The sequence below is a fragment of the Hakea prostrata genome, unplaced genomic scaffold, assembly GCF_041222555.1.
Source record: "Hakea prostrata isolate BN-2017 unplaced genomic scaffold, UWA_Hpros_2 contig_66, whole genome shotgun sequence".
Classification (NCBI taxonomy): domain Eukaryota; kingdom Viridiplantae; phylum Streptophyta; class Magnoliopsida; order Proteales; family Proteaceae; genus Hakea; species Hakea prostrata.
The window spans coordinates 11802-155980 of NW_028291185.1; the positions used below are offsets into that span (position 1 = coordinate 11802).

The 144179-nt window shown below is 37.6% G+C and overlaps 1 long non-coding RNA gene and 1 pseudogene across 4 annotated transcripts; both read left to right on the forward strand.

Annotated features, from left to right (window-relative positions):
• Positions 1-41418: 41418 nt before the first annotated feature.
• Positions 41419-67065, forward strand: LOC148999016 (uncharacterized; annotated as a pseudogene). The gene is made up of 24 exons (XR_016171061.1): positions 41419-41493; positions 41589-41698; positions 42048-42268; positions 48262-48479; positions 52132-52237; positions 52367-52468; positions 52636-52695; positions 52854-52932; positions 54009-54156; positions 57745-57868; positions 58121-58301; positions 58824-58852; positions 59319-59467; positions 60621-60723; positions 60917-61012; positions 61124-61179; positions 61273-61344; positions 63232-63295; positions 63420-63479; positions 63568-63730; positions 66230-66298; positions 66445-66539; positions 66745-66881; positions 66972-67065. The product of XR_016171061.1 is annotated as an uncharacterized LOC148999016 (transcript).
• A 22623-nt stretch (positions 67066-89688) lies between these two features.
• On the forward strand, positions 89689-103080 carry LOC148999017 (uncharacterized). 3 transcript variants are annotated; one of them, XR_016171063.1, is made up of 6 exons: positions 89689-90504; positions 100206-100344; positions 100477-100570; positions 100661-100759; positions 100854-101201; positions 101395-103080. It is a non-coding gene; the product is annotated as an uncharacterized LOC148999017 (long non-coding RNA). The 3 variants fall into 3 exon arrangements; XR_016171064.1 differs by having other exon boundaries at positions 89689-89865; positions 90012-100344; XR_016171062.1 differs by having other exon boundaries at positions 89689-100344.
• The last annotated feature ends 41099 nt before the right edge of the window (positions 103081-144179 follow it).

Sequence of the window (144179 nt, forward strand, 5' to 3'; positions counted from 1 at the left end):
ACATTTTTGGTGGATTGGTCTAAAGGCGGATGTTGATGATTTTGTTGCCAAGTGTGAGACTTGCCAACGTGTGAAAGCCGTTCGACAACCTCCATCCGGATTACTTCAGCCTCTTCCTATTCCTAGTTGGAAGTGGGAGGATATCTCCATGGACTTTGTGACTAGCTTGCCTCGGACAAGTAAAGGCAATGACAACTTGTGTGGGTGATTGTTGATAGGTTGACCAAATCAGCCCATTTCATTCCTATGAAGATCACTCATACTCTGGATAAGCTAGCAAGGCTTTATGTGGATAATGTGGTTGCGTCGCATGGTGTGCCATTGAGTATTGTTTCGGATCGTGATCCTAGGTTCACCTCAAGGTTTTGGAATAGTTTGCAGAAGGCCTTGGGAACCCAATTGAACTTGAGTACAGCTCATCATCCACGGTCGATGGACAATGCGAGCGGACAATTCGGACATTGGAAGACATGCTCGGATCTTGTGTGGTGGATATGGGTGGTAATTGGGATGAACACCTAGCTTTGGTTGAGTTTGCCTATAACAACGGTTATCAAGCAACAATAGGCATGGCTCCATTCAAGGCTTTGTATGGCAGTACTTGTAGGACACCTTTGTCTTTGGCTGAGGCAGGTGAAAGAAAAGTCTTAGGTCTGAGATGATTGAAGCTACGAGTGCTATGGTAGATATGATAAGAGAAAGGATTAAGTCTTCCCTGTCGAGACGGAAATCTTATCTTGATAAGAGAAGGACCGATTTGGAATTTCAAGTTGGAGAGAAAGTCTTTCTGAAGGTCTCACCAATGAAGGGTGTGATGAGATTCAATGTTAAGGGAAAGCTTAGCCCTCGTTACATTGGACCTTTCGAGATTTTGGAAAAGGTTGGACCTGTTGCGTATCGATTAGCATTACCTCCGCCTCTTGCTGGTGTGCACAATGTGTTTCATATTTCGATGCTCCGAAAATACATAGAGAATCCGGAACACATTTTGCAGCAAGCACTGAAGGACTTAGTGCTGATTTGACCTATGATGAAGAACCGGCCGAAATCTTGGATAGGAAGGACAAGCGGCTGCGGAATCGCACCATTCCTTTGGTGAAGATTCGGTGGAAGAACCATACCCACTGAAGAAGCTTCTTGGGAGAAGGAAGAAGATATGAAGGAGAAGTTTCCTTACCTCTTTGGAAGCACAGTACGCTTTCAATTTCGGGGACGAAATTTCTTTAAGGGGGGAGAATGTAAAACCCAGCCCTAACCTTGACCCGGAAACCTTGTTATTTGTAGGTCCGATGACCCGAAGTAAAGTAAGAAGTCAGCTTTGGGCCATCCCAGTAGAGGACTTGGTGTCCGGCTTTGAATCCATGAAAGTTGATGATGAGGTTCTATTTATGGAAGCTGAATCTGATGAAGATCTGATTAGTTGATGGACTTGGAGTGCTCTCTATCTTGGTTTGAAGGCATTTCTACCTATTAGGTAAGTCACTTGACTTGTGTGCAAAACCCCTTTAGGATTGGATTTGATCTGGACCTTCAATTCCTGTTTTGGTCTTCTTTGTCGGCATTGGTCGTTGATTGGTCAGTTGGGCCAGTCGACCAATCCACTCGACCAATGAGTGCTTTGTCTTTGGCAATTAGGTTGTTCTTGCTCTATTTAAGTCCAATCTCGAGTCCACTTCGTATTTGCTGCCTCCAAACCCTCTGGAGCAGACCAAAGACCTCTGCAAGTCATCTCTCTTGCATCCTTGGTGTTTTCTTGACGGATCTTCGTCGAAACTCTTCTTTTTGCATCAAAAGGTATGTCTACTCTCTCTTCTTCTCCTCCATCTTTGTTTTTCTTTCCTTTTTGAGTTGAGACAGTAGAAGAGATGCTGCATTCTCTGTTGCAAACATCTCCGAACATGTTCTCATGATCATCCTAAGGATTTGAGGCTAGAACAATGATCTTAACCATGATCATTGCAAGCTTTTGAAGGAATCATGATCAAACCATGATCTAATCTTTGATTAAACTTCTAATCTGAATTCTGATCTCTTTGGATCTTCTTTGTTGATCATGTTAGTAGTTAATTCTTGTGTTTTCTTTCCATGATCCATAATCTATAGATTTCTAGTTGTTCTCTTCTACCATACTATGTGTTCTTCATGATGCATGGTAGTTACATATATGGTAGGTTTTATTTCCTTATTTAGATTTATGCTTCTAAGCCTTATTCCATGAAGATCTATGTATGTTTTCATGATACCATTACCGAAAGCAATGATCCATCCTCCTATTGTTCTTGTCTTTGTTTTCTATTTCAAATTCATCAAGATCCATGATTGATTTAATTATGGTAACTTTTTGTTTCCTAATTTGGATCTTGATATCTTGATTGGATTAGTGTTTTGAGGTCCCCTATATGTTAGAATACTACTGATGTAGTCTACCCCTTGATTAGTACCCTTTTGAACCACCAAATTCGGATTTCATATCTTAAAACTCTGTTTTTTTTAGGCTCTTTGTCTTGCATTGGTCGACTGATTGGTCGTTGGACCACTCGACCAATCCACTCGACCAATGAGTACAGCAACTCCAGAATTGGTCTATGTTGGATGTTTTGGTATCTTTTCTGTTAGGGATCTTTCCTAATATGTTGTATATACTTGTTTAGGACCTTCTTCTCAAGTTTGCCAAGATCTTACTTGATTTCTTAGGATTCCTTTGCGAGTTATAAAAGGTAAGGATGGTTATTTCCTTAATTACATAGATAGCATGAATCTAGTTTCTATATTTGAATATCATAGATATGATTCCTAAATTAGATTCTTACAATGATATACTACTGTTGCATAACTTTGATTACAGTAGCATTACTTATTCATATTAAATTGATTCATGTATGATTTACTTACCAATGTTATACAAGTGATTGTAATTATTGATTTCTTTCCATATATGAAGTTACCATATATGTGATGATATGAATTGATGCATGTGTATGCTTAAGTATGGTTTGGAAAGGAGAGGTGTCCTTTTGACACTTCTGTCCTTGGACTACTACGGGAATATTATGGGATGTTTCCGGAGATGCCCTCTGGACACCTTCCTAAACTGTTGGATGACATATCTAGGATTTGTCTAGTAGTGTTTGGCTAGGATGTCTGTTATGTCGGACCCTAATCGGAGGGGTATTGAGACCGAACGACCCGTGGTAGCAATGGGGATTCATGGGCGCTCAAGACCGGTAACCAACCCGTGAGAGGACAGGAATCACATTGTGGGGGCCATTGATTGGTAGGGTTGCATATGGTTAGACTTGGGCTCACGGGCGCTTAAGACCGGTAACCAACCCGTGAGAGGACGTGAGAGCTTCCCGTTTACCATATGTGGATAACCAATAGGGTTGATGAGTCCGTAGTCCGAGTTGGTCGGTGCCATAGGATACGCTGACTCTAGTGTGAAGGATACCGGAAAGGATCGTCAGGGACGAGGAATGGAAGTATCTGGATCTGACTTGATGTAACTAAGTAGAAGACTTGCATTTGGCTAGGTTTTACCACGACATGCGCCGGTACTTATACCAAATGGTTGTGAGAGAGTGTGTTGACTTAACCCCCCTGCCAAGGTTTGTCTGAGGGATGAAGGACCCATTACCTATCGGCTGCTCAAGACCGGTGAAATGATCCGTGAGAGAATCCAAGATATCTTAAATGGTTGAGGATGTGAGTGGACTTTCCTAAAGAAGTACGGTGCTATGACTTAAAGCATGTCTGCCAATAGAGACCAGCATACATAGAGTTAGATTCATTCATTCATTGTTTGTCTCATATCATATTGCATTTATGTTTGTTGCGGAATCCTGCCATTTATGTTATTATGGATTTTTAACGCCGCCTTCTTGAGTTTCTTTGAAACTCATTCCTTTATTGTACAATGTTGTTAGACTATCCTGCAGTCTTGAGTACTATGACGGTCCCTATGAAGAAGCGCAAGGCGAAGAGGCATATCTCCGGGGAAGGTGATTGCGGTTACCACAATTACTCCGAGGATCCCACGAGTGGTTATGCTCCGTACGATGCTTAGTCCGACCATTGAGTGGAAGCGTCCTTGTGCCATTTATGAGATTTACACTTACAAGGATGTTGTCTATAAAGTGGAGAACAATTTAGTTACCCAATGTACTTGCTCTTTGGGATTAGATTTTGTCTAGTTTATTCTTTAGAGCTACTTTTCCGCTGGATGTAAAGTGGAATTTTTGCCTCACTTTACTTATCTGTTTGATACTACGATTATATCTATTATTCGATTCATTTATGATTCATTCTTTCTTTATTGGATCTATGATTTATCTTCCGCACTCTTGTTTTGATTGTTCATGATTATGTTATTGTTTATGTGGGGGGGGGGGGGGGGGGGGGGGGGGGGGGGGGGGGGGGGACCCCCGGGGGGGGGGGGGGGGGGGGGGGGGGGGGGGGGGGGGGGGGGGGGGGGGGGGGGGGGGGGGGGGGGGGGGGGGGGGGGGGGGGGGGGAAAAGAGGAAGGGGAGGGGGGGGGGGGGGGGGGGGGGGGGGGGGGGGGGGGGGGGGGGGGGGGGGGGGGGGGGGGGGGGGGGGGGGGGGGGGGGGGGGGGGGGGGGGGGGGGGGGGGGGGGGGGGGGGGGGGGAGGGGGGGGGGGGGGGGGGGGGGGGGGGGGGGGGGGGGGGGGGGGGAGAGGATGTTTGTGGGGTTGACTCCGTAAGAATTATCCATATTTATACCTAGCTACAGTAACGGTGAGTCTATTTTCCAGGTGATCCTAATTTTTGGCGTAAAATGAAGAATCCAGGTGATTCTTGAAATCCGACTCAATCCGAGTCAATTTGTAACCAAACGATTAATTTAATTGGAGTCATGATTCCCTGGAATCTGATTCCGATGAATTGCGGAACCAAACGCCCCCTTATAATCTTCCAGCGAAGTCACCTCCTCTGGGGATCCAGCCAATACTTAATGATGTTCACAAATTAAAACTATATTTTGAGGATCTCTTATGTTCCTAGGACTGCAAATATTGATGCGCATGTCCTAGCCCCAAAGGGCCCAGTTGATTGAAGACCCAAACCAACAGGACTTAAATCCATTGGCAAAAGTGATGAAGAAATGCAAAGATTATTCATTACAGCCTTTTAAAGATACAAGATTTTAGTACAATTTAATGTCTCCTCGCAAGGGACCGAAGTTCTTGGTTTTCTGGATCGGACTAAATATGGATCAACTCGGAAACTGATGAGCGCAATTAAGGGTGTCAATTCAGTACAGTATGGTATAATATCGACTTTGAAAATCTCAAACCGAAACCGTACCATACTGAATTTATACGGTATGGTATGGAAACGGTATTTCAAAAAGCGGTGCAGTATGATTTCGGTATAAAATTGGTATGAAAAAACGGCACGGTTCCTTATTTGTTACGGTTTAAATTCGGTATGAGAAAGTCTATTTTTCTAATCATAATGTTGGGTTTTACTCCCACAAACTCGACATATATAGATTACCTTGAACTTGCTTTTGTTTCATCATAAAATACTATAGGAGATCGGTTGAAATTAGTATAAAATAAATTGATTGTTTTATTGCAATGCAATACAAAAGTATCAGTATCTTCAATATTCTTATGCCTAGATTCTACACCTGTATTGATTTTGCAAGTTTAAGGTTGCGACAAAACTGGGTTGGGCTAGTTGGAGTTTTGCCTTAACCTAGAATCAACTTCGTCAAGTGAGGCTTTGCCCATGAGTGTAAAATCCATGAAACTAACTACCTGAGAAAGCTCTGATCAGCAACCATTAATAGAGAATTAGAGATACAAAAGTACAAGTGTACCACCAAGCTTGTGACAATTGACGCCCAATAAACAAAATGGAGCTCTAAATTGCATGGAACTAAAGTCTAAAGCTAAATGTTAGGGTTATAAGTTGAAAGAGAAAATTACACAAATAACCCAAATACGGTATGAAATTCGGTTTCGGTATTTAGTTTTGCAGTATTGTATGTGGTACATACCGACGGTATGGATCCTCATACCAAAATCATACCGTACCAAATTCAGGAAACGGTTTTCGGTAAATACCGTACAGAATTTGAAACAGTGCGGTACGGTACGATTTTAAATGGTGCGGCTCGATACGGTTAAACGGTTTCGGTACCGAATTGACACCCTTAGGTGCAATGGTAAGCAAAACTGGTAAAAAGTATAGCTTTTTTTCTTTCTCTCTTTTTATTTTATTTATTTATTTTTTTCCATAACATTCTAGGCTGCCTTGCTGGAGATCATGGTAAAACATATCATTAAAATTCCCCTGAAATTCGCCATCATGGTAAAACATATCACCGAAATTCGACTTAAATTGATTATTTTTCGATTTTTTAGGCAAGTAATGATTCTTTTACGTTGGAATTTTAAAATTATGAAATTCAAAATATTTTTATGCATTTTGTAATGAAGGGTTAGAGGTGATGTTATTCCCTTTAGATACCTAAATAGCCAATGGGTAGTTTATAGGAAATCTTGTTTGAATGGCTACCAAACAAGACTTAACGGAAAAGACATTGTCTAAGAAGTACCTTATAAAGATGCTCATTTATAGTTGTTTCTTCCTCTTCTATATAAAGAGAAGAGTTAATTCTTAGTAACTCTAACAATTTTTAGAAAGATTGATATTAGTCTCTTGTACTCTGTCGCAATGTGTTTTATCGATGGGTTTACGAGTACTATCTTCGGACATTCTTTGCAAGTAGAGTCCTTTGGAGTGCATGTCATTGGAACTAAGGAGTTGTTGTATCTTGGAGGTGAGGACGCCAAGGTCAAACCTCGTCTGCACTATAGGGAGCGTTCAAATACCATAAGGAAATATATTGATCTGTATGCCTCAACTCACCCTGATCAAATTCTTATTATTTTATTGTTTCTTTTGCGACATACGGATGCATAGTGATGTTATCGATTTATTCGTTAACTTCTATAAAGATATGTGTTCCATTAAATCAGATAAGTTTTATTTCATTAATTCTATAGTCTTATACTTTCTGCCCATGTTGTGGTTTCCAACAAGCTTAAGTATTTGAATTGTAGTATAAGACTATTCAAATGATTTGTGGGATACCATCTTTCTGTTGGACTCGATGATTATTTTAAGATCTTTAATTCTCTGTCGATCCAACGAATAATTTAGATACAGTTCTTTTAGGAACTTCTTTAAAATCATTGATTGTTTGGCTATTTCATGTTTTCTGGTTTACGTCAAAATTATTCTCTACCTTCTTGTTTCTGATTTAGCCAATTATGTATATTATGCTTATTTTCAACCGTTTGCTTATGGGATCCGACAGAGATTTTTGCAAATCATGGAAAGGCTACGGCTTTCCGTGAATCGCATCTCTATAACAACTTTATTTTGTTCTCCAATAACCAAGAGAAATCAAGGCTCCAGATACTGTTGCTTGCATCATGACTTTTCCCTTGATTTTTTCTGTTGCTGCTAACCTTGTATTCATTCCCCGCACTGGGTTTGAAGTAAAAGGAAAACAGAAAAGGAAAATAGAAAATGGTATAGAGTCACTGAACCTAGATTGTTTTGGATTCGTTGCTAGTCTTTTGGGAATGGAAGTGATGCCCGACGAAAGGGTTTCAATTTGGCGTGGGAAGAGACATACATAGACAGAGGGCACTAGTTTGTGGCGTATGGCAGCGTGCCCAGGTTATCTTCTAGATGAAAATTGTAGAAAAGAAAATTCCTAAGGTAGGATATCGATGGGTGTATAAATTGGTATTTCAGAGTTCACACCCTTGCTGAGCCGCATCACTGCAGTGTCTTTCCTAGGGCACACTACTGTGCACCCTCTGCAAATGGATTTTTATTTGCGGCAGCAGCTAACATCAGTCCTGATTTCGCCACGTCAGTGAAGTTTGAATGAATGGTTGAGATTTAAACAATCAGGGTTTATGTTTAAATATTGAGGGGTTTTTTTTTTGGTAACATTTTAAGGGATTAAATTTTATTAATTTACAAACTCAAATCACTCATTCACCCGATACCCAAAACCCTCTCTCTCTCATTTTGTCTTCTCACACAGACGCTATTTGGGAGCACAATTCCGAGAAACTAGGGCACTCCGGTGACATAACCTAGCCGTTGAAGCTACATTGCCCCCACTGAATACTCATGCCCATTGAACCTAATCAAAATCTTGGAGTTTAGAGTCATGCTACAGTATGTCAAATTCATTGTGTTCTCTGATTCTTTTAACATAATCAAATACCCAATTGCAAAGCTATATCCTTTATTTTATGGGCTCGTGGATCCAACTCACTCATATCTACACTAGAACCACATCAGATAGTCTGCAACGCTCAGGTTTTAAATTACAGTTTTCCAACTAGGGTATGAAAGGATAGAAGAGTGGTGCACTCTGTTCTGAGTGTCTGTTGAAGGTTTGAGACTAGAATTGGAGTTTTGACTTGTGCTCATCATGTCCAATTCATTAAGCCCATCTGTTATTTATTCATTTGTTGCATGAATTGTAATGGGAAATAATCAGAGTTCTTTCAAAAGAATGTCATTTTCTGCAATGATTTACTGTAGCCTAGATCTCGAAGAAGTCCATAAAGAGAACCCAACGGTGATATCTTGAAATAGATCCACAATGCCATGCAGTGCCGTTGGAGGTAGAACCATAGCGTCGACTTGCAAATGCAACTTCAACGGCCCAGAGTGCCCTGGTTTCTCAGAATCATGCTCCCAAATAGGGTCGGTGTGAGAAGACAAAATGAGAGAGAAGGTTGTAGGTATTGAGTGAACGAGTGACTTGAGTTTGTAAATTAACAAATTTTAATCCCTTAAAATGTATTAAAAAAAAAAAACAAAAAAAAACAAACAAACAATATTTACACAGAAATTTTGATTGTTTAAATCTCAACCATTCATTCAAATTTCACTAACGTGGGAAAATCAGGGCCGTCCTGTTGCTGTCGCAAATAAAAATCCCCTCTGCAAACAAGACCATTGTGCAGTTTACATTAGATGCAACCGTTGTTTGCATTCTTTTGCCTTTGCCATGAGATCAAATCCCTTGGTTGGGTTGTTCATGTGGAAGCAATGTGGCTCTCTGTGTCTTGGGATCTTCCAGAAACGGAAGTTGCTGCCCAGAAATTTTAGCAAATAGATATGCTCCTTAGCATGAGACAAATTTAGATCTTAATCATGAAACTATGGCTGAGGATTAGTTACAAGATGTAGACTATGGTGTCCATTCAGTCGAAGAGTGGCTTCTGACAAGCTAAACGTTTGGAGGTCCAAATTTAATGTAACTGGGGTTTTGTGATTTATCCTTGAAAATGGTGATGTTTCTCACTTGATTTTGTCAGATTTTATTTCACTTTTTACATCATGAGTATTGGTTGGATTGGGCGAACATTAATATGTTTTCATGCTTAAGCCTTTCATCTACATTATAATGTGAGTCTAACACCACATATTGGCTAGACAATACTTCTAGATCAATTTAACTAACATCAATTCTTTTAAATTTTTACGTGAATATTATGATTGCAAGGTCACTACCCATAGAGTATTACATCTTGACATGAATTAGAAAGACTTCATGTATAAATCCTTGTAGCCTATTGGTCCCATTGGGGCATGCAACTACGTTGCAGTGAATGGATAATCTCTATGATATAGTGAACTCTAAGTGGTTGCCTGTGTTCTGGATTATTTGGAAAGAGAGTTTTAGGAACTGCTGACATTCGTAAGGCTTGTCAGAGCCAGCCACTTTTGTTGTAGGTTCACCTTAACTATTAGAAAAAGAAACAAGTCTTGGAAATATGTATGCAAAACTTCAAGAGGCTAGATGATACTTTGAATGCGTCAAACCAAACTCCTGAATTTGATGCCCAACTATGAACCGTATTGCTTTCTGGTTATGCAGCTTATGCTCAAGTTCAGATCTTGAGAAATGGCCTTGTTTGGTGAGCTGGAAATGTGCATAAAATTAAGAGAATAGCTCCACTCACCTGCAACTAAGGCTGATTTGGAGGGAGACATCACTGTCGAAAATTATTTGTTTACTTGATTCTCAGTTTGGTAATGTATTCTGATTGGTCAAAATGTGTAGTTTTAGGAATTGCATTTAGACGTTTAATTTGTCCATGTGATGCACACTTCATGATGAATGGAAAATTTTTTTGGATGAATAAATAAATATATTAAAGAGATGAGAGAAAAACAAGGCCTCTAAGGAGAGGACCGAAAAGCAGAACTAAGACCCCAGGAAACAACAATGAGCCTATTCCTTGGGGTGTCATCAACAAGGGGATGGGGAATAGCAGTCAGCCTAGAAGAGACATCAAAATGGATGGCACTCCAAATCCTATCTATGGATTGGGATTTGGAAGTCCATCTCCTAAGATTACGCTCCCACCAAAGGTGATGGATCAAGGCACAATACACTAGCTTACCAATCCGATCGCAAATGGAAAAGCCTGGAAAGGATCTCAAAATCCAAGACCAATCTTGAAAAAATCCATAGGATCACCTCGAACGGAGCCAGATGGAAGAAATGGCTTTTCCCCAGATAGATTTGGAGAAGGGGCAGGAAAAGCAAAGGTGCTCAAGGTTCTCTAAATTGTTCAAACATAGGATGCAATTTGGATTGGTATGGATATGGCGGTCAATAAGGAAAGATTGGGTGGGGAGGGCAAAGTTGAGGGCTCTCCAAAGGGTAAGGGAGTGGCGGGGTATGTGGCCTTGAACCAAACCAGAGGGGGCCAGGGAGGCTTCGGGTTGTGGGGTCTGATGACGTTCCAGGCAGAGGAAATGGAGAAGGTTTTGGAAGGGGAAGGGATCCAGACAATGAGGTCTCTCGGGGAGATAGAGAGGGGGGGGGAGGGAGTCCCAAACCTGTGTGAGAATGGGGTGGGGGGAGGGGGTCCAAGCGCCATTAGAAATGAAGCTAGACAAGGGAGTGGTTTTGGGGATACGGATGGAAATTTATTATAAGATTACATGGGTGTATTAGCATGAAAATATGGAGGGCTGTAACTAGCCACAAAAGGTATCATAGTGATACGGAGAAAATATAATCGAACCGGATTCATCCTTGGTTCGACCCTCGACCGCGGTCGGGACGAAAGGAATCCACTCACTTCTGAGCGGGCCGGGTTCAGAAGGTAGCTTGCTGAGGAAGTAAACTGACTCAATCAACAGGCACGCCCGAATCCGCTATAATCAAAGTGGACTAATCATCAAGGAGACGGTTAACAACATTTACGGAAGATACCGATCGTTATTATATGGATAACTACCATATAACGTTCATATTATCAAAGGAGTTATCTATTAGCCCAACCTCGAACGGATCTATGATTAACGGATCAATTCGTTAAGATCTGGCGGCTATCCAAAGATGGCTCAAATACATCCAACGAAGGAGATTCGAAGGTACACACTATATAAGACATCACCTGCCCACAAGGTAGGGGGAAATAGTCACATACAATCTGAATCGTATTCTCAATATTCATTCTTTAGCTCGTGCTCAAGCGAGCCGTTTATGATCAGTTCATCAAGCGACTTAGCCTCCGGAGATGGACTCCCGACCCCAGCGGTCGGGCCACATCTGACGTTCGTTTTTGCAGGTCATCTACAGAAGATCTAAGGGCTGAGCAGATTTTGGACGCATCACATAGTAAGATGTTCACATTTATATATAAACTTGATAAAGCCGAATCGTGGGGTTAATGTTTATTATAAAATATATGTGTGTTTACATATTGAGTCTCTTCTTGAGAGACAATTCTAGTAAAAGGGTTGACTTTTACTTAGAAGAAAATACTATATGCTCTATTGGAAAGAAGATACTAGATGTTTCATATGCATTTGAGGCACCACTTTTACTAAAAATACACTTGTAGTGGAGGTTGATTGAATCAATAATATAGGTTCCACCAAGTATTAATAACTGGGTTATGGCTTTGTATGCTATATGTGAGGTGATGCCCATGTCTGAATTAGAAAACTATTTACATGGAAGTAAATGATATGATTAGTGGAGGCATAAAGCTATTATGTCTTAGATGCATATAAACTTTCAATGAAGTGACATTATATTTAAATATATATATATATATATATATATATATATATATATATATGTGTGTGTGTGTGTGTGTGTGTGTGTGTGTGTGTGTGTGTGTGTGTGTGTGTGTGTGTGTGTGTGTGTGTGTGTGTCTAATGAGGCTTACTAAGTATCACTATTAATGTTTAGTCAAAGAAATAATTTGACTAAAAGTTATGTAAAGCTTCGGATCACTGTCGTGGTGTCATCTGAAAGAATGAGCTTATAAGGCTTGTGTCCTAGGTCTTGTGATGGACACCATAACTATGTGAAGATGTTTTATTCCTAAATTATGTTCAAAATGTAAAAACGAAGTCATGAGGGGACTTTTTTAGTATTACTATTATTTTGCTCATTCTAGTTAGATGGTAAAGTAGTACCGCCACAACGTAACAAGTTGAGCAAGGGGTTCTTAATTAGCCTAATCCTACGAAATGTGGGGGTCTATGAACTATGGTGTGCATTGGCTAACCTAAGTGAGTGTAGAGGGTGTGGCTGCCCTCGATAAGAGTTTTAAGGCAAACTCTTTTAATACTCATGAGACCAAGATAGAGAATAGGGCATAAAATGTCTCAATTAATTATTCAGAATTTCTGGACATCGACTAGTGGATATGGGATAGTGAGCTAGCCAGCTACATCAAAGAGGAGAGGTTCAAGAAGTCTGACTTCATCAGTACTTTATAGTGTAGTTCATTAGACCTAATGTAGGTTCAAGTCTAGAAGACACCTCCAAAGATGTGTCTTAAGAAGTCTAAATTTACTCACGAACTCTAATGTTTTTGTTTTGCTAATATAAATATATGGGGGATTATTGGAATTTTAAAATTATGAGATTTCAAAATATTTTATGGATTTTATAATGAAGGGTAAGAGGTGATGTTATCCCTTTAGATACCTAAATAGCCAATGGGTAGTCTATCAAAATCTTGTTTGAATGGCTAACAAACAAGACTTAAGGGAAAAGACATGGTTTGGGAGGTACCTTGTAGAGATGATACCTTGTAGGTGTCTCTTCCTCTTCTATATAAAGAGAGGAGTTGATTCCTAGTAAATTTAACTGTTGGTGCAACCTAGAGGGGGGTGATTAGGTTGTACCTCATGGATTATCCCAAATTCTCGGTTTGATTGCAATTTTAATGTAAATTGATAATTTAAATGAAATTTAATAAAGGCAAGCAATCATAACACAGAATTTATAGTGGTTCGACTATACAAGTCTATGTCCATTCCTCTCTTGGCCTCAAGAGAATATTCCACTATTGATTCTCTTTCAATATAATGGGTAGAGATCAAACCATTACAATAATCTTTGTTGCGGGGCAAGAGTACCCTTTACAATATTTGTTTAGCAAGTATGGCAAGAGCACCCTTCACAATCTTTGTTTATGGGCAAGAGCACCCAATCAATCTTTGTTAACGGGCAAGAGCACCCAATCAATCTTTGTTCACGGGCAAGAGCACCCAAGACCAAATTCTAATCAACCTAGACTAGAATTCAACAACCAATACAAATACAAGAAGTGTCGGATATTACCTTAACAAGAGGTGTGACACTTCACCTCTTGTGTGAGTGTGATGCAATGTGAGTTCTATGCTCAAATGGAAATGTATGCACCACTGATGCCTTTAATCACCTCAAACTTGGCTTCCGCAAGCTTAGTAACACCTTGGTATATCTCTTCAAGGTTGGGAGAGGGTGATAGGCAAAGCACAACGCCTTTAGTCACCTCGAACTTGGTTTCCACAAGCTTGCTTAATACCTTGGAATGTTCTTCAAGGTTGGGGAGAAGGTGAAAGGCAAAGCACAAGGCTTTCTTACAATTTGAGAGCTTAGGATCACTTGGGGAGTGGGTGATCAAGTGTGAGTGTTCATTCTCTCAAATGAGGTGAATTGGGCTTATATAGAGTACCTTTGAGTGCCTAAAGACAATCCCAAACGGATAGAAAATGGACATAATTTTTGTCCTGTTTTTAGCCTAGACGGTCAGCCGTCTGGAAAAGAGCCATTGTAAACTAGCCGTTATTGGCTAAGTTAGGGCCAGACGGTCAGCCGTCTGCCCAGAGGGTCGTCCGTCTGGTTTGACTAGCCCAGACGGAATTCCGTCTGGCCTTCTGTGGTTGAAAACACAGAGATGCCAAAACTAGACAGTCGACCGTCTGAGCTCTGTTTTGCTAAATAGAGTTGGGGCTGGGACATGGCTTGGGTTTTTGGACTTTTTGGTAAACCCTAAGCATTGTACACCTCACTAACATGTCCTAGGTCACTCTAGTAGCATGAGTTACATATTATCAATGCATTTACATAAATGTGTATGCAAGAGTGTCCTAAGCCCTAATTCAGCCTAAGTCTTGATCATTGAAATTCTTTGACTTGATCTTTGACTTGATCTTCGACTTGATCTTGTGCAACAGTCATCTTGACTTAGATTTCTTGTCCATCTTCATGTCCATCTTGGCATGATCTTGGCTTGGGCTTGACTTGAGTATGATCGTATGTCTTTGACTTGGAGTTGGTCCACTTGTTCTCATCTTGAACTAAAACATCACAACTCAATATAGCCATTAGTAATTCATGCTTATTATCATCAAAACCAATAGAGGCTGATGTGGCAAATGCTGACATGGCATTTCCCAACATTAACAATTTTAAAAAATTGATTTTAGTCTCTTTCGAAGTGTGTGTGTTTTACCGATGGGTTTGTGAGTACTATCTTCGGATGTTCTTTGCAAGTAGATTCCTTTGGAATTCATGCCATTAGAACTAGGAGTTGTTGTATCTTGGAAGTGAGGACGCCAAGGTCAAACCCAATCTATACAATGGGGGCATTCAAATACCTTAAGGAAAAGTACTAATCTCTACGCCTCAACTCACCATGTTCAAGTTCTTCTTGTTGTTGTTGTATTGTTTCTTCTGTGACATACGAATGCATAGTTATGTTATCGATTTCTTCTTCAACTTCTACAAAGATATGTATTCCATTAAATCAAATAAGTTTTATTTCATTAATTCTATAGTCTTACACTTTCTGCCGATTTTGTGATTTCCAAGATTTTATCTTACCGAAACCAAAAAATGCAGAATATCGGCAAAATTTCATTGATATGTCGCTTTTCTCATGATATCTCACCGAAATCAACGATATATACACATATTCTCGCAAAATATCGTGTAATTTTTAAAAATTTAAATGCACTTCATGACTTCTTATGTCATTGTCACTGTCAGTTTCAATTTTCAATTTTAATTACTAATACTTTTTGAAAACACAACCTAGCTTTTCACCTTGTCGTAGTTCGAAACTCCATTTAAGATTTTAAATGAAAATGCATTTTGATTTGGCAGCCCTAGTAATGGAGGCTTTGAATCCTTGGATTCATTAATGTCCCGATTCCCAATGTCCATGTATATATATATATATAAGCATTGAGTTGTCCAATCAAATCCTTTTAAAATGCTTATGAGGATACAGTTATCCATGCTTTGGATTCAAACGAGTGAAAGACTATAAAAATAAAAGAACAAACAGGCGAACTAGGCGAAATTGCAGGGGGAATATTGGCATAAATATTAGCAAAATTCACCGGTTCGCTAGGTTTGCTAAGGGGCAAACCGGTGAATTTCACTGGAAAGTTTGCACTCTGATGGAGATGAATAGTTTTTAGAATGACATAGATATCCCTCAAGTGAGTTGGATGAAATCCACTACTGTGTAGTGGGTTGCTCGATAATCAGACGTGGCAAATTTACATTATTTTAGTGGTATTGGACCAATTTGACATGTAATGCCCATGTCATGGCAGTTGTAGCAGATAAGCCAGTCTCGTTGAATATCTATCCGATTAACTCCGGTCTATAGCTGTCTTTTTATACAAGGACGATTTTTATATACAGATGACGGGGATATATGCCATAATCAAGAGTCAAACCCATGACCTCTTCACTAAAAGGTGTTGATCTTACTCATCAACTAACCTTGCATTGGCTTCAATCTAACTCTTGGTGCATGTTATACCAACCATGCCTTTTAGCCTTAACGAGAGGATCCTAAGATGGATCAACTATGGAACAAAATAGGCGTACAATAGCCAATGCAGGGTTGCTTCAGTGGTACAGACCTATACTTCTCAGTGGAGAGGTGTTGGGTTCGACCCTTGCGGATGGCATTACATTTCTAGCATTAAAAAAAGCACCAGTACCCAAAAAAAAAAAAAAAAAGGTGTACAATAGTAATATCTACCCTTAACATAAAAGTATCTGTGCTACATGGTGCACCAGACACAATCAACCTTTCATGCCTTAAGGAGACCATGATAAGATGGATGATCAACTGTGGAACCATGTAGGCGTACTATAGCAAGCCGCCCTTCATAAAATCTAACCTTACTCAAAAAACTTACAAATAGCAACTAAAGTCCCACTACTATTAGTCATATGATTAGATGCTATTATAGCTAACTAAACAAACCACAGTTGGAGCATTGGGGATGGGAATTTGTCATACTTAATTGTCTGTGTTGTCTTAGCAACATGCTTTATCCTAGAGATTACATTTAGAGGCCAGCGTAATCATTTTGTGTTGATATTGGCTGTGAATTGAGACAATTATCCTCATTCTTTTGTAGCTTTAAAGCTATTGTTGGTGCAACCTAGAGGGGGGGGGGTTGAATCGGTTGCAACTAGTGGAATTCCCCAATTCTTCGGTTTGATTGCAAATTCAAGGTGAATTGAAATTCAAATGAAATTAGACAATAACAAACGACCATACCACAAGAATTTACAGTTGTTCAACTTTACAAGTCTACATTCACTTCTCTCTTGGCCTCAAGAGAGATTTCTACCAGTAATCCTCTTTCAATACAATGGGTAGAGATCAAACCCTTACAATCTATGTTCGATAGGGCAAGAGCACCCTTTACAATCTTTGTTTATCTTAGGGCAAGAACACCCTCTTCAATATTTGTTCACAGGCAAGAGCACCCAAACAATCTTTATTCATGGGCAAGAGCACCCAAAACCAATTCTAGTCTACCTAGACTTAGAATTGAAGACAAGCAATATACAAGATAAGGATGTTAACTAACAAGAGGTGTGACACTTTACCTCTTGAGTGAGTGTGATGCAATGAGAGTGTATGCTCAAATGGAAATGAATGCACCACCAATGCCTTCAATCACCTCAAGCTTGGTTTCCACAAGCTTGCTTAACACCTTGGTATGTTCTTCAAGGTTGAGTGAGGATTAGAGGCAAAACTCAATTGATTTCTTGTAATTTGAGAGCTTGAGAGTACTTCGGGAGTAGTTGACCAATTGGCAAGGTTCAGGGTCTTAAATGGGGTGAATTGGGCTTATATAAATGGCCTTTGAGTGCCTTAGCCCAACCCCTAACGAATAGAAAACGGACATATTTTAGTCCAAATTTCTATCCAGACGGATATTCCTCTGACTCAGACGAATGTTCGTTTGAAAATTTAGTAGTTCTAAAAATTTAGTCGTTGCAAATTTTTAACCAGACGGAGCTCCGTTTGAGCTTCTATGACCAGATGGACGTTTGTCTGGGGCCAGACGAAGCTCCATCTGAAGCACAAAAAACCTATTATAGGGAAATACAGGGACTTAAAGGGGTTTTAGGTATTTCTAGCCAACCCTAAGCCTTGTGCACTCTCCTAACATGTCCTAGGTTAGTCTATGACATGATATGTGTATAATTGAGTGCAATTATATATGAGTATACATGAAGTGACTTAAGTCCTAGTTTGCTAAGTCTTCTTGCTTGAGCTTGAGTTGATGATCATTGATGTTTTGAGTCTTCTTGTACTCCATTCTTCATGCTCATCTTGACTTAGACTTCATATTCATCTTGGCTTGGTCTTGGCCTTAACTTGGGCTTAGGCATTTGACATTGAGTTGGATTTGGTCCATTTACTCTCATATTGAATTAGACAAACAGAACTCAATATAGCCATTAGTAATTCATGTTTGTTATCATCAAAACTAATGGAAACTGATGTGGCAATGTTGACATGGCAATTCCCAACAGCTACCATCCATTGATTTAGACGAGAAAGCACTATCAAAGGACTGGGTAGTTTTTGTGTAAATACCCTCGAGTTTCTTTCTTGCCAAATGAAATAGCAAGTAATCATAAAAACAGAGAGAAACCATTTGATATTTGACTTATCCATTTGAGAACTGATATTATGACACAAACTCATAAGAGATATATCACTCCAATTTTTCGTTCGTAGTCCCAATGGCCCCACAACATGAATTCTTTTCATCCAATCACACGAGATAAAGATATGCCAGATTGTTTCATTCTCTCCCCGCATGAAACACGTTCAAGCTGGACATTTGTCCATTTAGCTAATTTTTCTCAAACTAGTAATCCTGCACCCAAGACACGCCAAAAGAAAGCTTTAAATTGTGGGTGAATTGGTAACTTCCACAAGTGCTTTGACCATGTCGTAAATTGGTATTCGTTGGGTGAAACACATTCTTTTACTATTTCATGAAAAGCCAGTTTGCCCAAGAATTCACCATTTGGGGAAAGTAATGAGGACCACGAATCACATTGGTCTGAAAGAGTAATTGGCAATGTTTATAATGGGGATGGGATTAGAGGAAGGTGAAGAGATCTCCCTGTTGAGAATTTGTAGGTCATTAAAAACTTCAGCCACCATTACCTGTCGATGCCATATAGAGAAATCTTGTAAAGATGTCAGACATTGCGTTCGGGAAGGTATCCATGGATCAAACCAAAAGGATGTCTGTGCTCCATTCCCAAATTTGTGGATCACCATTGTCTTTAATTGGGAAAGGATACTAGTGATACTATTCCATATCCACGAACCCCTCTTAGCATATACTTTGGAATCAAAACTAGAGCAATCCTTAAAGTATCTAGCGCTCAGAACTCGTACCCACATTGCTTTTGTCACATCCACTCAGTCGGTACCCTATCTGGCATACCCGAGATGTGATCCACAGCCCCGAAGATCCATAGTCTAGGGACCACATCATCCACATCGACGATAACACAATTATGAACAATTAATATTAAACTAACAATTGATAATAATAGAATTCGGAAATGAGATACCAAAGATAATCAGAGTGCTGAAGTAAATATCTTATCAGATAAATTAAGAAGGCAGTGGGCGGAATCCACTCCTTCAATCAAGCAGAAAGTGAGGGCAAAACTGGTAAAGTACAAATCCCAAGTTATGAAGCTAAATTTAAAGTTATTACAATTCTTCCAAGTTTAACTGTCACAAAAGAAGGGGGTGGGCAGCTACGCATAAGTCTCCTCCACAATAAATAAATTTTCTTCAAAAGTGAAGACCATAGAGATCCAACATGGCTGCTCCCAAACTATCCAAGGGCTAACCCTGATACGCCGAAGGATCCTGCTTCGGTACCGTCACCGAAGTCTTCATTGTAGCTAGCCTCCAGATAGTAGTATGAGGTATCCGGGTTTGCCTCAGGGAACGTACCATTAGAGTAATCACCTGTAGAGTAGTCTAGCAAATATTGCAACAGAAAAGGAATGAGTTCAATAGAACTCAGCAAGGTAGTTATTCCACAACACATAAGCCACAAGATAATCATAAAATGATGCAGATGATATGAGACATATGATGAGATATGAATCTAACTTTAAGTATGCTGGTCATCTAGGGTAGACATGCTTTAAGCCGTAGCACCATACTTCTTTAGGTAGTCTCAGTCACTCATCACCTGGGGGAATTGGGTCCTGCATCCCTCTCAGACAAATCCATGGTTGGGGTTTCGGTCACCACTCTCTCACATCACCATTTGGTCCAAGTATTGGCGCATGTAAGGGTATAGCCTAGCCCAATGCAAGTCATCTACTTAATCATATCATGTCAGTTCGAGATACGTCCATTCCTCCCCTCTCGGGATCCTTTCCGGTATCCTTCAAACTAGAGTCACGGATATTACTCACCGAACTCATCAACCCTATTGGTCATCCACAAATGGTAGACGGGAAGCTCTCATGTCCCCCTCACGGATCATTTCACCGGTCTTGAGTGCCCGTGAGCCCAAGTCTAGCCATTTGCAACCCTACCAATAAATGGCCCCTTTCGGGTAACCGCAATGCAATTTATGTCCTCTCACGGGGTGGTTACCGATCTTGAGCGCCCACAAATCTACACTACTACCACGGGTTGTTTGGTCTCAATGCCCTTCCGATTCGGGTCTAATATGATAGGGACATCCTAGCCAAACACCACTAGACAAGTCCTATGTATGTCATCCAATAACCCGGGAAAGCGTCGATGGACATCTTCAGAGAACATCCCATACTATTCCCTCCGATGTCCAAGGACAGAAGCACCAGTAGGGTACTCCTAAATCCCAAGTTATACTTAAGCAATCACATGCCCAAGTTCATCATATCAATTCACAAGATACAACATCATAGTAAGCATTCTATCCATAACATTGACATAATTCATCATATATTGAAATTGATAAACATAATAAGACATTGTAATAAGACAATTGTGAACACAATGCTACTGTTATAAGACATGTGTAGCAAGTCTAAAATGGGTAAGAACATGAGATAGAGACTATGTCCACTATGTTAGGAATATCAAGTGAAAATCACATATCCTAAGTATTTGTAGCAATAACTATCCTTACCTTGGGTTGGAGAAGAGGATGGTCCAAGATCACAAGCAAGTGGCCCAAATAGTCTTAAAACCCTAAACAAGCATATATGAAGGGTTAAAGAAGAAATCAGAATAATCGGAGGTCGAACGAATCAAAACTAGGCAAAAGTTGCTGACAGCAACTCTGTTGGTCGATACATTGGGTCGATAGTATCGACCAACAAGCATCGACCAAAAGAATTTCGGACAGCCAAGCTGGGTTTTGGGTTTTTGCCCAAATTTGGTCTTCTGGGTCTCGGATCGATAAGAAACTTGGGGAACAGTCTAAACACATCATAGAGACTCTAATTATCAAAGAATTAACATCATCCAATGGTCAAATTAGAAACCCCCAATTTGGCATATCAAGTTCAAGAGTTGGAAATCATGGCATTGGCTATTTCTTAATGCAAGTTGGGGAAAAACATAGTAGATTAGGTAGGGAAACTTAGGAACAATATTGAAGTCATATGCAAGGTATAGATTAGGTTAATCATAGGCTTCATCTCAATTTTGGTAAATAAAGCAAGTTGGTGAGTAATAAATCATGGAAATGCATGGTTAATGATCAAGAGGTAAGTAAATCATAGCAAGATCGGAGAAAACATCAATGTATAAGGTATAGAATACTCATGGCAAGGTGTTTGCAAGGTTGCAGCACCTTGGCCATGGTCCCAACAGTAAAATAAGAGAAAAGATGAGTGAGAAAGTGACTAGGAGAGAGAGTCATACCTTGAGAGTAGAGCAAGAGAGTGGAAGTGAGTGGTTGGCAATGATTAATGGGGAAGATGCTTCACCATTACCAAGGAGGAGTTCTTGAGAGGCTTTTCCACGTTCTCAGGAGTTGCAATCATTGGAATAGGGCTCCAGTCTCGAGGGATAAATAAATAGAGTGAAGAATATTCCAGAGAATCTTTAAACTTGGGTTCAGCAAAACTGTTGGTCGATACTATTGGTCGATACTATCGATCCAATGTATCGACCAATTCATTTTTCTGCAGAATTTTTCAGAATAGTTCAGCAACTTTAGGTGAGGACTTGGAGGGCTATACAAGGTCAAATTGCATGGGGTTTTCTCCTACAGTTCACTCAAGAGGTCTAGTTTCAGGGAGTACCTTCGGATTGTGCACAGGAGTCTGTTTGATATCTCAACTGTCTCACTCTTCATCAGTGCGTAGATTCTAACTTAACACTGATAATGTGCTCAAGGAAGGAGCAGCATCATCAATATCCATAGACTGGAGTTCCAACACCACGTCATCAACTAGTAGGGCCCATAAGTCCCTTCTACCACCACTTCGGGTCTTCAGACCTACAAACACAACAATGACCGAGTCGGGTCAATGTTAGGTAAAAGTTGGATTTTACAGCTTTAGGTTGAGAGATTATTCTCCACCCTTGCTTCAGTAACAAGGCTGAGTTGTAATCCTCCATCTTCTTGAAGCCCATTCCTCTTAATTCTTTAAGTTGGCAGCATTTCCCCCATGACATGGGGTTCAATTGTCCATTCTTGCTAGGTTGTCCATTCCAAAACCTTTGGCAAACTGCATCTATTTTCATGCATATTGTCTTTGGGAACCTAAGACATTGCATTTGATTGGGTGCCATTGATTGAAGTGCCACCTGCATCAATACTCCCCTTCCAGCATATGATAATTTTTTTGCTTTCCAACACACCATCCTGTTGGTCATTCATCCAACTATTTGTAAGATTTTTGCTTTCCCCTTTCCAGCCAACAATTTTGTTCCTAGATAGGTAGTTTCTCCTTGAAAGTACCAAGTTCGTCTCATCTTTAAGTACATTACGACTGAAATAAACTCCACTCTTTTTTAAGTTGATTTCCTACCCCCATCAAATCTAAGAATAGTTCCATTACCGCTTTTAAAGCCAACACTTCTTGGGTGTCTACTCTGTAGAATAGAAAGGTATCGTCTACAAAAAAAAAAAAAAGATGGGTAATCTCTAGTGCCCCCCCCCCCCCCCCCCCCCCGGGGTCCCCCTTTTATGCCATTTAGAAGATTGTGAGATCTGTACTCTTCAAGGAGGTGAGACAAAACTTTCATAATCAACAGGAAGAGGTAGGGACTGAGGGGGCACCCTTGTCATAAACCACGTGATCCAGAGAACCACATGTAAGGGGACCCATTGAGCTTTACAGAGAAATTAGGGGAGGAAATTAAAGCTTTAATGAGCATGCACCACTGATCTTCAAACCCAAGGAATTGAAAGGTTTGAGTATGATACCCCTATCATCCCTATCATAAGCTTTGGACATATCCAATTTCAGGGCAATAAAACCTCATTTATTGCGGGTCTTTTGCATGTAATGAAAGATTTCATGGGCCATAATGATATTATTAGTGATCTATCTGTGAGCCACAAACGCCCCTAATTAGGGGAAATGATACTGAGAAGAAGTGGTTTCAACCTTTTAGCTAAAATTTTTGCAATAATTTTATAAGACACATTACACAAGCTAATAGGTTGAAAATCAATGACAGTTTTCGCATTATCCTTTTTAGGGATAATGTGATTAACTCCATCAGGGAGAATGCCTTCCGAGAAGAAGGAGGTCACAAATTTGATCACATCCTTATTAATTAAATCCCAAAACCTTTGATAGAAAAACGCAGTGAAAGAGAACCACCTTGCAAATCAATGGGTGGAAAGAGACTTTTAACAAACTCTAGGTCCAAGGGGCAGGTTTTTTGATATAGTTGTTTCATATAGTTTGTAAATACCCCAGCTATCTTGATCTCTATCACATCCAAGACAACTGAAAGAGAACCACCCTGCAAATCAATGGGTGGAAAGAGACTTTTAACAAACTCTAGGTCCAAGGGGCAGGTTTTTTGATATAGTTGTTTCATATAGTTTGTAAATACCCCAGCTATCTCTCTTGGATTGGAGAATCGCCGGCCATTTGTGTCACACCCCACCCGCCCGTGGGAGTGATCCGTCACAAGATCCACGATCTTACCCATCAATAATAATAAATGCAAGTAAAGATAATCATGAGCAGAAATAAGTTCAATAATTAAACGTAAAAGATTACAGGAGTCCAAATACTCCAATAAAATAATCAAGGAAAGAATAAACTATAAAAAGAATAATGAGTTCAGCGGAAGCAATTCAAAATGTTTAAATAAGTTTCTTTCCAGTTTCTTTCTCTAAAGCTAAGAACTTGGACTCAAGTTTATCAAGGTGAGGGGTTCTCCAATTCTTCTCCCGACGATGGGCAAAATGTTTGGTGACTTGTCTCCTACGCCCATCAATGGGTGCTATAAGCGCATTCCATGCACTCACAGGAGCTCCCGCACAGGCTATCTCCATTTCCCATTGTCAGTGCCACATCCTCTTCATACAAGAATGCTCCTTCATGGAAAACCAATCCATCTTCCGGCGCATATCCTCCCTCTGTACAGGCTAATATAACATAGAAAAATAAAGGAATGAGTTAAACAACAAAACCCCCCCCCCGGGGAAACGGCAAAAAAAAAAAAAAAAAACTTCTTTTTTAAAATAAACCAAAAAGAAAAATATATGATATGTATGAAGTTCAAAAGTATGAATGCCACTAAGATCTAACTATGCCAATCTCTAACAGTTGACATGCTTTAAGATATACATCAGCCCTCCTCTGGGTAGGTCTAGTCACTCTGATCTGGCAAGGACTGGTTACCTCTATAGGGATCCTGGGTAAAAGGGTAGGTCCACACCTGGCTCTCAAACCATAGCTAGGGTTAAGTCAACACTCTCTCACCACGACCATTGGCATTGAGTATTGGCACATGTCGGGGTTTCTAATCCAATGCAAGTCATAATGGTGACATACTACATGAAGTCCAAATACATCCCCTATGGCACAAACCAACTCGATTCAGTATCCTTCGCAACCTAGGAATGAGAACCCTCATGAACTGGCTACTACTATTGGACTCCATTCCATAACCCTATGGTCATCCACATATTGTTGGGGCGGAAAGCTCTCATGACTCCTCACAACACCCGGTCCGCTCCTTGGACGTCCATGAGCCTAACCCTAACTTTGTATGACCAACAGTGGACCACTAAGTCTCCGCACGAACTGGTTACCCTGTAGGATGAAACAAAATCACATCACCATAATCATAGGTCATCCGACTTCAATTCCCCTACCGAAAGGGGTAGTAGTATGTGGGGTACCTAGCCATGAAACTCTAGACTCTACCTAGGTATGTCATCCAGTAGTTATGACAGTGCTGGAGACATCAGCGAGCATGTGTCCCATACCATAGCCCTCTGATATCTTAAGCTAAGATATCCCAATGGAATACCCTTTCCGTCAGAACCACAATACATCAATCATCATCATACCACATTCATAATTGATAAAGTATATGCAAAGACAATACAAACTGCAAGCATATGATAAGATCAGCATGCTATACATGGTTACAACAGTATATACAATGAAAGCATAGTATTGAAAGACACTGGACTAGCATGTTCAAGTCATTAGATAAAGATTAGATTGTATGTCCTTACCTGTAAATAAGTAGAATTCCTCTAGATTGCAAACCAGAAACAATTATAAAACTTTTACTGGAAACAAAGGACACCTATAAACAGGGTTACAATAATATGTAAGTCAAATGAATCAAATTGGACAAAAGCGAAAAGTTACTTGCTCTTTGGAAACCAGCCAGCCGCTTGGGCGTGGGCTTGGCTCAAGCGACCGCCTTGAGCAACCACCCAAAAAACAGTGAGTTCAATCCGAAACTCAGGCTTTTGATCATCCGTTTTCAATCCGATTTTGGGATGATCTCAATCTGAATTTCAAACCTAACGCACCCATAACCAAGGGGTAACACGCAACTTAACAATTAACACAAATTGGTTACCCAAAATCCTCCCCTTGATTAGATCCATCCTTTTCACAAAAGCAGGGTTTCATTTTCGAACAGGATCTCATCAAGAGCATTAAAAAATGAGGTACTATAATAGGAGGATCATGAACAACCAAAGAGAGGTCACTACTATACTATTCAATAACTGAACGAGGAGACTGAGTGAATATGGAGTCACTTGCCTCAACCAGATCAGCAAGAATAGGAGGGAAAAGCTTCCAGATCACCAGCATCACTTCGCTCACCTTCCAGCACGTCTCTACTGCCACCTAACCACCAAAAACAGCAATCCCGAATATAATATTCGTAAAAGAGGCGAGGGTTGCTATTTATAGAAGTTTGGGGGCAAAATAGGACAAAACCCCGCAACCAGGACCAGGCGGTCACTTGGTCCAATCAACCGCCACTAGCAACCGCCCCTTAGTATATTGCAATACAAGGGTGCTTTGCTTAGGGGGTTGAAGTCCAAGTACAACCTAACCCTAATCAACACATGGGGAGGGTCTTACCTTCAATCCGGACATCTCCAAACACCACTTGCCTTCCAGAGGTCCAGCTACCAAGCAAGGCAGGCTCTTCAACAAGAGAATCCAGATCCATGGGTTCAGGGTATGGATCATGGACTTCTATCTGGACACTCCACAAATTTACCTTGCTAGACCTTCGGGTTCTCAGACCTGCAATACGGATCCCGGGTTAGAAATACGAGGGTTGTTACAATTTGCCTCAATGAAAGATATCCCTCTCCTGTGGAGATTAATTTTACTAGAAAGATAATAGAACCTAGTATTTCAGTCTCCATCAGAAATGTACATACCTCGAGACTTATGAAACCATAACATCTCTTCAGCTTCTAGAGCCTACGCAACAGCTTTGCTTTTTCGTTTTTCTTTTTGTGTGGATAAGATTCCAATCCAGAATGGCATATTGTTCCAAAACATCAATTTCAAGTGTAGTTATGTGAAAAATACTATCCACATAACTGAACATCGAGTCGTTCCAATGATGCAAATAATGAGACATATTGGCCAATTTTTCATTGAGTGGTATACACAAGTTCTTTAACCATGCAGACTAAAGATCCACAGAGAAAATTAGGATGAGATATCCAGGCATTTTGAAAATGGAAGAGTTTGCGGCTATAAGATGGTGCAACACACGATTCGAGTATCAAGGGGTTGTGATCTGAACCATTAGCAGGTAATATTGCAACCTACTGGTTCGGAAAATAGCTAATCCACCTAGGTGAAGAAAAGACCCCATCTAGCTTTTCCTTGACCAAATTAGGGGGTTTTTGTTTGTTAGTCCAAATATACGAACAACCCAGCGTAGAAGTTTCAAAGAGGTTTTCCTCATTAATGATCGCTCTTCGTGCGGGTAGCACAATAGAAGGTCTAAACACCCCCTCCAATTTTATCTATGGTTTCTAAAAGTTCATTAAAGTCCCCTATAATCACAAATGGTTCCATAGGCTTTTGCAATAAGGAAGCCACGTGTGTGACCAGAAAACCTTTTGATAATACAACAATCTAGGAAAAATCATTCTTCCAACATCGAATCATAAAGGAAGAAGGGTCCAAGTGAACTAGCAAGGCTTTAAAATCCGAGATGTTTACGGCCACAATCCCTCCCTTTAAACGTTTGGATCCAGTGTTGGCTTCACGTCCCACACTACTATACCCGCTAAGGAGTTTCCACTTTCTAGACACAAGAGCCTGATGGTCCCTACATTTGGTTTCACATAAGAAAACAAGGTTCAATTTGTTTTTGCTTAAAAAAAATTTCAAGCTTTGTTGAGTAAACTTGCCATTTATACCCCACATTTCATACCAAGAATTTCATGATGAAAGCAAAGGAAATTAGAAACCCTATTAGCCTGCTCAAGAAACATATAATTTGCTTTCACCACCTATTTCCCCAAGATAGAATCAAATTGAGAGTACATGTATAATGATGAAAAGGTAGGATTAAGAACAGAAAAGGAAAAGAAATCAATAAATTACAGAGATATCTCCACCTACTAAGCATTGTCATTCATAAAACACAAAGAGAAGCTATGTATCAAAAGAAATCACCGAAATTAAGTAGAAAACCTATTTCTAGACTTAGGATGAATTGTGTTTAACCAACTATTCAAAACAACAAGTATTGAAATAAAGAGCACAATGCAAAAATCAAAGAACTCAAGGTATATATGATATGGGAAGACCTGGGGGGATGCCAATAGCTGGTTCCACCATGACGTTCTGGAAAACAACTTGAGCAGCCTGTTGAGCTTGAACCATCTATTGTATGGGTATCACCGGGTTCGGATTGAGAAGATAATGTGCTTCCATGGACCCCTACCGCCCCTACGCAGCCCAAAACAAGGTGTTTGGATTTGAAGATTCCCTCAACAGTGAGTCCAGAAAGAGGTTGAACCAATCAAGGGGAAGAAGTTGCATGAAATTTGGAGATGTTTTGTGGCACTTAGGATGAATTTTGTTTAACCAACTATTCAAAACAACAAGTATTGAAATAAAGAGCATAATGCAGAAATCAAAGAACTCAGGGTATATATGATATGGCAAGACCTGGGGGGAATGCCAATAGCTGGTTCCACCACTACATTCTGGAAAACAATTTAAGCAGCCTGTTGAGCTTGAACCATCTATTGTATAGGTATCATCGGGTTCAGATTGAGAAGATAATGTGCTCCATGGACCCCTACGCAGCCCAAAACAAGGTGTTTTTGGATATGAAGATTCCCTCAACAGTAAGTCTAGAAAGAGGTTGAACCAATCAAGGGGAAGAAGTTGCATGAAATTTGGAGATGTTCTGCGACACTTACGAATGGCTGGGACAGTGAGTGCAGGTTGTTCATCCCCCCCCCCCATTCCGAAGGCAACCCTTCATAAGTTAGAGTTTGAGCATCAACAGTTGTCATCTTTTGTCCAACCATATTCCCACTACTATTCTCCTCATTTTTTGGACAATCACATTTTGACACAAATGTGACAAACTGTGTGTTGAGCGACTGGGTCGTCACTCTCTCCAATTGTTGCAATCGATCAATGGCCAATAAGACTTTCTTCATCATCTCTCAATCAGATCCCACTATAGTATCTTGTCCCATTTTCTTCTCTTCTACCATCTCCATTTTTCCTTTACCCTTTGCCCAGTCCAGTTCTTCGGTCGATCCTAGCTGTAAACCCACATTCTTGCCCTTTTTCTCGAAGTTGAAAACAAGTTCTGGCTTAGAGTTTTGACCCTCTTTGCCTTTGAAACCCTCTACTTCCTGATTCACCAAGCTCTAAGCTTCATTTTTCTGTTCTTGAGCATTCAAGAAGCTCACATCATCACCCCTTGACACTTCCTCAACCTGAGAGTTAACAAGTGCTTGACCCTTCAATTCCTCTATAGAGTCAGATTTCTATCCCACTAAATCATTCTTTTTCTTTTTATTTGGTTTACTTTTTTCAGTTTTACTTTCAGTGTGATGCCTGCTACTACGATGGTCATCACAATTAGTTACTTGGCCACCAGTAGTTTCCCTCTTCACCATTGTAGGGAGTAAAAAGAGGTTTTCCAAGCTTCTTGTTGAAAGCATACAAGTCTTCCCAAACTTGATAGGAGGAGCGATGAGGTTTTGATAGATCTTCACATTACTGCTAGATAAAGATTTGCCTTCATCTTTAACGAGTGGACATTGAGTGGAAGGGTGAGTGATCTTTCCACATATCTCACAGATGTAATAGAGTTCATATTGAAGTTGTACATGAACCCATTCTTCTCCATAGCTTTTTAACTGGGTATACAATCTTACAGGAAGATTAAGGTTGTGCATTACCTTAATACGATCTGACCCCTCAGAAAGCCTCATCTCTACAACTTCCATTTGGATCTCCACCACCTTCCCTGACTCACTAGCTACCTTCAGTATCAACCCATATTCAAAACAATCAAACCGAATACCCAAATAGCCAGAGGAGGAAGAACAACATTGCTTTTGTACTCAAGAATGGGATCCATTGCCAAATGCAGCAGTAGCTTATCCAACCACCATGGTGCCATTGATAGCATTTCATTTCTATTGTTCTCAGAAGCAAAGATCGCCCGAAATCCCTCCCTGCTGATGATGGATATATCAACAGCTCCCAAAGGGACCCAAAGTTCCACTAGCCTGCAACAAATTTCACATATATGTTCAACAGGGTCTCCTTTACCAGCCCATACAGGGTTTTGGATGCTAAACATCAAATAGAGAAGTTTGATAATCCCACTTCTTTCCATCCCATCGAGTTCAAATGTCCCTTGTAATTTTCCCTTGACCATGATCGGAACCTCGCCAGAGAATCCTGATTATTTGAAGGTTAACAGCAAAGGTCTTGGAAGGGGTGTGTCAAGAGTTTCCTACACTCATTTGTCTCCCCATTTGCACCGCCGCGCAACGTCGTTTTTCGGAGACAATTCACAACAACTACAAACGGAACAAGAAAAAGAAAAGGAAGGAGGATAGAAGCTTCTTCAACATTTGCGAGCATACAATCACCTGCAAGACAAAATGGAAGAAACGAAAAACAGAAAAGGAGACGATGAAATTTGAAGAAACATTGAGTTTAAACACTAATTGTGGGGTCTTAGTCTTCAAAATAAAATGAGATGCAGTGAATAAATTTCAGAAAGAAATAAAGACTACTAGGTGCACATTTAGGGTGTAGTTGAGAGTCACTGTAGCTGAGGTTTGAAACATTATGACACCCCTGCATAGAAGCCCATTAATTTCTCATCCACCAATCTTAACACTCCTCCCTGTTGTCCCATCAGCATAGTGGCTTCATACGTACCAGCATCCCTCAGAAGAAAACTAACAAGGAGAGAGGGCGGAGCACTCCAGAGGAAGGCAAGAGCGCAATTTCGAAATGCCAAGAGAAATGGGGAGATAGATGATGAAAGTAATTATGGGGGCTTGTTTTTCTTCAACCTTTGTTACCTAGTCATTTGGTTGTATAGTAGAGGCAGTTTGAGATGGCCTCGCCTCCTTCTAGCTATTAGTAACCTTTAATGACCTTCTCTTCAAAAGAAGAATTATAATGTTAAGTACTCGGATCCAGGGGTGGACCTACAGTGGGCCTCCCCGGATTTTTAAATTTTTTTAATAATTACCTTAATTCTTTCATTTTTTTATATTAATTTCCTTCATTTTTTCCTGTTTTTTTCTCTTCTCACATGTAAAAATGTCATCCTAGTTAAAAACTAACTCCTCAATCCCTATTTATTCTCCCCTCTTCTCTCTCACATCTTTTCTTCATATTTATTCTCTTCTCTTTCTATAAATGGGTTAAAGGAAATTTTGAAAAAATGATTACGGTAAATATCACTTGCCTGCCATCTTAGTTGACCAAATGACACTTAAACCCCTTCTTAGTTTGATGATATCACTTACCTCCCCTCTTAACTGGCAAAGTTATCAAACACCTCTATTCTATTAACTTTTTATGTTAAATTCTATTTTTACTGTTAATACTTTTTTAAAACTCCAAATTACCCTCAATTGAAAATTATTTTATAATACTACCTTCGGTTAATATTATTGTTAAAATCTAAAATACCCTAAATTATTTTAATAATTAAAACCCTAAATTACCCTCTATTAGTTGTATTAATAAAATTTCAAAATGCTCCTATGTTCTTTATCTACATTTATTTTCATTAGAATTTAAGAGGAAAAAAAAAAGGAAAATCAATAAAAAGAAATTTAAACGTCTTTCTTAGGTTTCCTTTTCCCTTTTAATTTTATTTTTATTTCCTAATTAAAGAAATGCTTTTCAACTAAAAGACATAGGGGTATTTGTGGGTCTTGAAATAAAATTAATTAAGAGTAATTTAATCTTTTAACTATTAAGATAATTAAAGGCATTTTGGGACTTTAATAATAATATTACTTGAGGTAATTTGAAATTTAAACTAAAATATCTTTTTAATTTAAGATAATTTGGGATTTTAAATAAATATTTAACGGTAAAGTTAGAACTTAATCGAAAAAGCTTAAAGCTTACAGAATGGAGGTATTTTGATAACTTTGCTAGGTAAGAGGGGAGACAAATGATATCATCCAAGTAAGAGGGGGGGTACAAGTGTCATTTGGTCAACTAAGACAGGAGGTAGGTGATATTAATCCAAAATCTTATTAGATATTCAAAATGTCATTTCAATCCCTATTTATTCTCTCATATTTCGTCTCTTCTTTTTTTTCTTCCTTTTTATTCTCTTTCGTTTCTTTCTTCCTATTTATTCTTCATTTTCTATAAGCTTGCGTTAAAGAAAATTTAGAAGAAAAATATTCTCCACAATTAGGTACTCTTTTTCTTTCTTAATTTATTATTGTTTCTCTTCTTTTTTTCTTTTCTTTTTTTTTTGTTGTTCTTTTTTTTATTTGATTTTATATTTTTTGTTTCTTTATTTCTTCTGCAATTTTTGTTATTTGATTTTATATTATGAGTAAAATATCTATAGTTAGTAAGGTAACTGACTACCATTTGTTTGCATCTCCTACCTAAGAAAATTTTGGTTTGCATCTCTTACGAGGATTTTTATTTGCAGCAGTTGCTGCTGGTTGCTGCGGATGATTCTGATCGCGCCACATCATCTAAAAATGATCGAACGGTTAATAATCAAAAGACAAGGTATACTCATAAATACTTTACAATTTAAGGATTTATCTAATTTACAAATGGAGGAGTAGTAGGATGGTTAGGTCATGAGTTCAACTCTTAACGGTGGAGTATGTAATATCCCTATCTCTATGATAAAAAGCGCCTTTGTACAAAAAAAAAAAATAGGTTAAATATCACTTACCTCCCCTTTTACCTAAAATATATCAAACACTTCCCCTATGTTAAATCTAATTTTTACCATTAAATATTTTTCTAAAATTCCAAACTACCCTTGGCTTAGCTTAAAAATATATTTTTTTAGTAGGATGTGTTTTCTTAATTGTGAGATTTTTTTTTTAAATTATCAAACAATTAAAAAAAACCTAAAATAGTAGTACGTGTTTATTTTGATCAACATACCCTTTTTTTTTTAATGTATTTTTAATTTCACTTGATAGTAGTATGTGTTTTCTTAATTGTGAGATAAAAAATTTTAAAAATAGGATATGTTGGTTTTTAATAATTATTTTAATTGAGGGTAATTAGTATTCTAACCGTTAGATTAACTACGGTAATTTAGGGTTTAAAATAAAAAAATATTTTTAACTAAGGGTAGTTTGGGTTTTAGAAAAATATTTAATGGTAAAAGTTAAATTTAACCGAAAAAGTTAACAGAGGGAGGTGTTTTATATATTTGCTAGGTAAAATGAAAGGTAAGTGATATTATACAACTAAGAAGGGGTGTAAGTGTTATTTGTCCAGCTAAGAGGGAAAGTAAGCCATATTTACCCAAAAAATACTTTACAATTTAAGGATTTACCTAATTTACAAATGAGGTCCTTCATATTCTCGACTTCAAATCCCTCTTCATTAACGGAACAAGTAGAATTCTTGCCCTGAAGAAAAAAACAAAAATACCAAGAATTACGCCGTAACCAAAAACTGTTAGGTTTTTTATTAAAATCTATATTATCTATATATTAAGTTTCAAAATTAGTTTTTGCATTTCTTTTATTTAATTGTTTTGTTTGTGTGTGGGACCCTTGAGGTAAGGGTGGTAATGAGGCACCATGAGGTAAGGGTGGTAATGAGGCACCATGAGTAAAGGAGGCCCTTCATGACCTTGGTTATGAGGCTCTTCATGACATTGGTCATGGGTCTTAAAGGTCTTGATCATGGTGATGAGGTGGGCTAACTTGAATGGTGGAATTACTCAAATTCTAACTCTTGACCTTTATTTCTCATTCAACCAGACCATCAGGCCATCATGAGTGGGGGAAGGTTGAATGGGTAAAGCCTATCATCAAAGAAGGAATATGAGAGTTACTAAGTAGTGGGAGGTTAGGCAAGGGGGTATACATAGTGGAGGAGGGACAAACCATTGATTCTCCATAGTGGAGAAGATTCTCCCTAGTGGGGAGGGTGGTTGGGAAAAAAACCCTGCAATGGTGCAGGACTCACCACATATGCAAAATCATCTCTGAGTTGTCTAAGTGTTGTGCTCAGCTTGGTAAGGGACAGAAGAAACATCTCTAGTTGGAGGTGTTTATCTTGGAGGTGGTGGGGAAGAACCCTGGTAGTAGGGGCATCAATACCTAAAGAAGATCAAGGGGAAACCCACAATCGGTGGCGTGGTTGACACAAGCTCTCAAATTGAAAGAGATCTCACCCAATTGTATTACGATTTATCTTGTATGTTTGAAGATTTTGTAATACAATACCCCAACAAGTTTAAGGTAATTGATTTGGAAGATCCAATGGCAAGTCTTGGAGATGGGACCAACAAAGGGAGACAACAACATGAGGTTGTTGATGGAATAACACGGAGGAGACCAAACAAAGGAAGGTAATGTCAACAAACAAGGTGAGACACTTCGTGCATAGATGGTATGAGATATCCATCCTGCTACCAGACAATCACTAATGTAATCAAGAGGAGATCTTATGGATTTGGGTAAGATGAGGATGTCAGAGTGAAAAATCGAACGTGGAGGTCAAAACTCAAAAGGTGGAGGCAAAGTTGCTATTGCTAGCAAATTGGGGGGAGGTGAACCAGCAGAAAAAGTAGACGAAGGAGGGCAAAAGGGGGTTGGATCAAGGGAAAAGCAAGAAGAGAAGCATACAATGACTTATACCATGTGTATAGTTCATTAGAAATGCTATGATTTGGGATGCTTTGGTTAAAAAGTATTCTCTTGAAGATGCTGGTTCAAAGAAATACTTGGTGGCTAGCTCTAAATTTTACTATGAAAGATAGTGACACAAACAACCAAATGATTTATCAAATGTGGTTGGGAAGCTAGCAAAAGAGAAAATGGTCTAGAAGAATTGTAAGGGTGATGAGAAACACCTAGAATGCTCAAGATGATGAAACATAAAAAGAGGATTGACCAGAAGTTGGTTGAAGGATCAAGATTGAAGAAAGGAACGGTTCAAAGACAAAGGTGAAAAGACTGGAGAAAGCGCAAAGGAACGGGGAAACAACAAGCAAAACAAGAAGAGGAAAAGCATCAAGAATATGATGAGTCTTCAAGAAGAAGAAACGACTTGTTTTGTTTGTGGAAAGGTTGGCCATTAAGAAAGATTGTAGGTTCAAGAAGAAAAAAGTTGAAAAGGTGAACCTAGTTGAAGATGATGTGTTTGTAGCTATGATCACGAAGAATTTGGTTGAAAAACCAAAGGATTGGGTGTTGGATAGCGGTGCTAAAGAATATCGTGGTGATCTCAAGATGTTTTCCTCCTACTCCATGGGCTCAAATGATGAAAAGGTATTTATGGGAAACCCCAAAGTGCCCGTTATGGGAAAAGGTAATGTGACTTGAAACTTACTTCGGAAAAACTATTGTTCTCACCAATGTTCTAGGCGGATATAGGGAAATAATCAATCCTTGCTAATAAAGTAGGAATGAAGTTGGCTTTTGAAAGTGATAAGGCAATTATCACTAAAAACAATGTATTTGTGGGAAAGGGATATCTTAGTGAGGGGTGTTTGTACTAGTATTTCAATGTTGTAATTGAAAAGGCTAGTACCTCTCGCACTTGTGTCGTAATTCTTTGATTTGTGGCATGGTAGGTTAGGTCATAGTAGTGTAAAATATATCATCAAACTATGCAAGTTAGGGATGATCACCGAAAAGGTGGAATCTCCAAGGACAAGTGTAAAACTGTGTGGAGGCTAAGTTAACCAAAATGCCCAAAGACTATGGATAGAAAGAGGATCTCTGGAATTGATCCATAGTGACTTAAGTGACTATAAGTCATATGAGTCAAGGGGAGGAAACAATTATGTTATCACCTCATAGATGATTATCTAGATATACATGATTTATTTGCCAAATCAAAGGATGAGGCCGGAAAGGCATTTATATCTTACAAAGGAAGTTGAAAATCAACGGCAAGAAGATTAAAAGACTTAGAACCGATAGAGGGATGAGTATTTTAATCTTGATAAGTTTTGTGAGGAAAATGGAATTATCCAGAAAGAGACCAACGGAATCAAATGGGGTAGGGAAAGGAAAAATAGATCTCTAAAGAGATGATGAACTCCATGTTGTTGAGTTCTAATGTACCACTGATATGTGGGGGAAGCCATGTTGACTTCATGTTATTTATTAAATAGAATCCACATAACAAGACCGGTATGGTTCCATTTGAAAAATGGTTTGGTAGAAAACCAAGTATAAAACATTTACGTGTTTGGGGCTGTTTGGCCAAGGTGTTATTACCGGATTCCAAGAAAAGGAAACTAGGTCCCAAAACATGTGATTGTGTGTTCTTGGGGTATGGATAAATAGCACGGCATACGATTCATGGTAATTAAATCCATGGATGATGTTATTGAACCAAATAGCATCATAGAATCAAGGGAGTGAGTTCTTGAAAGAATTTTCCCCTAACCCGCCTACCGATAAGTAAGGAGAGCCAATTGATCAATGGGGAGTTGGATCCAATTGAAGAGAATATCAATCAATTGGGTATTAGTGATGAAAATCAATCAAGAACAAGCAAACGACTCAAAAGACCCAAATATAAGGATGATGAGTGGCTTGTTTACTTGGTAAATAAGGATCCTCTTAATTATAAAGAGGCTATCACATCACTAGATGCCATCTTTTGAAGGAGGCAACAAGAGTGAACTTGATTCAATCTTGGCGAATAATACTTGGGAATTGGTAGATTTACCAATTGGCTCTAAAACTTTGGAGACCAAGTGGATATTTGAAAGAAGTTAAAAAGTGATGGGTCCCTTGATCGTTTCAAGGCTAGACTTGTTGTCAAGGGATTTAGGCAAAAACCAAACATCGATTATTTTGACACATTTGCCCCTGTGTCAAGAATTGCCTCAATAAGAGTTATGTTAGCAATTGCGTCAATACATAACTTGGTCATCCATCAAATGGATGTAAAAAGCTTTTAAATGGTGATTTAGAAGAGGAAATTTACATAAAACAACGAAGGTTGTATTGTAAAAGGACAAGAGCAAAAAGTTTGCAAGCTTAGAAAATCCTTATATGGATTGAAGCAAGCGCCTAAGCAATGGCATGAAAAATTAGACAAGGCTCTAATTTCAAATGGCTTTATCATCAACAATGCTGAAAGGTGCTTATATAGCAAGTTTCACGGTGGTAAAGGTGTATTTATTCTACTATACGTAGATGATATGTTGATAATGGGGACGAGCTTGGCAATAGTGAATCAAACTAAGCATATTTTGATGTCTAATTTGACACAAAAGACTTAGGGGAAGCTGATATGATTCTTGGGATCAAGATCATCAAGCAAGGGAATTGTATTTCACTATCTCAAGCTCGTTATGTGGAAAACATACTTACAAAGTATGGCTACCATGAACTTTAGCAGTCAAAACACCTTTGAGGTGGGATGTCATTTGAAAAGGAACTTGGGTGAACCAGGAACCGAAAAGGTATGCACAAATCATTGGTTCAGTTTCATATCTCATGAATTGTACACGTCCGGATATTGCTCTTGCGGTAGGAAAGTTGAGTCAACATACTCAAAATCCAAGTAAAGAGCATTGGAGTGCAATTGATAGATTACTAAGGTACCTAAAAGGTACTATAGACTATAGTTTACACTATAGTGGTAAGCCAACAGCTTTAGAAGGGTATTGCGATGCTAATTGGATTTGGATACAAACGAATCCTTAGCCACTAGTGGGTATGTGTTTACACTAGCAGGTGGTGCAATCTCTTGGAAGTCCACAAAGCAATCATGTGGAACAAGGTTCTACCGTGGAAGCCGAGTTCATAGCTTTAGAGAAGGCAGAAGAAAGCTGAATGGCTTAGAAGTTTAATGGCGGATATACCATTGTGGGAAAAACCGACGCCATCGGTATCACTACATTGTGATAACCAAGCGGCTATTCACTTAGCCAAGAATAAGGTGTACAATGGTAAAAGGAGGCATATACGCCTTAGACACAATCTTGTGCGACAAGACATAGATGAAGGAATGATAGCTATCGATTATGTGAAGTCGAAAGGAATCAAGTGACATGTTCACAAAGGCTAGTGCGCAAAAACTTGTGTATTGCATCTACGAGGAATGGGGTTAATGCCTTATCCTCGGGTCACATGATGGATACCCTACCTATGTGAAGAGGCTAAATACCTGAATTAGGTTCAAGGGGTACAAACGAAGTCATGGGAAGACCGGTTCAGTACTACCATTTATAATGATTCCATTCTAGGGTGTAGATGAAGGTAATAGTACTACCACAAGGGTAAAGTTGAGCGAAGCTCTTAATTAGTCTAATCCCAAGGAATGTGGGGGTGTGTTAGTTGTGGTGCACATCGGGAGACTAACCTAAGTGGGTGTAGGTGGTTTGGCCGCCACTAATGAGAACTTATAGGCGAGTGCTCTAAACATTCATGAATCCAAGATAAGGGACATGGCCGATTCAAAAGTCCAATGTGTAGTGTAAAAGGTAGCTCCAAAAGTCGACCTTTAGGACATGGATGATGGGGCGGTCAGCTACACTAATGAGGAAAGGTTCAAGGAGTCTGACTCTACCCGTACTTTGTAGCGCGACTCATTAGACCTAGTGTAGGTTCAAGTCCGAAAGACACCTACAACGATGTGTCCTTTAGTGTCTAATAAAGTCACAACACGAGTCCTTTTTTTTGCAATTTTGAAACTTGTGGGGGATTGTTAGGTTTTTTATTAAAATCTATATTATCTATATATTAAGTTTCAAAATTAGTTTTTGCATTTCTTTTATTTAATTGTTTTGTTTGTGTGTGGGACCCTTGAGGTAAGGGTGGTAATGAGGCACCATGAGGTAAGGGTGGTAATGAGGCACCATGAGTAAAGGAGGCCCTTCATGACCTTGGTTATGAGGCTCTTCATGACATTGGTCATGGGTCTTAAAGGTCTTGATCATGGTGATGAGGTGGGCTAACTTGAATGGTGGAATTACTCAAATTCTAACTCTTGACCTATATTTCTCATTTCAACTTCATGACCATTCATGGCCATTTCCATGAGTGGGGGTTAAGGTCTTTGAATGGGTTAAAGCCTATTCATTCCAAAGAAGTGAATATGAGAGTTACTTCCCCAAGTAGTGGGGAGGTTAGGTCAAGGGGGTTTATTCACATTAGTGGAGGAGGGACAAACCATTGATTCTCCATTAGTGGAGAATTGATTCTCCCCTAGTGGGGAGGTGTGGTTTGGGCCTATATAAACCCAACCCTTCCTTGCATATTGTGTGCTATTGTGACTCTCCTCACTCACATTATTTGTTCTACAAATTTCATTTCTTTCTTGAGTTGTCTAAGTGTTGTGCTCTAGCTTTTGGCTCCTTTAAGGGACTAGAAGAACTACCTCATCTTCTAGTTGGAGGTTGCTTTATCTTGGAGGTGGTGGTGCGAAGAACCCTTGGTAGTAGGGTGCATTAATTACCTTAAAGACAGCATCAAGGTGTGACTCAACCTCATCAATCGGTGGTTCGTTCGGTTACTACTACAAGCTCTTCAAATTTGCTAAAGACGATCTTCATCTCTCAATTGTATTACGATTTCATCTTTGTATGTTTGAAGATTTTGTAATACAATTACCCCAACAAGAACCCTAAAAGTGTACTTCAAGGATTACTCACACAGGTAGCCAAGAATTATTCCTGTATTTCTTTGGATATTCAACAAATCTTCAGAGACAAACAAACCCAGGTTTTGAAATTTCGCAGAGGAAAGGGAGCAGAAGCCGCCATTAACATATTAGCGGCAGAAATTATTACCATTTTAATAGTTTATGCTCGTTCAAATTTCAGATCTGACTTCAGAGACCAAACGAAACTAGGAGGAAATTTCAGACCTGACTAGGGAGGTGGAGCGGAGGAGCCGTCTCTTTCTTCTTCCACCACCGCCGCCTCCGCTCTTAAAGCCATTTTCAAGAGTTCCTCTGCTGCCGCCGCGTCCGATAGTATAGCCTCTCCAATCAGCGTGATAGGCCCTCCTCTTCCTCCTCTTCCTCCTCTTTCTTCCCTGAGCTTCGCCGCAGCAAGTATTTCTCTGGCCACAAAGGAGAGGGATTCTCTGGTCTCCACTCTTAAAACCATTTTCAAGGGTTTTTCCACATTTTTCAAGAAGATTTGCCACAAAATATATGTGGAACCTACATCAACTTAGATTTTTATTTGCAGCCGGTTTATATTCAGTTAGGCAATTGATTTTGTAAATTTATAAATTCTAAACCCTTAAAATACAAAAGAAAAAAGTTTTTTTTTTTTTTTTTTTTTTTTTTGTAACAAAGGCACTTTATATATTGGAAAATAGGAAAATTGGGAAATTGGGGATGGGATATTACATATGCTGCCGGATTGAACCTAGAATCTTCTCAACTACTCCATTATCCTTCCATTTTAAAAGTGATTTTTTTTTTTTGGTACAAATGCGCTTATAGGGATAGGAATATTACATATGCCGCCGGTAAGAACCCTTACTTTTTCATTGAGAAGCAGGTTCCTAACCAACCTACTATTCCTCTGTTGGAGAAAAAAGTGATATTTTTATGTAAACCCTTGAGTTTTTAATCTGAACCGTTAACAGGATGTGGTCAAATCTCGATCGTTTCGGCTGCTGTCTGTAGGAGCAGCTGCAAATAAAAATCCCTCTTACCAAAGAAAATTTTGGTTTGCATTTGATTTTTGAAGTCATGTGTATTTTTTTTTTATACTAATGCTTTAATTTACCTATATCTTGTCGGGAAAAAAATCATTATCAACAATTTACTTTTTATTTCAAATATGTGTGGACCCCCACAAAATATATGTGGGCATGTTTTTTAATATAATAAAATAATTCATAGGTGGGACCCCCAATTTGTCTTATAAGGACACAAAATATGTGTGACGAAAAAGCATTGGTGCTTTTCTAATCTAGACTTCCATTCTTCAGCCTCTTATATTGAATTCTGGTTCCGCCCATACATGGATCATTGTACCAATAATTTCAAAACTGATGGTACAAAATTAGGCCTCATTAAACGCATAACATATAGGATTGATTAAACATGAAATTTGACTAGTACACAGTTATGTGTCTTTTCATAAAGTGATGTTGGTGGAAATTTATCTGAAATGGATCATCCATTTTCTTGTAGATGTGTGCTATATGTCCTAACTACATCACATCAAATTGTTAAAATTCATTTGTAAATCACATAAAGGTTTTGATGTGATTTACAAATAGATTTCAACCATTTGATGTAATGTTAGAATACATGGCACACATCTACAAGAAAATATTGGTCCACTTTCTTGTCAAAAATGGACCTGGTATTGGTCCGATGTTGGTGGGTTTGTTGAGATGAGTTTTGATCGATCTAAACGTAACCTTAGTCTGTGGCTATTAATACATCTACGTCTCTTCCCGCTGACAAAAACAGAAAGCCATTACTCGCACCGTCCACAGTGACACAGTCACGCATATTTACCAATCACCTCAATTTACTTATAAATAAATAAAAACCACCTCTTTAATATTTTTCTAAAGACAGAATCGTAATGTAAAAACCCTAAATGGAAAATTATAAAACCCCGTATCGTTAGAGAACCGTTCTTACTCCTAACCATATAAATATCAAATTACAGCAGACAGCAGAAAACGAAAGGTTTCATTGGAAAGCTCGAGAAAAAGGTATTCCTGTCTTCTCTGATGTCCTGTTCTTTTGCTCTTTCTTTATATCATTCTTTCTTTCTTGATTGTTGAGAATCGACCAATCGGTAATGTAGGAATCTGAATTGGAGTGGCACCTTCGTTATCCTCGGCTGCTAATTGGATTTTGAAAGTTGTAGTGGTGTTAAAGATATTCAGATCTGTTGCAAACTGCTCTTGAGTTTAGGTATTCTCCATTCTCCAAAGTGTTTGCTGTTCTTTATTGGCAAATGTGATAGTCTTACCATCGATTTTTAGTTTTCCAGACTTGCAAACTGCTCTTGAGTTTAGGTATTCTCCATTCTCCCAAGTGTTTGCTGTTCTCTATTGATAAATGTGATAGTCTTACCATCGATTTTTAGTTTTTTAGGCCTGTGTAAGAGCAAGAACGTCTTCTATAATTTTGTCAATTTTAATTCGGAATGCGAAGTTCTCGATTGAGCGCATTTCTGTTTTTCTTTTCTGTTAAAGTTGCTTCTGTCTGAAATCTCTGAATCTCTGGTGTTGATTTCGAGATTATGGATTTAATGAAGCAGGAAAGAAGATATTCTGCTTTAGACTGAGGCTAACCAATTAAGTGAAGATGAGAGTGGCAGTGATCGGAGCAGGGATTAGTGGACTGATCTCTGCGTACGAACTTGCGAAAGCAGGAGTGAAGGTGGTGTTGTATGAGAAGGAGGATTACTTGGGAGGCCATGCCAGAACCGTCACCGTCGAAGGCGTCGATTTGGATCTCGGCTTCATGGTCTTCAACCGCGTAAGTTCTTCTTCTCCTTCTCTCTCGGTCTTGCGCTTTTAGATTTTGTTTCATTGAAGATTTCGAATGGCTCACATTGCATCGAAAGTCGCAAAAGGATAATGTTCGCGCCAAACACCACTGCAACTGTTTTCTGGAAAAACAAAAAGAACTGTAAAGTTCCGAGGTAGCTGAGTACCGCTGTCAAACGTCAAGTCGGAAATTTAACCTAATATAATTGGAATGGTAAAATTCGAAATCGCTGTCATAATTCAAAACTGAACCAAATATCATTGAAATGATATTATTCGAAATCTATTTATCAGAAGAATTTAATTTTGAGCAAAATAAAATTGAAATGGTAATATTCGAATCTGAAACAGCTTAATACTTCTCATTTTTTTCTTTAATTAATAACTTATATTAATAAGTAGGGACTATTACATATAGAGTTAAAGGGTGTCAATTGCGTATCGAAACCGTTTAACCGTACAGAACCGCGCCGTCTAAAACTTCAATGTACTGTACCGTTCAAAATTCGGTACGGTACATACCGAAACCGAATTTCTTCGGTATTGTTCCGGTTTTAGGTACTCATTCGTACGTTACCGAAACCATACCGAATTGGTACCATACCAAATTAAGGGATATAAGTTGTAATTTTACAATTAAAACACTTTACCTTTACCCTATCCCTAATTCTCTATTTCAATTTTTTGTTTCATCATTTACTCATCTTCTTAGATTTACTTGTTTTGTCTTTATTAATTAGATTTACTTGCTTTATCTATGATAATTTCAAATTATATCGATTGGTTGATCACAATTTCATTAGTATCTTAATGAACTAATAACAAAAGTGGCATAAGTTCATTCGTACCAAAATTATACTGCACTTGATACAATGTTTAAACCGTTTTTCCGTACCGATTTAATACTGAAATCGAAACCGTACCATATCGTTTAAATTCGATACGGTTCTGCTTTTCGGTATTCAAAGTTGGTACCGTACCGATTGACACCCTTAATTAGAGTTTGTTGGTATTGATGCTTTTTTTAATACTGAAAAATGAAATGCCACCGGATGGGTGCGAACCCAAGACCTCCCCATGGGAGTTTGAGCTTTTAACAGCTCAACTAACCCACCATTGGCATATATAGAGTTTGAATATGTGATTCTGAGGAGATGTGCTCCCATAAAGCTTCTAGACCACAAAATACCAGGGGGGGCACTGGTGTGGGTCCCGTTGATAATATTTTATGTTTTCTGTCGAAGGTGATGATTCAGACTTTTACATATATCACTTGAAGAGTTGAATTTATTATTATTTTTTTTTGGTAAAAAGAGTTGAATTTATGACCTCTTCACTAGGAGGTACAATTCATTATTGATAGAGCAATCCTTCTACCGTTGAATGTTTCCACTATATCAATATGTACCAATGTATATTACACAGGTATAAAAATTCATCCTTTTAAAGAAGATCTAAGGATAAATTTATTCGTACCCCAATCATTTCTGATGGCTAAATTTGGTTTGTTTACTAAAAAAACAAAGAAGTATAAGATTACACAATTTGCACGTATTGTAGATTCACAAAGGAGTTGGGGGCTAAAGGGTAAACAAATGTTTTCTCTTTACACCTCTCCACTACATATTGCGAAGGGGATGTCCATTTATGGTCCATCTTGTTAGTACTTAGAAGGGATCCTCCTTCTAGATATGTGGTAAAAAGATGTTATCGATACACAATCTTCTACATATTTGAATACCTTCTCAGGAGGTTTCCTCCTTATCAGAGACTTCTTTGGGTGGTTTGTAGGTCATGTGAAATGTTAGTGTTTTAATGCTAGAGTTTTTAAATGCAACTCTATATGTGATTGTAACCCTTTAGTCACGCTCTCATTAAGAGTATAGCCCTTCCCTTCACATGCATGGCAGACCTAAAGAACCTCTTTCTAGAGAATTCTTTGTTATTACAAACTTCTTTGGTGGTGTTTTAATGCAACTCTATGTGATTGTAACCCTTTAGTTTCTTTCTCATTAAGAGTTCGCCCCTTCCCTTCGCGTGCATGGCAGATCTAAGGAGCCCCTTCCTAATGATTATTTTCTTATTAGAGACTTCTTTGGTGGTTAGTTGTAGACTTGTAGGTCATAGGTGCATGTAGGTGTCTAGAGTGTTTTAGGGTTTGGCCTTTCCCTTCAATCGGACTCACTCACATGGCAGTTATCCCTATATGTCCTCCCAAACCTTAACTAATCAAATTTTAGAATATTTTCTTGTAGAGGTTGAGGATGGTGCTCCTCATATTTTCTATCATTCATTTAAAAGGGGACTCACTTCAAACAAGTGATAATATGAACAAGTGAACCCCCTCTTAAATATATACTGAAGGCCTCTTAAGTATGTACTGAAGGGGGTGTAAGGGAAGCTAAGTGTTCTACGCATCTATCCTTAGAGTAAAGGATGCCAACTTAGTTCATCATGGAAAAAAAAAAATCAAGTTCATGGCATTTTTGTAAATACAATTAATTTTAATGTTAGTTTGACTCTCATACGATGGTTGGTATCTAATCCATAGTCTACTACATTATGCTTGGTTAGCTTGATATGAAAATAATGCAGTACGCAAACCTGTTTTTACAAGTTTGGACCTAGCAAAGCTATGTAGTTCAATACATTTGAGATATAGCAAACAGATCCATCTTACATGAAATTCACTTGACTCGAATAATGAAAAAGGAACATAGCATTATTAGTTGAGGAAAAACTTAGATGTGTGTTTGTAAGATATATATTGTCATTTCTTTTCTTCTTATGTAAGGATACCAATTTTTAAAGAGTAAATTACATATATATTCTTAGGTTTATAAATTATTATATTTATATTCTCTTAAGGCCTGTTTTGTTACATGAGTTTGGAGATTTCAAATATCTAGAGATTTCAAATCTATGGAGTTATAATTTATAAAATTAGATGTTTGGTTGTGGAATGAAATCTGTGGATTCATCCTAAAAAACCATTTGATCGACGTGATTTTTGTGAATGTGCAAATGTATAGCCTTTTTGAAATCTCTGGATTTCACCCCTTACCCATAAATCTACAGATTCACGTTTTTAGTGTAAAGCGGTGAATCTCTAGATTTCATGAATCTAGAGATTTTTACAACCAAACGGGTATAATTCTCAGATTAATGAATCCAGAGATTTGAAATCTCTGGATTCATGTAACCAAACAGGCCCTTAAGTTTTATCTATACAAATATCTCCATAGGTCTAACATTCTTAGTTTTAAATAGAAAAACATATTTGTCCATTAATTTTAAATAGAAAAACATATTTTTTCTTGGGTAAAGCAAAAAAGACTTAGTAAGTAGTTAACATACATAATGCCACTTTTTAAATTCAATTTTTTTTTAATTAAATCTAATGCAGAGTAAAGGAGATTGACATGGGAATTTTTTTTCTTCCTAATGGTATGGGTATATTTGTCATAATAAAAGAAACGTATAGATTAGATATGATATATAATTTGAAATATTACAGATATAAATGTAATAGAAAAATTCAAAGAATATAAATTTTATAATCTACACGTCTAAGGGGTGTATATGTAATTTATTTTAATTTATATTATCTAATCTCTCTTCTTTATTTTCGGACTTATTTGGTTACATGAATCCAGAGATTTAAAATACTTGGATTCACAAATGAGAAATTTATACCCGTTTGGTTGTGTGAATCTCTGGATGCATGAAATTTAGAGATTCATACAGATTTATGGGTATAAGATGAAATCTTTACTACTAAAAAAAGTGTTCAACATTTGAATCATGATACCATAAATGTTTTTTTTTATGATGAGTATATAAATTTCATGTCAAAGATTCAGGCTAACCAAACAGTTAATTTTATGAACCATGACTCTATAGATTTGAAATATCTAGATTTTTGAAATCTTCATAGTCAAGTAACTAAACATGCCTTAAGCTATTATATAACTTATAATTATATTATCTAATCTCTCTTCTTCATTTAATCTATTATATAATTATACAAGCTTTCCAAGTCAACTTATCATCAGATAAGAAGACGTACAGTTCTATAGGAAACAGTGATTGTGGGACGACGTCTGTTACAATATTTTGAGTTCATATATGGCCTCGTTTTTTCAAAGTTAAAAATTCATTATTTAATGAAATTGGAGATACCATGGGTACTGCCATACGGTGATTCATCAAATAATCTTTGTCAGAATTCATTAAATAATTGATACCATCGTTGTCCTAATATCATTAGGTGATAAATGGGGAATTGTTATCTATTAAATTCTATTTTTCGTTGGACGAATTCTATTAAATTCTAATTTATTATTGGTACAGTTAGCATGCCCGGATTATCAGGATTTGACGAGAAAAAAGATTTTTTTTTATATGAAAAATCATTAATGTTTTCAATCAAAACCATAAACATTAGACGAGAGAAAAATATTATAGGAAAGTTAATATCAATTTACATTTTTTGGGTACAATCAATAAAAATTGTTTGGAGAAATAAACTACTTGAACTAGCAGATTGAGAGAAAAAAAAATTTGAGACATCTGGATATATGACATCCACTATCTATGAAACTTTAGAATTATAATTTAAAAGTAAGTTCTGATTTATTTGAATATAAACTAAATTTTAAAGAAACTATAAGAAAATAGAAAGAATCTTTGACCCTAATAAATATCTACATAACACTTAGTTCAATTGATAAGATGTTGCCAAAAAGACCAGTTATTTGACAAAAATATTGAAAAATATGAATATTTGTACTATTTAAATTATCTAATAATGTCTACCATAAATAATAATTAATTAAAAACCTTATCTATAAGGATAGAGCCTAGTGCTACAGAACTCTTCGAATCCCACTTCTCTGTTATCCTCTTTCTGTTCCACGATATAAGTTCATGCATAGAGGATTAATTATGGCTTGAATAAACCGACTTAAGTCTCTTGATTCTCATTCGAAAAAAGAAAGAAAAATTCGTAGTAATGATGAAATTTTTTATTATTTTTTAAAAAATTAGAACAATTTTCTATTTACCAAGGAACTTTTATTTTCCATATCCAAAGATGTAAATAAAAATGATTTCAGAATATAAAATGACCTTTATTTGAGCCTGAATCTTTTTGAACTGTTTACGTGCATTTGAAGGGTAACGCTCCTTCACCAAAAACAAAGAAAAGATTAACCCTTGAAGTCAAAATCAAACAAATTGTATACGATACAGATTAACCTATTGTGTTCAAACCCAGGCCTAAACCACCAACATGTGGAATGGGCCTTGTCATCTCAACGCATCCGATGCTTGTAAGAGTTGGTCCCCTGGATTTTGTCATAGATTGCCGAGTTCCCCTGGGATGGGCCTTTATAGAGGAGCCCTTGATTTGTTTGACATGATTGGTTAGGTGACTTGTGTTTATCTTTTATTTTTCGCATAGTTAAACTTTAAATCACTTTTATTTTATGAACTTTGATATTGCAAGACTATTCGATTTACATGTACTTTAAGATGGGGGTGGTGGTGGTGTCAAGAGAATTTCACCGTCCGAACTACTGTATTAATTTTTTGTTCCATCAATTGCGTTTTACATGTTCTGCCAACCTACTATTCTGACAACTTTTTTCACAAACTTGTTTTCTTAATAATAAAATTACAGGCATTTTAACAAACACCTATCAACTATTCTTCAAGATCATTTTAGTTATATTATCTTGGTTATTGAGAATCCGATTATACACCACTAGTCAACCAATTGAGAATAAAATTGTCTATTATCATAGAGCCCAACAAATTTTTTTTCACCTATAGAGAAAAATGTTATTGATATAACGAAATTTAAGTAAATGTTAAAAAGAATGGCCCCAAAGTGGAAACGATGAAACAAAAGTAATTGGAAAGTAGAGATTTGTTATTTGGAATTACTAAAATAGGGAATTGCTTGGGTTTGATGAATAGGTAACATATCCAAATATGATGGAGTTCTTCGAGAGTCTTGGAGTAGAGATGGAAGTTTCGGATATGTCATTCGCAGTGAGCTTAGACAAGGGTCAAGGTTGCGAATGGGGAAGCCGAAATGGGTTATCTAGCTTGTTTGCGCAGAAATCTAATGCATTCAGTCCTTTCTTCTGGAAAATGCTTCGGGAAATATTTAAGTTCAAGACTGATGTTCTCCAGTAAGTTCTTCTAACTTGACCTAATTCTAATTTAATTCTAATCGGTCCAACTTGAGCTAACTTTTTATCTACTTTTGGTTTAAAGCTTCAAATAGCTATTGGTCTTTCTTTCTTCTTTTTTTCTTTTTCTCTTTTTTTTATTTATTTTTTATTTTTTTAATTTTTTTTTTTGATACAACAATAGCTATGGGTCTTGTTATGTCGAAAATACTTTTTCCTTTTCTTACTAATCGCGTTGAAAATAATTCACATGCAAGAAATTAGTTCTTCTCCATCCAGACAAGCCATCCCCATCTTTCCACCCTCATTGTTGAGTTGACACAGCCTTATCTTTGCACCATGTGCAAGCCATTTGTGAGATGGGGGATGGGAGGACGGGCACTGCCTGGGTGGAGAGAATCTGGACTACACATACAAATTGTAAATTCCAAAAAAGTGAATGCCTATGAGAACATAACATCAAGAAAAAGAGAAAAGAAAAACATCATATTAGATGAACAATACGTTATACATGATACCCCCTCATGCATCGAGAAGTTAAGTAATTAAACTAAGATCGGGAAGGGTCGGCCCTGGCTGGCCTTAGGGCCTAAATCAAAATCCATGCAACCTATATCAGGGCCAATTTATTTGTAACCAAAACCAAGCCCTTCAATTGAAAATTAGGTTCAGGACAAGTTAGGGCGGGTTCTATTGACAACCACCCCACGACCCCAAGGTGGCTCTCCCTGCTGTCGATCCGTTTTAGCAAAGCCACGTCGAGTCCCGGCACCCTGTAACCTTTTGTTCTCTCTTCCCGCCTTTTCCTGGGTAGCTCTCGCCTCTCAACGGTGTGGTTCTTGCTTCTTGATCCAACGTCATATTCCCACAGTATTGATGATTTATTACTGGATACAAAAGAATGGTCGATCACGGTTCTGTGGGCTTTGTGCAATCTGAAGTAGTCTCAATCTCTGGAGTGTGTGAAGCTTGAGAATATGAACATCGACTTGAATGTCTAAGGTTGAAGGGAGGTATCATCGGACAAGCTAAATTGAGCTGATTTTTCCGTTTATTAAAGAGTGCTCAAATTCAATTTTTATGGATATGTTACGGAGATGTTTCGTTTATTGCAGTTGAGTTATTTGCGTCTAACATGTTTAATTGGAACTGGGAAACCTAGTTTGCTTCCGCCCTTTTCTCAACAAGGTGACTTGCCCAGATGAGTTTTTCTGTGCCTAACCCATCAGAGGCTTTTCATGCTATGGCTGTCTGTAAATATGTTAACGAAGATGTTCTTTTTATTGCAGTTGAGTTATTTGCGTACAGCTTTTGTCAAACTAAGATTTATGGGGACATTTATGTGAAATACGGCAGAATAGAAGTTGCAATTTTTAGGATTAGAGCGATCAATCACACACAATCAAATAGAAAATAAAGAAAGAAAAGGAGACACGGATTTTACCTGGTTCACCTGCGTCCAGCATTAGGTTTTTCACTATATTCAATGTTCTGTTACAAGAGAATCTATATAAATGCCAACAACTGGTTTAGTGGTTGAAACCAACACCTCTTAGTGAAGAGGTCCCAATCCCCCGGCTTAATAAAGCCCCTTTGTACCAAAAAGAAAAAAGAGAATATATATAAATGCTTAGAAACCCTAAGCCACGGCTATTGGCCCAAGTCCAAACTGTAAAGAAACTCCGAGTCCCACATAAAAATGGACCCTCTACAGGCTATGGGGGCATTGCCCCCATACCCCCGCTTGGGCGGCCTCCCTGGACCCCCCGCTTGCTCACTAGGGAACGGGACCCCGTGTCCATCTGTAACACAATGTGAAGCATGAGCCATACTCAACAGCAATCAAGGTTTATGTTTGATAAGGGATTGCCTTAAAGGTGGTTTTCTTGGACTACCATTTTTGCACAGTAATGGAAACCGGGACATTTCGACTACCATGGACATGAAAAAAAAATAAGAGCACAGACATTTGGACTAGGCCTAGAAGCTCTTCTCTCCTGGAATACAATGAGGAGCTGGTGGTTTGGGGATGTGGAACATATGGAGACATATAGCAGCCTATTTTTTTGTATGCCTGGGAGGAATACAGTGTTATGGACCATAATAATTGGTGATCATTCAAAGGACTGTGAATGGCAAGTGCAAGTTTGCTATTAAATGACATGGTTGAGAGAGAAACTGTATCATAAATGGCCATTATTCTTGCCAAATTCAGAAACGACAACCAACTGAGGCTGTTAAACTTTTCCATTATATGCTGGCTGCTGTATGATATCACCATTTTGGTTTTGATCTCTGCTGATGCTGCTCTACTGGGAACTGTTTATTTCTGTGTGTGGATGGAAGACTAAGTGAAGGTGGGTTTGTGTCTGATGGTATCCATATTTGCAATGCTGCTATGAACATGTAAGTGCTATGTAGAAGCGTTGAAGAAAGCTATTGCTATAGTCTATTGACTCTATTCTGAATAGGATGCACAGGAAGGATGTGGCATCCTACAATTATGTGATAACAAGATTTTGCAAGTCTATGATGATTGGATCATAGTCTCAAGCAAACTGTATCACCTTCACTGGTATCTCGACTGCTTGTTCCAGTAAAGGATTGGTGGATGAGGTCTTAGCTAATCCATTTGATGCTCATGCTAGGTTACATTGAACCTACAGTGGAGCACTGTGAGTGCTCCATTGACTTCCTTTGTCATGCTGACCTCCTTGAAGATACTACCTGATTATTAGCATTGCCCATCAGGCCTCAGCCTAGCGTGCACTTGGCATGTTGCATGAAGGAAATCTAGGGTTGGCAGAAGTTGTTGCATTTTGACTGCTTGAGATTGAGCCTGCGAACACAGGAATTCAAAGCTCTTATTGGAGTCATGTATGTAGAGAGGAACAAAAACTTAGTCTTATCCCAACTCTATGGGATTTGATAGAGTTGTGAAGGGAAAAGTGAGTACTAAAAGCATCATGAAACAGTTCAGCCAAGATATGTAAGTCTTTTTGACTTCAGCTGATGGTTTAGAGCTCAAGGTCGATGCGGCAATTATCACATTGCTAGAAATCAAATCAGTGGAATTTCTTATTCCAGCTAGTATGGGGATCACCTTTGGAATAAGATAGTTTCTGTTATGCAAACAAACTATATGATTTAGAATCTGATATTTCGTTGATAACAATGGCCAAGATTTTGGTAATTTCTCCACATTTTCTGTCGGGAAATCTTAGGTGGCTATTAGGGATTTCTTATGTTGAGCTAAAATGTTTTCATTTCTTTCCTTAACAAAATCAAAGAAATCCTGTAGTTGGTGCTCACTTCTAGAGGTAAATTTGAAAAAAATTGAGGAGACTGCAAGATGAGAATAACAGGTTTCAAGCCACATTCACATAGTAAATTGACAATGCTCCATTGAGGATTTAGTTACATGACAATTAAAGTGTAACATGATTTTTCATCAACATCTGAAGTTTATCAGAAATTCTGGCAGTAATTATCCAACTAATTGGCTTTGATTGGCCTGTCACTCATGTCCCTTTTCTGATTTATGACTTAATCCTGTAAGATGAATCCCAATTTTTCAGCAGAGTGAAGATGAACTGCACGTCTTTCCTATGTTACAACCTCTTTGACTTAGAGAGAATAAACTGATGTGTAGGTACCTCGAAGAGCTTGAGAACAACCCTGATCTTGATCGCAATGAAACCTTGGGACATTTCATCAAATCACGTGGCTATTCTGATCTATTTCAGAAGGCTTATCTGGTGAGATCTCTGATGGCTTTTGATCTCTTACCCCTTAATAGCTCTTTTTTTTGGTAATTTGTACTTCCAAGTGCGTATTTCCTTTTTTCGACCAATATACAATTATGTCACTGGTGTCTAATTTTGCAGGTGCCAATATGTGCTTCAGTCTGGTCCTGCCCTTCAGAAGGAGTGATGACCTTTTCAGCTTTCTCTGTTCTTTCATTCTGCCGGAATCATCATCTTCTTCAGGTAAATTCCTTAAGTTTACCAGTTTTCTTGAGTCTTGTCATTTTTCCTTAATGCTCAAAACTTATTTTCAACTGTCACCAGAGGTTTCCTATATAAATGTTTTTTTTCCGTCCAAACTATATAAATGTTTGAAACATGTAGTAAATTTACTCTGGTTTATGCTGCAGCTTTTTGGCCGTCCACAATGGTTAACTGTCAGATTGCGTTCACATACTTATGTCAACAAGGTTCTTCTTTTATATCCATTTGCATTTAAAAAAAAAATCCCTAAATTATTTATCTTACTACATGTTTTAGTTTTTTCTGCCACTATGCCTATATCTTTTAGTCAGCTAAATCATTCATCATAAACTTGTAATTAACATGGGGAAAACAAAATTCACAGGTTCAAGAAGAGCTGGGGAGTAAAGGTTGTCAAATTAGAACAGGATGTGCAGTGCAGTCTATTTCCACTTATGATGGGGGTAAGAAGGTTCTTCCATGGCTGAATACTCAATGTACTATCCAGAAATCATGAGATCTCATTTTATCGCTCTAGGCCTCATTGATTTTAGAGGGGAAGGTAAGGGAATTACGGGGAAGATGTGACCCACGTTGATGGTGTTTTTGGGGTTGCAAATGTTGAGGTAAAATTACCTTTCCCATTAGAGTATCCAATTAGTGGGACTTTGGATAGGATAATGGTGAGATTTTTGGGTTGGGATTTTGATGTGTTACCATCAGCATTTTCCCACCCCACCTAACTCTCCTCAGAACAAATGGAGCCTTATAAAGTTTGTCTTATTGGAAATTATCTTAGACCTGTGCATGAAAAGCTGGTTCTTGCTTTATACATTATAAGGGTCTTTCACAAATTTCAAGATAGACAGGGAGAATCCTCACCTTTGTTGATGTTAACCTTTCCTTTGATTTAGTAGTTATTGAGTCAGTTATTGCACACGTGCATCTTGAAGCATGGATATATTGGTATGGAAAGGATGCTGTTCCATATTCAATCTTGCAGACTCTTTAACTTGCTGAGACTCCATTTGATCCAAGTTTTTACACCAGAAAAGTTATGATATGTGATGTTGAGAGAACATGTCATGTTTTATGTGTTAATTTATGCTTACATCTGAATGCAGAGCTGCTTGAGGCTTCATTTTGAACTTTTCTTTTCTGGGGGTGGGGGAAGCAGAAGTAGGATGGTTTTTTAAGCAGAGTAGCATGAGGAGACCAATGGCAGACTTCTTTTCCTTTTTCTTTAGAATTTGTGTCGCAGTAAAAGAAAAATGAAATGTAGCTTTTGCATGAATGATTTTAAACCTGTGATGATAGGTTTATCTTATCTGGTACTGAAGCCAATACAATTCTGCACCTGAAGATTTTTAAGAAATGAGCTTCTGCTGGTGAAATTAATTTTTAAAAATTCTCAATATTTTTTTATTGGTGTTACCACTACAATGTTAGAAGGAATAATATTCTCAGTTATGTTTGAATTTTATTTTATGACATATCACTGTTAATCACAATCATAAAACGTTTGCTGCTAAATTTGCAGGTTGCACTGTATTAGATGTAGACGGCTTACAAGAGACATATGATGGGTGTGTAATAGCCACACACGCACCAGATGCTTTAAGTGTATTGGGTGAACAAGCATCATACGAGGAAATTAGAGTGCTTGGTGCTTTTCAATATGTTTATAGGTGCTGCCTTCATAGCCTATGCATTTTGTAGCTTTGTAATAATCTTTGGAAGTTGTCAAGATCTTCCGCCTCCTTGGAGTTATAAATGAAATAGATATTATAGGACACACTAAGTCATATCAGTTTTATGGGTCAGGTAGAAGACAACTTGTCCTTGTGACATTAGCTATGTATTTCAGTTTGCACATGGAAGTAGGTTTTATGGTATACTTTCTTTCTGGATAGACCAGTAACAAGTGATAACCAGTGCACATGGGAATTTTTAAATTCAGGTCTAGCAACAGTAAATACTTTGAACGGTTCTCAGTTTTGCAGAAAACTTCACAATCAGTAAAATAAAATGTAGGAAATCAAGTTAGGGGAGGAAAATAATAGGGTAGTCTCTCTTCAGAGTCGAGTCTCTTACCTACCTCTCTCACAAAAGGCATCTCACCGTACTCTCTCGCAGTGCAAGGTACAACTGGTATGTTCTCACCCCCCCTCCTTTTTTTCTTCTCTCTTCAATCAAGTTTGTGTACATGACTGTAACACCCTACAAACTTGTATAGAAAAGGAAAAAACATGCTCAGACACTCGTAAAGTGGCAGCAGAAGCAGAGGCATAATGAGAAGAAAGGAATAAGAAGAATAACAGAGGAGGCAAAAGAAGATGATTTTTATTTTCTGGTAAAATGAGCATCATTCATTAAGAACTGAAAGGAAATACAGAGTTAACTACATGTTAGCAAGAGATCTGAATGCATACATCCAACATCCCAGGGTGGAATTTGACCAATCTGTCATGCATGTGATAGAGAGGGTCTTTCAGGCCAAGGTATGGGCAAGCCCAGGGTCCCTAGAAAGAGGGCTGTATCCACAGCACATAAAGGGTTTGACCAAATTTGAACCCCACAGATTACAAGTACAAAGTGAAATAACCATGTCTAACAAAAGCAAGGATCTGCCGACCAAAATGTTGCCAAACAAAACCCACACCGGTTTCCAGAACTTTCTCTGCATATCAGAGCGATTGGCCACTGCTACATGGTTCAATATCTTCCCCAAATAGACGACATCCTTCTTGGATGCCGAAGAAGAAGATGATTTGCAGAAAACCTTGGAGGCTTTCGTAAGCTTGTTACCCACCCAAGGAGAACACAATTTATTTATATAGATCTAATATTGATCAGAGTTACAATAGGAAACAAAAATAAAATATAAAAACACAATATTACTAGGAGACTACCAGCGTTAAGTCGAGTTTGTTCTTTTGGACAATTCTACCATTTAAATTGAAAAACCTTACTCCTTAACCATCAAGGTAACATAAACTGATGGGGATACTAAAATAATGAAATAAACTGACTAAAAAACAAAACAACAACAACAACAAGCCTCGTCCCAACTAAATGGGGTCGACTACATGGATTCTTGCCCTCCAATCAGTTCTATTCGAGGCCATGCTAGATACAAGGCCTAAGCTATACATATCCTTTCTCACCACTTCTCCTAAGGTTATCTTAGGTCTACCCCTAGCTCTTCTAGTTCCTTCAATATGGATTATATCACTTCTCCGTATAGGGGCATTTATGGGTCTCCGTTGAACGTGGCCGTGCCACCTCAAACGACTTTCTCAAAGCTTATCACTTATGGGAGCAACTCCCAGAACAACTCTAATATGATCATTTCTTATCTTATCCATCCTAGTTTTGCCCCTCATCCATCTTAGCATCCTCATTTCTGCTACATTGAGTTTATCTATATGATTCTTTTTAATAGCCCAACACTCTGCACTGTACATCATAGTTGGTCGAACAACGGTCCTATAAAAATTTCCCTTAAGCTTTAATGGAATACGCTGATCACATAAGATCCCGGACGCATCTCTCCACTTCATCCACCCTATTTTAATTCTTTGGGAACCCTCATCCTCTAAATCACCTCTTTTACTTATGATTGATCCTAGGTACCTAAAACAATCACTCTGAGAAATCTCTTTATCTTCAAGTATCACCAACTCATCAACTGCTTGATCATGACTAAAGGTACAAACTACATATTTTGTCTTTGATCTACTAAGTTTAAAACCTTTTGATTCCAAAGCTACTCTCCATGATTCTAATTTGGTTTTAATCCCCACTTGGATCTCATCAATCAACACAATATCATCCACAAAAAGCATACACCAGGGGACCTCATCTTGAATGTCTTCGGTTAATTCATTCATTACTAGTGCAAATAGATATGGGCTTAAAGTTGACCCTACTCAAAAACAGAATCCTAAGTAATTAATGAAGAAGATCCAGTTTTCCACTTGCTACTTGTATGTTAGGCCCATTGCAAAGTAAACCCACAAGATCGAAGGACCAACACCTACATAACACAGTCCTAATAAAATAAACCCTCTAGGTGAACTATCTGCACCAGGGGATCAAGTGACATTATTATGTTTGATAAACTAAAGATTTATAGTAGTAATGAGTACTATTCTAGTGAAATAGGAGAGGAAAAGAAAAGGTTAAATTGATGTGTAAGGTAGGCAACATTTTCATTCTTCTTGTTTCTTTGTAGCCTTAACCGCTACACTGTCCAACTTTCATTATCTTTACTCAGTCTTGCGTAATCCATAGGAAAAGTAGCCCTAGGTTGTTTGACATAGCTTGGACAGCTGGAATCTCCAGCTTTCATTGTCTTTAACAGTTTGTTTGACTAATCTATTGGGAAAGTAACCTTAACTTTTAGGTGGTGTGATGTATGTCTTCTGTCATGAAAGATTTCCCTTTCTGCTCTGGTGTCTGCTTTTGCATCTACACATATTCATTGGAGAGGTTAAGAATCAAGTCGGCGATCTCATGGGAAAAAACATATCTTACATAGCGGAAACATCTATGTCGTGGGTTTTTGTTGTACCTAGAGTTCGAATTGTTCAACCGTGAAATAGATAAGTTGACTCAGCTGATATGGATCTGCGAGTTGTCCTCTTTGTAGCAATAATACACGACTTCCAATTGAAATTGCAAGTTAATAATCCAATGTCATTGCAAAAGTGCATACTTGGTGCACGAGCTTCCTCCACTGCAGGGTCTGGGGAGGGGCAATAATGCCCACAGCCTTACCATCCCACTTCTCACAGAGCTGGTTCCTAAACCCAGATGCCACTGCAGTTGCCAAAAAATGCAAACAACTTAGTAAGCAATGCATGCAGGTATGAAGTAGGGACATTAAAGGCTTCAGATATGATCTTGTATCCGAACTCCATAACATAGAAGCATGTTAGGAAAAGAAATTTATCTGGCAGCTTTTATGCAAAAATTATGAATATTTCTGCTTGGGGATCTGACATGACATCTGGATAAGTGAGAAATCGCTAAAAGAGAGAGGTGGAGGGGGTGGCATGTCCAGCAACTCATTACCACAAGCTTTATCTTTTCATTTCTTCTTGAAGTTAGTCATTGCAATTGTTTAGTCCCTAAGCAGCTTTTAGGATGATTGCCAACTGTGCCTTCTTAACAATTTTATTTGAGTGTGCTCCCTTGTTTTGGTGTTTCAATTTATAAATGCATTCTTTCTAGTAAGTTTAAACTGGTTGAAGGATGTCCTATATTGGCAGTGATATTTTCCTTCACCGTGACAAAACCTTAATGCCTCAAAGCCCAGCAGCATGGAGTGCATGGAATTTTCTTGGAACTATACACAACAAAGTATGTTTGACATATTGGCTTAATGTGCTCCAGGTATGGATCATACTTTTCCAATGGGTGCTTGTAACTGGTAAATTCATTCGTAAAGCATATAGGATTTGGTATTTGGGTTTTTATATCAATAACATAGTCATTATATGATGTTCTTACTAGCTGGTAGACACTGGCATAGTAAATGATAATGATTGCAATTAAGTTTCAGATTTTAATTACCTCAAAATAGCTTGAAACTCTTCCCTGTAGTTGTATTTTTCTAATTATTTCATCAAATCCATGAACTTGCAGAACATTGGCGAAGCTGATTTGCCGTTTCTTGTGACTCTCAATCCACCCCATGCACCAGAACACACCATGCTTAAATGGACAACAAGCCATCCTGTCCCATCCGTTGCTGCATCAAAAGCTTTGCTCGAGCTTGATAGAATCCAAGGGAAGAGAGGCATATGGTTCTGTGGCGCATATCAGGGTGGGCATTGGTTTATCTCGATGTCTGTATATACTACAGTGATTAGGGTTAAAATGGAAGTTGAGTTAGCATAAGTTTATAGAAATGGTATTGGTAGAAGGAACTAAAAATTCTTAACATTGCCTCTTTTAAGGCTGCTAGCTGTAAAATTGGAGCTTTGCCAGAAGTAAATGTAGCCTAAGATGGAAGTATTTTGGGAAATATTGAATTAACATAGCAAAATTATCTAAAGCTGCAGGAAAATATGTCCAGCACTTTGGAGCTAGTCTTTATGGCTTTAAATACTAGCATGATTGATAATCTGTGTTCAAAAGTGGAATGTCAAAGCAACTGAAGTATGACAACGCCACTGAACCAAGTTATTATATTGCTGTCTTTTGCTTGACACCTCTTCTTTTTGAGTGTCAAAATAAGAAAACTAAAGCCTTAGCATAAAAGAGTGTAGCATTATTTTTGCTATGCATATTTTCTTGTCTTAGAAACTTAGAGATATTTATTTTACTATGGTTCCTTCTTATGCAGGCTATGGATTCCACGAGGACGGGCTGAAGGTAAGGATTGGAATCTTTCTGTATTGTCTCACGGTGATGGTTTAATTCTTAAATATAAACTAAGTTTACTTCCATCTTGTAGCCAAGGAGAATGTTCTCTGCGGGGGAATTGTGCAATGGGGGGGTGGATAACTGTCCTGGCCCCATGAAAAGAGGTAATGGTCGCCCTATTGGTGCTGCACTTGCATTTCAGTTGGCCCCTCCCATGCGCACAGGAGCCACTTCCCCCTACAAAGAATTCTTGCCCTTCAGTTAATGAACTGTCTTAAAACTTTAATTTAATAAATTGTTCATCATGATTTGTGGAAGGAAAAAAAAGGTGGAAACTTTTTTTCTTTGGTTTAACTCATTTTTGGGTATGGCTAGTATGTACCATTTTCTTGGTTTCTTTAATCTCTGTGTCTTTCATTTGATTAGAACTTGTCAGTTCATTCATGCACTACTCATGAGTGTAAATCTCTTGCAGGCTGGCTTGGTTGTTGCACATAATATTATTGGAAAGAAATTTGCTCTTCTAAAAAACCCAAAACATATGGTACCTTCTCTGGCAGAAACAGGAGCTCGCCTTTTTGTAACTAGGTTCCTTATGCGTTTTATATCAACGGGATGTTTGACGTGAGTTCACACCTTAAAAATTGAATATACCAACTCATTTCATAGATTCTTGCTTGTAATAGTCAGATAGCCCCACCTACCACCCCAACCCTGAAAATGTTTGATGTGTATCTTTTGCTGGAATTCCTCAAGAAATTGTTCAAGTCTATTACAATTGAACTCCTTGGACTATTGAGACTAGGAGAAAACTATGTACTGTTTTGAATTGCTCTCATATGGTGAAATAAATAATAAAACGCCAATCATCATGTGTGTCATCTCATGGTAGGTGCTGCTTTTTTTGTGGTAATAGTATGATGTAATGAAAATGCAATTCAAAATTATTATGTTTGCAAAAATGGGTTGGTCAAAGTTAAATAGCAAAAAAAAAGTTGTTGGTGAAAAAAAGAAGAGCTAATAACTTGGATAAAAGATGGGAACAACTTGAATATGTGCTTCTGTTCAATGCAAGATTCTCACTAGAATACTTGAAACCATGTGCCCCATCTCAAATTCTGACTGTAGAATTCTCCAAATAATCAGGTACATTGGCTGGTGCAAGTTATTATAAGAAATGTTTGTATAAAGCAACTAAAGCTGGCAATCCATTCATAACTTGCTCATCATTCTTTTGTTTACATATATCAATGTCCTTTTGGCCTTTCTTAATTCGTGTGGAACATAAGCTTACAGACCAATCCAGTATCCTGGCGTCTTTATTGTTTATTTAGTGCATCAGCCATCCCATAAAATCTTCTAGTCTGTTATTGAGACAATGTCTATGATCCTTTGCTTGCTCACTTTCTCATTTCTACTCTTTCTAAAACCATGTGGACATTTTAATTTATTTTTTCTATTGTTAGCCTAATATTATGTTCTTGGATCATTTGCATGAAATATGATTAATGTACTTTTGGATAAATATACTAATCTACAGAGTATTGAAACAGCCTCCCAACAAAAAATGTTGGGGGTAAGACTGTGTAGGAAAACTGCCCCTCAGAATCTGCTTGTGCAGAACCCTTTGGCACTGGGTTTGCCCTTTTTATACTAATCTACAGAATGTGTATGTGTGTGTGTGTGTGTCTAGCCTGCATACTTTAGCATTCTCTTTGGTAAGTCCCACATTGGCTTTTTTTTAGTTATAAAAAAGGGTGTATTTTGGAATGTGCAGTTTGTTAGAAGATGGAGGAACTGTTCTTTCTTTTGAAGGAACTAGCAAAATCTGTCCTCATAAAGCTGTCATAAAAGTTCACAACCCCAAGTTTTACTGGAAGGTATGTACCCCTGACATTCTCTTTGACTGTAGAGTAGATATTTATTGTTAAGAAGGAAAGCAAAAGGATAAAAGCAAATTACTGGTTGAAGTGTAATTTTTGCATTATAGAATGGCGAAGAAATTTTCATGTATACATATATACACACATAAAATGTTTGCACTATGAAACATCATTGGAATCTTCTTTGCAGGTTGCTACACAGGCTGATTTAGGTCTTGCAGATGCATATATAAATGGTGATTTCTCTTTTATTGATAAGGAAGAAGGTCTTCTAAATTTATTCATGGTATGGAGAAGTTATTGTTCCAATGTAAATTTACCGTCTGAGATCCAATTTATTCAACAGTTATAGTAGATTTTTATTCCAAAATTTCCTTTTCTAAATTTGTCTCTGCAGATTTTCATTGCTAACAGGGATTTGAATAAATCTATCATGAAGAACAATAATAAAAGGTATTCTTCTAGTCACTAGATATGCTTCAGAGTTACAGTATTTATCTACAGGAAAACTCAGTTATTTTTAGGCTTAAAAATTTCTGGTCACAGGGGTTGGTGGACACCATTACTCTTCACCGCTGCAATTGCGTCTGCCAAGTATTTCTTGCGGCATGCTTCAAGGCAAAACACTCTCACACAAGCTCGCAGGAACATCTCCCGTCATTATGATTTGGTCTGCTCCTTTAGTGTCAATTTTATGAATATCTCTTTATTGTTTTTCCCAGTTAGGAAATTATTGTGACTCTGTTGTCTTTTTAATGCACTGCCACTAAATCCTTTGGTGGGTATAACTTACAATTTAAATTAAGATGCTTTGATTGAAGTTTTGTCTAATTTTGTATGAAGTGGCAACTTATTTTCCCTTTTAAGTCAAGTAGCCAACCATTGATCTATTATTAGATTTGTGGTTGATCCAGGAAAATTGGTGGTAAGCCGGTGTGGAGAAAGGGGGAGAAAGGGGAAAAGTTGCACGTCATAGACCAATAGGGGAAGTAAACCGGACCTAAGCAGACGTTGTCAAAGAGAACACTTCGACTTCTATTCAAATCACTTTGTCCATTGCTTGGTCACGAGCATGTTAATAAAGAAAAATAACACATATCCTAGTTGAACTATGGAACTGAAAACAAAGTGCAAGTCAAGCTCCAACTTTAGCTTATTCCTTCATAGGCACCCCAAAGTAAATATAGTTCTAAATAAGTAGAACTAATTCCAACCCTTGTTGGATGATAAATGATTGGACCAGTTCTTTCTGGGTTTGGGCTTCCAAAGTCTAGCATGGTGGTCCAACCAATCAAGTGATACTGCATAAAAAATACATTGAAATGTCTTTTTGACTTTCATTTGTGTTGTGACTTTGTCATCTCCGGCAAGAACTGAATTGCTGATAAAAGTTTGCGACAGACGTGTATTGTGCCTCAAATTAATTGCAATTCTACAATGTCTATCAGCTTGTAGGAATGTGCTTATTACCTGTGACCAAACATCCCAAGCAATGATCATCTCCATTTATTATCACAAGTAAGAGATTGTGTGAATGCTATAAATTGGTGAGCATACTTTTATCATAGTATGTAATCACATATGGAACATTGAAGGCTATTTCAGTCTCTGATCCAATGAAATTTCCCAGCTCTTGGAGAGCTGATTGAAAGCAAACAATCACCAGTGCCATCATGTGGCAACCAAGATATGTTATGCTATTTGTTCTTATTTTGATTCTTCTAATATACTGTTGGAAAAAAAAAGGAATATTATACACATTTGAACAGAAAGGTCTTCATACTGTGCATATCACATTAGAACAGGAATACTGAAAATTATGAAAAGGACTTCCACTTGGTTTCTTTGGACTACTGGAGACGAACATGCTTTATGGCAATTTATGCATTCATAAACTAATTAGGGTGAGGAACTTTATTTCCAATTTTAAGGTTTTTTTGATGGATAACATCATCTATGTTCAGAAGTTCATTGCTTTTATAAAGGACTCTGATATCTGATTTAGGGCCTAACCAGTTTTTGGTCTCATGAAATAACTATGCTTAACATGTCACAAAACTGGTGATCATGTTAATCATGAATGGTTACTATTTAATTATTATTATTTTTTTAACTATCAATCATTAAACTAAATTGTAATGTGGTTCAGGCCCATTTTTCCTGTAGGTCCTGTATTTGCATATCATTAAAAGGCTTTGTTCACTCTGTGATAACATTGATTGCATTTTGGCTTGATGTGTTAAATGCACCTTGGAATGTATTTTGGAAGATCAACTTGAGCTGTTAGTTTCCAAAATTCTTATATCATGCTATATTTGATATCCATCAACTTTTTGTTCAAGTTTCTTGCTATTGTTGGTTCTCTCTTATTTATCACTTCAGAATATGGCATTGTTTCCTATAATAAGTGGTTTTTGTTTTTTCTTAAGAAATTATTGTCGATTTGATTGCATTGGATATGATCCTAAGACTTGTCCTTTTCTTCCCCCATTTTTGGTCTTCTAGAGTGAATGACCTCTTCGCTCTGTTCTTGGATGAAACGATGACCTACTAGCCTGCAATATTTAAGGTTCCCTCCTCTCCTTGAAACATATTATCTTTAGATAATACATGAAAGCTAATTGGTTCCTTTTTTAATTCAATCTGAAAGATCCTCCTAATTCTGATACTTTCAGTGCAAAATCACCCAATAGGAGGAAAATGAAGACTTAAAGACTGCACAAATGAGGAAAATTTCTCTTCTGATTGAAAAAGTAAGTTCTTGACAACAATCTTGTTGAAATATCTTTGGAGAACATCAGACATGGTCTCTGTTTGTCTTGACCTTTGTAAACGATCCAGGCCAGAATTGACAAAACACATGAAATTCTTGAAATTGGGTGTGGCTGGGGAAGCTTAGCCATTGAAGTAGCTCAAACGAACTGGATGAAGTACACTGGAATTCACTCTGTCCAAAGAGCAATTGGAATATGCTGAAAGAAAAGTAAAGGAAGCAGGGCTTCAGGTCTTAAACTCTCTTCAACAAGTAGTGATAAGGCTTGTGTTCTTTTCATGCATATAGTAGTGCAAATGATAGGCACAACACCAGCTTTATTCCAAATCATGATGGCACCCCTCACAAGAGTTAGATTATTGTAACTTCATGCCTGTAAAATGACATATCTGCCCCCTCCCTTCTTCTTATTTTTATCCAACTAACGGTACCCCTACTTCAAGGTATGAAACTGCACTATCTGTGTAGCAGAAGCCCCCCATTATATATATATTGCCAAAATTTTCAATGCTATTCTTTTCTGTAGCTCTTTGTTTTCATTTGGTATTGCCAATATATCGCTCAGAATTTCTCAAATGTTTGAAGAAGTTTGACTACCGTGTAGTTCTCCATGAATAAAATTATTGGTGTTGAGTTTCTTAAACTTATATGGAAATGATGCTAATCAATATATTTTGGTGTCCTTAATTATACTAATAAAAAACAATTAGTGAACATGATCCTCACTAATAGTTTTGTAAAAGTAGGGTTATAGTTGTGGGCCCCGTTGACCATTAGTCTTCCCGAGCGTTGGTCATAGTAGAAGATCTCGCCTCGAGCAAGATCTCACCACCTTGAAAAACCGAGATCTCGACCATCTCGACGAGATCTCTTCCAAGATATACCATTCTTGGCCCCATATACACACCCTTTGTTAACCTTGTGGCCTTAGGTCCCAATTGGGTTGAAACTTGATATTTAGCCTATTTAAGGCATTTTGAACACATTGGTGGCCTTGAATTTGTCGGGAAACAACCTTAAGTATGATTTCTAAGTCTACTCATAGTGTGAAATCAAGTATTGTAGGATTAGGGAATGCAAGGTTATACAACATGTAATATTGAACCTTTAAGGTATATAAATGAAAAACAAGTGTATCAAATGCATCAAATAACCTAAATGTTATCAAAATTCCATCCATATGAGTATCACAACCTCAATTTTCAACAATAGAATAAAAAATTATAACTATTAGAAGTTCATAAAAGTCATTAAATCGAAATTCATAAGATCAAACAGAGAATGATTGATCTTCCTTCAATGTTGTAGATGTGTTAAGAGAAGTTGAAGTGAAACTACGAAATCCTGTAAAAATGAAAAATGAGTATTCCACGAGATCCGGTAAGGCTAGATATAGCTGGCATCCCAACTTCCCTCGACCTCCATTTCCTCTCCCACTTGAAAGGGATATCTCGCAGATCTCCCACCATGGTGTTGGTAGTAGTGTGGAATATCTCCATTGTGCGTAATAATTTATATGGACGCCTGGCACTTTGATGGTTTCCTTTTTTCTTGTGAACCTTCTGGAGTGTAGCTTTGATTTGTCCACTTATTATATGTGAAGGTAAACATTCAGCTATAGAATACTTTTTTTTTTTTGGGTAAGATTCAGCTATAAAATACACTCAGCTCTATTGCTTAACTGTCTTTTCACCTCTTTCTTCCTTTGATTCCTTATTTTTTTGGATCAATAAGTAGTTGTATCAAAAGTAATTAACACGCTTACAAATAATAAAATAAAAGCAAAGATTAAAAAGCACCGATTAATGCAACATGGGCATGGCCCAAAGAAGATGGGGCTTCCAGCAGCCCAAAGAAGATGCATGAGCAGGGCCTCAAAGATCCTTAACAATATGAGGCTTTTACTTCTCTAATATCTGATTGACTTATCATTCTTGCTTTTAGTCAATCCCTAGTTGCATTGGTTTCTCTGTCATATGCCAAGTATGATTTTGTACATGCTAGTTATGTGTCACAAAGCTCTCAGTTTTATTACCTTATATCCGTATCCTTTTCTTCTTTCAAATCAGGGCATGAGAAAGTAAAAATACAGCCAAAATGAATACCATATGAAGTGAGGGTATGACTTGGTGCAATGGTAGGGTTGCTTACTGTGACAAAGTAGTAATGAGTCCTGTAACTTGGAGTGAATGGATGTGAGAAAGGAAAGAGAGAAGCCATGATTTTGGTGTGGAAACTTGACCCAGAATTGGTGTAGACCTGAGGAAATACTTCCACTATTTATAGATGAATTTACAAGTAGAAGTTAACTAAGAATATAACATAGAAATGAGATAGATTTTGGAACTCCAAATCCTGTTCATTCTAGGATTCTCAGCTTCAATTAGTGCCTGGCACTAATTCTCATGGCTTTATTTTGCCTAAAATGCTGTTTTAACAGGTTTGACTCTAGAAACAATCTCCCCTGTAAAACCAGAGTAAAGGCTGCATGCAGCATGATCCTTGGCAAACACTACAGCAGCAGGAGCCTTGTGCACTGGGTTTGTGCCCTTTTTCAGTACCTCAAATTCTCTATGGAAACCCCCTATGTGGATTCTTCACATGATTGCTTTGCCAACCCATTGCAATTTATATATGCATCTCCCTATGGACTTGATTCTGTTATAAGAAATATCTCCTAATTGTCAAGATTCATGTAAAACTTGTATTGACTTTACTTCCAGGACCCAGACAAAATTCCTTCTATGTGACTACAGACAATGTGCCTGGCTCCTGCAAGTATAACAGAATTATATCATGGTGAGTTCTGGTCAATTCCAGTATCCATTAATTTCCTTTTATAAAAATCTACATTATGCTTTTTTTGGGGTGGTGGGGTGAGCAACCCAATATCAATTAGTGTTCAACTTGTGCTTAAAGCTTAATTTCTGATTTAATTCTGACAGTGAGATGATAGAAGGGGTTGGGTCATGAATTCATGGAGGACTTCTTTGGCTGTTGTGAGTCGTGTAAGCATGAAGATGGTCTTCTTGTTCTACAGGTTAACCAGACAGTTTGTCAATTACACCATGCATCTTAGTGATGTATCCACTTGACTAGCTTGCAGTTTTAGCTCAACACATATAACTCTTTTTCAGTAGAAATTTCCCATTCAATTTCTTTCATATTTTCTTAATTTATTTGGTATGGAACCAAAGTGTTGGCTCATTAAAGCCGTCATTGACCATGGTTGATCTTGTATGCAGTTTATATCAATACCTGATGAACGGTATAACGAGTACAGGCAAAGCTCTGATTTTATAAAAGAATACATATTCCCTGGAGGATGCCTTCCATCTTTAAGTAGAGTAACATCAGCAATGGCATCAGCATCAAGACTTGGGTAAAAATTATTTACTATCTAATTATCAGACTAGCCTAACTTCTCATCTTTTCTTTCGACAATTTTACTAAAATGTTTGTTTTAATGCAGTGTGGAGCACCTGGAGAATATTGGAATACATTACTATCAAACACTTCAAATGGTGGAGGAAGAATTTCTGGAAAAGCAGAGGTACAAACAATAACCATGTAACATGCTTATATTTACTTCAACAACTGACCTCAATTTCTTCTCTGTAAACTTCTCATGAAAATTTTTTTATCACCTATGGTCAAATTGTGTTTTTTATGTCATCTCAGGTCACTAATGTAACGGGGTAGCTCCGAAATATTATTTACCTGGTGCTTATGGAGCATTCTCAACTCTTAGAAATATGGATAGAATGACATCTGAAATTTTTGTTCAGATGGGAAACCTTCCTCTCAATTAAGAATTGTATTTATTTACAATTTACTTGACAAGACATTTCCAACAAGACCATGTCTAGTGCACAAGGCTTCCCCATTTAGCATGGTCAGGAAAGATCAAATGTATGTGGCCTATGCCTGTTTTTAGGGAAGCTGTTTCCTGAGCACTAGACTAACTCACCAAGCACAACCTTCAAATGAAAATCTATACACTGAACAATTAGTTGCATCCTACAAACCCATGAAATGTTGAGCCAAAATTGTTTTATTGCAAATACGACAATAACAACATGCTGCTGAAAATGGGGAGAATAATTCTGTTCAGTTTTTGTAACTGCCTTAATCTTCTTATCTTGAGAATAATTCACATGGATTTGTTCAGGAAAAATATATATCCTTTCCAATTTTTATGGAGGCCCTTGTCTTCTCATCTTGGGAGAGATTAATTTATGAGGAATGTGAATGCATCTGAATCTATGAATGTGTTAAAGAATTCTGATATCTCAACATTTGGAACCAGTGGCGATTATCAGACCTGAGAGGCCATGGCCCCCCCCCTGATTTTTTTGAAATTGTAAAGATTCTTGTTTTTTTCCTTATTTCTCTATCTTTGAATGTGAAATACCACTATTTGGCCCTCTCCAAAAATTAAAAATAAAAATTTAAATAAAGATGATGGGTGCAAATGTCATTCATAATCTCTATCTAATGGTTATTATTAAATTCCTAGTTTTAAGGAATAAAAGGTTAAATTCTAATTAAAAACTAAACGATCCATGAATTTCTCCTTTATATTCTCTCTTATTTTCATTTCTATTTATTCTCTCATGAATCTCCTCTTTTATTCCTGTTTTTTCTTTTTTTTTCTCACACGTCTCACAAAATATTGAAGTTGTTAGCAAACTTTGGAATTTTCCTAAATCTTCTCCACATGGTATTCACTCTCTCTTTCTAAAATTATTCACTCTCACACTCACGAATTTTCTATTAATTTACCTAATTTTTAATGTAGACTTACATTAAAATATAATAATATATTCTGAGATGGGAATACTATGGGTCCCACATTGGCCCACATACATTGGCCCCCTCCATGTTCAATCCTGGCTCCACCCCTGCTTGGAACAATGTGTTTGTGTATGTGTGTGTGTTGTGTTTTGAACAGTAAAAAACTGTGTTTTTTGAGAGAGGTCCTTCTATTGTTGTTTTAATAACCCTGTTGATCATGTCTGCATATTTCTTAAAAGTAAGAATAAGAGAGAATGTTAACTCTTGTAATTAAAAATTCAAATATAATTTCGGCTATTTCATGTAATTCTAAAACGAAAAGCTGTGGTGTTTTCTTGGTATTTAAATTGTTTGGTTCTGATGTGGTTTTGATGTTCCCCAAAATTCATTCATTGGGATTCAAAGAAGTTCATCCGGAATGGGAATACTAACTAAAGACACGAACTGGGCAAAAGATTTCACAATTTGAACAGAAACTGCTTTTTTGGTCCTTCAGTTGAATTAACCCCTAGTTGATATTTCTGAAAGACTAGAGAGAATGTTTACTAAATTTAACTTTAGTTTTACTATTTAAAATTAACTTACATTAATCTGAGTAGTAAGTGGTCAAACTCCTGAAATATTTAATGGAAAGGGCATATCAAAATGCTGTGTGGCAACAGAACCTCTAATCACAAACTAGAAGCTGAACAAGAAGAGGAAGACAGAGAAAACCTAATGGGAAAGAAATAACCCAGTGATAGAATCAGTACGTCTTTTGTATCTGGGGTTGAATTTATTTATAATCCTATAACAGAAACACAAGTTGAGTAGGAAAGGGAAAATAAGCAAATAATAATCAGTTAGGACTCTAAATACCTATCCTAGTAAAACTAAACTACTAATTTAAGAAACAAAAGACTTCTGAACTCACGAAAAGTATTCTTCATGGGACATTCTCCTAGCTGGGAATCCTCAATACCTTTAACATTGTGGAAAGAAAACCTCAGTTTCTAGAGCATGATGAAGTACGCCACACGACTTCTGGGATAATTCTGGTTACAAGATACCTTCTATTTTCTCTCTTTGAATGATCTTATGTAATGTATAGCTAAGATCAAGGATGGCTTTAGCCCCAAATAACCCACAAACACAGAAATAGCATAAAGGACATAAATAATCAGTTTAAGGTCTGAAACAAATATGACCAGCCTGAGTTTAAGTGAGATTCATGTGGTAGCAACAGTTGGATTGAGAGCTATGGCTTCAATCACCAAAATAGAAACTTTTGGGCTGTAGCCCAAACTGATTAGGTAGATGGCTCTCGAACTTCGATTGAATGTAGTCCAAGTGAGAGGATAATGTGAGGGCCAGATTCTCAGGTATGGGAATGGATCTAAAATAGAAAGTTCAGGTTGAATGGTAGAATGATGGATGGATGAGATTCTGGGTTGGGTGAAAGGGAATATGAGATGGAATAGGATATTAGTATAACCATCAGGGTTTGTGAGATGGAGGGGACAAAGGAGGATCCAACCAACTGAATTTTCAAGTTAAATGCATGTTTCGATTGAAGTAGCAGCAAGAAGCATCTGACAAAAGAATAGAGACTGGGGATAGGGTGGATTTAGCTCTCAACAGCAAGGTTTCTTCAATCCTAGGTATTTAGCTCCTCAACAATGAAGTTTTCATCCTTCTTATCACTCGAGCAAAGAGACGAGCATAAACTCAAAGCAAAACCTTCATCGATCAGTTCATAAGAACTTGTTGGATGAAAATAGTCTATTACATACTTAATAGAGTACTAATACTTGCTCTCTGGAGTTACATAGAATATAGAAACTACTAGCCTTTTCTGAGCTAGCTAATATTCTCAGCAATAGCAAAAATGGAAACTTACTAGAATTAAAAATTAGAAAATAGGCATTATCAGTCAGCTACATGCTTAAATACTAAAATAGAAACTAATGAATTAGAAAGTAAATAAACCCAAATCAGTCTCCACTATTCCCAAAAGCTATAGACCGCATGATGCAACCTTACTGATAAGCCAATTGCCTTCAAGATCTCTAGCAATAGACTTGAATTAGGCCCAAACCTATATGTCGTTTAGGGTGTATGGGTTGCTTCTCAATAGAATACCCATCACACAAAACTTAACCACCACTATCCCAGTAGCCGAACCAAACCCAATTCCCTTGTTTTAGTTAATTGGGTTTTGTTTGGTTATTGGGATAGTGGTGGTTAAGTTTGGTGTGATGGGTATTTGGTTGAGATGGGGTAGATCTTGAGATATGGGATGAAAACTTGGGGAATTGGTTGAAACTTGGATTGAATTTATATCTTATTACTAGGATAATCTCTTCAAGTTTCAATGGGTTTGGATGGGGGGATTGGGAGATACTAGGTTTTTTTATTTTGGAGCGAAATTGGGTGATAAAAACAAGAATGGGCAGGTCTGGGATTTGGCTGGTCTGTTTAGGCTGCAATTAGGACTGGAGGTGAGGGATGAAGGTGGATAGATGGTCAAAATATGGGATGAGACATGTCTCTGGTTAGGGGAGATCTAACAAATTTTAGGGTTTAGGTGGGAGAGAGAGACTGATAGCAGAAGCTAATGTTTCAAAACTGAAAAATTAGGGAGGTTAGAGATGGGGATTAATGAGGTCTTCCAGCAGTAACTGTTTAGGACCTTGAATGGAGGCTTGTGAAGACTGTCCTATACAGCCATTGTTGAGAGTCTAAGCTGGATCTCACTTAGAACCTTCCTAGGGTTTGGACCTTCAAACTAATTAACAGAACAAAAGCTCTAATGCTTGGATCTTCAAACTAATTGACAGAACCAAAAACTAAAATGCACTAGAATGCTTGAAGGGAAGCTTATTATTCATTCATTCAAAACTGATGTCTCCCCATTGTGTAGAGGGGTTTACTTAAAACAACCTAGGGGTTGGGTTTCCTGTTGGACTTGTATTCCCAGCTTATTCTGAGTTATAATACCACTGAGTCTTATTACTTCGACCTGTAGAAGGACTCACTTGAGCTAATTAATAACCACATGTCTTAACTTACCTCATTCAAGTAGATTTTACAATTCTGCCACTGACCTGTTGAGTAGACTAAGAATAGCAATTAAAGTTAGAACAGATCTGTTGGGCAGCAATCCTGCAGGTTTCCTTTGGCCTTCCCACTTGGTCTTGGATTTGTTCTTGGACTGGGAGGGTTCAGATACTGCATCACCCCAAAAATTGTCAAAAGGTGCTTTCAAAGTTGGACAAAATAGGTCGTGACATTGTCCACGTGAACAGTGTTTCGCCCAGAAGCCCAGTAATGCAACCAATTGGCCCATTGACCCAATGGTTGGTTCAAAAGTGAACCAGCCCTATTCTTCTTAAGTATCTTCCCAAACAGTAAATTATGTCTTTCAAGAATTCAACATTGTACAATTTCTTTTTTTCCGGAGAGTCTGGGGATGTAGTAGCTGAACATGGATCTTAGACGAGATCTGGGAATTTAAGGTGACCACCTAACATGGCAGGTTGCCATGTTTTTATACTAACTGTTTCAGATAAATTTATACCATTCTATCTAAAGGTGTTTTCACATTTTATATATCAGAATTACTGAAAAGTTTGTTGCTCTCATTTCTTTGTCCACCCTACTTTAAGCTGAAATTGCTGCTGAATAAGTGGCTGCCTGCAAGGTTTGCTCAACATGGGGCATTAAACCATAGATATGGGATGAAGGCAAATCTTTACCCAGCCACCAAAATTGTTATCCACTGGAAAAAGCCAGAACTTGACAAAAATTGGTCTTCCTCTCGAACTGCAGATGGTGTTTTCACGTCCAGCAAACCTTACAGCACTCAGCAATCCATACAGAAGCATACCATCAACGTACTGAAAACCTTTCGGTGATATCTATTAAACTGTATTTTCTGCTGTCCAAGTGAGGGAAGGCAAGCAAGTGTTGAAACATCATTATCTTTGACACTGCATTTATTGGCAAACTTTTGAATAGAATGATTGACTTGTGATTAACTTCTACAAAATGACTTCTACTACTAACCAATCCATCGACAACAAACTTTGGTTTAGTGTAAAAGTCCTTGTTTTTTTATTGCTAAAAGAAAGGAAATACACAATAGAACAAAGTCTAGGTACTGATTGTTCTATCCCTCCTGATGGCCTCTAGGCAACTTGTTCCACAAAATGTGAGGCATCCAAATCAGAATACAGCTCTAGTTTTAAATTAGGACAGCATTGAACTAGCGTAAGTAAAAGATCAGCCAAATGGATAGGCCAGGGAATTCTAGGAGATGGGTATAGATTAAAAAAAAAGGGGTTGTACTGTAGTCCAAGTCATAAGCAGCTTCAAGTTCAGTCGTAGGGTGGTCTTCACTCTTCCAGCAGGGTCTGTTTTATGGATATTGCCATGTCGCTGGTAGATGCTTCAACCTTCCTTGAACATGCAAAGCTCTCACCCTTGTTTTGTTGCATTCCTGGCGGTGATCCCTACAATTATAAGAGTCAGGTCAATTGTGTATGGCCACTTAAAGGGTGTGAATTTAGTGAGAGGGTGTGACCGTGTGGGTGTTCGGTAATGTCTGCTTCTCCATGTTCTCTGTTTCCCTGTATCCAACATCTAGAAATTAAATTTAGTGTTGCTTTCTTATTATGTATAACTAGGTTTCAGGCATGCCAAACGGAGTAGTAAGTAGCAAAAAAGAGAAAAATCAGGCTGCCTCATTTTTATTTTTCTTTTTAAAGCTTATATAAATAAATTAATTGAAAAGGAGAACATAGAAGAGGGAGTTATGGGATCGGTTCTTCATCCCAGGGGTACTTCGAACCAAATTCTCTTTGTCTATTCACAAGTTGTAAGGAGGTGTCATTCTATTTCCTCTCCTATCCTGCATGAAGGACACAAAAACCCTTCATTATTCCATCTGGAGATGTTTTTTTTTTGGTACAAAGGCGCTTTTTATATATGGGGATAGGGATATTACATATGCCGTCGGCAGGAGTTGAACCCATGACTGCTCCACTGAGAAGCGGGTTCTTAACCATCCTACTACTCCTCCATTTGGAGATGTTATTACGTAAAGGAAGCCTTTGTGCATTAATGTCCACATGATTTTAAATTCAATGTTCCACCACAAAACGTTCCACAAATTCTTATGGTTACCTTCAGCCGATACAAAATTAGCCCAAAACTGGCTTCAATTTTTTTTAATTTTTTTTTATTAGGGTGTAGAAAATTTATTAGTGTTACAAACAGATCCAACAATGCTCTTTATCAATGATTGGGATTCGAGAGACGATGGAAGTGACGGGCGATGAGACGGCATTGGCTAGCAAAACCCTACCTCTCTATGATGATTGTGGGTCTGTTTGGCACACAGGATCCAACCACTAACTCACGAGTTAACCGGCTTCAATACCCCTGTCGAAAGGGTACGTAGTAGTACTCATGAGGTCACCTAACCAAACATTTATAGACTTGCCCTAGGTATGTCAACCAATAATCAAGGAAAGCGCCAAGGGCACCATAGGAATGCGTCCAATACCACATCCACTGGTGTCCGATGATAGAAACGCCAAAAGGGCATTCCCCAATCACAACCTAAGCAATCATATAAAGTCACTAGGGCAATGGGTGAACCCACAACCCTAGTTTGCAACATAAAATAAAAGGAGAAAATTTTAATTCAATATCATCCATATATTTTCATATCAATAATATAAGTAAAAGAAAAACTCAATCCATTCAGTCTCATCCATTCTAATATCACCATGCAAAGGAATTGAAAAATAGAAAACATAATCACAAGATAATACTAAAGCAAGTCAAGATATCAATAATAAAATTTAACTAACATCATTATACATGTAATATAAGATTAAGTATTTTCCTCACCTTCCATTTGATTCTTTTCTCCAAAGTACAAGAATTCACTCCCACAAATTGGTGACTAAAAATATATAAAAACCTATTCATGCAAGAGAATAATTATCTCAAATTAGAGTCAATTTGGGTTTTAGAGGATATCCCAAAATCTTCCCACGAAAATAGAATCCTGACCACTAGTTTAAAAATGGTAGTTCTCAACCTCATTAGTGAATGATCCCTAATTCGCCACCGATTCGAAGTCTAATTAAAATGAAACTTTTGAAATGTCCAATCGGTAGTAAAAGGATCCTATGGGTACCTTCAATTTGATTCAATTTGATTCAATTTAATCTAGATCAAAAAGCCCCAAATTTCGCTCTCCAAAATCACCTGTGGGTGACTCAGAGAATAAAAAATGCAAAATATTTCGCAAGGGGACTCACCATTACTCTTCAACTAGAAAGGAAAATTAAAAACAATCGAACAAGGGTAACAATAACCCTAAGATGCTCCCACAACCACAATTCTACTAATAAAGAGAAGAGAGTTGTTCACATAACTGTGCCTAAGAGAAGGATTAAAGAAACCTCACATTTCTTAATGTTTTCGCAAAGATTCAAATCATAAAACAACTTCGAAAGGATGGAAACCGCTCTTCTCCTTGGTTTCTCTTCTTCCTGCAGCCTCAACCTCGTTCTGGCATAAAGAAATGTGGTTACGGATGAGTTAAAACATAAAATAGGGCTTAAAAACCCGAAATTTCGTTTTTGCCCCAAAACAGAAAACTGGGTGGGGAGGTTGGTTCACCCAACTGGCCCAATGACCGGTCCATCATTGGACCCCCAAATGGACTCCAAATTCAGTGATTTTTTTCTTGTTGGAAAGGTCTTTCGACGATCTTCGATTTGATACCTTATTCGCATCAATTGGATTCTCCATCGCCAATCTACGGACGTTCCAAAATCACCATTTTTACGCCATTGTGATAAATCTTCTCTATTCACATAAACTCTAGGAGAGTTGTTGAGTCATCACAAGGGTTATCCACCAACATTGGTTCCATTTCCAAACCTTCGGACTCAACTTGAATGGCCCATAGTTGTCGTCAACTCGAGGCCCAAGTTCTTGGTCCTGAAACCACAGTTTAAAGGGGTAGAAATCCGGGGGATTTCACATAACATGCAAGAAACTAGACTCTCTTTGTAAAACATTCTAGATGGGGAAGCCTGGAAAATAGAAGATGCTAAATCTGATCTCTTGGAACAAATGCTGCCAACCAAAAAGTAGGGGAGGACTGGGGTTCAAAAATATGGAGGATGTCAACAATGCACTTCTCCTAAAGCAGGGATGAAAGCTTCTTAGTGATCCTCAAACACTATGGGTAAGATGCATAAAGGCAAAGTATTTCCCAACTCAACACTTCTAAACCCAAAGGTATGGGAAAAAAATGGGTCAGTAACATGGAGGAGCATATGTACTGTTATCCCTACCCTGGAGAGTATGGTTCGTTGAAAAGTGGGTAATGGAAAGCATACATCCTTCTGGCTTGATCCATGGTACTTACATGGAAGCACTATCTATAAAGAATTCCTAGAAGCACATATTTGGAATTCAGAATCTCGATGGCTGAAATGTCACAACTATCTGCTTTCGAACAGGAGTATCTCACACACTTCAATATCTCTACTTCAACTCCATCCACACCCTCTCTCTCACCCTTTGATGACTCTTGGATCTCTCTTATTTCCCCTAATGGTGATTTCATTGCCAGTCTAGCAAGACATGTATTGGAAAAAGAAAAACTCCCCTCTCTGCCTAATGCTTACCAACAATGGTGGAAATTCTTTTGGAAGCTACCCTTGCACCCCAAATTTAAGTATTTCTTTTGACGTCTTCTGAATGTAGGATTACTAGTTAAGTCTACTCTATCTCAATGGAAGGAGATGCAAACTTATTGTGAATTTTGTGTAGACAAGACGGAGACATTATGGCACGTCTTCATTTTATATGGACTAAGAGAATTTGGGCAGTAGGACTAATAGGATTAAGAACAGAGCACATTGCACAAGAATCTATACTCCATATGTGCAATGATTTCCTCCTTAATCTCTAGTTGGACATAAAAGCAAAGCGACGGTTTTTCTCTAACATAATTATCACTTGTTATTTTGTGTGGAAAGAAAAGAAACCCGTATAATCTTTAAAAAGTCACAAACCAAACCCCCACAAACTCCTTGCCAATGTCCAATACTGGTTATAGGTAACAAACAAAACTCAGGAAAACATCCCCATCCTAGAGAAAAATAAGGAAAACATAACTAAAACTCAAACTTATGATGCATTAATTGACAAATATTTACCAAATTCATATCCATGTCTGTGTGCAGGGGTATCTGATGCTGGCTTGACTACTATAGGGTGGAGTGTGGGGATAGCTGAATAAGGAAAAATAAACAACATAAAAGCAGGAACAGATCAAAACCTCAACAAGATGGAAGCAGCAATAGTGGCAATTTAGGAAGGACTGAAGTACACAACAACAAAGATACTAATCAAAGAAATCTGGTGCAACATCCCTGAAGTTCTCAACCTACTACCAAAACCTAAAAAAGTAGCTTGGCCTCTACACTTAACTACATCTTTGGTGGACATTCTAACTAAAGGCCAACAAGCATCTAAAGCTGGATAACTTAACTACTAGTGCCAATCCAGCTGCATTATGTATTACTAAGGACTGAATTGCTTATAAAATTTTGATGAAAAGATAAAAGGTGAAAAATGAGGCTATTTCCTTAATTAAAAATGTCAATGTGACAAAATAACAGGAAATTTGAAATGAATGTTGTCAATTTATTGAAAAAAAAAAAACTGTAGACTTCATTTTACCAAAAAAAAAAAAAAAGCAAATTTTTTAGTTCAAAAGATAAAAGGTGAAAAATCCCTAATGTTTATTTTGGGCTGCATTTGTTTGCAAATATAGGGTGGGAATAAAGGGGTGAAAAAAAAAAGTGGGCCCCATATATGATGGGGTGAGGGAGAAGGAAAGAAAATCAAGATATTTTATGGAAAAGTGTTAAATATGAATACTATGTTATTTTCCACATTTTTCTACAAAACTTCATATATTTAGGGGATTTTGAAATGACATGAGGTGGACAAATTAGTATGCCATTTTGGTAGATAAACTTCCAACTTTCCCACCCCAATGAACCAAACAAGCCACACTTTGAGATTTTATGGATAAATTTGTTCTTTCAAACTTTTTCCTACCCACCTTTAGTCCAGTAAACATACGGTGCCTTGGTGTTTGTCCCTTGCTTGGGTTGTGTAAAATGTTAAAGTCTTGTATCCTCTACAACATACAACAATCACTTTAGTTGTTGCTATACTCCAAGAGGCTGGTATGTAACATACTTCACAAATACTAGTAATGACGCATGTGCACAAGCACATGTGAAGTGTTTTTGAATATATTTTATTTGCATGTAAAATCTGCTACAAAGCAAGACCCCCCCCCCCAAAAAAAAAAAAAAAAAAAAAAAAAAAGGTGAAAGATTGAAAAACCCTCAGTCCTAATACTCCCCTAGCATGTATATATTATGGATGCCCATCTTGATGAGAAGCTGAGAAAACTGAGCAGTCATACTCAAATCCGCAAGTTGATCATGTGAAGAAATATGTAGAGGCTAATTAACTTTTCCATCCATAACCATTTCTCAAACTAGATGGCAACCAACCTCTTTGTGCTTAGCTAGTGATATGTGAGGTATGTGCAGATCCTGCAACAAAGAAGACGGCCAAATAATTCACAAGTGTAGTCAGTCAGAACTCTATACTTGACCTCAACTGATGAATGTATAACTATAGCCTTTTTTAATTTCCAAGAGATCAACACATTCCTAAAAAAACACAAAAGCCACTAATTGGCCTCTTGCTACGATGGAATCATAGGGGAAACTAAGCCCTGGCCTATTGTACCTTTGATGCATTATAAAACTTGATTGGCAACATGAAGATTATAGTCCAGGCTTTGCTAAGAATTGTGAAACTCCCTTGGGAGATCGAGCCACTTCAATTCCCAAAAAATATTTCAAGGGTTTAAGATCTTTGAGTTTGAATTAAGCATCTAAGGCTAATTTAGTTCATCAACTTGTTTAGCATTGTTGCTCACAATAATAATTGCATCTAGAAGAAAAGCAAGCAATGGAATGTTGCAATCTTGGTGAACAAGGTATCGGCTCTAAATTGTTTGAAGCCCAAGTCTAGCAAAGTGGAGGCAAATTTGGAAAGCGACCTCCGAGAGGCTTGTTTTAAGCCATAGAGGGATTTGAGGAGTTTGCAAACTGGATTTGGAGGTAAAGGCTCCCCTTCACGGTGATACCCAAGTAGAAGGGTCATGAAGGCTTTCATGTAAATCACTGTGAAGAAAAAGATTATTGACATCTAAATGGATAAACCCAAAACAACAGTTACAACAAGGAGGACTTTGACAGTAGTGATATTAGCAACAGGGGAAAAGGTATTGAGAAAGTCAATACCTTCTTATTGGCTATACCCATTGGTAACTAAACAGGCTTTATGGTGTTCAAGGAGGCAATCGGCATTAAATTTGCGCTTATAAATTCATTTGCAACCAATGAGATGCTTACCAAGAGGAAAAATGACAATAGATCAAATGTTATTTTGCTCAGCGGAGGCAGAGGATCAAAGAGAAGAAGCAACTTGAATTGATGAAAAGGACTCATTAAGGCCCATGAGGAATTGCAAGGCACACTTCTGCTCTTGATAACTCACCCAAGTGTTCATGCCACAATCAGTATACACAAGAATGGGTTGAAATCCATTCAATTCATCCCAAATTTTTTTTAATCTTGTGTAATAACTATTCACATCTTTGCTCCCTGATGTAGTGGAGCAATCTTACTCTTCAATTGATAAATTCGTGGGCCATTTGCCTCCTAGAAGCGTTTGCAAAGATAGATCCAGATGCCATGAGTTGTGGAAATATAAAGCATGTCACATCCACCTAGCTGGTACCCTATTTGGCATACCCAAGTGTGTGATCCACAACCCTGAAGATCAAATTCGAGGAAATCAACCTCCCACATTTACAATAATATAATCAAGAACAAGACTAAATCAATGTTAAACTATATTAATTGAGAGATTAAGATAAGTCTCAAGAGAATATACAATATAATCAGAGTGTGGAAAATGATACCAATAGAATAAATCAAATGTAGAGTGTAGCGGAAAATTACTCTACAGTAGCAGCGGAAAAGTAGATCAAAAGTAAAAGAAAGATTACAATCGGTTCCCAAAAATGAAAGGGAAAAGAAAAGAAGTAAAAAAAATCTAAACTAAAGTTTCTTCGAATATATAAATAAAGTATCCATAAGTAAAAGAGATGATGTCCCATCGCTAGCACACAAGTGCTAGAGTCGGACTAATCCTGATAAGCTCTAGTCTCGTACTAGTAGTCTTCACCGTCGTAGTCATCGTAGCCAGTACCTTGGGTACCATATGAGTCATCAGCTTGGTCTTCATAATATTGACCATCATACTTATCTAACCTGCAGGTAAGTATAACAAAGTTGTTGCAAAAAAGAGTGAGTTCAAAAGAACTCAACAAGGCAGTTTATTCCACAATAACATAATAACACATGATAGCAAATCATACAGAATGCAATATGATATGAAACAGACAATGCATATATGATTCTAACTCTAAGTATGCTGGTCTCTATTGGCATACATGATTTAAGTCATAGCATCATACTCCTCTAGGTAGGTCTCAAATCACTCTCCCCCAACCATCTCGGTATCTTGGGTTCTCGGGTTGGAAATGGATCCTGCATCCCTCTCGCACATTCCATGGCTGGGGTTAGGTCACCGCTCTCTCACGCCACCATTTGGTCTGAGTATTGGCGCATGTCAAGGTTAAGCCTAGCCCAATGCAAGTCTTTTACTTAGTTATATCAACTTAGATTCAGATACTTCCAGTCCTTGCCTCTCGCTATCCTTTCCGGTATCCTTCTCACTAGAGTCAGCGTATCCTATGGCTACAACCAACTCAGACTACGGACTCATCAACCCTATTGGTCATCCACAAATAGTAAATGAGAAGCTCTCATGTCCTCTCATGGGTTGGATACCGGTCTTGAGCGCCCATGAGCCCAGGCCTACTACTGTAACCCTACCAATGAATGACCCCTCACAATGTGATTCATGTCCTCTCACGGGTTGGTTACCTGTCTTGAGCGCCCACATACCCCATTGCTGCCACAAAGTTGCTCGGTCTCAATACCCTTATGATATAATAGGGACATCCTAGCCAACACTGCTAGACAAGCCCTAGGCATGTCAACCAAAAACAAGGGAAAGAGTCAAAGGGCACCATAGGAAAGCGTCCCTTACCACCTCCACTAGAGTCCAAAGACAGAAACGTCAAAAGGACATTCCCCATTCCCCAATTATACTTAAGCAATCATATTCCCAAATCAGTCATCACAAGCACAACTGATAAACTCAATACATAAGTAAATAATTATTCATACATGATTGGAATAACATGAATCACATGAACAAGTACTAGACATGTATATTAGGTTATTAGGGAGCAACCATCCTTACCTTAAACAACTTCGAAGAATTCCGGAGAATAAAGAGGAGAGGTCCAAGGCTAGCGAACAAACACTAAACAAGTATAGATCAATCATTAGGAACAAGCCCTAGAAGATTAGAAGTAAAACGGATCAAATCGGACGAAGAAACTAGCTATTGTCAGCTTCGGCAGCCTGCTTGGTCGATTGGCTCGAACGACTGTGCAATCAACCCAGTGAACAATATGGGGTATAAAACACTAAATCGGTCATAACTTCTTCGTTTGAAGTTCGATTGCTTCGAGATTCGAAGGGGAGTTCCCCAGAAACATACTAAGTATATCTACGAAGGTCTAAGCATCAAACAAGGTTAAAAAAAATAGACTTCTAATTGAACCATAAAATTAAGGTTTTACCGCAGATAATCCGTGTATCTCACGAAGAGACTAGAGAGAATGATGATTCACTCTAAGGAAAATAAAGAATAGTATTTCAAAATCAAGAAAGGAATTGGGAAGAATCCAACAAATAAAATAAAATCAACGTTCTCAATTTGATACTCTTTCTTGAAGGTTACCCAATAATTAACTCTCAAAATCAACCCATAGCATATTCTCAAGGTAAAAAGGGAAAAGGGATTCACCCACAAACTACGGGGATGCAGGAAATAACACAATGGTGTGAGACCTTCCTCACAATCATAAAGATAGGTAGAAAATTAAGGAGAGAGTAACTCATGGTCTCATGCCAAATCAAAAACATGAAGCATTTTACCATATAGCTTCAAGAAACATAGAATGAATGGGGATTTACTCTAAGACTAAGAGGATCAGAAAATAGGCCATTACAGTAGTGTAATACCTTCCTCATAATCAAACAATCAGAAGAAATAGAAGGGAGAGTAGATTAGAGAAGAAACAGATCGATTACTAACCTTTGTAAAAGAATATTCGTTGCAGAAACTCAAACGGATTCTTGGGGATCTTCCTTGGCTTCGAAGAGGAGGTTCTAAGGTTCTTCCCACATTCTCCAAAGGCTTTAGAATTGATAGTTAGTGAAAAACACGGAGTCCACCTTTAAATAGAACAATAAAAACCCTAAAAATCAAAGTTTTACACAATTGTCCCACCCTGTCACTGTGGGTTGATTGGTTGGTCGATTGGCTGACTGGTGGGTCGACTCTGGCTGACAGCAAGCCCAAGTCAGGGAATTCAAGGTCCAAACCTCATCAATTTTGAATGGGCTTCTCACCTAGCATGTAGGGATGCCTTCAACCCATGTCCAACTAGGCTTTAGGTCCATCAACCAAGCTCTTCTTCATCAATGTGCAATTTCTTTTCCAACTCTGACAAGGTTTCCAAGTATAGAACACCATCAATTTCCATGGGTTCTGGGTCAAACACCATGTCTTCCATTGAGATGGCCCATAGTTGCCTTCTTCTTTCACTTCGGGTCTTCGGACCTACAAACAACAGGGTTTTCGGGTTAGGGTTAAGGCTGAATTTCATAGAGCAAGCCAACAGTGATCTTTTGTGAAACAAAGTTGAGCAGCGAGGAAGTCACCATATTATTTACACGAAGCCGAGAATCATAAAAAAGATCTGGTGTAGTTGGTTAAGGAATATTGCCATCAATAAAGGATACTTGTTTTTTGTTGTTATTGTCACAAGCATGGCTCTACTCTAGGTATTGTACTTCCGGCTTATGAATGCGTGAACAACAAGAACGAGATGTGGGTGATCTCTATTATGGAGATAACAGGGGCTACTAGTGTCTTTTGAAGAATAGTATTAGAGATGACTTGGGTAGGGTTGCCTACTAGAGGCCAAGTACAAGATCTACATTTTTTAAATCAAATTTGACTTCAAACCTTAGGGGATCCGATTGAAAAAACACTATTGCATATTACATTTGTCACATCCACCCAGCCGGTACCCTATCTGGCATACCCGAGTGTGTGATCCACAGCCCCGAAGATCAGTATCGAGGAAATCAACCTCCCACATTCACAATAATATAATCAAGAACAAGACTAAATCAAGGTTATCAATATTGTTTAGAAGATCAAAGCAATGTAACGAAATAACATCAGAGTGCGGAAATGATACCAATATATATATAAATAATCAAAAGGTAGAGTGAGGTGGAATCTCACTCCACGGTTACAGCGGAAATGTAGCTTGAAAGTCAAAAAGAAGATTACAACCGATTCCAAAGAAAGAAAGAAAGAAGTAATCAAACTAAATAGAGTTTTATCTACTTTATAAAGAACGTCTTCATAAACATAAAATTCAGAAATTAAGCATGGCCGTGTCCACTCCAGGTTAGGGCTAATATGGTACGTAGCATGATCATACAAGGGACCATCACCGAGATCTTCGTAACTGGGAACACCTTGCGTGAAGTGTGCTTCTTCAGCTTGCGCTTCCTTGTACTGGCCGTCAGAGTCATCAATACCTGTAGAATAATCTAACAAAAGATATTTGCACGAAAGGAGTGAGTTCAAGAGAACTCAGAAAGGCAAGTTATTTCATAACAACATAAATAACATGTTAACAGAAACATAACATGATATCATATGATATGAGACAGGCAATGCATGTATGAGTCTAACTCTATGTATGCTGGTCTCTATAGGCAGAAATGCTTTAAGTCATAGCACTATACTTCTTTGGGTAGGTCTCAAATCACTCTCCCTCAACCATCTTAGTATCATGGGTTCTCCGGTGGTAATTGGGTCCTGCATCCTTCTAGGACATTCCATGGCTGGGGTTTACGTCACTGCTCTCTCACATCACCATTGGTCTAAGTATTGGCGCATGTCAAGGTAAAGCCTAGCCAAATGCAAGTCATCTACTTGGTTATATCAACTCAGATCCAGATACGTCCATTCCTCGTCTCGGACGATCCTTTCCGGTATCCTTCACACTAGAGTCAGCGTATCATATGGCTACAACCAACTCGGATTATGGACTCATTAACCCTATTGGTTATCCACAAATAATAGACGAGAAGCTCTCATGTCCTCTCACGGGTTGGCTACCGGTCTTGAACTCCCATTAGCCCAAGTCTACTAGATGCAACCCTACCAATGAATGGCCTCTCATGAGTATCCACAGTGTGATTTATGTCCTCTCATGGATATGACTCACCGGTCTTGAGCGCACATAAATCCCCATTGCTACCACGAATTACTCGGTCTCAATACCCTTCCGAATCAAGTTTGATATAACAAGGAATCCTAGCCAAACACTGCTAGACAAGTCCTAGGTATGACAACCAATAATCCGGGAAAGTGTCAAAGGGCACCATCGGAAATATCCCATACTAATCCCACTGATGTCCAAGGACAGAAATGTCAAAAGGACATTCCCCAACTCCAAATCATACCTAATCAATCACATTCCCAAATTCAATCATAACATACACAACTGATATTCCATCATATGAAAGAGTGCATAAAGACAAGATCAATTGAATATGCAACATATATGAGTAAGAGTTCATACATGATCAAGTACATAAAAGAAATATAAAAGTAAGATCGTACTGTACTTACAACAATCATATCATGATTAGAAACTACAATATCAGTAGAAAATCTAGGTGTTCCCCAATTTAGAAACTAGGATTCACGCAATCTATGTTAATATGGAAACAATTGTCCTTACCTTAAATAGATTTGAAGATATTCCGGACGGACAAGAGAATGAATCCAAAATTAGCAAACAAACCTAAACAAGCATTAAAGCATTAAAGAATCATTAGGAAGAAGTCCTAAAAGAATAAACATCAAATGGATCGAAACGGATGAAGAAATCCCTTGCTGTCATGCTGGGAAGACTGGATAGGTCGATTGGTCCAGTCGACCCAGTGAACAATACGCATCCAAAAACTGATTTTTTATTCGAAACCTATTCTACAATATTCGAAACGCTACGAAACTCGGAGGGAATCTCTAAAACAGTAATCTAAGACTAACTAGCATAGATTAGACATCAAACAATGATAAAACCAATACTTACTAATTTAGAATCATACTTTCTAATTTGATAAAATCATAGATTTTCAATGAAAACAAGCTATGAACTCAACAGAAAAACTAGAGATAATGAGATCTCATTCTAGTAGATTAACACAGTAAATCATGGATATGAATAATCATGAAGATGCATCTATAATGCTAGAGAAATCATAACAAGAGTATGATCATAGTTTCATGAAAAAAACATAAGAATCATAGTTAAGATTGAATATGAAGATCATAGCATAAAAGAATGAATGGAGATTGTAGAAGAGATGTTTGCAAGGATGAAACATCTTCTTCATAATCTCAGTATAGAGAATGGATCATAGTAAAAGTAGATCAATACCATACAAGAGCGACTACTAACCTTTGATTAAAGAACAAGAGAGGAAACTTGAGAATTGCAAGAGTTGATCTTCTTCCACACCAATGGAGGCTTTGAGAGGAGTTCCCTTCGTTCCTAGGTGTTTTGGAAGCAAGGGAAACTAAAAATACGAAGTCCTATATAATTATAGCAACATAAACCCTATTAGAGGATCTTAAACAGATTCTGTCTCTGTGGGTCGATTGGCCTAGTCGACCTAGGCAGTTGACCCAGCTGTCAAGCAAAGCTTGAAATAGGGAATTGAAGGCCTATTTCTTATCGAAATCAAATGAGCTTCTCACAACATAAACTATAACTCACCTAGCATGGAGGAATGCCTTCAAATCATGTCCAACCAAGCTCTAAGGTCATCAACCAAACTTCTCTTCATCAAGGTGTAGTCTCTTTTCTAATTCCATCAAGGTCTTCAAGTATGGGGCATCATCGTCAATCTCCACAGGTTCGAAATCGAGCACCATTTCATCTACTGATATGGCCCATAGTTGACTTCCACTTCTACGTTGGGTCTTTGGACCTACAAATAATAGAGTTTTTGGGTTAAGGTTAGGGCCGGGTTTCACAACATTCGTGTTGTTTAATTATTTTATTGAAACCTCTTTTGTTTTTTGAAGCATACTATGCCATTTATTTAGCAGGTTATAAGTGCACAAAAGAATCATGACAGGGTAAACTAGATGTAGTCACTTCCAAATTCTCTTCACACCTTTTGAAATTATTTCCAATGAGTTCTAGAATATTGGAGAAAACGGAAAACATCTTGACGGTACTGTAAAATGATATATATAAATTATCAAAACATCAATCTTAGGCTTAAATTTAATAATAATGATAAAAATAAACACTACCAAAGAAGGAAAATTACCATCATACTACTAAAAGTTGCCGATTGTTACTATATTTCAATCTTTGGGTTGAGAATGCACAGTCCCCTTACAATTTCAATTGTCGCAGGATATTTGACTTCAAATGTGCTATCACCTTTGGGTTAATGGTACTTCTAAGTCATTATATTCCCTTAAAATATGTGCATTATCATATTTTGATGATGACACATTTGAGTGAACACCATCAATCTTTTGTAGTAATTATATATACATTCGATCCTAAAATATCAAGATAAAAATTATATTTTACCACTTTGGTGGGTTCCATATAATTTTATCATAACATTATGTAATCCTATTTGTAGTTATTTATAATGAGATTCTTTCACATGACAAAGCAATTATGAACATATAAGTTTTTGTTTCAACATAGTGGGAATTAATTTTTATTTATTTATTATTATTTTTTTTTTTGCAAAACCCAGAAGGACGTCTGTCCACTTTAACCAAAAGTCTTATGTGAATCTTCTTTGAATAGACAGAGCACCGTCTTGTACGAGACAGATGTTCTTCTGGATGAAAAGGAAACCCGTTTTGTATAAAAACGAACAAAAAAAAACCTCTCACAAGAACAGAATTCAAGATCTCATCATCCTATATAAAAAAAAAATTCATGAAAAAAAATCCAAGAAACATAAAAAAAATAAACTTCATGCTTTAACAATTGATGTACATCATTATGATCCTTTCATTTGGATCCCAAAGTAAAATAAAATTAACAGACGGTTTAGGGTTTCAATTAAATCCTGGATCTGTAAGAATATTTCTATCCAAGATTGCATAGATCGACTAAAAAACACCTTAGTATGATCATGACACAAGATGATGATGAGCATACCTTTCTATGGTTCTATTGGAGATGAAGCGCAGCGGAATATCTTCTTTATGTCTCCCACTAGGAACAAACTTGAGGTGGAAGTTGATTCTATGATCAACTTGATGTTGGATCTTCTCCTCTAGACTCCTCCCTATTCACTGGCTTGATGGTATATCCTTTCTGACTAAGCAGATGTGATTGTGATTATGATTAGGGTTAGAGGAAGGACCTAGCATCCTTTATATAGGCAAATCCGTTAGATCGTCCATCAAGATCTAACGGTTCCTATTAGCCCACACTAGCCAGTCCATATAAGAGTTCTAATAACCGTATATTACCCATATTAGACCAATAAAAAACCAAATCAAAGTGTAACACAATCAATAAAGCCCACCTTATGTGAAATATTCAATTAATATTCTAACAGGATCCTCCTATTGGATCCAATTCAAAATTAAATCAATAGAACACCTAGCTAATCAAAAGATAAAAATCAAGAATTCATAACCTTAATTATTATAGAAACTGGCTCTGTTGCCAATTGTTGGATCTTTAGTGTTCTTGTTGTAGGTTCGCCTTAACCTTCTTCCTTGAATCTTTCGAAGCCTTTCGTTCTTTAGAATCCTTTGTTTCTTTTGAGTGTGTGTGGAAACAACCTCAAATCCAAATATTACGTTGGACTGCTATGGGGACCCAAGAAATTATTTATAATATAAAACACTAACCTTAATTACTCCCAAAATGGTAAAGTCAGTAATACTCTTGACTAAATATCCTGAATGAATATGGGCCCAAATAATAGACCAATGTTAGTTAAGCCTACAATAGTTCCTAATAAAATTCATTCTGGGATTTGATGAGAAGTTCATCCGGACTTGGGAGTAGGGGCGGAGCCAGGATTGAACATTGGGGGACTAAATACCTCTCTGTCAAACGAGCACTAATGTCTTTTCATCATACATATTACGTGGCCAATGTGGGACCCATTGTGGGTCCCATCTCAGAATATTTTATTGTATTCCGATGTGGGGTCCATAATAAAATTTTAGGTAAATTAATAGGACTCAAATATAGATAACACAATTATAAGTAAATTATAAGAAATATACTAAAATAAAGCTTATGGGCTAAAATTGTGGGAGAAAAACTTCAAAAAATAAAAAAGAAATTGTGGGAGAAATTAGAGGAAAAAGATAGATTTGAAATCTATTAACTAAATATGGGATAAACACTCAATTTATCATAATTTAAGTAAAAAAAATAAAAATTCAATGATTATGATTAGATATAACATGATTAGATATAATAATATTAAGAGCACACCCAAAAAAATGGAGGTCTTAAAGCACTGACACCCCACTTTATGTTTAAAAAGCACACAAACCCCAAAATTGAATTTTTATTGGATATATTTATCAAATTTATTACTAAAATAGTTAAATCACTGTTTATTTTCAAAAATATCCCTATAATAAACAGTGTCTGAAAAGTTTTCAGTAACAAATTAAACAAATTTATCCAATAAAAATTAAATTTTGGGGTCTCTATGCTTTTTAAACATAAAGTGGGGTGTCAGTGCTTTAAGGCCTCCATTTTGGGGTGCCAGTGCAATTTGCTCTAATATTAATGACAAAATTTAAACATCCAACTAATAAAACATAAAATTCAATTTGCTATGAGTAGGAATCAAAACTTGATGAGAAAGAAAGAACAACAAAACTTTATTAAAAAAAATCAATGGTTGAATTCTAACGAGATTTAAATTGTTATTAGTAGAATCAAAATTTTAGGAGAAAGAAAGAACAACAAAATAAAAAAATAAAATAAAAATTAATTATGCTTTATGAAAAGAATACTAGAAAGATCGTGAGTGTGAGTGTGAGAGAGGAATAATTTGAGAAAGAGAGAGTGAATACTTGATAACTGTGGAGAAGATTTAGGAAAACTTCAATGTCAGCTAACTATTCCAATATTTGTGAGACGTGAGAGAAAAAAAAGAGAGAAAAAATAGGGAATAAAAGAGGAGATTCATGAGTGCAACAGCGGCACTTTGGGCATGGATATAGTGGTGTTTTGAATAAACGCCGTTGTATGTTAACATATAGCGGCATTTTTGGAGAAATGCTGTTGTATGTAAAAATATAGTGCCGTTGTATGCTATTTTATCATGGCGTTTTTTCCCAAGCACCGTAGTTTGTCATTTTATTATGGCGTTTTTCACAAGCGCCGTTGTAGTCTATGTAACTTTTTTAAAAAAAGTGGCATATCTAATGCCGTAGTATATTCTCAAAATTTTGGTTCAGTTTTCCTTAAAACCTGTTTTTTTATTTTTTGTGAGACAAACACAAAGCAAGTCATTTCTGTTTTGAAACCTGAAGTACCACTAGAGAGCTTCTCATTTTGATCCTTTTTCTGAGTAGAACAAAGTGTTGGCCCAAACATAGTGCCGGCATTTTGATGAAACGTCCTCATATAACCCAAATTTTTTCCCTGTTGCCCTTTTTTGGTTATCAAAATACCGTGCTATTTTCCAGTTTGGAAGACGAAGGTTTTTCTTTTAGATCGTCTCTCTCACTCTCTCCAAGTTTAAGGTTTTTTTTTTAGATCGTCTCTCTCTTAATATAGCGGCGTTTTTGTAAAGTGTCGACATATATAAAATTTTTTGTGACGTTTCAATAAAGCGCCGTTGTATGTTGAATGTAATGTTAATAGCATAGTGGAATAATATAGCGGCATTTTTATAAGCGTCGTACTATATCAATTTGTTGCAACATTTTTTATAAACGCCGTTATGTGCCAATTTTTAGCGATTTTCACGTAATAGCATTTTGATAAAACGCTGTAATTTACCCAAATTTTCTCTCACCAAATAAACCCGCCCTTTTTTGGTTTCTTGGAGCTAATCGAACTACGTGGGCAGCGAGTGTAGTTTACAGAGCAAACTGAAGCAGCAGCCTCCTAGCGATTTGTTCTCGACTCCTAGGTATTTTCGTTTTGGAGGACGAAGGGGTTTTTTCTTGTCTTTGTTGCAAATCTCATCTCTCCGTCTAGGATTTAATCTCATTTCAGTCATCTCTCTCGCTCCATCTAGGGTTTAATCACATCTCAATCATCTCTCTCTCCATCCAGGGTTTAATCTCATAAACTAAGGTTTCGTCGATGGACACGGCCACCGTGATTTCATGAAGAAATTTGGGAGATTAATGTTGGAAGTTGCGTAGATTAATCGAGATACTTCGTAGCCCAAACTACTCATTACAAGGCGTTCGAAGAACCTTCAACAATTGTATCTGCAATTGCCGCAGTACTTGGAGAAAGAATCGAAATCGAAAGCATCGTAGCAGGCATGAGCCATCTCGCAGTATCTTATGAGTTCGGAACGCAGGAGTGGATCCATAGGGTCAAGCATTCGGATCCAGTCGTCCTCCCTGTGGATTTTTCTAGTCTTCTCTCTTCCTTTTCTTCCTTCGTTGCTTCCATCTCTTGTTTCTCCGGATATTTAGCTTCTGTAGCAATTCTATTGAAGATCTGTTCTGTAGACGGTTCAAATCATTCTCCTTTGTTTGTTGATCGTGATTTTGCTTTCCACATCTTGATCGTACTATCGAAGAAATTAAAGCCGGTGAGTTTCGGATGTTTATGGTTTTTTGAATTTTGAATCTCTTATGATTTTTTACATAATTTTGAATTTTGAGATCTCTCTGCTGAGTTTGTTTGTGTATTGTAATATGAAGCTGTTAGGGTCCTGGGATGTGATATGAGGATGAAAGAGAGTTTTAGGCAGAGTTCTATAGGTGTAGATGATCAGTACAAAGCATGAAAATGATCTACCTCGCTTCATTAAAATGAAAATGAAAAGGTAAAATTGGTCAGGTTTTTGCCCACCATGTTATTGGCTTGTTGAAGTTTGTAAAACATGGTGGCTCAGATAGGAGGAGAACTACCTCATATATGATTGTTAAATTGATTGAGGCAAGTCATCTTTGAAACCATTTTAAAAGCTGGAAATCATTGTGGTTTGAATTGTTCATATTCTATGTTCTATCGCAGCCACTTTTAATCATAGAAAATTATTCCCTTTGGTAGCTGTAGAGTCATTCCTTGATCAGTTCGAAGGATTAATATTTAAAATGTAATGTTGTTATGATAACTTGGTAAATCCTTTAATATTTATACAAGTAGTTTTTGGTTAAGATGCAATGTAGTTCAACTCCATCAACCAGTGGATATAGTGTATATGTTTGAAATCTATTGAGAATACATAATTCTAGACCATCCACTGGAGTGTTTGGTTTCCTTGATATGGCTTTTACTCTTGATCTAAGTATTGTCTCTTGTATAAGCATAGCATTTAGGATTTGAATTGTCCGTTGCTAAATTTTGATTGTCATTAGAAACTCTATAGTAGAAGTCCATAAACAGCCCCCCCCTTCCAAAAACCCAAAAGTCCCTCTCCCAAGAAATAACAATAAAAATTCAGACTAAGTGTTTCTTTTCTGGATGAATTAAATTTAGATGAAACAAGAAAGCAGATTCTGTGCTTTTCGAAAATCCAATGCTTGAGGTTATTTATTGCATGTTTTTCTCTTACATATTGAAATGTGACAGGGAGTTGTTTGTTCCAAGCTATTGAGGGAAATTCCTAATGAATCTAGTTACGAGATCTGTAGAAAATGATTTGGAAATTTATATGGCAAATCTTTTAACTTTGTGTGTGCATGTATGTCTGTGCAACCTTTCATGTTATTTCTTCTTTTAGAATTTTTTTTTGAGATATTAGCTAGGGTAAGAGCAAGTACCACTCATAGTGTGCTCCAGTAGCATTTACTAATGATGTGGTACTGGGGGCTGGGCGCATATTTGCGGACGACTTGTTTTTCTGGCCTTGATGCCACTAAACTGAATCTAATGCTTTATGTGAAGATCCAAGATCTTTGGATGACCAAATGGTATTGGATAAGGTGCATTCTGGTCCAAGGCTCACTTTTCCATTAAAGAGACCAACCAAAAACAAAGGAGCTACTCTGTGACGAAGCTTTTGGAGAAATAACATCCGGAAAATTGGTAGTAAGTTATTTTTCAAATTTTTATTATTTATATTTTTGGGTTGCACTTTGGGATAATAGTATATGTGTCACATATACTATCTGGAATACCCGGAGGAGTGATCCACAGCCCCAAAGATCAAGTTTAGGAACGATCATATCCACTTAGCATAATAATATAATCAAAAGCAAGAACAAATCATTATATTCAAGTAATTTAATAATAAAAATCAAGAAAGGATCTCAGAAGGATCACAAAAGAACATCAGAGTGGGAAAATGATACCAATCAAGTGTAGAGTGAGGTGGAAAAATCACTCCACAGTAGCAATAGAAAAGTAGATCAAAAGCAAAAGAAAGATTGCAACTGGTTCCCAAAATAAAAAAGGAAACAAACTAACTAAGGTCTCAACGAATGTAATAAAGATAAAAAGAAAATGAGACGATGTCCTGTCGCTGGCACACAAGTGCTAAAGCCAAACTACTCCTGATAAGTATCAGCCTCGTACTGGTAGTCTTCACCGACGTAATCACCGTAACCAGTACCTTGAGTATCATACAAATCATCAACTTGGTCTTCATAATACTGACCATCATAGTCAACAGTAGTAGTACCTACTTTAGGAAAGTCTAACAAAAGATGTTGCAAAAAGGAGTGAGTTCAAAAGAACTCAGCAAGGCAGTTTAATCCATAATAACATAATAACACATGATAGCAAATCATAGAGAATGCACAATGATATGAAACAAACAATGCATATATGCTTCTAACTCGATGTATGTTGGTCTTTATTGGCAGACATGCTTTAAGTCATAGCACCATACTCCCATGGGTAGGGTCTCAAATCACTCTCCCTCAGCCTTCCCGGCATCTTGGGTTCTCCAGTTCGCAATGGGTAATGAAACCTTCTCGGACAACCTTGGCTGGGGTTTATGTCAACACTCTCTCACGCTTCCATTTGGTCCGAGTACTGGCACATGTCAGGGTTAAGCCTAGCCAAATACAAGTCTTCTATTTAGTTATATCAACTTAGATCCAGATACTTCCATTCCTCGCCCCGGACGATCCTTTCCGGTATCCTTCTCCCTAGAGTCAGCGTATCCTATGGCTACAACCAACTCGGACTACGGACTCATCAACCCTATTTGTCAGTTATATAAAGTTAACAGGAAGTTCTGTGTTCATCTCACGGGTTGGTTATCGGTCTTGAGTTCCAGGGCCTATGTTCCACTTCTACAACCGTACTAATGAATGGCCTCTCGCGAGTATCCACAATGTGATTTATGTCCTTTCATGGATATAACTTACTAATATCCGAAGCGCCCACAAATCCCCATTCCTACCACAAGTTACTCGGTCTCAACTCCCTTCTGATCGGGTTTGATATAACAGGGACATCCTAGCCAAACACTTCTAGACATGCCCTAGGTATGTCAACCAGTAATCAGGAAAAGCGTCAAGGGGCTCCATAATAAAATGTCCCATACCACCTCCACTGGTGTCCAAAGACAGAAATGCCAGAAAGGCATTCCCCAATCCCCAATCACAACCTAGGCAATCACATTCCCAATTAGTCATTCACAAGCACAACTGATAATATAAAACATAAGTAAGTAACCATTCATACTTAATTGAAATAACAATTGAACTATAAGAACAAGTACTACTGTAGTTGAGAAACTACAACAGCAATACAGATATAAGAAAGCTATATGGCAGTAGTAATGATCATGTAATCTAATTCAAAGACATGCATATTTGGTTATTAGAGATCAACCATCCTTACCTTAAGTAACTTCGTAGAATTCCGAAGAATAATGATTAAGAGATCCAAGACTAGCAAATAAACCCTAAACACGTATATAATAATAATTAGGAACAAGACCTAGAAGATTGGAAGTCAAACAGAAGCAAACATAGCAGATTTGAGGCTATTAACTTGGTTGGTCGATTGGTTGGTAGGTTGGTCCAGTCGACCAATGGCACAAGATGCGGGCTGCAAACCCTAATTTGGTCATAACTTATTCGTTTGAAGTCCAATTGCTCCGAAATTCGAAGGGGAGCTTCCTAGAACATATTAGGACTCTTTAAGAAGGTCAAAGCATCAAATCATGGTCAAAAGATAGGATCTTGATTGAGACATAACAATTTAGGGTCTCATCATATATAGTCCCTGGCTCTCATGGAAAGGCAAGGGAGAATAAAGATTCACCCTAGGGAATAAAGAATAAGAAATCACATCAAGAAAAGCTTTGGGGATGAACCCACAATTAATAAGGGTTTCCTAATTTGGTTACCTCTCATGAGGGTTACCAAAGGTTCCCTCCCAAATTCAACTACTATGGTTTCTCATGGAAAGAGAGACAAGGGATTCACCCAACCAATCATGGGGATCCATGGAAAAGGGTGTGAGACATTTCCCACAATCACAAACTTTGTAGGAAAAAACAATACAAGGGAGTAATCAAGAATGGCATTGGGGAGGATACATCAATTAACAGAAACATTAGTTTTAACCAATTTGGTTATCCTCTCATGAGGGTTACCCAAGAGTTTCCTCCCAAAATGTCCCTACTTTTGGTTTCCAATGGTCTAAGGAAAATTAGGGATCAACCCCTCAATCATGAGGACACAAGGGAAGGTCATGGTAATGGTATGAGACCTTCCCCACAATCATAAAGATAGGTAGGAAAATCATGGAAAGAGTCATCAAGATCTCAGGTATGATCAAGAAAGAACATCACCATATGGTTTCAAGAATGTAGAGTGAATGGGGGATTTACTCTATGGCTAAGAGAATCAAAGAAGTGGTCATTACAGTAGTGTAATACCCTTCTCATAATCAAAAGACCAAAAGTATAGAAGAAAGAGTAAATCAAAGAAGAAACGAATCGATTACTAACCTTTTAGAAGAAGAACCGATGAAGAAACTCGAACGGATGCTTGAGGATCTTCCTTGGCTTTGGAGGAGAGGTTCTAGGGTTCTTCCCACATTCTCTAGAGGCTTAGAACTGATTGTGAGTGAAAAACATGGAATTCCCCCTTTAAATAGCATAAAAAGTCCTAAAATTACCAGGATTTTCAAATTTGACCTTAATGACGTTGACGACTAGTCGACCAACCATGTCAGCAACTCAAAAACTGGGATTTGATGGGCCTAACTTCAATATCTTTGGATGGGGTTCTAACAACTCCTTAAACAACTTACCTAGCATGGAGGAATGCCTTCAAACCATGTCCAACTAGGCTATAGGTCCAACAACTAGGCTCTCCTTCATCAATGTGCAGTTCAACTCCAAATCAAGTAAGGTTTCCATAAGGGAACACCATCATCAATATTCATGGTTTTCGAGTCCAACACCATGTCTTTTACTGAGATGGCCCACAAAGTCTTGTTCCTTCACTTTGGGTCTTCGGATCTACACTAAGGGAGAGGTCTGACTTGACTTCCTAGGACCTTCCAAGGATAACAACACTATATTCAAGGTCTAAATTCAAGGTTAAACATCAAACAAGTCCTTCTTCACCCAAAACAGATAGGGTGTCCAGGTTAGGGTTTGAGCTGGATTTCACAATATGTGCCTTTTATACGAATATACTTGCCTTTTGATTTCAATTGGATGACCATGACTTAATTTTTAATTGAAATAAATGAAGCCTTTCTTCATGCTTACTATTTTCCTGGCTAATCTGTTAGTTCCAGGTGTTAGATGATTTAGATTTAGGACTCTATGGTGGGTTCCTTTTCTAGGCTTTAGATAGTCTAGGTTGTTGCGCTTTAGATTGGGCAATTGGGTATTGATGTGGCTTTTCAATTGATCAACTGAAAATTGCTTTGATGTCTGATTCTGGCCTCCGTATGCAAGAAATACAAATATGCAATACGGCTTTTAATGTATGTTTAGAATCTTTTAATGTAAATTATAAAAGAGAAAAAAGAGCAGAAAGACAACCATAACCTCTCAGCGTACAGATATAATTTAATGAGAGAGAGACCCATCATTTAACCTACAACAAGGCAAGGTCAACAGATTTAAGGGAACCCCCTAGGAGCTATTAAATAACTTGTAAAACCCATGAATGCTCAGAAGCTCAGATCTTCAGAGCAAGTAAAAGCATAATAGTAGCACCAGCCTATTTACTCAACCATTTAAAGCCATTCAGACTTTCCCAGTCATAGTCCATAGGCATCAAGGAGTGACTACTCATCCAAATAAATACTAGGCAAAGAATGTGGATTTGCAAAGTTTAAAAGTTTGGATTTGCAAACATATTCAAGATAGTAGAGACCTAGCTGCACCACAACCTGTAAAAAGCATAGTGCTATTTCCAGGCAAGTAATGAAGCCTGAACTTCATTGGGTGTTCTTTGAGATTACTTCACCAAACTTGACGAACCACTATGCGTTGGATGAACTATTGTCTTGCAAATGAGTATTTTCCTGCTGCTTTCCATCTGAATTCACCAAGAAGCGTGCATAGTCAAAAACCTTGGGCACATTGTATAGCTTTGCTGTAGGAGGTGCTGGTAGCAAAGAAATCACTACGAAAACATTCCCATCATAACTCCAACGTTTAGGTCACCCTATAATCATCTCAGCATGGGTTCCTTTTGTGTCTGAATCAGGGTTTTCACGGTCTAGGATTTTTCCTTTGCTTATGTATTGTTTATTGATTGGAGTTGGTTTTTTATTTGGTAATTTGGTAGAATAGGACTTGAAACTGTTCCTGTGAAATTGGCACATGTTTAATCCCAACTGATGATTCTCAGCTGTACATATCATGAATAATAAACCCCTTCGTTATATAATTTTAGTATAGAAAAATAGGGTTGTAAAATTGGTTTTCCATGTATGTTTAATATATTCTCTTCATGGTTATGGTGTATTAGAACGAAGCTTAATTGATCTTTTGATAAGTTATTCAGCTGAGTTGATCTACGATTTAATGGATAGAAATTGGATTCGAAAATCACAGGATCGTGGATTCCGTGCAGGCGAAACATATGAAGGTGGTGTAAATGGATTCCTTGATTTTGCATTTTCTAATGTAATTTTAGGAGAGAAGATTCCATGCCCATGTGTAAACTGCACCAACCACCGACTAGGAACACGTGATGAAGTGTTTGAGCACTTGATAGTTGATGGAATTATGGATGGTTACATGTTTTGGAGTTCCCATGGGGAAGTTAGATCTTCATTTACCAAAACAACAGAGAATAATGTCTTTAGTGAAGAAGATTAAGGCATTGTTAACATGAATGACATATTTCCTAGTGCATTTCCTAGTCAGATTTTTATAGAACATGGTGTTTATACCACAAACGAACACATGGATGGAATAAAAAATGAATCAGAAAAATGGGAGAGATTGGTATAAGCAATAGAGATGGCATTGTATCTGAGTGCAAGGAGTTCACAAAATTGTCTTTCACTGTTGCACTATACCACATAAAGTGTTTATTCGGTTGGAGTGACAAGTCTTTTTCTATGTTGTTGGATTTATTGAAAAAAGCATTACCACAACACAATACTTTGCCAAAATCTTTATATGAAGCAAAGAAGATGGTTAAGGACTTAGGACTCAGTTACAATAAGATTGATGCATGTCCAAATGATTGCATGTTATATTGGAAAAATGCATCTACTGAATAATCTTGTCTTAAGTGTAGTACATCTAGGTATGAAGGTAAGAAGAATGCTCTGGCAAAAGTATTATGTCCACTTTCCTTTGATACCAAGACTTCAAAGGTTGTATAGGTCATTTATAACTTCATCTGAAATGAGATGGCATAAAGATGGACGCATAGATGATGGGAAAATACGTCATTCTACAGATGGAGAAGCGTGGAAGAATTTTGATAGATTACATCGATCTTTCAATGTTGATCAGCGAAATATAAGGTTAGGGCTTGAAAGTGATGGATTTAATCCTAATGGTATGAATCGTTCATATAGCACTTGGTTGGTTGTTGTGGTGCCTTATAATCTATCACCGTGGAAGTGTATGAAACAACCTTCATTCATGTTGACATTATTGATTCCAGGGCCAAATCAACCTGGAAACAATATAGATGTTTATTTACAGCCTTTGATAGATGAATTGAAGTTATTGTCGGATGGTGTTGACACATATGATTCGTTGAAGAAAGAATCATTTAACTTACGTGCATGCCTCTTATGGACGATCAATGACTTTCTGACATATAACCATGCAAACTATGGAATTAAGGCAATTGAACATTGGTGATGTTGATGTTAGTTTGTCAATGGTAGATTTAGTGGGAGAAATTGTTGACTTTGAAGACTTCTTTTAGTTTGTATATTAAAATTCAGTTGGGGATATGTTAATGCTCAGTGTCTTTTCTTTTCTTTTCTTTTCTTGCACTCTATAAAATATGCATTCTTTGTGGTATCTTTCTTAACCCTTTTCCCGTCTTTTTTATTTATGTATTTTCTTTTTTTCCAATAGTATAAAAGTATATCAGGTTTGTGTTTGTCATTGTGGATTGAAATTCAACATCTTACACCTTTGTTCTAGCTAGTTTCATTTCTTAGTGTGAGGATTTATAATTCTTAACATTATCATATTTTGAGTTGGATATTGATGGTCTTATAACTGATTATTGTTTGGATACATAAACTCTTGTTAAATGATGATTTATTGATTATTCCTTGTATTGAGATTGTGTTTATATTTTCTATTTTTTTGAAATGTTCATGATTATTAATGTTGTTCCAATGTATCTTAATTTAAGTGATGATGGATGAATGAGAATTATGAAGATTTTGATTATGATAATGCTTTGGACCACAAGCACCAAAGCGACGATGACCATGGTATGGTTGTGTTGGGGGTAATTGTATTACAAATTCTTCAAACATATAAAAGTGAAATTGCAATACAATTGAGAGATGAAGATCTTTAGCAAATTTGAAGAGCTTGAAGTAGCAACCGAACGAACCACTGATTGATGAGGTTGAGTCACACCTTGATGCTGTCTTTAAGGTAATTGATGCACCCTACTACCAAGGGTTCTTCGCACCACCACCTCCAAGATAAAGCAACCTCCAACTAGAAGATGAGGTAGTTCTTCTAGTCCCTTAAAGGAGCCAAAAGCTAGAGCACAACACTTAGACAACTCAAGAAAGAAATGAACTTTGTAAAACAAATAATGTGAGTGAGGAGAGTCACATTAGCACACAATATGCAAGGAAGGGTTGGGTTTATATAGGCCCAAACCACACCTCCCCACAAAGGGAGAATCAATTCTCCACTAATGGAGAATCAATGGTTTGTCCCTCCTCCACTAATGTGAATAAACCCCCTTGACCTAACCTCCCCACTACTTGGGGAAGTAACTCTCATATTCACTTCTTTGGAATGAATAGGCTTTAACCCATTCAAAGACCTTAACCCCCACTCATGGTAATGGCCATGAATGGTCATGAAGTTGAAATGAGAAATAAAGGTCAAGAGTTAGAATTTGAGTAATTCCACCATTCAAGTTAGCCCACCTCATCACCATGATTAAGACCTTTAAGACCCATGACCAATGTCATGAAGAGCCTCATAACCAAAGTCATGAAGGGCCTCCTTTAACCAAGGTCATGAAGGGCCTCCTTTACTCATGGTGCCTCATTACCACCCTTACCTCATGGTGCCTCATTACCACCCTTACCTCAAGGGTCCCACACACAAACAAAACAATTAAATAAAAGAAATGCAAAAACTAATTTTGAAACTTAATATATAGATAATATAGATTTTAATAAAAAACCTAACAGGTTGCGTCTTCTTCAGGTACAATATTTGATTTCTACTTTTCAATTTCAAGCATACTTAAAATGATTATTGTAACTTGTACTAGGTTAGACACTGTTGTCACATTTTTCAAATGTAGGGCATAAAAGAGGGTGAGGGCGTACCACATGCAAAAAAAATCAATGAAAGGGTTGAGAAGAAAGATGTAAGTCTAGATCAAGACAAATTTATGGTTGGGAAAAATAATAGTGAGACGTCTATGTACATAGGGATACTTGCCAGGGATCCAATCAGGTTAATAACATTGAACTATCCAGATTGGAGAAAGGTTCTATTACATCACAAATTAGATGCATGGGTCAGACTTAAGGTACAATGACATCCTTTATTATCTTATTTATGTTATTAATTCATGGGGTTTGACATCTACTAATGTATCTTCTTTATTAGGATAAATTTAATGTGTCAGATGAAGGTCGACGCGTTTTTTAATGAAGTTAGGCCATGCATGACAGGATTTTAAGGTAAAATTATTGAGAGACAAACGAAAAATGCGCAAACATTTATGATGCTCCTCGTCCTACTAGTCCTATAGAGGTTCCAGCAAATCAATGGGAGTACCTCAAAGTCAGGTGGACATCTGAAGAGTGGAAGGTATACAATTTTTAAGCAGTCCTATGATTTTAATCTTTTTATTTTATTTTATTTTTATCATAATAGAATTCTATTTTTACTTTACCCATTACTTATAAAATATATGACGATCATGAGTTTGATATATGGTAGGAAATATCTGCAAAGAATAAAAGCACCAGAGAAAGAAAATAAAAAATCTCATACAACTGGTCGTAAGAGTTTTGCATAACTTGCACATGAGATGGTAAGTTTCTTATTCACATCTTGTGAAAATTCAGTAATATCATCAATAGATGTGAATTCATTTTCCCTTTTGTCATGTTTGGTTATTTAGAGGGCTAAAGGTGAGGATGTTACCATAGTTAAATTTTATAAGAGAACTCACCAAAGAAAAGATGGTAGCTTTTTAAATCCGGTTGCTAGAGAGATTGCGGTATGATCTTTTGTTTCAATTAAAATTAGTTTATAGAGAATACCTAATATTTTCTATCATGGTATAGACTAACTCATTTTACATTCGTTTATAGGAAAAACTTGATAATGAATTAGAGAAACAACTTTCAGAGGTAAGAGACACTCCTGCTGCCCAAGACAATGCTTTTGAGGTAGTCATTGGGAAGGAACGTCGAGGGCGGGTTCGTGGTGCTGGTGTAGGAATTACACTTTCTAGTCGTCACCTCACTCAGAAAAGACAATGAGATGCAATTGGAAAGAGAACAAAGTCAACGAAAAATTGAAGAGTTGATGAATGGGATCAAAGACATCAGACATGAATTAGTGGAGAAAAAAAACTTTTAGTGAACTTTGGCTTGAAATGACCCAATTAACTCAATTTGTAATGGATAGGTTTGGTTCACAAGGTTCAACTCACTTATGTAAGTGTGAAATGTCTTTATGAATTTTATTTGTTTCTTTATGTTATAAATTATTGACATTTTATTTGTACAACTGATAATGGAAGCTGTTGAGGTCCTTGCTAGAGTTGGACTGCAGAATCCACAGAAATTTGAAGGTTATTTGCATCTACCTAATTTTAAGAAACTGCATCTTGGTTATTTTACTTCTCAGGTTAGGGATGAACTGGGGCCTCTCAATCCTTTGTTGCACACTTATCCTTTGTCAATGACTGCAATATACACTATATTCGAGACTACGGTATCATCAAAATCTATTTGACTGTTTTCTTTTTGCTGTGACATCAAATGGTATTCTAACCAAACAAAATATTTTCTTGTGATAGCTTTTGCTGAACTGCGGGTTTTTTGTATTCTTGCTTCACATTCTGTATGTTGTATTCCTAAGCAGACTAGTGATGAAAGCTTCTTTGGCTCTGCCAAATGGCTAGAGAAGGTAGTATGAGTGCTTTGTTCTTATAGGTGGTGTTCAAAGATTGGAAGAACAGTGAAGGCAATATGACTGCTCTTGATGTTGGTGTCGTTCATAACACCAGTGACAGTTTCTTTCCCTATTACACTTTGTCTGGTGATTGCTATTATATTCAAATCTAGATTTCATCGTATCTCCTGCTGGTCTGTCTGATGTTTGAAGGATCATTGTCATGTTTACTGTATAACCTTGACTCTTGTTGATCATTCATCAATTTTGAAAGGAAAATTATATTTTGCCCGTCAAGAAGTCGTATTATGTTCTTGTTTTGATTATCAATGATTATACTTCTGTAGCTGACATTAAATTTGCTCTTAGACCAGAAGCTTTCTTCTTGTTTTATCTAATTTCCTCATTTCACTTTCCCTAGAACACCTCCATTGCAACCCTTGAAGCATCAGTACTATCACCATTCCATGCTCATAGTTTTTCAGTTCTGGATCAATTAAGGAGTATTTGAGAATCATTTGATGAATCTACGTACCTAATTCAAGGGCTAATGAGTAAAGTTGAGTTCTTTTTCACATACATAAGTGGCTTGAAATATTATTTGGTTAAAACTATCAGGTGGTTATCAGGTGGATTCCTCTTCTATTTCTTCATGTGGTTCCTACAATATTTCTTTCTCTGTAAATAGCCTGCAACACCCTATTCAAAGTTCTGTGTTCAACTTTCGTCTTCTATTAATATGTTTTCTAGTAACAAGACAGAGTTACTTCAGATTTATTTAACTAAGTATATGCATCTCTTGGATTCTGGTGTCAGTTCCTGAGAGTGATTAGCTAGAATACCAGTTCTAGTGTCACTTCTTTGTATTATAACAGTTCTACACTTCAAGCATTAGGTTGATGGGAGGGCAATAACGATTTTAATGGGTTCAACTAATAATCAGGATGAGGATTTGCCTTCAACCTCTACACCTGCAATACGAGCAGTACAACAAGACTATGGTGAAGAGAATGCAATTGATAGGAGTTCAAAGGACCTGAAAGTCTGGAATTTGAATCTTCACTCAAAGATCATATTAATTCACTAGCAGCAAATGTATATCTCACCTGAAGACAAGCATAACTTCATGAAAATTGGTCTTAGGTTGCATAATACACCAGAGAGGGGGATTTCAAAGAGGGATTTGGAATTCTTCTGCCCCACTGATTTACATACTTAAATCACAATGTATACAAGATCAGTCATCAAATCCACAACCTTCATATCTTTACAACTCATTACCTTATTTTTTTAAAGTTAGTTTCTAATAGATAATACATTTAACAGAGGCACATACCATGCATTTACTCCCATCCAATTCCCCTACCCTACGCATCTACCTATCCCTTAAACAATATTGTAATAACCCCCGTAATTATAACCTGGAATCTGTATTGCAGGTCCGATAACTCGAAGGTCAAGTCGGATTACGTTGTGGAGTGTCTGGATAGAAGTCCATGATCCATACCCTGGACCCATGGATCTAGGTTCTCTTAATGAAGAACTTGCCTTACTTGGAGGTTGGATCTCTAGTAGAAGGCAAGAGGTATTTGGAGATGTTTGGAATGAAGGTAAGACCTCCTCCATGTGTTGATTAGGGTTAGATTGAGGTTGCGTGTCAACCCCTTGAGCAAAGCACCCAAGTACAGCAATGTACTAGGGGGCGGTTGCTTAAGGCGGTTGATTGGGCCAATCAACCGCCCCCAGCGACCGCCAGGTCCTGCTTGCGGGAAATTGCCATAATTTGCCCCTGTTCTCTATAAATAGCAACCCTCGCCCTGTTAACGTATTATTATTGTCACATCCACCCAGCCGGTACCCTATCTGAAATACTCGAGTGTGTGATCCACAGCCCTGAAGATCAAGTTTAGGAACGATCATATCCATTTAGCACAATAACATAATAAAAAACAAGAACAAATCAATATATTCAAGTAATTTATTAATGAAAGTCAAGAAAGGATCTCAGAAGGATCACAAAAGAATATTAGAGTGTAGAAAAGCAAGATACCAAATCAAAAGACAATTGTAGAGCATAACAAAAATATACCCCACAAACATATGCTGAAGGTAGATCGAAATCTAAAGCAAAGCTCTAAGCTAATACAAGTAAGATAAAAGTCTAGAAGATACAAGAGAAATCTAATCAACATCTTCCATCAGCTCTTTTTCTTCTTCAATCTTCATCTTCTTCACCTTTGGGTTATGCTCTTGAAGCTTCAGATTAGCATCTAGGACACGATCCCATCGGCGAACAAGACGATGGTGGCTGCCATCAATAGGGGCCATCAATGTAGTCCAAACCTGAGTGCTGGCTGCCTCGCTGGTCAACACTTTGTCTAGAAACTTTCGGAGTTGTACCATATATAGAAGGGTTCTCCGTACTGTAGCACGGGTTCTCTTCCAAACCTGCAATGTCATCTAAAAACAAGTCCCCCGAAGGGTAAGCTCAAAAGAACTTAGCAAGTATATCCAATCACAATAAGCATCTTCACACACAATCAAAGGCAAAAAAAATGCAATGATATGAAACAATATATGCAAGTATGCTTCTAACTATATATATATATGCTAGTCTCTATTGGCAGACACACTTTAAGTCATAGCACCATACTCCTTTGGGTTTGGTCCAAATCACTCTCTTTCAGTTGGTAATGGTTCTTGAAACCTTCCGAACAACCTTGGCTGGGGTTTAGGTCAACACTCTCTCACATCATCGTTTGGTCTGAGTAGTGGCGCGTGTACAGGGATAATCTTAGCCCAATGCAAGTCATCTACTAAGTCATATCTACTTAGGGTTAGATACGTCCATTCCTTGCTTCCCGCGATCCTTTCCGGTACCTTTCCCACTAGAGTCACTGTCTCCTTCCCGGTTATGTAGACTCTTAACCCTATTTGTCATCCACACATAGTAAACGGGAAGCTCTCGTGTCCTTTTATGCATCTCGCAATCTCGAGCTCCCACCAGCACAAGTCCACTACATGCAACCCTACCAATGAATGGCCCCTACAATGTGATCCATATCCTTTCACAGGTTGGTTACCGGCCTTGAGCGCCCACTTCTCCCTATTGCTGCCACGGGTCACTCGGTCTCAATTCCCCTTCCGATGGGGTCAGATATGACAAGGGTTTCCTAGCCAAGCACTTCTAGACATGCCCTAGGTATGTCAAAACCAGTAGTCAGGGAAAGAGTCAAGGGGCACCATAGGAAACCGTCCCATACCACTTCCACTGATGTCCAAAGATAGAAATGCCAAAATGGCATTCCTCATTCCACAACTACAACCTAGGCATTCACAACATAGCATGATTCCATACATATCACATCATAGCCCAAATCATACTCACATAAATCCATAGTCAATTCCAATATGTAAATAACATTATAAACATGCTACTACGGTTCAGGAAATGATACAATGCTAAGAAAGTAAAACAATAGTAGTTAAATCATGCATACAAGTCATATCATAAAAATCATGTAAATATGCATATTGTGAGTTGGAATACTCACCTCGTAATCCAAATCTATAATCTTCAAGTAAGAGATCAGAGAACAGATCCAAAATCACCTAAACAAGCTTGAGAAAACATGTATAGGTTATAAGAAGTAAATCCAAGAGATAGGAGTCGAAACGGATAAAAAATGGAGTTGTTGTCATTGTGGGTCGATTGGCTGGGCAGCCTAGCCCAGTCGACCCAAGCAGTCTACCCAGTGAACAGTGTTCGACAACAAACACCAAATCGGTCATAACTTCTTCGTTTGAAGTCCGATTGCTCCGAAATTCGAAGGGGAACTTCACACAAACATAATAAGACTATCTAGCATGGATTAGACACCATCCATGATAAAGAAAAAAAACCATACTTACAACAGTACTTACTAATTTGGAAACATGACTTTCTAATTTGGTAAAAAACATGGTTTTCAATGAAACAACCATGGATGCAAAGGAGGATTAAGGATTCACTCAAGAGGATCATTAGCAATAGACCAGAGATGAATAGTAACATGAGAATGGATTTAACATGTTAGAGGATTAAGATTAAACATGCATTCATGAAGATATCAATGATCTCTTTTAGAAAATCAAATATGGAGACCATAGCATCAATGGAATGAATGGAGAATCATTCAAAAGGAATATAATACAATAAATCATGCTTAAAAATTGATAAGAAACAAGTCTACAATAGGTTAGGACAAAAAACTACAAGGATGATGAATCATGTTAAACAAATCAATAAAAAACATAGAGAATTGCCATATGGCTTCAAGGAATGCATAGAGTGAATGGGGTTTCACTCTAGGTCAAAGGAGATCAAGGAATGGGCAATTACAGTAGTGTAATACCTTCCTTACATTCAAAACAATAAGCTAGAACAGTAGAGAGAAGAGATTAGAGAAGAAATAGGTAGAATACCAACCTTGTTGAAGAAGAATCAAAATAGAAACTTGGAGGCAAAAGCTTGGGGATCTTCCTTGGCTTGAGGAGGAGGCTCTAGGGTTCTTCCCACATTCTCCAAAGACTTAGAATATAATGGGGCTGATTACCACAAAATTCCAATATATAGAGCACCAAAAACCTAAAAAAAACAGAGTTTTACGCATAAGCCCCTCTCTGGGCAGCCTGGCTAGGTTGATTGGCCCAGTAGACCCAGCCAGTAGACCCAAGCAGACAACAAGCCCAAAAATAGGGATTTCGAACTCCAAACCTCAATATTTTTTATGTGGCTTTTCCCAACTCAACAAGCAACTTACCTAGCATAGAGGAATGCCTTCAAACCATGTCCAACTAGGCTTTAGGTCCCTCAACTAAGCTCTCCTTCATCAAGGTGCTGTTCATCTCCAACTCAGGCAAGTTTCCAAAAAGAAAACTCCATCATCAATCTCCATGGGTTTTGGATCAAACACCATGTCTTCTATTGAGATGGCCTACAAGGTCTTCTTCCTTCACTTCGGGCTATCGGATCAACACTAAGGGAGAGGTCTAGCCTGAATTCCTAGGACCTTCTAAGCATATTCATATTGAACTTTGCGTCCCATTTCAAGGTCAAACATCAATAAGTCACTTCTTTATCCAAAACAAATAGGGTGCCCAGGCTAGGTTTTGGGCTGGATTTCACAATTATATTCAGGATTGCTATTTTGGCTGCTTAGGTGGCAGTGGAGACATGCTGGAAGGTGAGTGAAGTGCGGATTGAGATTTGGAATCATTCCCCATCTGTTCTGTGAATCTAGTTGAGGTGTGTGAATCTCCATTCACCCATTCACTTCTTTCAACTTTGGTTTGGTGATGGATCTATCTCCATCATGTTAGGGTAACTTAATTGTGATTGGCTGTATCCCCTTCTCTTGAAAGGATCCTGTCCAAAAACGAAACCCTGCATTCGAATAAAGAATGGATCTAATCAGGGGAGATGATTTGGGTGACAGATCTTTGTTAATTTTAGGGTTTTGTTTTGCTCCTTGGTTATAGACTTGTTATGTTTGGAATTCGGAATGAGATCATCCCAAAACTGGATTGAAATCGGATGATCAAAAGCCTGAGTTTTAGAGTTGAACAATGTGTTTTTGGGGTGGTTGCTCAAGGCGGTCGCTTGAGCCAAGCGACCGGCTGGGTCACAGTAGCAATTTGACTTTTGGCTTTTATTCGATTTGACTCATGTCTCTTATATAATCTTTTAACCCTATGTTTAGGTGTTCTCTGACTTTACTAAAGGTCTTCTAATTGTGATTGGTTTGCACTCTAGGAAGCTTTTACTTATTTACAGGTAAAGACCTATATTCTTGTCTATATGCAATAACATGTACATGATGAATCAATTGTTTTCTTTACTATTTACTAATCATGTACCTTGCTGTAACTGTATAAAGCATGATAATACTATTATATACTTGCTGGTTGTGATGTTCTTTTATGTACTTTATCATTTATGATATTGAACAATTGGTTATGGTATGATGGTGAATGATGTAGTGTAGTTGTGATGGAAAGGGTATCCCATTTGGATATCTTGGCTTGAGATATCAGAGGGATGTGGTATGGGACACATGCTCATTGATGCCTCCAGCACTATCATGATTGCTGAATGACATACCTAGGGAGAAGAATTGCATGGCTAGGTACCCCATATACTACTACCCTTTCGGTAGGGGAATTGAAGCCAGATGACCCGTGACGATGGTGACGTGACTCTATTTCATCCTATAGTGGTAACTAACAAGTCCATGTGGGGATTCAGTGGTCCACTGTTGTTCATGCAATGTTAGGGTTGCATATGTTAGGGTTGGGCTCATGGACGTTCAAGGAGCGGACCTGGTGTTGTGAGGAGTCATGAGAGCATTCCGCCCCAACAATATGTGGATAACCAAAGGGTTAGGGAGTGGAGTCCAACAGTGGTAGCCAATCCGTGAGGATTCTCATTCCTAGGTTGTGAAGGATACGAAACTGAGTTGGTTGGTGCCATAGGGGAAGTATCTGGACTTTATGTAGTGTGTTACCAGTATGACTTGCATTGGATTAGAAACCCCGACATGCGCCAGTACTCATTGCCAATGGTCTTGGTAAGAGAGTGTTGATTTAATCCCAAGCCATGGATGCTTGATGAGGATTTTACCCCTTTACCAAGGATCCCAACAGAGGTAACCAGTCCGTGAGGGATCAGAGTGGCTAGACCTTCCCAGAGGAGGGCTGTTGTTATATCTTAAAGCATGCCAACTATCTAGAGACTTGCATAGTTAGATCTTAGTAGCATTCATACTATTGCATATCATTCATATCATATATGCATTATTGATTGTGTTGACATATGGATGAGAAATGTGTTATCCTTACTGAGTTCGTCAGAACTCATTCCTTTTTCTCTGTATGTTATAATAAACTGCACATATGGTTTCACGTCATCGGAAATGGGAGATAATTCGTATGAAAGAACCCTCTCATATGAGGAAGATGTGGCACCGTCAATGGGAGATGGAGATAGCCTGCATGAAGCCTCCTGTGGATGCTTGGAGTGCGCTTATAGCACCCATTGATGGCCGAAGGAGGTAGGTTGCCCAACATATAGCACCCATTGGTGGCTGAAGGAGGCAGGTTGCCCGACATTTTGCAAATTGTATGGAGAAGAACTAGAGAACCCCCTTTCTTGCTATTCATGAAGCTCATTTCTTAGCTTTAGAAAAAGAAACTGGAAATAAGATAATTTAGTTTATTTTGATTGCTTCCCCTGAACTCATTATTCTCTTTGAACATTGATTATTTCTTTGATTATTTTATTGGAGTATTTGGACTCCTGTAAATCCTTTTTATTAATTATTGAACTTGCTCTTTGTGAAACCCAGCCCTGACCTTGACCCGGAAACCTTGTTGTTTGTAGGTCCGATGACCCGAAGCAAAGGAAGAAGTCAACTATGGGCCATCTCAGTGGAAGACTTGATGTTTTAAACCAGAACCCATGGAAGTTGACAATGGTGTTCCACATATGGAAACTTGTTCGGAACTAAAAAGGAAACTGCACCTGGTTGAAGATGACTTTAGTTGAGGGACTTGGAGTATTATTTGATTTGGCTCGAAGGCATTTCTACATACTAGGTAAGTCATATGATGTGTGTGGAGAAGCTCTTTAAGTTTGGTTTTGGTTTGGTCCTTCAAATCCTTGTCTTGGCCTTGATGTCATGCTTGGTTGATTGGCCCAATCGACCAACCAATCGACCAACAAGATCTGTTTTGCTATTTAGGTCTTGGTTGCTCTATAAATTGTTGTCGACAGGATTAATTCATCTCCTCTGCCTCCTAAACCCTCTGAGACGTGTGAAGACTCTCTCTCAAGCCTCTCCTCTGCATTTTGGTGAAGATCTTTGCGAAGATTCAAGCATTCCATCTCCTATTCCTCCATTTAAGGTTTGTAGTCTCTCTTGTAATCTACTTCTACTATTTTCATCTCTTTATGTTTGGGATTATGAAGTGGATGCTGCATTCTTGCAACCATTTCCTTCTAAAATCTCCTTGTGTTCTTTTGTTTCATGATTTCATATTGATCTTCGCCATGATCATTGTGGAATCTTCATGAAACAATGTCTCTTCTTTGATTCAATCTTTGATTCAATTCTTAAGCATGATTAGATCTGTTTTTCTTGGTAGATTAGTGTATGATCTCTGTTTATTCTTTATTAGAATGAGAATCCCTCCATCTCTGGTTTTCCCTTTGAGTCCATACTATGTTTCCATCAAAAACCCTGACTGTTACTATTATGGAAGGTTTTGTTTCCAAATTTGAATCTTTGTGTTTTGATCAATGTTGGTATTTAGACTTACTCTTCAATGTTAGGATACTGTCATAGAGGTCTCCTCCAAGTTTGGTGATGTTTCGGATCATGAAAATCAAGTTTCGGATCAGAAACATCAATTCTGTCTCTTACTGACTCAGTTGGTTGACTACTTGGTCGATTGGGTTAGTAGACCAACCAATCGACCAAGCAAGTTAGTAACTCCGTGTTTGGTCTATTTTGAATGGTTTGACCTTCTATCTTTTAGACCTCTTTCCTAATAAGGTATTTATGATTGTTTAGGATCTTCTTACTAAGTTTGGAACCATTCTCCTTGATTCTTGGGATATTCTTCAAAGCTATATAAGGTATGGACAGTTACTTCTATAATTACATAGATTGCGTGAATCTTAGTTTCTATATTTGGATTCTTTTGGATTCATTACCATAAATGCATTCTTTTGTTGTTATACTACTGATGCAGTACTTCAACTACAGTAGCATTACACATATGTATTCTTTGGTTTATGGATATCTTTTATTGTCAGTTGTATATGAGATTGATCATGTCATTGTATATTTCCTATATGATGAGTTACTGGAAGTGTGTATGATATGATTGATTGGTGATTGTGACTGATTAGATATGGTTTGGGATTGAGAGGTGTCCTTTAGACACTCTGTCCTTGGACATCAACGGAAATAGTATGGGATGTTTCCGGGGGTGCCCATTGACACCTTCCTGAACTATTGGTTGTCATACCTAGGGTTGTCTAGCAGTGTTTGGCTAGGATGTCCCCATTATATTAGACCCTAATCGGAAGGGTATTGAGACCGAACAACCCGTGGTAGCAATGGGGATTCATGGGCGCTCAAGATCGGTAACCAATCCGTGAGAGGACAGGAATCACATTGTGGATACTCGCGAGAGGCCATTTATTGGTAGGGTTGCAAATGGATAGATTTGGGCTCACGGGCGCTCAAGACAGGTAACCAACCTATGAGAGGACGTGAGAGCTTCCCATTTACCATTTGTGGATGACCAATCGGGTTGATGAGTCCGTAGTCAGGGACTATGAGGACTCTAGTGTGAAGGATACCGGAAAGGAACGCCAGGGGTGAGGAATGGACATATCTGGATCTGACATGATATAACTAAGTAGAAGACTTGCATTTGGCTAGGCTTAACCCTGATATGCGCCAATACTTAAACCAATGGTGATGTGAGAGAGCGGTGACCTATACCCCAGCCATGGATTGTCCTAAGGAATGAAGGACCCACTACCAAACGACGTTGTGTGATGAGACCTTCCCAAAGAAGTATGGTGCTATGACTTAAAGCATGTTTGCCAATAGAGACCAGCATACATAGAGTTAGAATCATACATACATCGTCTGTTTCATATCATATTGCATCATGTTATGCTCTGTAATCATGCTATTTATGTTATTGTGGATTTAACTTGCCTTACTAAGTTTCTTTGAAACTCACTCCTTTTGTACAATATCTTTTGTTAGACTTCTCTACAGGTTCTGAGTACTATGACGGTCCATATGAGGAAGCGCAAGGTGAAGAGGTATACTTCACACAAGGTAATAGCAGTTACGACAATTACGGTGAAGATCCCTCGTGTGATTATGCTTCGTACTATGATTAGCCTGACCGTGGAGTGGAAGCATCTGTGTCTAATTTCAGAAGTCTACACTTATAAAGACATTCTTTATAAAGTTGAAAACTCTTTAGTTTAGTTACTTCTTTTTGAGAACAATTGCAATATCTTTCCTTCTTTTGAGCTACTTTCTGTTGCACTTGTGGAGTGAGATTCCGCCTCACTCTACTTCTTTTGATTTGATACTTATCTGTTATCTTTTGCACTCTGATATTATATGATCTTATTCTTTCCTTATTTAGATCTCTTGATTATTATATTTATACATTGATTATTTTTGTTCATGATTATGTTATTGCTTATGTGGGAGGATGATTTCCTCGACAGTTGATCTTCGGAGCTGTGGATCATACACTCGGGTATGCCAGATAGGGTACCGGCTGGGTGGATGTGACACTCTTGCTCTTGATTATCTAAACTTGCATTTATTATTAGGGTAATTTTCATATGGACCCCCTAAGGTTTGGTCTATGTCATTTTTAGTTCAAAAAAATTGAGACTTTGCATATGCCTCCCTTGTACTATAGAAAAAGTCAATTTAAGGACAAAATATCGTTTCTATGACCAATTTGCCCTTATTCTTTTTTTTAAGGCAAATTTCATTTGGACCCTCTGAGGTTTGGTTTATGTCATTTTTAGACCAAAAAAGCTTAGATTTTGCATTTGCCTCCCCTATATACTATAGAAAAGGTCAATTTAAGGATAAATTATCACTTTTATGACCAATTTGCCCTTATTCTTTTTCTAATTTAATTTTTTTACATATACATCCTACCTAACATGAAACTTGTGACTCATTTTTTAGTCCAAAAATAAGGTTTAAGCTAAGGGGTACTTGAGTGATTTTAACATATAAAGGTATTTTGGTCATATTTTAAAATTTATTTGAATTTTAAGACATTTATATAATTTTTGAACTAAAAGGGGAGTCAAGAGTTTCATGGTAGGTAGGATGTATACATAAAAAATTTAAATTAAAAAAAGAATAAGGGCAAATTGGTCATAAAAGTGATAATTTGTCTTTAAATTGACATTTTCTATAGTATAGGGGAGGCAAATGCGAAGTCTCAGCTTTTTTGGACAAAAAATGACATAAACCAAACCTCAGGAGGGTCCAAATGAAATTTGCCTTAAAAAAAAGAATAGGGGCAAATTGGTCATAGAAATGATAATTTGTCCTTAAATTGACTTTTTCTATAGTACAAGGGAGGCATATGCAAGTCTCAATTTTTTTAGACTAAAAATGACATAGACCAAACCTCAGGGGGTCCTTATGAAAATTACCCTTATTATTATTGATGGGTAAAACCATGGATCCGGGGGGGGGCGCCCCCCCGGGGGGGGGGGGGGGGGGAGGGGGGCGGGGGGGGGGGGAAAAAAAAAAAAAAACAAAAATAAATTTTTTATAAATAAAAAAAAAAAAAAAAAAAAAAAAAAAAAAAAAAAAAAAAAAAAATAAAAATAAAAAAAGTATATATGTATATAAAAAAAAAAAAAAAAGGTTGTTTTTTGTTTTTTTTTTATTTTAAAAAAAAAAAAAAAAAAAAAAAAAAAAAAAAAAAAAAATATAATAAAAAATAAAATTAAAATTAGAAAGAAGAGAAAAGAATATTTATTTTTTTTTTTTTTTTTATTTTAAAAAAAAAAATATTAAAAAAATTTTTATTTTTTTTTTTTTTTTTTTTTTTTTTTTTATTAAAATATTTATTTTTTTATTTTTTTTTTTTATAAAAAAAAAAAAATTTTATATTAAAAAAAGAATATAAAAAAAAAAGGGGAAGTATAAATAATATTTATTATGGATGTCCACTACCCCAAAGAGATTGTACTTCCAATTGAAGATCTCAATTACCTCAGGATGCAATATTGGTGAAGATCACAACCATCTCATTACACAATATTGGCAGTCAATATTTCCATTCTATGCACCTTCTATCTTGGGCGACAATCTATGTTTCCATATCAAGAATGTCTTATTGTGTGCAAGAATCATATATTGTATTTCCACATCAGAGTAGATGCTCCTTCTACTATAAATATGTAATGCACTCAAATTGAATGAATGACTTCGATTGAACTCATCTTGTCTTTCTTCTTTGTATCTAATATATTTTCTCTTTATTTTATAACACGTTATCGCACGATTCCGCTCGAAGAACGAATCCGCTCGAAGTATTGCGTTTTGAGAAGAAAGACAGTAGACAATGTATCATTATGTTTTCTATTCCAAAGTGAAAATAATGATCGATCTCCTCGCACGTTTTTGTAAACAATGGAGTTTACCTTGTCCATCTTGAAATGTAAGTGCATCATGATAAAAGGTATGTGTTTTATTGAATATAAGAATCAATCAAATAATAAGATATTATGTTGCTTTAATGATTGTGGTTTTATTTATTGTATATAGTGGTTGCTAGCTTTGCACCACAAAGATTGTTAAATGCATCCGAAGTTCCGGGATTTGAAATTGTAAATGAATATAGTTCTCTGAGATGCACATGAAGTTGAAAGATTTGAAAGCGTAAATGAATCCGATGAGATGCACATGAAGTTGCAAGATTTGAAGCGTAAATAAATCTGATTCTGAGATGCACATGAAGTTGCAAGATTTGAAAGCGTAAATAAATCCGATTCTGAGATGCACATGAAGTTGCAAGATTTGAAGCGTAAATAAATACAGATTTCTGAGATGCACATGAAGTTGCAAGATTTGAAAGCTGTAAATAAGTACTGATTCTGAGATGCACTTGAAGTTGCAAGATTTGAAAGCGTAAATAAATACACGTTCTCTGAGATGCACATGAAGTTGCAAGATTTGAAAGCGTAAATAAATACTGATTACGTAGTTTTTGAAATTAATTCTCTTTTGAAATTATAAGGAGAAAATATTATTCATGAAAATATCCACAAATTTTCAAGTTTCAGATTTGTTGTTACAATAGTAATATTGTAAAAGGAGTTTTAAGAAATACTCTGAATGATATCATGCCTATTTGTGGGTGAGTAAAATAATGGACTATTAATGAAAAGTCATGAAGCTCGTCTTATTGGTTTGTTCCATTCCCTGAAGTGAATGCAACAATTCATGATATGCACGAAAGAAGGCAAAATTAAAATTATGGTCATGGTTGTGGAAGAGGATGAGGCAAAAGACGGAATAATTACCGTCATTATTATGGAAGTAAATAAGAGAATAATAAGGATTCTCAATATAACAATTCAAGAAGTGAAGATAATATTTTTTACCGATTTGGTATGAAAGCTATTAGACATGTATCTATCATACTCCACAATATTTAATTAAGCTTTGTCAAGCCTTAATTAAAGAAATAAAAATAATGTGGAGATAAATTAGATTTTCCAAAATCATGATACTTGAGCAATTTTTGCCTATAAAAGGAATGATTTTGATGGCCTCACATGTACTACATATCTAGATGCTTTGCAAACTTCTTTGAAGATAATAGTTGAAGATTTGATTATGTAATTCTTTTCTCTTCAAATCTCATCTCATATGTTAGTTTATCTTAAATTTAATCTTTTTCTTCTATAAATTTTTTTTATTGACTTTCTATATATCTTTTAATATATTTTGTTTCATTTTGATGAAGAATGTGAATATTCTCTTATATCTTTGTGACGCATATTATCTTGAGAGAAAAATATACATATTTCTCTTATTTGATGATACGGAAGCCAATGTTCATATAAAATCGGTAGTACAACATTGATTGGAAGCTCCGGAAGAGCTAATCTATTATTATCTGGGAGATAAAATTGGTTATAAATAATTCATTATTTTGTAGTAAGTCTCAAAGAAACTTATTAAGTTTCAAAGCTATTTGCCAAAATTATTATCAGATTGAGACTACAAATAATGGTATAAGTAAATATCTATACAAAGTTATTAGATATTTCTCCCAATTTGTACTACACGAATATCGCATGGTTGAAACACATGCTTGGGTAAATCAAATGAACATTGATTCCAATAATTTTATTATTTGGCATGACCGGTTGGACCATACCGGATCAAGTATGATGCGAAAAATTATTGAAAATTCAATTGTCATCCATTGAAGAACCAGAAGATTCTTCAATTAAGTGAATTTTCTTGTATTGTTTGTTCTCAAGAAATATTTATTATTAATATTCACCAGCTAAAGTTGAGATTGAACATTCTACGTTTTTGAAACGTATAGAGGGTGAAATGTATGGGCCCATTCACCCATCATGTGGACCATTCAGATAATATATGATTTTAATAGATGCATCTATAAAGTGGTCACATGTATGTTCATTATGAACTCGCAATTTGGTGTTTGCGAGATTGTTTGCTCAAATAATGAGATTAAGAGCATAATTTATGAATTATAAGATAAAGACAGTTTGTCTTGATAATGCTGGTGAATTTACATCTCAGGCTTTATGATTATTGTATAACAAGCTGAGATCACGGTTGAATAACTTTGTTACTCATGTTTATATCCAAAATGGTTTGGTAAAATTATTTATTAATTGTCTCCAATTAATTGCTAAACCATTGTTTATGAGAACAAAGCATCATTTGTACGCATCGGGCCAAAAGGTTGTCATAAATTCTCCCTATTACAATTGGCTTATGGTCAGAAGCCAAATATTTCTCATCTTAAAATTTTTGGATGTGCGGCTTATGTTCTAATTGCTCCACCACAGCGCACAAAGATGAGTTCCCAAATAAAGTTGGGAATATATGTTGGATATAAATCTCCTTATATAATGCAATATATTGCCAATGATAGGAGATTTATTTAATGAATTAGTTTTTCCAACATGAGGGGGAGAGAATAAACAATTGGAAAAAGAGATTGATTGTAATGCATTATCACTATCTCATTAGATCCTCGCACTGAGCACTGTGAATTTGAAGTTCAAAGGATAATGCAATAAATATTGTGAATCAATTGCCAGATTTGCTGACCTGCTAAGAGTTACTAAATCTCATATTCCAGCTGTAAATGCTCCAATTAGAATTGATGTCCCAGCAGGACAATCTATCAGTGCAAATGAAATTAAACCACGTTTAAAACGTGGAAGATCAATCGGTTCCAAGGATAAAATCCTAGAAAAGGAAAGGAGCAAATGATCAAGATGGTCATAATATGGAGACAATTGATTATGAAGATCCTGAAGACATAACTTTCTATAAAACCCCAGAAGAGGTTCAGGTACCTGAAAATAATGAAGAGATCTCGATTAGTTATGTCATTGCAGGAAAAAGATGGAACCGAAAAGATAAAGTTGTCGACAACATTTTTGCATATTATGTTATTGTTGAAATAATACATCAAGACGAGGATCTTGAATATAAATTTGTTGATGAATATAAATCAAGAAATGATTGGCCAAAATGTAGAGACGCAATTCAAGCAGAATTGAATTCGCTTGAAAATTAAAGTTTTTGGACATGTAGTCCAACATACGAAGGTATAAAGCAGTGGGGTACAATTGAGTTTTCTGCGAAAAAAATGAAATGAGAAAAATAATGAAATCGTGATATATAAAGTATGAATTATGGCACAAGAATTTTCGCAGATGCACGGCATTGATTACATGGAAACATGTTCTCTTGTGGTGGATGCAATCACCTTGGGATATCTTATTAATGCGGCGGTATATGAAAATTTTGACATGCGTCTAATGGATATTATTACAGCCTATTTATATGGCTCACTCGAGTGTAAAATATATATATGAAAATCCTTGAAGGATTCAAAATGACTGAAGCATATAAAAATTCCTAGGAAGTTTGCTCAATAAGGCTTCAAAGATTATCAAGGCATATATGGTAATCTCCTTAGTGGATATTTACTAAATGAAAAGCATAAAAATGATCCAATTTATTATTGTGCCTTTATTAAAGGATATGGATCTAATTTTAGTAAGTATATATGATGATGATTTAAATATCATCGAAACTCCTGAAGAGTTTCCAAAAGTAGTAGATTATTTTAAGAAAGTTGAAATGAAAATCTTGAAAAGACAATGTTTTGTCTTGATTTATAAATTGAGCATTTGTGAATGAAATATTCGTTCATCAATCAACTTATATAGAGAATATTTTGAAGAGATTTTATCTAGATAAAATACATCCATTGAGTACCCCAATGGTTGTGAGATCGCTCAATATAAAGAAAGATTCATTTCGACCCCAAGAAAACAGTGGAGAATTTCTTGGTCTGAAGTACCATATCTTAGTGCTATTGGGGCATTAATGTATCTTCTTGATAATACACAATCGGATGTAGCATTTTCTATAAGTGTATTAACAAGATTTATTTATTCTCCAATACGAAGACACCTGAAATGTTATAAAACATATATTTCGGTATATTCGAGAAATTATTGACATGATATTAATTTTATGAATGTGGATATCAACTTACTAGTTTTGCGGATGCGGGATATTTATCGATCTATATAAAACTAGATCTCAAACATGCTATTTATTTTCAAGTGAATGTTAGCTATTTTATATTTGGTTAAGATCAATGATACAATACATTCATGAAGCATGTAGTCTTCTACTAGAAGAAGGAATTTCGACAATATTATATGAAGATTATGCTGCATGCAAAGCTCAATTGAAGGGATGATACATCAAAGAAGATAGAACGAAGCATATTTCACCGAAATTCTTCTTCACTCTTGATTTTCAATGAAATGGTGAAATATATGTTCATTGAATTCGTTCAAGTGATAACTTGACAGGTTTATTTATTGAGGCGTTGCCTACTTCAAATGTTGAGAAGTTGGTATATGATAATGGAATGTACGTATTCAAAGATACTCAATGATGTTATCATCAGGGGGAGTAAAATACGTGCTGCACTCTTTTTCCCTTAACCAAGGTTTTGTCCCTTTGGGTTTTTCTGGTAAGGTTTTTAATGAGGCGAGCTACCAATACGTATTATTTAGATATGTATACTCTTTTTCCTTCACTAAGATTTTTTTCCCACTGGGTTTTTCTTAGTAAGGTTTTAACGAGGTACATTATCTATTGATGGACATCCAAGGGGGAGTGTTATAAATAATATTTATTATGGATGTCCATTACCCCAAAGAGATTGTACTTCCAATTGAAGATCTCAATTACCTCAGGATGCAATATTGGTGAAGATCACAACCATCTCATTACACAATATTGGCAGTCAATATTTCCATTCTATGCACCTTCTATCTTGGGCGACAATCTATGTTTCCATATCAAGAATGTCTTATTGTGTGCAAGAATCATATATTGTATTTCCATATCGGAGTAGATGCTCCTTCTACTATAAATATGTAATGCACTCAATTGAATGAATGACTTCTGATTGAACTCATCTTGTCTTTCTTCTTTGTATCTAATATATTTTCTCTTTATTTTATAACAAAAAGCCACAAAACGGGGGGTTAAAAAAAATGGGGGGAAAACACCCCCTCCCCCCCCCCCCGCCCGCGTGGACGCCGCACAAAAAAAACAAAAAAAACCAAAAAAAAGCGCGGGAGGAGAGGGGGGGGGGGGGGGGGCGGGGCGGGGGCAAAAACACAAAAAAAATTTCCCCCAAAAACCACCCCCCCCCCCCCCCCCCCCACCCCAAAAAACAAACACAAAAAAAAAAAAAAAAAACCCACCCCCCCCCCCAGGGGGCGGGGGGGGGGGGGCGGCCGCGCCGGCTCCGCTGGGGGGGGGGGGGGGGGGGGGGGGGGGGCGGGGGGGGGGGGGGGGGGGGGGGGGGGGGGGGGGGGGGGGGGGGGGGGGGGGGGGGGGGGGGGGGGGGGGGGGGGGGGGGGGGGGGGGGGGGGGGGGGGGGGGGGGGGTCCCAAGAAATACAATTGGTGCCCAAAAAAGTACAAAAACCAGTAGTAGGACATCCTACCCAATCGGCATCTGAGAAACCAAGCAACTGAAAAGAACTATCGTGCTGATCATGTAGGCCAAAATCCAAAGAACCTTTGACATAGTGTAGAAGACGCTTCACGGTAATGAAGTCACCAATGGTTGGCTTATGCATGGATTGACAAACAGTATTAACAACAAAGGAAAGATTAGGACGAGTCATCGTCAAATATTGGAGACCACCAACTATACTTCGAAACGAAGTGACATCCAAAAACTGCTGGGAATCAACAAGCATCATTGATCGGGCAACCATATGAGTAGCAACAAGTTTGACATTGCACATTTAAGCACGGTGAAGTAGATTAGTCGCATACTTCATTTTAGATAGAAACAAACCATAAGATGTAGTAGTCACCTCAATGCCCCAAAAAATAATGAAACGGCCCTAAGTCCTTCATTCCAAATGTGGAACTCAAAGTGGAAATAAACGATTGAAGAAAAGTTGCATGATTGCTAGTAAGCACAAGATCGTCAACATAAAGGAGAAGCAACAAAATACGATCTCCAGAATGATAAACAAATAGCGAACTATCAGAGACACTGCAGGTGAAACCAAACTCCAAAGAAACGTGCTAAAGTGATCATACCAAGCATAGGGAGCTTGACACAAAACATATAAAGACCGATGTAACTGGCAAACATGGTCAGGCTTGGTGGAATCGGTAAATTCTGGAGGTTGGGTCATATAAACCGGTATACAAAGAGTACCATGAAGAAAAGCATTCTTAACATCAAGTTGATGTAAAGGCCATTGTAACATGGTAGTAACACTTAAAATAAGGAAAATGGACCTAGGTTTGACAACCGGAGTAAAGGTTTCAAAAAAATCGATACCCTCATGTTGAGTAAAGCCTCTAACAACTAGACGTGCTTTAAGATGCTCCAACGAGCCATCAGCTTTTAACTTGGTTTTAAAAATCCATTTATAGCTGACAATGTTCATATCTGAAGTGTGAGGAACCAAAGTCCAAGTGTTATTAACAGCCAAAGCATCCATTTCGTCTTGCATCGCTGCTATCCAACCAGGGCATGCAAGAGCAGCTCCAACAGAGCAAGGCTCAAATGGTATAGTAGAGATGAAAAGCACATAGCATGGATTAGGCTTATACACTCCTATCTTGGACCTAGTGACCATAGAATGGAATTTAGGAACCGTAGTAGAATCATCCGGAGAATCAACACAAGGTGAACTATGCTATGCAAAACCCAAAACAACATTGTGAAAACCAGAAGTAGTGGGCTGATCAATAGGTGTTACAGTACCATTTAAATCCAAAGAATTAGTGGGCTGGGCCACATTTGAATGTCCAACACAGTCCAAAGTATTATTACAATAATTCAAACAATTACAACCCAAATCAAAGGACAAACTAGTATCTTGAACAGTGGTAGCAGACTCTACTCCAAAAGCAACATAACCCGAACAAGCTCCAACATTATCACCTTGAAAGGAAGAAGTAGAGTTAGTAGAAAACCAAGAATGTAAAGCATTATCAGAAGACACCTGTTTTGGGTTTAAATCAGCATAAACCGCAGAAATATCATAACTTGTCCACCCTTCAAAAGTACACAAGTCAAGCAACTTTGTAGAAGCAGAAACATAAGTATTGTTGAAAGGAAACACTTGCTCATCAAAAAAGAACATCTCTGGAAATGTAAAATCTTCTGATCGGAATATGAAGACAACGATATCCTTTATGCTTATCACTTTATCCCAAAAATACACAAGCAAGAGATCTTGGCTCATACATATGAGAAGCATACCTTAAGCATGGAAAACAAGGAGAGCCAAAATCGCTAAGAGCTGAATATTGAGGAGTCTAACCAAACAATACATGAAGAGGAGAATCCATCTCTAACACTTTAGAAGGTAATCAATTAATAAGAAAAACCGAAGTAAGAAAAGCCTCAACCCAATAACACAATGGAACTGAGGCATAAAACATTAAAGCTAGTCCCAATTCGACAAGATGACAGTGTTTACGTTCCACAATACTATTTTGAGCAGGAGTGTGGGGACAGGAAAAGTGATGAATGATACCCTGAGAGGCTAAGTGTGCCTAAAAGGCAGTGAGAACAAACTCTCCTCCACCATCACTATGAAAAACCTTGATTTTTGAACCAAACTGATGCTCAACCAAGGCTTGAAACTGAAGAAAACAAGAAAAAAAGTTCAGATTTCTTCCGAAGAAGATGTAACCAAGTTAACCTTGCGTAATCATCCTAAACAAATAATAATAACGACCGTTGAACACTAGCAATGGGAGCCTTTCCCAAGAGATCACAGTGAACACGTTCTAAGGGAATCAAAGCACAGGTAAAGGAAGAAGTATAAGGAAGATGAACACTCTTGCTAGACTGACACCCATGACACAAATGTTTGTTTTTAGAAGTAACTTTAATAAGACCAGTTGAATGAATATAGGAAGTAACCCTAGAATATGGATGACCAAGGCATTGAAGCCATAATTCCTCAGAAGTAGCAATATTCTTTGAGGAAAACAGAACTTGACAAGAAGAAGGTTCCGAGATGTTACTAGTAACACAAGCACTAGTAGATCCATCAAAAACATGCAAACCTTCATTGCTACTCCCCTAAGCCGGTATCTTACGGTTCCACAGGATCCTTAACACAAAAACCATAAGCGAGTAAATTCAACAAAGCATCTAGTATTATGAGTAAGCTTTGCAATCGAAACCAAAATTTTCTGAATAGAAGGTACATCCAAAACATCCTTCAAAGGCAAATATACTGTACCATCTCCAATATGAGTAATAAGTAGAAATGCTCCATTACCAACCATTAAAGAGGAATTACCGGGGAAAGAATTGTGTATTATAGAGATTACTTGGTGTAGTAGTGACATGATCAGTAGCACTTGAATTAGGACGCCACCCAGGATCTTGAAGAGTATTCAAACGCATAGCAGCTAAAGCCCTTGGAACCCCTTCTACTTAATACGCATTATCATAATGACTCCATCAACAAAGAGCATCGTGCCTTGGTATCTTGCAGATCTGACACTTCAAAGGACATCTGGAGGTAGACAATTTAGAAATAGCTGGAGAACCAGAAACACTAGGAGAAATTGATTCTCTTGATCTGATGGAGACGAATTGAAACTACTAGAAGGTTGTACTGAAGGAACAAAACCTCAATTATAAGAGGTAAAACCAGAACCTCCACAAAATGCAGCACCACTAAGGGTGTCAATTGCATACTGAAACCGTTTAACCGTACCGAACCGCGCCGTCTAAAACCGCACCGTACCATTCAAAATTCGTTACGGTATGTACCGAAACCAAATTTCTTTAGTACAGTTCTAGTTTTAGATACTCATACCATCGTTATGTACGGAAACCATACCGAATTGGTACTGTACCAAATTAAAGGATATAAATGTAAGTTTCAATTAAAACACTTTACCTTTACTCTATCCCTAATTCCCTATTTCAGTTTTTCATTTCATCATTTACTCCTCTTGTTAGATTTACTTGTTTTGTCTCTATTAATTAGATTTACTTGCTTTATATCTGTTAATATTAAATTCTATTGATTGGTTGATCACAATTTCATTAAGATCTTAATGAACTAATAAAAAAAGGTGGCATAAGTTCATTCGTACCAAAACTGTACAATCGTATTTAAACCGTTTTCCAGCACTGATTTAATACCGAAACCGTACCGTTTTTGTAAATACCGAAACTGTACTATACCGTGTAAATTCGGTATGGTACGGTTCTGGTTTTCGGTATTCAAAGTTGGTACCAATACCGAATTACTGAAACCATACCGATTGACACCCTTAAGAACCACTATGAAATCTAGAACCGGAAGCACCTAGAAAAGTAGATTGACCACCATGAAAACCACCACAAAAATTATGACGACCACCACGTGATCCCCAAGAGGATTGAGTGCCAAAAAACACCATATTGGAATGTAGTGGATCATCAAGAACACCATGACTGCACAGGTCATGACTCTACAGTAGTGGAATAAATTCAGCATAAGAGGGAACTGGTGGCTTGAGCATCGTGGTAGAAAAAGATTCGTAACAAGATCCAAGATTTGTAAGAAGTAGAAACACCTTCCACTGATTAGGGACTGGCTTGCCAATGGTAGACAATAGATCACACAGAGTCTTAAATCGAAGCAAGAAATCAATAAGTGACTGAGTGTCACGCTTGTGGAGAAAATGGAGATGAGAAAGCAACTCAAACTCCCTAGCCTCAGACGTTTGTGCAAAAGAGTAAGACAAAAGTTGCCTTATCTTTCCGTGAGCACATCCTCAGAAAGAGTCCCTGTGATTCACACTTTGACAAGACGATCAGTGCATAACCATAGAGAATAAGCATGATTAGAAACGACTACTCCCGCTGCAAATTGGATCAAAGATTTGGAGGAGCTGACTTGCCAGTGAGAAGCCCCAACAAATCTTCACTTTCCACCAAGGAAACAATTTGAGTATGCTGTAACAAATAATTCTCATATTTCAAACGAAGAGTGACGGAATTCGCCACATTCAGATTGCTAGGATATGGATAGGGAGAAGACGAAGGAGAAAGTGGTGAATTAGCCGGAGAAGCCATGAGTAAAGCTCGAAGAAAAGAACCGCTTGAAAAGAAAAAGAAAGAAAGGCGCACGAAAAACAAGAACTCTTGCACGGGAATCTAGACTTCACTAGGAAAGCCTAATACCATATGAGACAAAGTATATGATTTCTCATTAAACTTAATATGTTATAATACATGAATATATATATATATATATATATATATATATATATATATATATATATATATATATATATATATATATATATATATATATATATATATATATATATATATATATATATATATATATGGATGCACCACACACACATGACTACACCTTAGTATCCCTTATACACATGACTACAGCTGTATTATTCCCAATATGGATCTCTACTTCAGCATATGGAAAGCAAGAGAGAGCCAATCAAGAGTTTAGAGAAGAGCTGCGAGCATACCTTCTTTGAGGGAAAATCATTGTGGAGGATTCTCAATCAATGGAGGCCATGGAGGGAAGGGTACCAGGAGTTTCCAATGTAAGAAGGGAGAGCATGTGGAGGTGTGATTCCCGAGGAGTCTAGATCATCTACCACAACGCTTTCCAATGTGATTCCCAAGTTTTAGGTTTCTCTATAAATAGTCTCTGTGGGATAACCTAGGAAGAGTCCCTTAGAAGAAGGGGTAACACTTTGTGGGTGTAAGAGTGGTGTGAGGTTTCCTGGAAATAGTAGAATCTCTTTTCTCTCTGGTGGACGTAGGCAGGACTTTGCCGAACCACATTAAATTCCTCGTGTATTTTGCTTGTGTTTCTTCTTTGTTCGTGGTTGTGCATCCGTATCCTTAACAGATTCTCATGATTGTGATATATTTAAATCAATGATGAAATGTTGTGGATTAATGGATATGGGTTTCAAATGAGCATTATATACCTGGACAAATAGAAGAAGAGGGAAAGAAACAATTAGAGTTCGTTTGGACAATGGTCTTTGCAACTTGAGATGGAGACAGTTATATCCAGTAGTAGTCGTTTTTATCAATATGGCTCTTGGTTTTGATCACACACCAATCTTGATTTATTTTGAAGGGGGAGTATCAAAAGGAAGAAGACCATAGAGATTTGAGAGTCCATGGCTACGACATCAGATTGTAAATCAGGAGCAGAGAAGGTGTGGAAAGTGAAAATATCAGGATCAGCTGCTTCACAAATTGATAGGAAAATGCTGTAATCTCAAATTCGATTCAAAGAATGGAACAAGTCCTGTTTTGGCATATTCAAGAAAATATTCAAAAGCTATTAGGTGAACTCGAATCTTTACAAAGGCAGCCAAATCATCTTTTCTCTCAAGACAAAGCTAACCATCTTGCAGAATTACTAGCTGAAGAATTATCAAGGGAAAAGCAACTTTGGCTTCAAAAATCTAGAATACAGCAACACTGCCTTCTTCCATGCTACAACTCTTCAGCGAACGCAGACATCCAAGATTCTAAAGATCAAAGATCAAGGAGGAGTTTGGACGATAGATAGAAGGAAATCACCGACATACTCACAAATCATTTCTCATTAGCATTCCAATTTGAACCAATTGATCAAACAACCCTCTACAAGGTCCTCGACTTTGTCCTGCCTATTGTAACTAGGGAGATGAACCATACTCATGCAATGCAACCATCAGTGGATGAAATAAAAGCTGCTTTGTTATCCATGGGACCCTTAAAGTCCCCAGGACCTGATGGACACCCACCAATCTTTTTTCATAAACTGTGGGAAATTGTTAGTCTTGACCTTATAAATTTTATTAATGAATTATTTTCTATAGATTACATGGATCCTCTTCTCAATGTGTCGTACATTTGCCTTATTCCAAAGGTTGCTCATCCAGATTCAACAGACAAATTCAAACCAATTAACTTGGGAGGGGTTGCAGTAAAGATTGCATCCAAAATAATTGCGAAAGGACTTCAAGATATGTTGCCGGAGATATTAGTCCATTACAATCAGCTTTTATACTTCTCAATTGATTTTGGACAACATCTTCATGGCTCATGAAAATTTTCATTATATTAAAAAGAAGAAGGGGAAGAAGAAGCTCCTTGGGCTGAAATTGGATATTAAAAAGGCGTATGACATGTTGGAGTGGCCGTATATAAAAGAGGTGCTTCTTAAACTAGGTTTTGCAAGTAAGTGGGTTGATTTGATTATGAACTGCATTTCCTCTATTTCTTATAAATTACTTATTAAATGGTAATGTAAGTAACCCCCATAATACCCTCTAGAGGTATTAGACAAGGAGATCCACTCTCTCCTGCCATTTTTATCCTTTGTGTTGGGGGCTTAGCTCTATCATTAGAAGGGAGGAAGAGGCTGGCAATATCAAGGGAATAGAGGTTAAAAACAAAGATCCTGCTATATCCCATCTACTCTTTTGCCGATGACACCCTAATTTTTTTAGAAGTGAATTTGGAGGCAATACATAATTTCAAAGCTACATTGGAGGTATCTTTGTAAGAGTAGTGGGCAACAGGTGAATTTGGATAAATCTTGCATTGTTTTTAGTCCCAACACTCACAAATTTAAAAGATGGTTCTCCCGAATTCTTAAAGTTTCATATCAGAAGGAACCAACAAAATATCTCAGCCTACCACCTGAAATTGGAAATTCCAAGATCAAATATTTTGCTTACCTCAAGGACCAAGTGTTTTCAAGAATGCAAAGCCAGAAGTATAGATTGCTGTCTCATGGGGGGAGGGATGCTATGATCAGATTAGTGGCTTTCGCATCTCCTCAATTTGTTGGTGCATATTTAAAATTCCCATGGCTATTCATAATGAGCGGAGAAGGATGTCAACAAATTTTCTGTTGGGCGAAGAAGATGGAAGAAGGAAAATTCACTGGATTAGGTGGAAATGCTTATGCTTATCCAAAGATAAAGGTGGGTTGGGTTTTAGATATTCTCATACACAAAATCAGGCCTTGTTGATGAAAGTAGCATGTAGATTGTGGCAAAAGCAAGATTTTTTGTGGGTGCGTTTGTTGGTTGGTTTAGTTTATTTGTGGGTTTGTTTAATTATAAGTTGTGATTCAAGTTATTATTATTCAGTTGGTTAGTGAGGGTAATTATGTAACTTAGTATACTTTACATTATTATAAATAGGATGCTTAGGGGTCACATTGATTACCTAAGGATTCAATTATTTCCACATGGCATTAGAGCCAAGTTAAGTTAGAATCGAAAAAACCAAGGTATTTTTCTTTTTATTTTTCCTTCTTTCTTTCTTCCGCCTCTTTCTTCCACGTTGTTTTTTTTTTGCTTTTCTCTTCTTTCTTCCGCCATAGCCAGCATTGTCTTACTCTTCTTCTTCCTCTTGTGTTCTACAACAACAAGACCAAATTCTATTTTTTTCCTCTGCTTCTCTCTTTCTTCTGCCTATCTTTTTCTTCTATTTTTTTCTGTTTCCCCCATAGCCTGCATTGTCTCCTCTTCTTCCTTTTGTGTTCTACAACACCCAGAACAACTTCTTTTTTTTTTCCTGCTTCTCTCTTTCTTCTTTTTTCCTATATCCTATATCTTTATCGTTCCCCCCCCCCTTCTTTCTTCTTCCGCCTCTGCTCTCTTTCTGGCTGTGTTTTTGCCATTAAACAACTTCTTCCTCCTCTCTTTTCTCCTTTATTTCTTCTATTCTCTTCTCTACTGCAATGCAGAAATATTTTTTGGAGTTTTTACACGGGATATTTGAGAACCAGTTTGCATCCTCTGGAAACAACAGTTTTTTATCATTTTTTTCTTCAACAAATTTGATCAGCAAGTCATGATATTTTTTGCATATTTTTCTGGCCATTTTCAGAAGGTTTGCTAAAAAATTTTCAAAATGGTTTGATTAGAATTTTCAGCGGGTTTGATAAATATTGTTTTTGGTGGTGTTCTTGGTGAGTGGACTGAAGATATGACAACACCGGATGTTTCTGCAGTTCCCCAACAAGTCATGAAAATTATCCTAACCTTCCATCACTTTCTGTTAGGTTCAATGGAACCAATTACTTGATCTGATGTCATTCCGCCTATTTGGCAATTCTTGGAAGAGGTCTAGTCGGTCATATTCTAGGCACTACAACCAAACCTTTGATTGTTGGCATTCTTCAGGATAAGTGGATTTCACACGACTCACTTATCATGTCATTTCTCTTGATTTCCATGCATCCAAATCTAGATAGGGGATATTTATTGTTGGATACAACAACCTAGATTTGGAAGGCTACTAAAGAGATGTATGGACAACTAGGGAATGATGCACAGATCTATGAGCTATGAAAGAAACTTCATGAGACCACATAGAAAGAGCTGACGGTTGCCCAATACTATGCTGAATTACGCTATCTTTGCAAGAGTTAGACCATTATGGTGATTACCAACCGACTAATCCTGATGATGTGGTTGCCTATAGGAAATATGTTGACAAAATTCGGGTGTATGAATTTTTGGCTGGCTTAATGTGGAGTGTGATCCGATTCGAGTACAGGTTTTGAGTTGCTCTCCCTTTCCTACAATGGAACAATCCTATGCACTTGTTCAATGTGAGGAGAGTCGTCATCGACTATGTTACATCACTCGATAGTGGAAAAATCTGCTCTTCAGAGTGTGAGTATGGTGTCCTGAACAAAATCAGTCAAAGATATGGTTAAGTGTGAGCATTGCCACAAGCGTTATCATACCAAAGCCACATGCTGGAAATTACATGGGAAACTTGCAGATTTTGAACAAAAAAAGGCTCAAAAGAAGGGTTAACCCAAGGCTCATTATTCATAAACTGTTTCTACCGCACCTACTTCAGATATCGGTTTTTCCCAGGAAGAGTTGTTTGCTCTAAGGTGCATTCTACAGTCATCTACCACTGCTACTGCCACTTCCTCTTCCAATACCTTGTCAACTACACATTCAAATTCCTACCTTGCTACTTCAGGTATCGGATTTAACGGCTTCCATGCTTCTTCAGTTTCTGCTCAATGGATTATTGATACTGGTGCAACAGACCATATGACAAGTTCTGCTTCTCTTTTCTTGAATTATTTACGTACCTCAGGGAATGATAAGGTCCATATAGCTGATGGTTCTTACTCTTCCATTGCTGGAAAGGGAACAATGCAACATTCCCCGTCCCTTGTCTTCCGTTTTACATGTTCCATCTTTTTCTACTAACCTTCTTTCCATTAGTAGTCTTACCAACGACTTGAATTGTACGGTACCATTTTTCCCTCCTACTGTGTCTTTCAGGATCTGGTAACGAGGAAGGAGATTGGACGTGGTAAACTAGACAACGACCTCTACTTGTTGAAATTGAATGGAGCCTCTTCTTCTGCTATGCTTGCTACTACTCATCTAGTCAATTTGTCAGCTCTCCACCAGTGGCATCATAGGCTAGGCCATCCCCCTATAAGAACTCTGAGAAAACTTTTTCTTGATTTAGTTTCATCTTGTCAAAGGGAATTTTTTTGTGAAGCTTGTTTTTGCTAAACAGATTCATTCAAGTTATTTGCCTTCTCATAATAGTATAAGATCTATTTCCTTTTATGTTAATTCATAGTGATGTGTGGGAGCCTTGTCACCATATATCTATACTAGCCATCATTTTTTTTGTTACTTTTATTGATTTTCATTCTCACTCCACATGGATTTGTCTTTTAAAACAAATAAATGAAGTTTTCCAATGTTTTCAAGATTTTCTTAATATGGTTAAAACTCAATTCAATGCCACTGTGAAGGTCCTTCGCAGTGACAATGGAACCGAGTATAGTAAACAAGAATTTCAAAGATACCTCTCTAATTCTGGCATAATACATCAGACTAGTTGTGCTACTACTGCAGCCCAAAATGGAGTGGCTGAACGGAAGAATAGGCATCTTTTAGAGATTGCCCGTTCTCTTCTCATTGCCATGAATGTCCCCGACCAATATTGGAGTGACACAATTCTTACTGCATCTTACCTCATAAATAGGATGCCTAGTACAATCCTTGACTTCAAATGCCCTAGTGAGGTCCTTCAAGGGACATTTGGTTTGTGTGTTATGCCAAAACTTTGACCCACAATAGTAAGTTGGAAACTCGTGGCTTCCACTGCATTTTTCTGGGGTATTTTGCTACTCAAAAGGGTTATAAATGTTACCATTCTCCTTCAAGGAAGACAATTGTGTCCATGGATGTCATCTTTAATAAGTTTACTCCTTATTATACACCTCTCCATGGGGAGACTCCAAGAGTAGAGGTGTTTTTTCCCACTTTGGATGTTCCTATCACATGTAGAGACCTACCAAACCTAATTCACCCTCAGTCAGAGGTTCAAGAAGAGATTTCTGAACACGGGGAGCATTCAGCCAGCATACATGTAGACACCCAGTCTTCTCTTTCCCCATCTGAACATTGTGAGGATCCTATCCAGGGGGAGAATGTGAAATCTAGTCCAAACCTAGCCAGGACACCCTATCTGTTTTGGGTGAAGAAAGGTTAGTTTAATGTTACACCTTGAAGTTGGACCTTGATTTCAGTGTTCTATCTCCTTCTTGTCTCTTTTCTTCTTCTTATTGTTCTATCTTGATGTTTTGATTGTGGAGAAGGTGTTACACTACTATAACTACCTATTCTCTAATCTCCTTTTGTCTCAGAGTGAACCCCCAATCACTCTATGCATTCTTTGAAACCACATGGTGAATCTCCTCAATTCTTCACTGATTTTGAATGAATTTTGGATAGCATGACCATTCTACTGTAGCTTCTTTTCTAATTAATGTTTAACATGTTTGATCTTAGCCTTTACTGCTGTTCTAATGTATTTCATCTATTCGAATCAATTCCCTTTTCTTTCTAGCCATTTTAGCCTTCTATGTTGACCATTGATATAAGCATTCTAGTAAGTTTCTATTTTTGATTCCTCTCATTCTAGGATTAGTATTCTTTTGATTTTCTATTTAGTTATTCTTGCCTCTGATATGTTCTTGATATTCCATTAGAGTGAACCCTTGTTCTCTCTAATTCTTCCCTTGAATCCATGGTGAGTTTGCTATGAGAACCATGTTGTTTCCAATTTAGAAACTCATGTTCCCAATTTATAAAGTACTGATTTTTGGACCATGGATGATGTCAAATTCATGCTAGATAGTCTTAGTATATTTGTGTAAAGTTTCCTTTCGAATTTCGGATCAATCGGACTTCAAACGAAGAAGTTATGACCAAAACAGTGCAATCTGTACCTTGCTGTCTCCATTGGTCGACTGATTGGTCGATTGAGGCCAGTAGACCAATCAATCAACCAATGAGATCTGTTTTTTCTAATTAGGTCATGGCTGCTCTATTTAAGTCCAAATCTTGGGATTACTTTGGCTCCTAAGCCTCTGGAACGAGTCAAAGCTCCATTCCAATCAATTTCCTTGCATCCTTGGTTGATTTCTCGCAAGAACTCAAGTAATCTTCTTCCTCTTGCATCAAAGGTATGTCTACGCTCTCTTCTTCTTCACCATCTCTGATTTTCTTTCCTTTTTGGGCTGAGACAGTAGAGAAGATGCTGCATTCTCTGTTGCAAGCATTCCTTTACTCATCTCTCATGATTTCCTAAGGATTAATGGCTAATGCAATGATCTTAATCATGATCATTGCAAGCTTCTGAAGGAATCATGATCTAAATCATGATCTTGTCTTTGTTCATCTTTAGATTCAAATTCTGATCTTCTTAGGTTTGTTTTATTGATCATATTAGTAGTCAATCACTGTGTTTTCTTTACAAGAGTTGTAACCTATCAATCTCTAGTTCTTTTTTCTTGATCATACCATGCTTTCTTTGAAAACCATGACTGATACATTTATGGTAAGTTTTGTTTCCTTATTTGTGTCTTTAGATTTATGATCAATGATAGTGTTAGGTTTGTTCCTTAGCACTAGAATACTATTATGATGATTCCTTGCTTGTTTGGTGGCGATTCGAATCACAAAATTCGGATTTCGGACCAGAAATCCCTGTTTTTGTCTGTCACTGACCCTGTTGGTCGATTGATTGGTCGACGGGTCAGTAGACCAATCAATCGACCAATGAGGACAACAACCTCATATTTGGTCTATTTTGAATGATTTGATTTCCTTCCTTTTAGGTATCTTTCCTAATATGTTATATATACTTGTTTAGGACTTTCTTTCCAAATTTAGACAAGCTCTTACTTGATTCCCCCAAGATCCTTGCGAGTTATATAAGGTAAGGATAGTTATTTCCTTAATTACATAGATTGCATGATTTAGTTTCCATACTTGAATCTCTTTAATTTACTTCTATAAATAGGTTCTTATATTGGCTGAATATTGATGCAACTACTTTGATTACAGTAGCATTACTTGTTTATGCTAATTAGTTCATGTATGATTTACTTACCAATTATATACAAATTGGATGTTGTTATTGATTTCTTTCCATATAAGAAGTTACTATATATGTGATATGATTGGTTTATGGTTGTGAATGATTAGGTATGGTTTGGAAAGGGAAGGTGTCCTTTTGACACTTCTGTCCTTGGACACCTACGGGAATATTATGGGATGTTTTCGGAGATGCCCTTTGAACACCTTCCTAAACTATTGATTGACATATCTAGGGCTGTCTAGTAGTGTTTGGCTAGGATGTCCCGTTATGTCAGACCCTAATCGGAGGGGTATTGAGACCGAACGACCTGTGGTAGCAATGGGGATTCATGGGCGCTCAAGACTGGTAACCAACTCGTGAGAGGATAGGAATCACATTGTGGGGGCCATTTATTGGTAGGGTTGCATATGGATAGACTTGGGCTCACGGGCGCTCAAGACCGGTAACCAACCCATGAGGGGACGTGAGAGCTTCCCGTTTACCATACGTGGATAACCAATAGGGTTGATGAGTCCGTAGTCAAGGACTATGAGGACTCTAGTGTGAAGGATACCAGAAAGGATCGCCAGGGGCGAGGATCACATTGTGGGGGCCATTTATTGGTAGGGTTGCATATGGATAGACTTGGGCTCACGGGCGCTCAAGACCGGTAACCAACCCATGAGGGGACGTGAGAGCTTCCCGTTTACCATACGTGGATAACCAATAGGGTTGATGAGTCCGTAGTCAAGGACTATGAGGACTCTAGTGTGAAGGATACCAGAAAGGATCGCCAGGGGCGAGGAATGGACGGTAATCAGGGAACGACTTGATGTAACTAAGTAGAAGACTTGCATTTGGCTAGGCTTTACCCTGACATGCGCCAGTACTTAGACCAATGGTGATGTGAGAGAGCGGTGACCTATACCCCCAGCCATGGAATGTCCCGAGGGATGCCGGACCCACTACCAAAAGGTGTTGTGTGATGAGACATTCCTAAAAAAGTACGGCGCTATGACTTAAAGCATGTCTGCCAATAGATACCAGCATACATAGAGTTAGAATCATATTGCATCATGTGTTTCATATCATATTGCATCTTACTTTGCTTTGAAATCCTACTATTTATGTTATTATGGATTAACTGCCTTACTGGGTTTCTTTCGAAACTAACTCCTTTTGTACCATATCTTTTGTTAGACTTCTCTACAGGTTTGGAATACTATGACGGTACGTATGAGGAAGCGCAAGGTGAAGAAGATGAAGAAGAGCTGACTGAAGATGTGGATTAGATTTCTCTTGTTTCTTCTAGACTTATCTTTTACTTTACTTGTATTAGCTTAGAGCTTTACTTAGATTTCGATCTACCTTCCGCATATGTTGTGGAGTATATTTCCGCTATACTCTACAATTGTCTTTTGATTTGGTATCTTGTTAATTCGCACTCTGATATTCTTAGTGATCCTTCTGAGATCTTTTCTTGAATCTTATTATTAACTTATTAGAATACAATGATTTGTTCTTGCTTTTGATTATGTTATTGTGCTAAATGGATATGATCGTTCCTAAACTTGATCTTTTGGGCTGTGGATCACTTCCCTGGGTAATCCAGATAGGGTACCGGCTGGGGGGATGTGACAGAGACCACTCATGTAAAGCACACTATTGAGGTCTTTCAAAGGAAAATTGACCAAAGCAAGGATGTGCAAACTTATCAGAGGAAGAAAACGAGTCGGCAACAACAAGTAGAGAAGGTTGAATGTTACCACTTCAATCTCTTAATCCAGATTCCGAGTCCTGTAAGTATCCCTGAGGTATTTTCTTCTAACCTCCCTGTTGTAGTTAGAAAATGAATCAGATCTTGTACTTAGCATCTTATAGCTAAATACGTTTCCTATGATTCTTTGTTTGACTCTACCAAGGTTTCATATCTCCTTTATCTACTACATCTATTCCAAAGACTTGGCAGGAATCTTATGCTTATAAAAATTGGAAGGCAGGAGAGGAAATGCAGGATATGAAGAAGAATGGTACTTGGGAGTTGGTTATCTTCCTCCAGGGAAACAACCGGTAGGTTGTCAATGGGTGTTTGTGGTAAAAAAGAACATGGATGGTTCAATCAACCGATTGAAGGCTAGATTGGTTGCAAAAAGGGTTCACTCAGACTTATGGAATTGATTATCAAGAGACCTTTGCTCTGTTGCGAAATTAAATACAGTCAAGGTCTTGTTATTAGTAGTTGTGAATCAAGAATGGGATTTTACATCAATGCATTTTTGCATGGAGAATTGAAAGAAGAGGTCTACATAGAAATCCCACATGGATTCTCTGACAGCAAAACATAAGGGAAGGCTTGTCAGTTGAAGTGGTCAGTTTATGGGTTGAAGCAATCTCCCCGGTGTTGGTTTGGACGCCTTCAAAAAGCTGTGACATCGATAGGTTACAAGCAAAGTAATGCTGATCATACTCTCTTAGTGAAAAGGTCAGGAATTCACATCACGCTTCTTATAGTCTATGTAGATAACATGGTCATCCTTGGGAATGATGGGGCGGAAATACAAAAGCTGAAGAGCTTCCTTGACAAGGAATTTGAGGTTAAAGATCTAGGGAAACTCAAGTATTTCCTGGGAATTGAGGTCGCTAGATCAGAAAAATGCATCTATTTGTCCCAATGCAAGTATATCCTAGACTTACTTTCGCAAGTGGAAATGTTTGGATGTAAAGCCATGGATACCCCAATTGAAGCGAGACATTAAGCTTAAAGAGAAAGAGGGAGTACCAATAGATAAAGGGAGATATCGGGAGGTTGGTTGGGAAGCGGATTTATTTGTCTCACACCGGACATGACATTGCTTTCTCAATAAGTCTAGTGAGCTAGTATATGCATGACCCATACTCTACTCATATGAATGTTGTTATTAGAATATTTCAGCATTTGAAATCCACACCAGGAAAGGAAATATTTTTGTCACCCTCAGATAATTTGAAAGTGGAAGCTTATACAGATGCTGATTGGGTTAGTTCACCTAACAAAAAATCAATATTAAGATACTGTACATTTGTTGGGGACAATCTACCTGGAGAAGCAAGAAGCAAAATGTGGTGTCATTGTCTAGTATAGAGGCCAAGTATAGATCCATGGTTTGAGGAGTATGTGAACTTTTATGGCTGAATGGTCTATTAGAAGATATTGGGTTTCCTGTTACAAGTCTCATGATGTTATATTGTGACAACAAGGCTGCCATCAATATATCCAATAATCCAATGCAACATGATCGTACAAAACATATTAAAATAGATAGATTTTTTGTCAAAGGAAAGCTGGAACAAGGGCTGATATGCATGCCTTTTGTGAGATCTGGAGATCAAGTAGCTGACATCTTTACTAAGAGACTGAAGGAAGGAAATTTCTACCCTATTTTGAGCAAGCTGGGCATGATTAACATCTATGCCTCAACTTGAGGGGGAGTGCTGGTTGGTTTGGTTTATTTGTGGGTTGGTTTAATTATAAATTGTGGTTCAAGTTATTATTATTCAGTTGGTTAGTGAGGGTAATTATGTAACTTTGTATATTTCACATTATTATAAATAGGATGCTTAGGGGTCACATTGATTACCTAAGGATTCAATTATTTCCACAGTGCTTTACCAAATCAATCTATTTTCCATAGGTTGATTTTCTTCAAGTGAAACTTGGTCAACAACCCAGTTGGTCATGGAGGAGTATTATGGAGGTCAACAACTTCTCAAGCAGCACCTTTATTGACATATAGAGAAGGGTGACAAAGTTAAAATATGGGAGGATAGGTGGATTAAAGAGTTGAAAAGAGGAGTCATCCAAGAAGCAAAACCACAAGGAAGCACCAAAGTTTGGGTTGCCAATCTCATAGATAATGAAAACAAAGTATGGAAAGAAGAAAAGCTGCAGCATTTGTTTAATCCCACAACTGCAACACAAATCAAGAAAATCCCTCTTAGTTTGTTCCCTACCGAAGATAGATTGATCTAGGGAGCAGCTAAAAATGGGGAATTTTTGGTTAAAACAACCTATCATGTATTATCCAATGCCCAAGTTGAATCTGAATAACAACAGAGCACTACATGCCATATTCCTAGATGGAAAAGAGTGAAAGAATGGGTCTGGACAGCGATCTGGAGATCTCATTGCCCTCCTAAGACAAAAAACTTTATGTGGCGAGTAGTTGCTTGGAGGCCTTCCTACGGGTGATGGACTATGCCAGAGACGGATTCAAATGGATCCAAGATACACTAGAGGTTGTGATCTTGTAAAACCCAGCCCTAACCTTGACCCGGGAACCTTGTTATTTGTAGGTCCAGTGACCCGAAGTAAAGTAAGAAGTCAGCTTTGGGCCATCCCAGTAGAGGACTTGGTGTCTGGCTTTGAATCCATGAAAGTTGATGATGAAGTTCTATTTATGGAAACTGAATCCTGATGAAGATCTGATTAGTTGATGGACTTGGAGTGCTCTCTATCTTGGTTTGAAGGCATTTCTACCTATTAGGTAAGTCACTTGACTTGTGTGCAAAACCCCTTTAGGATTGGATTTGATCCGGGCCTTCAATTCCTCGTTTTGGTCTTCTTTGTCGACATTGGTCGGTGATTGGTCGATGGGCCAGATCGACCAATCCACTCGACCAATGAGTCTTGTCTTTGGCAATTAGGTTGTTCTTGCTCTATTTAAGTCCAATCTCGAGTCCACTTCGTATTTTCTGCCTCCAAACTCTCGGAACGAACCAAAGACCTCTGCAAGTCATCTCCCTTGCATCCTTGGTGTTTTCTTGACGGATCTTCGTCGAAACTCTTCTTTTTGCATCAAAAGGTATGTCTACTCTCTTTTCTTCTCCTCCATCTTTGTTTTTCTTTCCTTTTTGAGTTGAGACAGTAGAAGAGATGCTGCATTCTCTGTTGCAAACATCTCTGAACATGTTCTCATGATCATCCTAAGGATTTGAGGCTAGAACAATGATCTTAACCATGATCATTGTAAGCTTTTGAAGGAATCATGATCAAACCATGATCTAATCTTTGTTAAACTTCTGATTTGAATTCTGATCTCCTTGGATCTTCTATGATTGATCATGTTAGTAGTTAATCGTTGTGTTTTCTTTTCATGATCTATGATCTATCAATCTCTAGCTGTTCTCTTCTACCATACTATGTGTTCTTCATGAATCATGATAGTTACATATATGGTAGGTTTTATTTCCTTATTTAGATTTATGCTTCTAAGCCTTGTTCCTTGAAGATCTAAGTATGTTTTCATGATACCATTACCTGAAGCAATGATCCATCCTCCTATTGTTCTTGTCTTTGATTCCTATTTCGAATTCATCAAGATCCATGGTTGATCTAATTATGGTAACTTTTTGTTTCCTAATTTGGATCTTGATATCTTGATTTGATTGGTGTTTTGAGGTCCCCTATATGTTAGATTACTTGCTGATGTAGTTTACCCCTTGATTAGTACCCTTTTGAACCACCAAATTCGGATTTCATATCTTAAAACTCTATTTTTTTTAGGCTACTGTCTGCATTGGTCGACTGGACCAGTCGACCAATCCACTCGACCAATGAGTACAGCAACTCCAGGATTGGTCTGTGTTGGATGTTTTGGTATCTTTTCTGTTAGGGATCTTTCCTAATATGTTGTATATACTTGTTTAGGACCTTCTTCTCAAGTTTGTCAAGATCTTACTTGATTTCTTAGGATTCCTTTGCGAGTTATAAAAGGTAAGGATGGTTATTTCCTTAATTACATAGATAGCATGAATCTAGTTTCTATATTTGAATATCATAGATATGATTCCTAAATTAGATTCTTACAATGATATACTACTGTTGCATAACTTTGATTACAGTAGCATTACTTATTCATATTGAATTGACTCATGTATGATTTACTTACCAATTATATACAAGGTGATTGCAATTATTGATTTCTTTCCATATATGAGGTTACCATATATGTGATGATATGAATTGATGCATGTGTATGCTTAAGTATGGTTTGGAAAGGAGAGGTGTCCTTTTGACACTGGACTACTACGGGAATATTATGGGATGTTTCCGGAGATGCCCTCTGGACACCTTCCTAAACTGTTGGATGACATATCTAGGATTGTCTAGTAGTGTTTGGCTAGGATGTCCTGTTATGTCGGACCCTAATCGGAGGGGTATTGAGACCGAACGACCCGTGGTAGCAATGGGGATTCATGGGCGCTCAAGACCGGTAACCAACCCGTGAGAGGACAGGAATCACATTGTGGGGGCCATTTATTGGTAGGGTTGCATATGGTTAGACTTGGGCTCACGGGCGCTTAAGACCGGTAACCAACCCGTGAGAGGACGTGAGAGCTTCCCGTTTACCATATGTGGATGATCAATAGGGTTGATGAGTCCGTAGTCAGGGACTATGAGGACTCTAGTGTGAAGGATACCGGAAAGGATCGTCGGGGACGAGGAATGGAAGTATCTGGATCCGACTTGATGTAACTAAGTAGAAGACTTGCATTTGGCTAGGTTTTACCCCGACATGCGCCAGTACTTATACCAAATGGTTATGAGAGAGTGTGTTGACTTAACCCCCTGCCATGGTTTGTTCCGAGGGATGAAGGACCCATTACCAATCGGCTGCTCAAGACCGGTGAAATGATCCGTGAGAGAATCCAAGATATCTTAAATGGTTGAGGATGTGAGTGGACTTTCCTAAAGAAGTACGGTGCTATGACTTAAAGCATGTCCGCTCAATAGAGACCAGCATACATAGAGTTAGATTCATTCATTCATTGCTTGTCTCATATCATATTGCATTTATGAGTGTTGGAATCCTGCCATTTATGTTATTATGGATTTTAAGCGCCTTCTTGAGTTTCTTTGAAACTCATTCCTTTATTGTACAATGTTTGTTAGACTATCCTGCAGTGCATCGAGTGTTATGACGGTCCCTATGAAGAAGCGCAAGGCGAAGAGGCATATCTCCGGGGAAGGTGATTGCGGTTACCACAATTACTCCGAAGATCCCGTGAGTGGTTATGCTCCGTACGATGCTTAGTCCGACCATTGAGTGGAAGCGTCCTTGTGCTATTTATGAGATTTACACTTATAAGGATGTTGTCTATAAAGTGGAGAACAATTTAGTTACCCAATGTACTTGCTACTTTGGGATTAGATTTTGTCTAGTTTATTCTTTTAGAGCTACTTTTCCGCTGGTTGTAAAGTGGGATTTTTGCCTCACTTTACTTATCCCGTTTGACACTACGATTATATCTATTATTCTGATTCATTTATGATTCATTCTTTCTTTATTGGATCTATGGTTTATCTTCCGCACTTTTATTATGATTGTTCATGATTATGTTATTGTTTATGTGGGAGGTTGATCACTCGATACCTGATCTTCGGGCTGTGGATCACACTCTCGGGTATGCCAGATAGGGTACCGGCTGGGAGGGCGTGACAGATCTGGTGGAGGATGCATGACATATGCTGTTAGGATGTCATTTTGCAAGGGCAATTTGGATTGCTTGTGAATTAAATTTTCACCCACAGCAAGATGATCATCCACATTTGGAGGATTGGATAGATGGGTTCAAATCCTCGTGGCGCACACTGAGGAGCAGCCATCTAGCGGCCGCTCTGAATGTGTGCCACGTGTTAGAAACCAAAACCACAACCGTTTAAAATCTTTTCATAACCTTCCTTTCTCTCTCTCTCTCCCTCTCAACATGGATTTTCATCCATGTTTTCCTTTCTCTCTCCTCTCTCTCTCTCTCTCTCTCTCTCTCTCTCTCTCTCTCTCTCTCTCTCTCTCTCTCTCTCTCTCTATGATAAGGTATGTTGAAGAACAAGAATCCATCAAGGATTTTTATCAGCCCTTGTTCAGTAATGTTACATTTTGCTTCTGTGAGTCATTTGATTGAAAACCTAAATCGATCAACCTCATCTTCTTCTATCTTGACTGAAATCCTAAATCTTTTTCTATCTAAAACCTAGTCTGCGATTCGATCATTAGAGTTCAAAAAGAAAACCTAAATCCATAGAATCCTCAAGGAAAAAAATTAGGATTACCGCATTTAATCCAACAATAACTCCAACTCCAAATAGGAGTACCAAGTACCATATATAACTAGTCTGATGTCGCTTTTTTTAACCATCACCTTCCTCAAGGGCTCTCGTCTCTACTCTCCTCCCACGACGTCTCAGTCTTTCATACCAAAGTCGATGAAGACATATTCAGTTGCCGGAGGAGTCATCATCAAGTTCAGTTGCCGGAGTGAAGGTTATTGTTGTAACAACCCCCGTATTTCTAACCCGAGATCCGTATTTCAGGTCTGAGAACCTGAAGGTCTAGTCGGGTAAATTTGTGGAGTGTCCGGATAGAAGTCCATGATCCTTACCCTGAACCCATGGATCTGGATCCTTTGTCTGAAGAGCCTGCCTTGCTTGGTATTTGGAATTTTGGAAGTCAAGTGTTGTTCGGAGATGTCTGGAATGAAGGTAAGATCTCCCCCATCTCTTCTTTAGGGCTAGGTTGGCCTTGGGTATCAACCCCCTAGCAAAAGCACCCTTGTATGGCAAATTACATGGGGGCGGTTGCTAGTGGCGGTCGATTAAACCAAGCGACCGCCCGGTCTGTTTTCGGAGTTTTTGCCCTATTTTGCCCCTTGACTTCTATAAAAGGTAACCCTTGTCTAAATAACGAATATTTTATTCGTGGTTGCTAAATTTGGAGGTTAGACTGCTGTAGGGAAGTTCCGAAAGTGGATCTGGAGTGCTGGCAGTGACTTGGAGATTAGTCCTTCCCTTTTTCTGGCTTTCTGGCGTGAGGTAATGAATTTATCCTTTGTTCTTTACTCTCTTGGTCTGTTAATTTAGTGTTAACCCATCCCCTCATCATGGTGGTTACCCCCTTTGATCGTTGTGACTCTCTTTCCAATCTACTTGAGATGAATTATCCGTAAACGAAACCCTGCTTTCGTGAGAAGGATAATCCAGTCAAGGGGAGAGTTCTAGGTAACCCAATGATGGTGATTGCTAAGATTTCCGTCACCCTTTGGCTTTGGGAGTATTAGATTTGAAACTTAGGTCATGATTACTCAATATCCGGATTGAAAACGAGTGATCAGAAGCCTAAGTTTCGAATTGAAACTCTTTGTTTTTGGGGCGGTCACTAGTGGTGGTCGCTCAACTTAAGCGACCGGCCCGAGCGACCGGCTGGTAAACAGAGACCAAATGACTTTTGGTTCTGATTCTCTTTGATTCAATTAACTTATATAATATTGTAACATTGTGTTTAGGTATACTCTGTTTGAAAAGAAAGACTTGTAATAGTTAACGGATCTCTTTTTACGGACATTTTCACTTATATGCAGGTAAGGACAATTCATCCTATCTTTTGAATAGACTTGTTATATGCTAATCTAGTGTCTATTAGAAATTGTATTTCTTTATATATGTTGTTGTATTCATGTCTTAAATATAAATCATGTTATTTTACTGTTTGTTTGTCTTACTTACATACATACTGTGTTGATTATGAATGTTATGTATTGATGATAGTTGGTATATGGTTCTGATGGATGAGGTATCTATTTTTGGGATATCTTTGTCACATCCCAGCCGGTACCCTATCTGGATTACCCGGGGAAGTGATCCACAGCCCAAAAGATCAAGTTTAGGAACAATCATATCCATTTAGCACAATAACATAATCAAAAGCAAGAACAAATCATTGTATTATAATAAGTTAATAATAAAATTCAAGAAAAGATCTCAAAAGAATCACTAAGAATATCAGAGTGCGAAAACATGATACCAAATCAAAAGACAACTGTAGAGTATAGCGGAAATATACTCCACAACATATGCGGAAGGTAGATCGAAATCTAAGTAAACCTCTAAGCTAATACATGTAAGGTAAAAGATAAGTCTAAAAGAAACAAGAGAAATCTAATCCACATCTTCAGTTGTCTCTTCTTCATCTTCAGTCTTCGTCTTCTTCACCTTGCCCTTCCTTATATGGACCGTCATCGTATTCCAAACCTGCAGAGAAGTCTAACAACAGATATGGTACAAAAGGAGTGAGTTTTGAAAGAAACCCAGTAAGGCAATTAAATCCATAATAACATAAATGGCAGGATTTCAAAACAAACATAAATGCAGTATGGTATGAGACAAACAATGAATGTATGAATCTAACTCTATGTATGCTGGTCTCTATTGGCGAGACATGCTTTAAGTCATAGCACCGTACTTCTTTAGGAAAGTCTCATTCACTCATCATCAGTTGGTAATGGGTCCTTCATCCCTCAGGATATTCCATGGCTGGGGGTATAGGTCACCACTCTCTCACATCACCATTGGTCTAAGTACCGGCGCATGTCAGGGTTAAGCCTAGCCAAATGCAAGTCTTCTACTTAGTTATATCAAGTCAGATCCAGATACGTCCATTCCTCGCCCCTGGCGATCCTTTCCGGTATCCTTCACACTAGAGTCCTCATAGTCCCTGACTACGGACTCATCAACCCTATTAGTTATCCACATATGGTAAACGGGAAGCTCTCACGTCCTCTCACGGGTTGGTTACCGGTCTTAAGCGCTTGTGAGCCCAAGTCTATCCATATGCAACCCTACCAATAAATGGCCCCCACAATGTGATTCCTGTCCTCTCACGGGTTGGTTACCGGTCTTGAGCGCCCACAAATCCCCATTGCTACCACGGGTCATTCGGTCTCAATACCCCTCCGATTAGGGTCTGACATAACGGGACATCCTAGCCAAACACTACTAGACAGTCCTAAATATGTCATCCAACAGTTTAGGAAGGTGTCCAGAGGGCATCTCCGGAAACATCCCATAATATTCCCATAGTTGTCCAAGGACAGAAGTGTCAAAAGGACACCTCTCCTTCCCGAACCATACTTAATCAATCACAATCACAAATCAATCATATCATACACATTTACAGTATATAGAAAATATACCATAATAAGATTCATCTCATATACAGTTGACAAATAAAGACTTCCATAAACTAAAGAAAGCAAGTAAATAATGCTACTGTAATTGAAGTAAATACAGCAGTAATATATTCATAAAAGAATCTAATTATGGTAACAAATCCGAAAGATTCTAATATAGAAACTAAAATCACACAATCTATGCTATTATAGAAGTAACCATCCTTACCTTTTATAACTTGCAAAGGAATCTTAAGAATTCAAGTAAGATCTTGACAAACTTGAGAAGAAGGTCCTAAACAAGTGTATACAACATATTAGGAAAGATCCCTAAAAGAAAAGATATCAAAACATCCAAAACAGAGACCAAATTTGGAGTTCTTTGTACTCATTGGTCGATTGGATTGGTCTCTTGTCTCGATCGACCAATCGACCAACGAGACGATGGCCTACAAAATCGGAGTTTTAAGAATAAAGAACCGAATTTGGTGGTTCAAAAGGGTACCAAACAAGGGGAAACTACTATGAAAGTATCCTAGTATATAGAGGACTTCAAAACACTAATCAAATCAAGTCTTCAAGTTACAAATTAGGAAACAAAAGTTACCATAATTAGATCAATCATGGTTCTTGAAGAATTCATAGTAACAATCATGGACAAGAACGATAGGATGATGGATCATTGATTGTGATAAAGAAATCATGAAA